Consider the following 134,609-nt stretch of genomic DNA (forward strand, 5'->3'; position numbering starts at 1 on the left):
TGCCCGCAAACATATTATAAATATTATACGTGATGGGATTCATACTTATATATAGCAACCCCCGGGTGACGACGATCGGAGAAACGGTCGGTGACTATGCATGGGGTGGAAATGGGTAGGTTAGGTGTGTGTGGGTGTTTTATTTAAGTTTATGTTTGCGGTGGTGAAGTACTGCAGGCGAATAATAGATTAGAGGTCGCGGTAAGTTGTTCATATTTTCTTTCGAGCTGCACAGCGGAGAGACGTTCCGAAAAATTACGTTCACATTGCTCGGAAACTGTGCCGTTGATAATTTAAATCACCGGAAATTATTGGAAATTCGTTGCTGATTACTGTTACATACATTTCATAGCCACTAGCCATGATTAATAATTATACCGTATCGATTGTTTTCAATAATGATGTATAACACATTTAACGCTGAAAATAAACATTTTGCACACGACCCCCTCCCCCCACAGCTGATATTCACCAAACCGGCCAAGAGCGAATCGCGAATATTTTATGACATTATTAACAGGGGAGATTAGGTTAGGTTAGGTTAGGGAGGTTGGATTTACCAACAGTAATGACATTAGTACGTATCTATTTATTTATAGGGCATCAACCACAAAATGGGGCAACCAGAATTTTTTTAATATTTATTTTTTTAATGCTCTCGGGATGCCGCATTGCCGCGGATACCGATGGCACTATGCTATTTTTATTAATTTGGATATTTGTCCAACTGTTATTTTTCCATTTTAATAATCTTATAATCTTATCTACTTTGATTATAATAATGAAATTTTGCATTATTGTTCGCAAAATGTTATTGGAATAATGCAGTGGTTGTCAACCGTTTTGGGTCCACGGCTCCCTTTGATTTTGAAATAAAATATACGGCTCCCATATGAACATTTAAAATAAACAAATTTACATTACTTATAATAATTTTAATCTAACTTTATTTAATGATAAACATGTAATAAGGTATTAATAATAGGAAACATTTTTTTACATACAATTAAAAAATTAATACATTAATAATAATTTTAATTTTTAATGGGACGGCTGTGCTTGTTTTTGTTGCATTAAATCATCAAATCGTGGGGTAAATTTTGATAGTGCGATTCTCATTTCCTTTTCGGTATTTAGTTTTCCTCTGTATTTACTTTTGATAACTGCTAAGGCCGAAAAACCCGTTTCACATAAGTATGAAGAAGCAAATGGAATTAAAGTCCTGATAGCCTTATTGGCTACGATCGGATATTGCTTCTTCATAGCTATCCAAAATTCTGGTAAAGATAATGATACAAATTTGGATTTTGATACTGAATCTGAGTACAAGTCTATCAGTTGTTCTTGTTCAGTAATTGTTAATTCTGACGGTAGATCAGTAGTAAAAGGATCTTTAATCCAATTTCGTTGTTGATCGTCCTCGGGAAAATAATTTTGGAAGTGAACAATAAGTGTTCCATGAATACTAATTTGATAGATTCTATCAAGTTTAAATTATTTTCATGAAGGAACATATACAATGTGGGAAAACAGTCATTTAAAGCACCTTCATCCATTTTATTCTTCCACAAGACTAATTTTCTTTTAAAAGAAGTAATTTTTTCAGTTAATTCTCGAGCTATTACTCGATATCGCAAACACGGTTATCGACGGTTATCTCACACATGCAACATGTAATATGTATTGGTGCGCCGAAATTTTATTTTTAGTTTCTATTGCGAACGCGGCTCCCTTGATAATAACCGGCGACGCCCCTGGGAGCCGCGACGCACAGGTTGAAAACCCCTGGAATAATGTGATCGATTACTGTTGTTTTTCGCCAGCTAAAAATGTTCTTAGAGTAATTAAAAAAAAAACCATATATTTTGTTTATCCATAAGCTTGTCCATCGGCCATTGCGGCGAGCAGTATTAAATCACAACTCTTGAGCCAATAGCTAAAAACAACATAATATTTTACACAAGTTTGAAATCGAACTTGAAATTATATACTGCAGCTATTATAATAACATGTAAATTATAGAAGTTTATAAATTTACCGAGGACACATCCATGTTTTAATTAATGGTCTGTGATACAAATACCTATTATTTATTTATTCATGATTAGTATTTATTTTTATTTTTTTAATGTTTTATTCTGTTCTCAAACCTATTCATTTTTTTTTTTTAATTTTGCACTTATTACAATTTTGGGGATAGTACCTATATTACGCATCCTGCTGCAGTTACGAATCGGATGTTATATAGTTGTTATTCGGACCTGTGGCTGGAGGGTGTAAGACATATTTAAAAATATGTAATAGTAGGTACAATAAATTAGACGCGTGTAGGACCGTCGACCTGCGGCGGCGGATGTCTCAATATTATATAATATATACCGCGCATTACACGCGTGTACGAGGCACGAGCCCTCACATTTGTCCGGAAGTCCATGTCGATCTTCGGAAAAAGTGTTTTTACACACTTTTTAAACTAAACTCGTATTTATTTATTTGTGGACGATTATTTTAGCAAAACATTCTTATCACAGATCTATTCGTCAATCATCCGTTTATGCGTGTTTTTTATTTCGTGATCCGATTATCCGAATGCGGAACACATTATTTTTTACACATATCTAACAGTTATTATTTCAATACAATGTATAAATTACGGAAATCGAAATAACAATATACATAATACTATACCGTTCTCATCAGCAATCCAACGATGGTTATAACTGCAGCGGATATCTGCAAATTAGAATACGAAAGTTTTCTTGGTATACGTAAAAAATAAATTGTTTCCGTTTCAAAATCCAGCGTAGATATAGTCACGTGTTGATCTACGTGTTATAATGAGTTTCATATTTCAATATCTATTGTGATAATTTGTAACACACAACACTAATTAATAACCTAAACAAACATTATTGACACGCTCCGCGGGGTCCTCCGGTGGCCCGCTCGCCGACGACCAAAGGATAATAATATATTATGTTTGCAGTTTTTTTTTCTCACTAAACGATTCCATATTACGATAATTAATTTTATCATAAGTACCCGCTGAGGTTTACTTATTCAAATTCTCCGCAACAAACTGCAGATTTTCCATAATAATTACCGTCCGAACTTATCAGTCCACGTCGTCGTGTAATGTAGGTTAGGGTACCTAGTGAGAGTTTAATTAATATAATATACCTACCATACTGCAACATAATAATTATACGAAATAAGAATATATATTGCTTTTCTGAAACGGCAATCTGTCTAACACGTAGCGCGATAGGTAACGTCGAATCGCATTTTTATGCCTTGGTCACATTATTCGAACGATTTGAGTCCGTCAATTAAAAATATGAGTGATTCGTGAGAAAAATGTCGAAAATGTCATGAGCCACAAGACGCTATACACATCACGCTATGGTTCAGGTTGTTTTCTTATTAATTACTAAATAATACACATATTATATGACATTTTAATAGTGCTGAAATATGATTGTTCTGATAACGGCGCAGTTGCATTTTTGTACCAAAGAAAACAATGGAAAACATGTACTTATACTATTTTAATCACGAATAAACGATTTTACACATTTTTTTGTTTTTTTAACGTGAGAAAACCCCACTTGGACCATTCAAATATTAAAAAATAATAATATGTACGTATTTTAGATTACTGCTGGATCTAAATAATATAAATATTATAATATTGTATTATTATGCGGTCAACATCGTCACGTTTTGTAGTAAAAATGAGTGCCAACTGCAGCGTCGGGACGAGAACGATGGGAGACGAATTCTACCGAAAAATCACTGACAGGTCTATATATTATTTTTATTTTATTGATTATAACATAAAGACTTTAATAGCTATGTGCCCCATTAGCAGTTATATTTACATTTACATTCATTATTAAGGTATTTTTTTGCAGTGCTTAAATTTGTTTGTTTTAATGTTGTTTATATACTTAGTTACGTATATTAAATAGTTCTGAACCTCTATTATTTTAAATGTTGGTATCGATATCGATTGTTTTTAAAACAGTTGTAGATTGAATAAATTCTGTGTTAGAGTGGCTCCATTCATATAGTTGAAATCAGAGACGTAATTAAAGGGGGTGAGGAGGATATATCCCCCAAAACTTTTATTTTACTGCTAACATTTTATATTTGATGAGATATGTTACTGTATGAGGCTTACGGATTTTTCTAAAACCATACAATCCCCCCCCCTAAAAAAACAACCAAATTCCTAATTACGCCACTGGTTGGAAGGTGTTTGAGGATGTATAGACGCAAATAGTGGGCAATCTTAGAGTATAATTTGTGTTTTACTGTGACGAGGTCGTCACATTTCCTGCAGTAAGGTTGTTCTTCGTATATCTTATGATATTATACTTTATTACACTGCAATACTGCATAACAATATATGACTGAGATTGGTGTTCAATTCCGGCTCTTGTGTTTATAATGTCTGAGCGAGCGAGAGACATAATTTTTGTTATGCCGTTTGTTAATTTTATTTTTTTAAACTTATTAGTGAGATTTGCGTTTGGTAGGTATTGCATCCCAACATATGTTTATGTCACATCTTGGTAATGAGTATATTTGTATTTTATTATGTTTTGGTACTATAAAACAGTTATGGTTAGGATTCTAATTTCTAAACATAATATTATTAGTATTAAATTACAATAATAAATTAGTAATATATATATCATTAGTGATGTAAGTAGGAAATTTCCAAGGCTCAGAGTTATTAAGTTAAAGTTAAGTTAAAAAGTTAATTCATTTTAACTTTTTAACATAACTAGTGACTTTTGGATTTTTATTAACTTAACCATTATTAACTTACTAAATTTCTTTTTTAATTAACGTGAATTAACAAATTGATTTTTCATTTTAAGAAGTAAGTTGAGTTTTTAGTAGTAGTAGTAGTAAGTAATTTTTAATTTTATTACATTTCACTATTTCAGTCTATTTCGTTTTAAAGTCAAAAAATATTTACCATGAATTTTTTAAAGATAAAATTGTTATATTTTCCCAACTTAAATTGTATGGGAATACTGTATACTGCAGTACCTAATAACACTATAGTCTATAATTTTGTTTTGAGTTGGAAAAAATTGTAAAAACAAATCAACTTTTTTTTTACTGAATAAAAAGTGTATATTAATTTTTAACTTAACTGAGTTATTATCTACAGTTGAATTAACTTCAACTTTTTGTTATTAGGGCATATTAATTTAACTCAGTGAGTTAAAAAAAAATATTATCTTGTCCAGTCTTGGAAATTCCCTAGAATGAAATTGTATTATTCGTTTTTATGTACATTAGTTTTGTTGTGATAAAAAAGCAATGTTGCGAATGCTATACTATAACTACCTACCGCAAAAATATTAAACATTATCTTTACCTTTGCACTTATTAATTATGTGTTTAAAAAACAAATTATTTAAATTGATAAAATTTGCACAGCATATTCTTAATGAAATATACTTAAGAATTCAACGAACATTTTTTAATTTTTACACGCCATGAGCAAAAAAGTATGCCTATTAGAAAATTTCCAGAAATTTCTTGGATATTAAATGTCCGAAATATATGTGTACCATACACGCGTATTGTTAGGTTGGCCCATACAGGTAACCCACTTACCATTGTGTGTAATACATTATGTTACCTCCATTATAGAAGGTCTATGCATGCCTTCAGAAACGGATAGACCGGGAACACGCTACCGAATTTCGCTGACCTTTCGTGTTCGAATTAATATTAATGAGCTCTGCCGTGGGTTTGCAGGGCCATGCGTATATACCTACGTTCCTATTTAATGCATAGGGCGAAACACCAAGCACGCTCGACCCCCCTTTTATCCTCTTTAGACTTTAATAATGCATTTATTCTGATTTTTGGAATTTTTAAGTAGGCAAACACCTAACGACCACATTTTCAGGCTGCATCCGAGTTCCGTCCCGAGAACCTTTTTTTATGCCAGTTCCGTCCCTGTTAAAAAAAAGGTATATACCAATTCCGTCCCAGTTAAAAAAAAGTATATACTAATTCCGTCCTTAATAATTTTCATAATTTAGTCGTATATATATATATATATTAGCGTTTTTAAGAACATATTAGCATTATATTTTAAGCATTAAAGAACTCAAATAACCGCTCTTTAATTATTATAAATTTAGTTATCTTACCAATTTTTATATATGCTTCGCATTGTTTTCGAATGCACTTCCATCGTTCAATATCGTTATTCAACTCTTTATGAAAACAAAATTTTAATTCATTTTTAATAATTAACATTTTACCTTTTTCATTGTACATAATATATTGTAGACTATCCATTTTTAATATATATTAACGAAGCACGGACACGCACAAATAACGACTGAAAAGTTTATTTGGTTCAATAACTGAAATCATATTATCTTTATTTCTAATAAATTAAATAATATAATAATAATTAAATAATATGATATTATTAAATTCGATTATTTTGTGCGATAACTGATATCATATAATCTTTATATCTAAATAATGTGATATTGTTAAATTCGATTTGCCACGGGACGGAATTGGTATATCCGTCAAAAAAACCCTGGACGGAACTAGTATATCTAAAAATTCAATTTTTATAATTGGGACGGAACTCGGATGCAGCCCATTTTCAAACACAACTTTGATTATTTAAACCATATAGGTTAAATTGTGTGAAGACAAATTTAAAAAAAAACCTTTTTACCGTAAATCGTGTCTTAAAAAATTTGACACGCGTCTATAACGAAAGCCGAACAGTTTCGCTGTCACACTATATCACTAGGGCAATATTATAGGGCTTAGTTATGATTTTACATAAAACAGATTTAATGTTTAGTATGTAGTATTTATTGCTTACCCAAATAAACTCGGACAACTTTTACAGATTATAAATATCATAACGAATATTTATGTAAACTACTGCAATTTATTATGGTACGCGCGCGACTGTGAAACGGGTCTTAGACCTTAGTACCTACTTGAAGTTTGAAGCCCATATAGTTTACGCCTTGTTCGAATACGAATTTCGGTTTTTATAAATCTACGTTTTAAAAACAATAGTTTACTCCTCGAAAGTTTAATTCAGTAAAAAACCAACAAAAAAACCCGTAGTTCACGTTTGCAAAAAGAAAAGTCTGACATTATTATTAAAAAGTTTAAAAATCTTAGTATGCTAGAACATTTCGGGAGGTAAATCAAAAAAGTTTGGAGAACGGAAATCGGATAAATCTAATGTCAAATGAAATAAAAGGGGGGGGTGAACATTCTTATATGACGAATCACACTGTATGCTCTTCAGGCGATGTCAATATGACGCGTCGTACATGTTATTACTAGAATGATGTGTGCGTGTTAAACACCATATCCGCCGCCGAGAATATAATAATAATAATAATAATAATGATATTCTAATAAAATATGAATATTATGCCGAGCGCGCGGACGTATAACGCGCACGCGTGAGCATTAAATTACTATACAATAATATCGAGTTATAATATTATTATTTAAACGCACGGATTAAAATATTAATAGTATAATCGCGAGTAAGATTGTTCTGTCGTTTAAAAAAAAAAAAATTACCGAACTCGCCGAGGGCGGCGGCATAGGAAGTAGAATATAAATAATATTATTAAAAAATACACACACAAGCTCAAGCACAAAACAAATAACGAAATAAACCATATGGGCGGCTGTGGCGGTTTTCAGCTTATGCTAATTTCACCGTCCGAGTCGTAAAAACGCAAGCCAGGTAGGTATTATAATAATAATAACGAGCAGAGCCGTTTATACTCGTACATTTATTTTATAATACGTATAGGTATAGTATAGTGACTATTCCGTTACGCAGTTTACCCGTTGCCATGACTACGATTACGACTGTCTACTTACTTAACACACGTACAACACAAACACACACACAATCTTGTAGTATGAATGTGTGTTTTTATACTATACTGCGCCACGCTACCCGTTTTGTTTTGCAGCAGTCGCCGAGCGAGCGATAATAAAATAATTATATTATTTACAATGGCAGATATTCTGATGGTGTCAGCGAGCGCGACCTGTTCGGAAATCCTTGTTGAAGCTCAGCTCGGTCGTCGTGCCACAGCTCAAAAATATTAAAATCGACTAATACTTCGATGATATCAATGTATACGTCGAATATTTTTGTCAACAGCTCGCAAAAACACCGAGAACCATGTGATGATTATGATAGCGAAAAAAAAAACTACAATAGTTGGTAAAATCGATTGTGTTCCTCATAATAATATAATTAGTCTATAGCATTTGTATATTTATTCTGGTTGATCGTATAATGTGCTGAGCGAGGACAACATTTGTTTCATGATGTAATCATTTTAAAAATGAAACTATTTTAGTGAATATTTTTGCATATTTCGACATTTTTCTATTTCAAGCGCTTATTTTACAATTTTAATTACATATTATTTGGGAGATGAACAGCACATTTCGATGTTTTTTTTAGAAATTTTTGAAAACTATAGTATAATATTTTAATAATAGTATATATTTTTAAATATATTGTATTAATTACATTTTTAAAAAATAAATTTACTTCTGCTAATTTTTTTATGACATTTCCGACATTTCAAAGAATAACTACCTAATTAATAAAATTTTACGATCCGTTGATCGACAGTACGCAATACTTAAGTACACGCACGTTAATAATATTGTCACTAGGGCCCGGAACTTGATGCATTTGCATCTTTTTTTCTAATGCTTACATACGAGGCTTGTCTTTACAGAAATTTGATTCGTGGAATATAGAATTTAATTGTACAGTTTTTATTTTGCATTTTTTACATTTTTAGGGAATTTATTGCTTTACGGTCATTTTTTAGTATTTTTGGTGCATTTTATACATTTTTGTACTTTTTTACAGTTATTTGCATTTTTCTTGTTGAATGTTACACTTTATCGTAACACATATTCAGGTTCCATTAGCTTGTCGATTATCAACGTTCATTATTTTCATCGTTTGTTGTCGCAATCTACGATTATTTAATAAACTATTGACAGATACTATTTCAGGCCCGGTGCACACGAGTGTTATTTTACATACGAGACGTACGATAACGCAACTGTGTGATTGACGTTTTACGGCATTGTGGCATCACTTTTTTCAAACATGCGCCAATCACATCTGTGGAAGTTAAAAGAAGTTTTTCGACCTACAAAACTTTACTATCGGACAATCGCCGATCTTTTTTATTTGAAAATATTAAACACACTTTAATCGTCCAGTGTAACACATTTAGGTATTGTTTAAAAGTATTAACATAAATTAAATTTAAATTGTTTAATTAATAAAAGCATATTTAATTTAATGTATAAAAATAAAATTAATAATAATTATAAATTTATAAGAACCATTATGTAATATTATAATTTTGTAAAACGAAATTTTTTTAATTATTTATACAATAATTTTTATTTTTTAAATTATAAAGAAATTTTTGTTATTTTTGTGGTAATTTTTTGATGTTTATAAGTCATATTAACATTTTTAGGTCATCATGTTCCGGGCCCTAATTGTCACCATAGCAGGACTTGATCGATTCGAGCGGCTCAAGGAGGTCCCGTGCACACAGTTTTATCATTTGGAGTGGAAGTACGAGTTTCAACAAAAAAAGCGAAATAAAAATAACGACATCAATAATGGTGAATGCACAAAATAATATTACTAGCTGTTGAGTGTTATAATAATATTATTGTACATTGGTGTTTCACAAATTGTGATTTGTTATAAAAATAATAGTAGTATAAAAATGTTTTAATAACGTACCCATATCACAGATTAAATGATACTTCATTGATTTTATTTAATCTGCGCCCATATGATATAATATTATTTATAGAGGATAGGAAATTTTACTATAGTGATTAGTGACGTACTCGCGGAATATCCGTGACGGAAATCCGCTGTGGATTCCTCGAAATCACCACATATATAATATTATTCAATTATATATTAGGATCTTGTTTTATTTCATAGCGCAAAAAGTTCGCCATGGTCGAAACAATTCCGTAACGTACACATATAATATTATCGTACAATAAACAGGGCTCGGATTTTTATTTATAGCATTCGCTAATTGTCATAGGACACAGATAAAAGTAGCAGAGTGAGCTATAAATTTGTTTTATGCATCATGGACTCCATGTATGAAATCGTATAACACTATTTTTTGCATATTTGAAGTAAATTAGGTTTTCAGTGCTATTTTTCAAGTTTTGATGCTGTTTTTTGCTAATTTGCATAAAATAACATTTCGTTTTGTGTTTTCATCAAACTTGTGGCATAAAAAATAAAAATAAGTCTGTCATTTATTTTAATTATATTTTGTTTCAATCTATGGGAAAAATGTTAATACCCACATTTTTATTCACGCGAAGCGAACGATAGCGGGGCGAACGCGATTTTAAATCGCCGCGAACATTCGCTCAAAATTAAACAAGACCGATTTTTCGCGATCGTTAGCAACTTATTTCCAAGCGATTATTTCCGTGTGATCGCAATTTGAGCAAAATAATAATATGTTCGCTGCGATTTAAAATAGCGTTCGTCCCGCGGACATTCACTTTGCGTGAAACCACCTTTAAAATCTATTTTAAAGTTGTCCAGCGAATAGTCTATCGAATAGTAAACAATAATTATATTCACAATTATTATTTATTAGTTTATTACGATGTTATTATGCGTAAGTGATTATTTTCAATTCGTTTGACAGCTCGTGCCGCCGATTCTCGTATTCCAAACGATTGGTCGTCGGGAATCCACCGTCGTCGAGTATAAAAATAATCGACATCGGTATAATAACAATAATAATAATAATAATAGTAAATTATTATCGTTAAAATATTATGCGAATACGACTCGATGCACAACGATTGACGAATATTCGGAGTAGATGTTATAATTAATAATATTAAAAGTGCGTACATACCCAAGAGTCTACATTAATTATATTGTGATTTCTGAATTGTGGCACAGCGGGTGGAAAATCCTCGTAATCTAAACATTTATAAACTGCACGTATTTATAAAGTCAATAGAGTTGAGTGTTATTTTGAAATACCACACGCAAATAATATTTCTCGGCATTTCATCATCCATGTTTACCAACCATCTCTTATAATATGGTTTTGTCCTTGCCAAAGTTTGAATAATATACGATTATGATATTATTAGGTACCGATAAAACAAATTAATTTATAAAATAACTCGTGGTAGGGAAATATTGCACATTTTACTTCATCGAATGTGATTTGTTTATGAATTCTAATCGAAGTAGGTACTCTTTAATATTGATGTACACATTTTTCAAATCATACAATAATCCTTCTCTTAAAAAAACACTAATTATTGTGCAATAATGCGAGCAATACAATTTTTCAAAACTGTTTTTACATTATACGAAACAAATTTACAACTGACCATACTAAAAATGTGTAAAATCAAAAACTTAATATCGTAAACGAGACTTGACTACATTAATTAAAATATGTAATTGGTTTTCGTGTAATGTACATGAAATAATAATTGTGTTTGGAAATTTTGACCATAGGATCTCCAGAGACGTATTTAGGCACAGGCCCTATAGGCCCGGGCCTAGAGCGGCAACATTGGAGGGCGGCAAATTTCAACGATTTTTTTTTATAAAATTATAAAAAGTATTTTTCATTTGATTAAATCAAACTCAACTAATTTTTGTTTGCTCAAAATTAATCATCTATCTACATGTACCAACAACTATATTATATCATTCGCAACACAGTACGAGCACATAGATATCAAAACACGCGCATTCAATGCGTGTTTGATTTCTTATAATAAAGACAGAATTTTATCGTATGTAGTAATTAATTTGAAAATTAAATTGTAGGAAGATGAAGGGGGGAGGAAGGCGGTGGATTGGAAAGTGCCTAAAAAACCTTAAATACGCCACTGAAGACCTCATTCACATCGATTAAAAGTTGGCCGTTGAATTGACTGAACATTTTTTTACATGAAAACATCTCGGTCTGTGTTAAATTAAAGCCGAATGATGACTGTTGGTTGACGGCGTAATTGATTATTAAATAAATGTAATTATTTGTAAACATTTTAAATGTTGGAATACTCAAAAATCATAACCGAATGATTTTCAATGTTGGATGATTTTATTGAGCGGTTAAGATGACAACTCACCAGTAACTATAAAATGATAATAATGGTCACCCCGTATAAAATAATATTGTACAGAAATTAAATTAAAATGCCATAACATTAAAGTCCTTATCGGGCTTTATATAAGAGTTTATCGACGACGTGGACGTACGCCAACGGCCGACAGCCATTAAGTTTCGCGTAAAACCAATCTCAATAAAATAGAATTATTGCGACGGCGATTACTGTTATTCTGCAGATGCAGCATTGCGCGTTAACAAAAGGAAACAGAACTGGTGAGTTAAGCTTTTGAAAGTTTATGGAAGTATTTTAGTTGTCGGAAATCCCGTAGAAACCATTGAGAAAATACATCTGTATACCGACCGTGCAGCGTGTTGTTGTGAAACAACCTAAATAAAAAAATAAAAATAAAACCCGACCCGATTGAATTTTGCTTTCCTTCACTAGCCGTTTACGACTTGGCAAAACATTAATATTGCAACGACCCGTCTCTGAGGAAAACAAATGTTATATTTTTGGGGTGTATGCGGCTTCTTTATACGTATTTTTATGATTCAATACTAAAGTGGTACCAATTTGCAATCAAAAATATTATTTACTTCGATCCGCAACGGATCAGATTCGACTCTATTATCGATCAATGATTAATAATTGTGGACTCTGAATCGGTCGTTAATAATGGGTAATTGGCATTGCTTGAATTGGGAATAAATTGGAAGGGGAATATGTTAAGTGTCAATAAAAATGTGCATACCTTAGTCTTGTGGACGAGGATATAACTAGAAGGGGTTCGCATAAACATTTTCTAAAATTTTTTCTAACATTTTCTTATGATAAAAGAGACTCCATTCCCCCCCCCCACGACACCCACCATAAATGGACTAAAACAGTATTTCCCAATCTTTTTGCAATGACGATCCATACATTTAATGTTTATTTGGTACGTGATCCTCCCCCCCCTAAAAAAAAATCAAGTATGCCATAAATAAAAAGATTTTTATTATAATCAATTTTATGATTGAGTTTTTTATAAAATACAATATACTGAACAATAATAACATGATAAATAAATAAAATAAATTCGCCAATCGCGACCCATCAAAAAAGTTTCGCGACTCATGGTTTGGGAAACGCTGGACTAAAAAACTAAAAGACTGTAAACATTGCGTTATGATTTAATTAAATGCATAATATTATTGATTATTATATGTACAATGTACCTATGCCCATTATTATGCGCGGACCAAATGTTTAGAAACTAAATAAGATAACGGTCCAACATGCGACCTAATAATTAATTAATGTTACTCAACCTACCGATAAGATTGTGCTGATCTACAGGTTACTTTATCGCGATTATTGCCATTATTGGCATTTTATTGTATTTTATTTTAGTTCGACATATCATTATACTCACAATCATTAATACTTGTCTTCGCTGTCCTCAGTCAGTAGTTCCGACTACATACGTGTGCGCTAGTTATGTAAGTGCTTTGACTCAACATGACATCCAGTCCCGGATTGAAGCGGCGAGCTGTCGACTATCGAGAAAATGTGGGTGGGCCGCTTAAAAAAAAGTCAGATCGTAAGTGTTTGGGCGATTATTTTATAATACCTAAAAATTTAAATACATTTATTTACCTCGGTGGCCGGTGCATTGCGTAAAATCTAGGTACATTTAAGTTCATTTGAAAATAGGCTTTTTTGGGCCGCGGGTTCGATTAAAAAACTGAAACTCGGTGCACCCGATATACCTTGTCTATCCGTCGCTGTTGACATCTACTTTTTGACCAACACGAAAAAGACGTTTCATAACAATACGGACTGAAACAATACAGTTATTTACAACACTCTGCAGAAGTGGAATAAAAAAAAAAGGTTAGTTAAAATTATTTATATTTTATATTTATGACGTAAGTCGCGTATTGGACTGTTACCCGAAGTAATATTATGTATAAGTAGGTAATATTAAAATTATTATTTGAACGACATACTTATATGGATGGGACAATTTTGACATTATTCAAGCTTAAAAAATTAAACAATCAACGATTAAACTAAATAAAACAGTTTGATTGATATTGTTTTAGGATTCATATTAAAAAAATAAAATGCTTCCAACTATTGTTAGAAGAAAATATTAGAAGTAGAAAAAACGTTTCAACGCTGATTGAAGTCTACAATATTAACTGATAAAACAATATGATTATCGGATTAAGGCGATGTGGCACATAAAACCCTGGGGCGCGAAATTCTAAGTACACTCTGTTTTACAGTAAATCACACGAAACGGGAAATGTTTTCGTATCCGAATAAAATTAAACTGGTGCCGAGAAGTTGTTAGATGTAGAAGAATAATAAGAAAAGTGTATGATTTTCGTTAAAATTAAACTCGTGTGTTCGCAGGTAGTTTTCGTTGCGGTAAACTTCTTGTAACTTTATCAAAATATTTTAGCAGCTATTACAGTATAGGTATCATGATATTATTACAATAAATAGGGAGGGCTTAAGGGGTATTAGTACCCTTAAATAATATTTGGGGTGTTTAGGTATATCAAAAACTTATTACAGAAAAAAAAAACTGAAATGAGAAAATACTAAGTACCTTAAGAACTCTTAGTTTGTTTTTCTCCGCACATTAATTTATCGGGCTACAACTCTTGGTTAGTTACGAAAAATCTAAAATGACATAATCTACACTATCGGTAATAAGATAATATCGCTAGCAAATATTTGATAGTTAGTATTGCAGTCTGTACCTATACACGTTAGTGTTGTACTGTTGTGTCGTTGTGCACAAACGAGTAATCCGTTTTCAGGTAAACAACAGATCTCGTTGTGCACAAGCCGTTCTTCTATTTGCGAGTAAAAAATTTTGAATTTGCGCAAACGAGTTGTAGCGGGCTATCGACCAATCGGTTTTTAGCCATAAAATAAAATATTAGCTTACCCTTTTTTACGAGACATTGGTCATAGGCGGTAACAAAGTGGTAACAATAATTTTGAAAAAAAAAATTATACCTAGGAGCACGTAAACGTTTAAAAACGTAAAGATATAATAACAATGATAATAATTATTATAATGATAACAAATTAATAACAATACTGCTGCAGTATAGGCACAGACTTCTATAATAACTAGATAAGTAACTCCGTGGCATTAGTTGAAGCCGGGTTCCGCCATTTTCTCGGTTGGCAAATAGTATGCAATATTAGGTATATAATATGTATTTATGGTAAATATTAATTGATGTTGTATTGTATTTTATTATTTCTAGACTTGTTGTTTGTAACACAAAAAAATGATTTTATATAGATCATTTTGTCATTATTGTTATATATCACCTTTAAAAAAATTTATAATTTCATTTATTCCTTTTACATTCTGTATATGCCCACCCATGTTTTGCCAACCGAAAAGATGGCGGTCATCCCCGTGCGAGCTTCACTGATAACAATGTAAATATTATAAGAGTTACTTATCTAGTAAGTATAGAAGTCTGTGAGTACGTCGTAAATGCGCCATAGAGTAATATTATTATTATTACTCTATGAAATGCGCACGAGTACATATCTACGGAATATAATTATATTATCATTATTTAAAATTTAATGCTGTAGAGGGACGGCGAATGCTTTACACACTCCGAAGATCTGTATCTGTATTATTGTTTACCAGCGCATATCCGCATACGTAGCAAATGTATTTATTTAATTTAAAAAAACGAATAAATAGGAAATTAATGTGGTTTTGACAATTTTTTTTTTTTTTTTAATTATAATTGCGGCGAGAGTATCCACACGAATCAGTTAATTTTCACGTTATCTATTTATCTGTATAATTTCAGCGAGAGTCAAATATAATATAACGATTGGAAAAACTAACTATAGATACCACGTAAAAATCCCGTTTGACCTAAAAAAAAAAAAACATTTTTCTTTTGAACTCTTTAACTTTGGTGTATAAGTTTATTATAAAGTATTATATTAAAATAAATACGATTTCGGATGTTCATATTATTATGCGAAATTCACACTCCAAAATTGAGTGATTGACTATACCGGATTTACTGCAGTCATGTGTGATGGTGTATCATAATAATATATGAAAATGTTTCAGATTTTCAGAAACTAAATTTGAATTATATATATACACATATATATATATATTTTAATAGCGGAAGTTTTTATCGAACAAAATAAATTTTCGTAATAAGTTTTATTAACCTAGTTTAGACTTAAATTCTACCTCTTAACTGGTCTTTTACACTTTTAAATCAGATATTTTTGGGGCGCATTATTGTAGGAATGTGCAAACAATATTATTTCTGTCGATATCTTGATCAGTATTATCGAATAATATTGATAAATCAGAAATTCCACTATAGATATGTGGTGTCAGACAGACTATGGAGTCTTCTGATTACGGATTTCTGATAGAACAACATAACTCAACTTGTTTTAGTTATTTATTCACAATGATAATAATTGTTGATCGTATGGTATTGTTGTACATTATTTTACATTTATATACTTTATAATACGGGCTGTCAAAATGTATGTACAATATTTTAACTTCAAAATCAATAATTACATTTTCATTACTTTGATTATTTTAGTTTGTTAAAATGTTTTAATTTTTTTAACAAAACGTATACCTATTACGTCAACTTCCAATAATTGTTTTTGGTGTTGAGATTATGCCTACTACCTGATTAATATTATGTTGTTTCAATATGACTAAAATAGATATTAACAATATTTTATTTTGTACTCAAGTAGGCATAGAGAATATCTATATAAATACAAATTATAATATAACATTATTGACATTGGAAAATTATGTATTTTTTCCCATTTTAGATTATACAAGCAATAATATGTGCCTTTGACCTTCTCGACATTGCACAAAATGTTGTTTAATTTAATTCTAATACAACTTGGCTGTACCGCCCGTACGTGTTTGAAATAGTTGTACTACCAATAGTTCGTTCAAATCGATTACATTTAGATGGATCATCAGTATTATCAAAAAATCATCTGCTAGACGAATAAATTACAGTCATACCGTGTGGCTTCCGTTTCGAAAAAAAGGTATACTCAGGATCACTCGGTAAGTGGTTAAAAAAAAATCCACGTGGTTGAAAATTAGGTAGATCCTAAACTCCTATGGTATGGTTAATAAATGTCAAAAATCACAATTTAAATAATATTAGAACTAGGATTCGCCCGTATATACTTGGTTGTAAATGTGCGGGACAGATAATATTGTGCAATAGACATTACCTATAGTTGTTGAATTGTTTACACTAACGCGAACCCTCGCAAAACGTCCGCTTTTTGCCGATATATTTCGAATTTCCTTTCATATTATAATAGCGCGTGTTTTAGAAAGTTGTGCTCCGCGTATCAGTACCTCGAGCAGCTTATCCGGTTGTGCGTGCGTGCGTGCGTGTGTGTGTGTGTGTGTGTGTGTGTGTGTGCGTGTGTGTAAAACTGTGAAATAATATAATAACAATAATATATTAAAATATTGTACATTATATAGCGGTGACGGTACTCGGTATGGACTTTTACAAGTCTCGCAACGTTTTCAGCTGGGCAAATTAAAATGAAACGTACGCCGACGATGATAACGATCTTTGAGCATTATAATATTTTTATTATTATTACATACCCCGCGCACGAGAGAGGCAAAAAAAAACAACAACAACTACAAAACACAATAATAATAAATACCAAAAACGCTCGCCCGTCGCAATTTTTCGTTTGTCGATAACAATGGGCTGTAGGCTCCTGCAGCGGCGCCGGGACTTATCGACCCACCCCAATTTCATGTGGGAAAATAATATTATGCCCAACCGTGTTTACCGATAAATACGAAACGTCGTCGTCACCGCTGAAAAGTACTGTCCCAGTATATATGTATTATTATTATATTTGTCGGGTGCAATGTCGATACGGTCATTTAATAAGTTAAAAAAGTCCAATTTTACCCAAAACCGTTCCACAGGTCCATGTCGGATGGTCTTTTAAAATTTTGAATATTGCAATTTACAAGTCAAATATGAACCATCGTCGTGGACGTGTTTTTTAGTATATTTGCCGTGAGATGGGATTATCACACGTCATAACATCATTATTATCGTCACAAGTCCTAAACGGCCCAAGCCCATCGGAATGGTGGAAAAAGTATTATTCCACCGTGATCGAAATAATATTAATTTCAAGACGAATATTAATAATCGGTGTATATTTTTGTCGAAAATAATAAAATTGCCTTAGTCCCAACTCCTCCCGAAGTCCTGAACGTGTAACGTTTGAAATATTTTTTGTTGTTGCAAATTATTTATTCAAAACAATATTATGCCTGGAAAGATGTAATATATATAGTATATTATCGGGAAAAAATAAAAATAATTTTTCTTCATGTCACCGTCCCAAACACTGATATTAAATTGATTTTTTTTTTATCAATGATAAGGCTTCGACATCTTAGGTTTAGGCTACAAGGAAAATTTTATTTTTATGGAAGGCTTGATGTTTCTTAATTAATTTGAGAGAGGAACGTTGGTCCATTTTGTTTTCCATGTATTAAGAATTTTGAGGTTAATGGTGTCGAGCGACTCTCGAGTATGTGGTTAGGTTTAGTTTTAAGGCATTGTGAGGAAGTGTAGCTTCATTCATTTCTGCTATTTCGTTGCCAGAAATGCCGAAAATTAAATTACATCTATTGTATTTTTGGTCGACAGTTGACGACGCTAGACAGCAGTTATTCGTTCTTGTCGTATGTTCGTCACTTGCCGTTGCATTTGCACTGTCCTTTCCGATTCTCTTTTGAGTCTCGAGCTGTTACTGAATTTAACTTTTGTCTCTTCCAGGTTGAACCAGACAGAAAATGATTATCGACGCGGAAAAGCAATACGGCAAGACCGTTTGGGCCAAATTATCCAAAATGTCCACGATGTCCATCATTCTTTCTGATTAAAATGAATTTAGCATATTTTGAAGAATAACCTGGAAAAACATGCGTTTGGTGGTTGAGAGATGATAGCATTAAGTCAGTTCAACAACGATTTAACATTTGAATTCAAATCTAAGCTAAAACATGGTATGGTCAATTTAAACTGCCACGCAAGAAGAGTGTTAAACAAGCAATTCGCATGTCATTCTCACAGTCCAACTTTGTGGCTCCCAAACATGGAGAGATTAATTGGGCATTAGTGAATTTGACTATTATTATGATCGGAAAACGTAGACGAAAAGAAGAGTTTATCATTTCAGATGAATTCCTACGGAAAATCAACCAATGGCGAATAACAATATTAGGAAGAAAACCGAAAAATAAAATATTAAAGATCCACGCGGAAAAAATGGACGCGGACGAGAGACTTCTCCGCCGGCCAAGCACGGATGTGCGTAACGAACTAACGAACTGGTTGACGGTTGACGGCTATAGACGACGGCCGGGGGCGCACCACTGCCCACTGGCGTGATCGATGATTGTGGGGAGAGGGGACACGCGGACCCGGGGACGAACTTCGCGAATGTTCGGCGCCCGTCGCGACGTACGCTGGAGCGACGGCGATGGTGCACAAACAAGATTAGTCAAGCACGTAGCTTTAAATTATTTATAAACTCGTATGGCGTGCTCGCAATTATAGTAGTATAGTAATATTGTTATATTTGAAATTGACGATGACGAAAAAAGTTATTATTAGTATTATTATGTTGGGTGTATTGTCTCATTCAATTACGCCGCCGTATCTATTTATTACAACTTGTTATGATATTTATTACGCTTACAGATAATAAGATAATAATGAGTGTTGCGCACAGTATTAATTTTATATTTGATAATAAATTCATTGGTTTTCCTGTAGGTAATAAGTTACTAGTCCACTATAATAACTAATGATTTAAAATATAATTTACATGATAATATGGAATACGCTGGAATAACATCACCTTAGATCATGATGCGCAATTCCACGTGGGCATTAATTATTATTGTAATAATATACAATATACCTATCTACGTACATCGCGTATACTAGAGACGGAAAATTTCGTATATTTACTGTATAGTGATAATTTCATGCGAATCGAAGCACTTATTAAAATCACGAAATATAGGTACCTACACCATTTGAAAAATACTTATAAACCGTTTCAACAAAATTTAATTTTTAATTTATAATTGTAACTATGCTGACTGCTATCAATTATTGTGCGAGAACAAAATATATTTTAGTCCTCCGCACAGATAAGTCCGCTGAAAATTAGAGAATGTTGGAGTTAGGCCGTTGCTCATGAGTCATGAGTGTTACGATCATAGTTTTTCTCTTGTGTGCTCTATAAAACGTACACAAGATATTCGACCGCATAAAGGTAATTTCTCACATTCGAAGGATTTAAAAACGAAAGTGTCATTTTAAATTGTTTGTTTTTTCAAATTATTCTAATGACATTTTCTTCGTGTTTTGTATGAAAACCAAACGTATATTCAAGTGACCACCGATCGCGACCGCCGTCGATTGATTGTTAGCACGTGAAGATTAATTATTATTTATTAATATATGATTCGTTATTTTCATGAACCAAGTACAAACTAAAAAAATTAAGTAATGCAAACGATTTATTATTATATTATTAATTATATTCCCAAAATCAATTTCAATCCAAAACCATATCTTACGCAAAGGCAAAAGCTACCAACAACCAAAATGTAAACTCAGAACAAATCCACAATACTTTTTCAAATTTCATATCAACTCTAAATTCATTAAATTACTTTCCTTTCTCTCCCCAGTCCTAAACGCACTTTAGTCACTATAGCCATTATCTGTTCACATTTTCACAATCATTATTTTTCAACACTAACGTATTACGTAATACAAAAATTAAAATCATATCCACCATCGCTACCTACCTACTACCTAGTACCTACACCCTCATTAATTTTATCTTATAATTTTCCAACTGTACGCGTTACCAATGTCATTATATCATAATTATTCATAATAATTATCAAAATGTTATTTTATTTTACTTATTTATAAAAACTAGGTATTATAAACATTATTGAAATGGTACACATTTTTGTAATATAACTCAGTGTGCTGTACCGACAAAATAATTGTCAATAAATAAAAAAAATGCATTGTTTTTCAATTTTGTAGTTTTTACATTTTCTAAATACCGTTTTGGGATAATTTTCAACCAAAGTTTATACGACACTCCAACCGTTTTAAACGGTGTTCATCAAGTCTTGCAGTCGGAGTTAGCATCGGCCCGTGTTTTAGTTTTGAGACTGCGATGGAATGTGAAAGCACCGTAAATATGCGGCGAATAAAAACAGTCGGCAAGAGAATGGAAACGATATAAAATAATATAAATTATCTAGTAAATAATAAAGTACGTTGACGGAGAGGTTTCTGTTTTTATAAAAATATTCCGACACGCTCTAGATAGCAGTATTATATTCCTGTTCGAACACGCGGCAAATAACAATAATTGATCACTGTTTCCATCACAATAGTTTAATAACGCGATAAAATAATAATTATCGGGAGAAATACAATATTATTATGTTAATTTTATTATTATTACAGAACCGATATTGATGCAATAACACACACTGGTTGACAGTTAGTAGATGACAAAACAAAGTGCTAGAATAACACATTTTAGAAGAATAAAAAATAAAAAATAAGAATAATAACATATGTACTATTGATGTGTTTGGGTGCAAACATGTCTTTATAAAAATACGTTTTTATTTTTTAGGTATAACGTAAAAAAATGATGTTTGTTGAAAAACCTATTATTTTCTAATACGAAGTAGTAATAATAAAAATATATAATGAATAAAATATTAAATATTTTTAAGCATCGATATGAACATTATTATATTATTTTTGGGGAGCATGTTGCAGTAGTTTATCAGCTGCGACAAAAAGTCTCGCGCACGCCTAAATGCGTTTAACAATAATAATAAATAATATCGTCGACTGTAATAATATTATTAGAACAATATACATTTTAATATTACCCATAATATACATACACTACACGTAATATGCATATCGTTATATACGTTGGGAAATTTACGACGAAATTGCGCGTAGGTACCTCCTACAAATATTATCAAGAACGTCTATTTAGCGTGTACCGCGAGTGGTTTATTCCTTGTCGTCGTCGGGTACGGATGTATATTGACGGCAGAATACAAATCAGCTTATCCGGTTAGGGCAGACACGTGTAATATTGATTTTTATTAAAACCGCCGTACACAAAATATGTAGTATGATAAATTATAATAGTAGTGAACCAGTGGACGGATAAAAATTACAAAAAAGTGACCGTTTACATGATACCGAACGAACGCGACAGTGACGGATAAAACCGGAGATGCAGATCAACGTTTTAGATATTTTAACGAACGAATTATGCATTATGATAAACTTTAAGAACATTTGTGACGACCACAGCAACGACACGCACATTGCATTTACCTGAATAATAATGTAACACGAAAGTGTGTTCGTTCAATAAAGCGCACTAAAAAACAAGACAGCTGCCTCGACGAGACGGAAAACGTAATATTATTATTATTATTATGTAAAACGTATAGGTTTAATTAAAATGTTAACGGGTAGGTAACGAGCACGGATACTTCAGTATACATGTGTGTACGTAAGTATGAAATATACGACTGTGTTTGCATAATTCACACCTTTTAAGAATAATTCGTTAGCTGTATATTAAATTGTATACTCTCTATATTTAAGTCTCAACGCTCGGAAATTACAATTTTCAAATTAACAACAGCTGCAGATAATATATTATTTGCTATACTATGAGTATACCTACATATTATAACAGGGGTTGCGAACCAACGGCACGCGTGTCAAAAGTGGCATCGTTTGTCAAATTTTAATGAGACGCGAATAATTCAAATATTTTAAAATGTATGTTATTCTTAAAATGTTGTTTATACAAAATTCAAAGAAACAAATTGTATACATTTAAAAAAATATAATATTCCTAATTCCTATGTAAAATTGATTATGTCACTATATTATATTTTATTATGTTTTATAAAGTGTTCACAAGCTTTGGGTACGTGAAAAATTATCAAACTAGTAATTTCAAAAATTTGGAACTAGACCCAAAAAGGTTCGCCAACCCTGTATTATAAGCATGGTAAGAGGATAATCATTAACCAGGTAATTGAGTTTATTTTTAATAGCTGTGTAACTTGTAAAAAAAGTATCGAAATCGGATTACTCTACGAAGCGTAAGATTTTTTCCTGAAAGGCTTGTAAAATAAAGCCACCTACAACATGGTCCCCACCAAGTCTTCATAAATCGCATTCATACTTTGTATGCAATTAATTTAATATTCAAGCGAGTAGTTTGCGCTTGCAACTCTCAGTCGTTACTGTAGTAGAGCGTCCTGAAGCCGTTTTACGATAAAAATCGTTTCGACACGATCGTGTCACCATTATAATAAGTAGGTAGTAGGCACCTACTATAATGTTACGTTTCCGTCATAATAATATGTGAAAACATAAATTTAAATATAATACCTACCTATGTATAATATTGACTTTATCCTTAGTGCATTTTTGTTTCTGTTCCCATGCAATTAGCTGAATTACGTGTGTGACATCGTGTTCCGCAACGAAATGTAGCAAAATGAATGTACAAATTATATGCTTCATACGCAATACAATTACATACCGCCGCCGCAAACACATTCGGCTATCAAACATCACATCACGAATAGTTTTTGTTTTCGATGTTAACTATAATAATATACATAATTAGACAATAAACAGTTTATACTAGTGAAGTGTAAATGAATATGAAAAAAACATTATCGGCATTCGGTAATTTACTCATTTATAATAGACCTGCAGGTTTGAACTATTTGGTGTCTCGCAGTCTCCTCTTCGTTTATACAACCAGAAAATAATTTAAATATTCTATTTGACTAAAATACATTTTAGCATAAACGTTTTTAAATATTATATAACCTAACCACTAACCACCTTGTTTGATTATTATTCATATTTATCTATAAAAGTCACCATGTTTATTTGAACACGCCCATTTGCCCAATACCTATATCATTTTAGAATCTGAGCATTTATTTTACGAGCGTTTGAAGTTCAAATTCGTTGCCACATAAGATCATTAGACGATTTTTCGATTTTGCTGTCAGTACGTAAATTTCTAAACCGAATAACCGTTTAGATAACCACTTGAATTCCAATTCTGTATTAATTTTTTTAGCTCTATAAAATATTATACGCAAAATTATTTGATGAGCATTTGAAATCCAAATGTTGACAAAATCATTTCGATTTTTGAGTACAACACGGAATTTCCAATTACCATAGAACGGTGAGAGCATAAATCCTTACTCCTACCATACCTGCAAACATATCGAAAATATATGCTGTCATAGTTCCCAAGCCCATAAATATATATATACGAGGCTTCATATTCTTCAAACTTTCCGTAATTTTCAATCATTGCCTCCCTTCAAGTCGTTCTACGCACTGCACTTGGCACTTCATTCTTCCACCCTAGGGTCCAGCACGGATATTATGCATGCTCCTAACTTTTTTACCAAAACATTAAAATAAATTGAAATATGAAATAATTATATTTCTTATCCCTGGAAATTAATTACAAAACCAGAATTTAGATATTATCTCCATTATTTCGTAAGATATCGCAATGGGTAAATCCCCGCGGGACGCCCTGTGTTTAAAAATATTAAGTAAGTATAGTCTTTGCTTAAAGTTTTAACGTAGACGGATCATTATTATTATAAAATACTTATCTATAGTCGCGGCAACGAAAAATGAGCGTTGGTACCGCGACCCGTTGTTTTTACCCACTCTTACGGCCAATGACTCTCAACATAGTGCAGCTGTCGTGCCGCTACGCGTTGTACCTACTGTATTGTATTTGAAAAAATTGATAACCAATAAAAAAAAATCTTATAATTTAAAAAATAAAATAATACCTATATAATTTATTTGATCTTTTTTAAAAAAAAGCGGGCTTTTTGTTTCAAAGATTGATAACCACTACTAATAAACTGCCGCTTGGCGCATGACGGTCAGCGCTCATTTTTCGTTGCCGCGACTATAGGTCAAAATATATACACATTATACCACATCAGAGTACAAGACAGTATAAGCAATACATATTATGAATTTCCTATATAATACAGCACTTCAGGAGATACTTATTGTATATATGCGTAAAAAAACGCACGATATACATGACATCGTATATATATAATAATAAATATATGCGATCGTGCGCGGTGTAAGTGCATACACTCGGGTGCGTCGGCGGTTGTGGGTGTCTACACCGTAGTCGCCGCCGTCGTCGTCAGGGCAGCGAAACACCTGACCCAGGACGGTTTGTACCCCGAGGATGATGTGTATAGCGTTCACCCCGTGCCGCGATGGCGCAGTATACATATACCGCGGTAATAACAATAATTATTGTATTAAAAAAATTCTTATACCATATATACATAGAATGAGCGGTCGCGCGCGCAAGACTCGTAGCGTGTTTAGCCGGCGGTGGCGACTATATTATACATCACATATATAATGTTTTATAATAATATTTATAAACATATTATATTATTATGATATACACAAGCACGCTGCTCGCACACACTTGCACACAAGCGCATATAATATAATATGTGTGTACACGTTATGTTATTATTATTATACGGTTATGATTAACAATCGATCGCTGATAACGTCAAGTGATAACGCGCCCGTACCGCGCGGTGACCGGCGCGGAGCTCAGCGTTCAAGTCTCCTCGCGCCGCGCACTAATTATTGGGTTCCCGCCGCCGCCGCCCCGCGTGGTAATAAAATATATACAGCGCAACCGCTATACAACAATAATAAAAATATTATATATTATTCTCGGCCGTTCGGGCGGACCGACCGAGATCGATACCTCTCGCGTACCTACATTATATATTATAGCCGTATAAGTATTATAATATACATATTATATATAGGTACATGTTATGTATTAGTATATATATACTACTATTGGTGTGTGTGTGTATATATATATATATATATACCAATAATAACCGCGACGATATGATCGGACGACGAGATCTATGGCGTATGTACGTATCTATATGTATATATATGTATATATTATAGAGACGTGTTATAATAATATATACGGACGAAACTTTTTCTTATTCGATCTTATTATAATATATTATATTATTATATACCACTGCTGCACGTCGGAAAATAGGCGGAATATATTTAAACACGTATTTATATATATATAATATTTTGTATATTGTACGCGCGGTCTTAATCTTTTTTCCGTTCCAAGTCGAAGGTAGCGACGGTGTGGCGGGGGAGGAGGATAAATAATAATAATAAAAAAAAGGACTCTACGCGGACTGTCGTGCTGGTTAGACCGGCGGCGGCGCGCAGACTGCGTGTGCGACGGGGCCGCGGGGCAACGAGCTGCTGATTTATTGCCGTAAAACCGATCATTATATATAGCTGGTATACGCGCGCGAGCGAGATCGCTGCTCTAACGGAAGACAAGACCGTAATAATATAATGTGTTGTGGTATATAGTGTCTATAGTACTCGTGAACCTCCACACAGTCCACCTGACCACCACCGCCACCACAGACGGCTAATTCGTCTGTATGGATGGTTTTTTTTTTTTTTTGTGGTAGATTTCTTTCCTATTTTTTAGGTATCACATAATATATTATTAAGTATCAATATTATACTATACGAGTTTAATCGAACCCAAGAACGCGCAGTCGTCATAGTGCATAATATATATTACACTACAGCGCTATACGTAAAAGAGGTTTTGAAGTTTGTATTTTACGCGGAAAAATGTCCGTATATTATGCGCGTTGCAATGTCCGCTAGCACCGATTTAAGGGGCGTATACCATCGTGCGTTTATCTCTATACATATAAACGCGTAATTATACCGTATTCTATATAGCATGACCATCATTATTACAAATGGTGGGACGGCACGACCGGTGACTAGTACACCTGCATATAGTTATTTAAGTTTTTAGCAAATACACTTGTTTTCAGGGCTGGATTGGGTATTAAAGTCAACCGAGCTTCACATTCAACCGGCCCGAAGACTGGATACTCGAATACTCCCCCTCCAAAAAAAAAAAAAATTAAAAACAAAGTTACTGGCTTTGTTGTTAGTGTAATAACGCAAAAATAAAAGAAAAGAAGTTAATATAATATAAATAAAATTCTAAAACAAACAATAATATAACTAAAATATTTAAGGTTAATACAACTATTATATAACTAAGGCTCTTGCCAATAGTTATATATTACTAGTAGAAGATATGAGGATATTAGAAATAAAAATGGTGTTTGGTTGATTTATTGAGTTACACTAAAGGATCTGTGTTGTTCTCTACTCTTATAAGAGCTGGAGAATAGCTACCAGATATAAATATTAAAATTGCGCTATTACCTTCCTCCTGATCGTCGGAGGGTTCTCGAGGTCGTGATTCGAGAACGATCAAGTACACCGCAGTAATAAAATATTAATTATTAAATTATAAAAATCTAATAAATACAATATAATAATATATAAAATAATATAAATATATGAATATTGATGCGCATGCACCTTACCTTATTCGCAGCTGTCTTTGATATCCAGTTGACGTAATAAAATAAATAAAGGTTTTTTATTAAACACTCTGATTAAAGAAAAACAACACTGTTAAATTTCGATTTTAAAAAGAAACGGTCCAGCTGTCGCTCGCAATGTCTGGTGTTGAAAAGTTTTTAGGTGCTCCTGCACTCTTGAAATTGTTTTAGTTTTGGATGGTGCTCATGCACTGATGGAAAGAGACGACGTGGTTCAGCCAGCCAGGGTTGTAAGTAATACCTATAGTGAAGAAATTCGAAAATTTTCGGTAACTTTGCAATATTATTCGCCCAAGGCTTACATGTATGTTAGAGAAAAGTTAAATACAACTTGTAGGTGGCTCCACCAAAGGCCTCTGCGTTTCCAAAGACTTAGCATTGTCTTTGGCAACAGAGATCCTCATTGGACCATCCCCTGCTCTGGTGGCACACGAAATAGCTCACACGTGTTGTGCCAGATAGCCACAACTACGTATAAGTTCCCATGTAATTAAATAATACAAATCGTTCCTTTCATCAGTGGACAATGGTGTTTTTTTGTTGGATTTTAACTGTTATCTACGTACGACAACTTGACTGTTATTTATTTTATTGAATATTTAAACAACATACAATCATGATGTGTGAGCAATGAGCATATCATTACATTAGATTATGTAGAACAGCGGTTCTCAATTTTTTTTTCATGAAGCCTTTGAGATGCTAAAAAAACACAAAAATACCCACTCCAATACATTTTTAAATTGAAATAAGAGGTTAGTAGTCCAACATTTTGGACGTCAAGTTTGTAGTAAATGTGATTGATAAAATTGGCAAACAAAAATTAAACAACAATGTTTTGGCAAAACTTTAATTTATTTTGATATAAACATAGTTATTAATACATTTTTTTACATTATTTATCTACTGATGAACATAGAATTATAGAAGTATATTAATATATTTTTACTGACATTCAACCAATCAAATTGTTTTCTAATAAATCACTTTTTTCGGTAATTAATTGTATGACTTCTTCGTTTCTTACGTCAGCAAGAATATCTTTTTCTATATTCATCAATAAAAATGTTTCTAATTTTTCCTGAGATAAACTATTACGCAATCTGTTTAAAATATATTTAAATTTAGAAAAATATGTTTCACAACAAACTTGGGTGCATGAGCATGATAAAGTTAAAACAAACTTGTATGCCAGAAACAAATTAGAGTATGATGCCATCATGTAAATTATATTTTCTTAATAATAAAAAGCAGCAAATAATACCTACAGTTCTTACAAACAAACTTTGTTGTACAATTTTGTTGTTAGGTTAATCTGTTGTAATACTGTTGTTATACTTAAAACATAATTCCTGTTTAGTAGTATATGTCGAGGTGTATGGTATTCCTTATTAATAACGGAAACTATGATAAATGTTATCGATAAAACATAAAATTCAAAGCTATTAAACGACTAAACTGCTTAGGTTCACAGTGTAAACTACAATTAATACAATATTATATTTATATACTACTATAGTTGTCTCAACTCGGCAACTGATAAATGACATCGCTATCTCAAATATTACAGTATTAAAACTATAATACCATCAGCCCATCATTTCAAAAATGAAGTAGCGGCCTTTCGAGTTTTGCTCGATCGCACGCCGGCCCAATCCGGCCCTGCTTGTTTTATATTATGCTATTCACGCGTAGGTACTTATAGGTACGTGTATATAACATATCGTCACAACGCGCGATATAGGATGAGTATCGGACTTGCAACACCTATGCTATTTTTCTTGTCTTGGTATACATATATATTTATTATATAATACTACTATATAAAATCGTCGGTAAAATACTTATTAGGCGTTATCCTCGATAAGAAACTTAACTGGTGGCCTCATCTATCGGCTAAACTCCAGCAAGCATACCAACCACTATAGGGGTTCTCTTTCCAATATTCAATTGAAATTATGCTATATAAATTAAACTATTAGTAAAAAATGCTCACTCATTATAATATATAAGCAAGTACTTAGACCTTTAACGTTATACGCAAGTCCTATAGGGGGCAGTTGTGCTAAAAGCTACTTCAATAAAATTCAAATTCATCAAAACAAAATATTCCGCATAATAACAGATGCTCCCTGGTTATTTGTACGCAACAAAGCCCTGCATAATGACTTAGAAATACCTATTATTGATTAGCACAAAAACCATACAGCAAACAGATTCTTTTATTCACTTATACGTACTCAAATGATGCTGCTCACTAAAATTTAAATTAAAGCCTCCAAAACTTCGCCGTCTCAAGAGAGGAAGACCCCACGACCGCAGAAAATGACATCTTCCACTAATTACTGCCATATCGAATACATCATGCCAGAAAATTACAGTTTAAACCTATTATTTAATATTTATTATTATATCGCAATTATGATAAGAAAGAAAAATTGTATATAATATATAATAATATTATTATCAGTAGGCTTAGATAGCTATTCTAGCTTTAAATAAATGCTTAAATAAATATATATATATATATATACAGGGTGATTCTTTTATCATTGAACACTCATTATTTAAAAAAGTATTTACTTTTTTCAAAATATTTTTTTACATAGTTTCAAGTTGTTAAAAAACCAACGTTTTTATTAAAAAATTATATTTTTAAATATATTTTATCCTTATCATTTTTTAAGTTTTTTACTTTTTTGAATGACAACATAGAGTTTTAATATCATATTCCAAAGCAGAATATTTTTCTAATTATTATGATACGTAAAAATCGAATTTTGGACGAGTAGTTTATGAGTTATAAGTATTTAAAGTTTAGACAAGCGGAGTAGTGGGCAAACATTTTGCGGGGTAACCCCGTACCACTCCACTCCGCCAAACTAAACTTTAAATACTTATAACTCATAAACTACTCGTCCAAAATTCGATTTTTACGTATCATAATAATTAGAAAAATATTCTGCTTTGGAATATGATATTAAAACTCTATGTTGTCATTCAAAAAAGTAAAAAACTTAAAAAATTATAAGGATAAAAAATATTAAAAAACATAATTTTTTAATAAAAACGTTCGTTTTTTAACAACTTGAAACTATGTAAAAAAATATTTTGAAAAAAGTAAATACTTTTTTAAATAATGAGTGTTCTTCGATAAAAAAATCACCTTGTATAGTAAGTATATAGGTATGTATAATGTACATATATAGATGTATAAAATATAAATATATAGTGTATACCTTTAATCAAGCGCGACGGCCCATTTCACATGGACGCGTATGTGTTCTGATACAGAGATATAAGCTAAGTGAAAATACACAATTGAAGGACCGAACTTTTCACTTCAGATGTACAAATCGTAAATGTAACGTGACAGCAATCATTGGTGAGAAACTTGATTTAATAATTTCACAAAAAAAATGATCACAATCATACGGCCACTTCTGAAAATATTTTAAATCGACAAAAAATAATGTCTACACTTAAACGAAAGGCCATTGATGATGTATTTACTAAACCCAGTAAAATAATCAGAAAAGTACTTAAAGATCAAACTACTGTTAATATAAGTCATTCGGGTGTGCGTTTATTTAGAAAATCTATGTATGAAGCTAGGCGAAAACTAATATTATAACTATTCCTAAATCCTAAATCAATAGGCGAGGCTAAGCATCAACTGTTTTCAAATCAAAACGATATCATTGCTAATAATAACGAACAATTTTGTTTTATGAAAAATAATGAAAGCATACCAATATTCACTTGTAATACAAATTTAGTTATGTTATGTGAAGTACGTGAAATTGTTGTACTTATTTTATTTTAATTATTTTACAAAATAAATATTAACCAAAACTTTATAAAACTTGTTACCTATATTATTTTGATATATATGAATATATATTTGTCTATATATATATATTATGCATGTGTGTACATATTTTATATACTTCTTAAACAAAGGTATATATATTTTACATTTTAGTGCCCAAACGTGGTATCTTTTTAGGGATATAGAGTGTCCAAACGTTGTGTGGATTTTGAATACTAAACAGGTAAAAATGCCCAAACGTGCTGCACCGTAGATTTAGATACTACAACTAATTAGATTATTTGTTAGATATATAGGCTATAATAAGCAGCTGTACTTATGTTTTCGAATACTATTACTTCGGGAAATATGATCATATAAATATGAAATTAACTTTTTATAAAAAATATAAGCCTATGTGTTCAGCGATGTTCGTTCGATTAAATCGTATAATTGTTTACCGTGGGTCATCGCTATAAATATTAACTCAACTGCGGACGACGACTTAATACAACACCGTTGTACACAAATTATAAACATTACGAATTACGATTGAATAATATGCATTTTCTCGAAACCAAAATAAAATATCACATACGTATGTGTTATCATGTGCACGGGCGTACGACGGCGTGTATTATTATACGGGAATATGTTTGAAACGACTCTGAATTTACGGCCAATAAACCAAACAACTCAATGCGCCGCCGCCAACGACGGTGTGACTAAAAAGTAAAAAGTCACAGATATAAAACATGGCGTATATAAATAAAATAGAATGTCGAAAATCGAGTCGAAACAATAATAATATACGGTGCTATACAATGTACAATATACTTATATTATAGAGGTACGCACATGAAATACGCGTCGAGACGTGTTAATTTTATTAAATTCCCAGTAACCAGCTATATATTATATACATATATACCTCCTCACCTCGCGGGATTATATTATACGCGTATAACAATAATATATTATACAATGGAATGTCGGTTTTTGTAATATATTAGGTGTAGTGTACTATACGAGCACGACACGAATAATATTGTCAATTGTTTTACGGTTTTATATATATATATATATATATATATATATATATATATATATATATATATATGTTATAATGCGTGTGTCTGTTGTGTGCGTGTGTGCATATAAGGTATACCTGGTATATGGCTATATAATAATACGATACTGACGAAACTAAAAGGAGAAAAAAAGAAGTAGGTGTGCTCGGCACCTATACAGCTCGCGAGAAGCACCAGGATAGCTGCTGACCGAGCAATATCGTATATTATTATTTATTATAAATAAAACAATAATAATAATCGTACCTAATAATATATCGTATTAGAACAACGTTTGGACATATTATACGTTTGGAACCAAAGGATTATTTCACGTGATTTTTCGTTAGCCCACATGGCGAACAATGGGGTAGTCGATCACGGTTCGATGACCCCCCACCCTTATAATATTATAACTATTATACGCGCCAGCCTGTCTGAGATCGAATAAAATATTTTCGTGTTGTTTTCGCAATCGATTAGGTTGTAAATATCGTACACGGTTGACCCGTAGACATGTCACACAGAGCGGTCTGTTAAATTATAGTGGGAAATGCAGTATTTACCTCTAGTGCGTTTTATATATATTATTTATTATTCAATAGAACAACGCCTATAGTGACCATACACACACACACACACTACGGTGCCGTTTCGACGGACTGCGTGGCAATGGTTATTTTTATTCCCACATATTATTATACTCGCGCATACACAGACACACAGACATAATATTATATGTATGTGTGGTCATTATATATATATAGGTAGGGCATAGGACATGTGCACCAAGTCGCACAGACACAGACACAAAGGCACACGCACTCACATTATTACATTATTATATGGCGAACCTCAGCTGTAGTTGTAGGCGCACATACTTGCGTTATGGATTTGACTGCGTACATGCATAAACGACGCGACGGCCGTTCGACATTCGAGATGTCACAATACACACATACGCACAATATTATTATGGGTAGGTAAAGTATGATACTATATAGGTACCTACACGGTTACATGAGCTCGGAGAAAGAGAGAGAGAGAGAGAGAGCAAGAGGCGGAAAATATGATAAAGTTTACTTAATGTTCGCGACGTAGTAGGTTATATGTCGTATTTTATAGCATACTTGTATATACGGGTATGGTCGAATTGCACTTATTTTAGTTGAATTGCACTTGTGTTTAAAAAAGGTAATGGTCTAACTGCACTCGGATAAAAAACAGGTAGTGGTCGAACTGTACTTGGGCTCAAAAGTATTTCAATAAAATTATCATGCATTTGAAGGGGTTAAACATTTAGTTAACACTCATTTTCCCATAATTATTATATTATACTTTATATTATATTACATTTTAAGCTCAAATATGAGGCTTTCCACGCGAAGTTCAATAAATCATTTTCATCACCACATCCAAATATACTTATTTGTTTTCATTGATGTTTTAACACAATTAAAAATCGACTCCTACATTTTAATGTAGAATACTGACAAAAGACCATCAACAACACGGTACCAGAAAAAAAAAATATATTGAATTATTGACTTATATACTCAAAAGCGTATTACCAGGCTAGAATTTTTGAATACAGTTAGTCATTACTACAAAAAATGATCGAAATGACAAAAAAAAATATATATAATAATGACAATAATTAAATTTGACGAGTAAAAAAAAAATGTTTGATAATAATAATAATAATATGTACCTATAGTATAATATAATAATTATAATGTAAATATATATAATTAACATAATGTGATGTTTAAAACAATCATTTTTAACCACCAACGATTAAAATCATTGCCAGTCCTAACTCCTAAGCCTGTAAGTGGGAAGAAAAATGAGTGTTAGCCCTAACCGCTTCAAATGCATGATAATTTTATTGAAATACTTTTTGAGCCAAAGTGCAATTCGACCACTATCTGGTTTTTACCCGAGTGCAGTTCGACCATTACCTTTTTTAAACCCAATTGCAATTCGACCATTTGTTTGTAGGTAATAAGAAGTGCAATTCGACTGTCCCGGTGTATACGTTTGTTCATAGAATGGAAATGTCAGTTTGGTTGATGACAGTAAAATACTCTTGCTAGCTGTTGATAAGATTAAATTGGTCGGTCAGTTCTGAGCAACATAATAATATTAGGTATGTATGTAAATATCACAAAACTTCTGATATCAATATAACGTGATATATTGGATATTTTATACTTGAAATCGATGTACGGCATACAACGCCAAGTCGCGACTCGCGATAGCTGCATGGTTTGCGCTAATAACGTACGAAAATTAATACAGGTGTGTGTGTATGTGTGTTTGAGAGTACGAAAACGACAACGATCGAAAATAGTTACTTAATCTTTTATAAAAAGCAAAGAAGTTGTCAACTGCGAAAACTGCTATATAATAATAATATGCACCTCAGTGTTCAGGGTCATGGAATGCGAAAGGTCAGAACTTGAAATTCTCTAGATTCCAGATAAACGCAACTTCTCGATGTACTTACTTTTATGGACCTCATCTAATGTGATCTTCATAAAGGGTGTTTATTACTCATATTGTAATGCAATTGATTTATTTATTCTTTTCTGCGTGTACGCAAAAATCTACAAATACTTAAGCTCTAACGTAAAAATAAAACGTATACATAATCGCGCGTGAAGTTTTGATCCCTCTATTATACACTTGGTATAACAACAACAGCAACAATAACAAATAAGCCTGTGAGTTTTAATTAATTTCATTATAGGACTTGATCATCAATAATCACATAAATTGTATACTCGAATTTACTCGACCGATGACTTTAAACATATGGATACATATTATAAGGCGAATAATATTTGATAATCATATTTTTTACAACTATTTATGTGAGAGAATTTTTAGAGTAGGTATAAGAAAAAAAACACATACAGTATTTATCTACATCCATTGAAATGCGTAAAGTATATAGTGAAAATGTAATTAACACGATTTACGCGTATTTTTACGGTTTGGTCAGAAAACGATATACATAATATTATATTAAATATGCAAACATTATTATGACGAGAAACGGGGATTTTTACGGCATCGACAAATAAAAATAAATTAAAATATCTACTCATCGTGGACCTATACTACAACGAGTGTATTATATGGACGGTAAACTACACCTATAACAAAATATATGACGATATGTATATACCTATTATACGACGGCTGGTCGAACGACGTGTGTTTCTAATTAAAATAATCGCCTTCCCAGACGCGCGTATGGAATTCGTATGTTATGTGTATAAAATAAACGAAATTCCAGCGATCTCTTCTTACGCGTACACACGATAAACACAATATTATTATAGATTCTCTTCGAACCAACCGATCTGGGCGCAACGACTGTTGTCTATATTTTATTATCACAGTAAAGGTACGATAATAAAATTAAAATAATGCATAAATATAATAATTGTTTCACAGTAGTGGTTAGCTATAGTTGGAAATCATAAATAGGATAATATTCGGAAATCACATGTAAATTTATACTCGAGCGCGCGTACCATAATCAAACACAAGTAATAACATTACGGACCCTAAACTATCGGGGACGCATCGTTTATCGATCTGACGCAACGACACTATAATAATATTATATAAACTCGCGATGACCGCCATACATTCGTGTACCTATCTAGGTATAATAGGTATATACAATGTAATTTTATATTTTTTATATTTTATGCATAATATGATATGCAAACATCGGTGGTGGTAGGTGGACACAGACATACGCGCATCGATAGCGGTTATAAAGAAATTTAGTGTTTTTGGTCGATCGTCGGGATTGTCACTTTCTACTTATGTACATACAAATATTACGTGTGCGAAACACGAAGGGATATTGTTAATACCCAATGCTTTATAGACTATAAATTATAGTCATATAGGTCTACTGGCCTACGGGCCAAGCCTACAGATAACAAATTCATTTAAATAATTAAAATTAAAAAAATATTTTGTAATCAAATTTTTTTTCATATTTATGATTTTTCTAAATAAAAAAATTGTCTTCTTTCGCTTACGAGTATTACAGTAAGTACTACTATACTTTATTGTTTATTATACACATATACGAGGTAATAAATGTAGGTATATTACATTATTGCAAATTCAGTTAACTTAGATTTGTTTTTTTGTAATATAAATAGTATTAAATCATCATTTAATGTTTGATTATTTAAAATGTATTTTTTGTTTTGTTTCAACGTTTTTAATTATTCACTGTTAATTCAGTCTAAATGTAATTATATTTAATATATTGTAAACTATACTTATACTATATCTAGGTTTAAATAATATGTAATCACTAAACTAAATATTCATCATATATTCATATGTTTATTATGTTTTGTTATACTGTACACTATATATTAATATTGTAAATGGATTTATTCCGTAAATAAATAAATAAATAAATAAATAAATAAATAAATAAAATAAATTATTATAAACCCACAGATTTTCGTTATACAATTTTCATTTCTGTCCCTAAAATCAAACGAAACCGTTGTCCACTGTATAATATTTAGTTTCGGAATAACGCTCTTAGCAATCTCTGATAATACCTATACTATGTAGCAACTATAGTAACATCATCATAGACGTAATTATGGTTAAAAACCTGGGGGAGGCTAGAAATATCAATTAACAAGTATTAACAATATTTCCATCATACCTATACTTGCCTACGACGATATTAAGTTTAAAAATATTTGAGAATTAAGCCCCTCTAAACCACACGTCACTAATTTATGCTTGTGAATTCCGACACGCGCTTAATTTATTTTATGGACTAACCTCATCGCGTCTCGGTGGAAGATCAAGTGTTTCGCAGGTCAAATATTCGGATATACACGGTGTATCTTATTATCTATATAAAACCATATAAATTGATCGCTCGTCTAAACGGTTTCTAACACTTTTTTTTATCCGCTTGGTGGTGTAGTCACATCACAATAACAACCAACAGCAGTACCTATATTATGCATAGGTAACTATATTTAATGGACGAACGGCGTATACATACTTGTATGTATTTATTTTCTCGCTGGACGATGGTGTTAAAGTTTTCGAAAAGCGTAGCAAGCTTCTTGAGCCAAACTTAACAAGCGCTAAAGAAAAATAATCCATATTATCATCTTAATTATTAACAATTTATGTTTTAAACAACGTATTTATTGCAAGTGTGTAAACATAACAAAAGTAAAATATTTAACTAATGCAAGTATAATAAGTAATTAGTATTAAGTATTAACATTTAGTTTTTCAAGACATACATAAACCTAAACACAATATACTGCATGTTTTTGTACATTGTTGAAAACACGCAATCACCATAATTTATTAGAAAAAATATACAACTATTCAACATATACTATAATAAAGTACCTGATTTGTTATGTCACATATGGTAATAAAAAGAAATAACGTCGGTCACCGATTTCCCATACTGATCTCGGTGCGAAAATAAGCCCCTGAGCCAACGTGCGCCTTGAAATAATTAATTATTGCCCGATAATCTTCGAGTCATGGTGCATTATTCGTTATAGGGTCCTATATCAATTCGTGAGACCATGTGCCTGGAAGGCTGAAGTAACACTACAATTAAATAAACCATTTACAATTAGTGATCGAAATCACAAATGTTTAATAATTTTGTGCATTACCTATAATTTTACAAATAAATATATAACATTTTTGTAGAGCCGTGCGTTAAGGTTTGGTGCCAATGGCCATATTAAAAATATTCTCCCTCTTAAAGTTTAAAATATTATTAAAAAAATGTTTGGCACCCCTTTAAAAGATGCGCCCAGAGCGTATGCCCCCTAGGCCCGCCCCACGGCACGGCTCTGCATTTTTGATACAGTAATAATTATTGATCAATAGATCTAGTTTAGAATCTTTACTATATAATAGTAGGTACAATAATACAATATTTACGGAAATAATTTAAATGCAATGTAATATTGTGTACTAATAAGTTAGATAAATATCGTGTTAGGTGGTTAGGTCTATACTCCATATTCTATATTATATATTTTTTTTTTTTTTTTTTTTTTTTTTAATCAGAAAAAATATACTTAACAAGATACATATTAAATAAAACATTAATTGATTTATCTTTCTCCTGTAAGCTTACGCTTGTGTTGGAGAAAGAGAGTTATAAAGTGGTAGAATTAATTACATAATATCATTTAAAAATAAATTTAACATTAAAAAATAAGAAATAATTATCAGAAACAAGTACACATAAAGGTAAAATATTACAACTAGGTAAAAATAAACATAAGAAGACATTTAACAATTGCATTTATCATATTATTTTTTTTTTTATATAGCATAATAATTTGTAACACTAGTACAAGTATTAAAGTTTTTCCATGTTAGTAAATAACCAATCAGAAACCAATTTTTTCGCATACTTAGGTGTTACACAAATTGTATTTTTTAATTCATTATTCATGGAGTTGAAGATAGTAGGACCTTGATAGTCCAGAAATCTTTGACCATATGAGGTATTTATATATGCTACAGGAGCTGCATTATATGCTCTGTTTATTCTCTTATCTCTTCTACTCTTTTAAAATTAAACCAAGTGTTTATATTTTTAATTACCCATAATATTGCTAATTTCTGGTAAATTAATTTAAAAGGCAAAACGTTTATATATTGTGTATATCTAAATACTAATTATTAGTACAATAGTAAGTATATATATGGTACCTAAGCACATTCATGATAAAAAAAAACGATATATTTGATAGGTAGGTATGGTAAAAAATAATAAGTCATTATCATTTATGTTAGAAAAAACAATTTTTAATACTAAAAACATCCGTCTATTGGTCTATTAAATTGTAATTTATAAAATAGTTTTAAATTCTAAGTGGATCGCGTAAAACACTATGCACATTACATTGATGCTATAACCTTCATGCGCTATAGATACGAGTCTTTGATCCAATATACTTTCAAATGACATTTAATTAATCAGACTTAAATGTTATTGTTATTGGGCATTATTCGACTTTAAATTTATAAATATGTTCACAATTTAAGACAAGGAAAATTATTTAAATTATTGGTGAAAAAATAATTCAATAAAATTGATTCATTTCAGATAAATTCGTATTATTTTCGAATTAAATTTTTAGAGCTAAAATTACCATTTAATGTTCATGCAATTTCAGTAGGTGATACAATCTGAAATTAAAATATAATAATTTATATTTATTGTATTTCAGTTACCTATTGGTTTAATATTATATTATTAATTACAGGCACCTTAAGTATAAGACTTACAAATAAAATACACAATAATTAACTATCTATAAACGGTCAAATGGACATAATATCACCTATCTATCTATGAAATTAAATATTGCACGTGTATTTAAATGCATGTCATATGTTTGTAGCTATAAGGTAGGTACCGTGTATAACTGCAGCAGACAGCAATTTTAAACATTTGATAATAATTCCTAAGGAAAAAAAAACAGGTGCAATTGCAATACACGTACAAAAGGTAACTAACTGCAGGTTACAGGTGCAGCAATTGCAATATACTGCATACATGCACATAAAGGTACAAGAATATAAGATATTATACAGTCGTGCTTATAAATATATACATATGTGTATGATAATATGTAACTGCGGCGACCGTATTTTAACATATTATATTATGGTGATGTTATTGTGATTGCGCATAAGTTTCCAATCAGAAAACGTTATCTCGAACGACTCGAATACACGCGTTTATAGCATTGTGTGTCAGCAGAATGTATTATAATAAAATATAATGACTCAAATCGTTTTAACTTTCGCGGGAAATATAACACGACACGTCCTGCTTCGCACAAATAAGGGTTCTATTATAGCCTATATAGTTGCCAGAGGTGGTAGATACATATTATAGTATTGCATTAATAAATTATTGAAATATACCAATATCCTCGACTGTAGTACAAGCTTGGGGCCTTGCCGCCTTGGACGTTGAGTGCATTGACGTATTGTGCTGTTGGCATTACGCATTAGATACCTATATAATATTATATTATAAATTATAGGTAGGTACATTGTAAAATAATATAATAAATAATAATAACATGTATGTTTATAGCGTTAGAATAACTATAGATATCGATGGAAATACTTGAAGTTTCAAAGTTGCTGGTGTAACAAAATTTAAAGGCAACTGCGTAGGGTGTCTTTTAACCATGAACATAAATTTACATAAGATTTTATGCGGCCTAGAGACTTGGAAATTACTAAATCAATCGGGACCAAATTTTGCACACATATTTCTAAAGACTCGGGAAGTGCTTTTTGCTTCGTTTCTCAACCCCTAATGTAGTGTTTAAACCACGTCCGAAAATATCTCGGTCGCATTAGTTCACAAAATAAAATACAACGACTACGATTTGCCTATGTACTAAGATACACTAAAACCAACTATACCTAAATCAGTAGCACCCGATCGCTGCGTTTATCATTTATTTATTCGGGTTATAGGTACGTCTAGTGATATTATAAATTTATAAATGCATAATTAATATATTTATGTCATTTTGATAAAGAACACGGTAAGCACATATGTTTACGTTTAGTTTTAATTTTATAAAGTCTAATAAGTATTACTGATAGTCAAGCCTGGGCAAGTTAATGATAATTTTTAACCGAGTTAAGTTAAGTTAATGGAAAACATTTTAAAATGTTTAAAGTTAATAGTTAATCTAATTCTTTTTTTAACTCAGTTAAGTTAAAAGTTATATGAACATTTTCAATTAACTTATTAACTTAAGTTAAGTTATTTTTTTTTTATATAATATCTATATAAATAATAAAAATCCTAAATATTATTGACCACAGGAAATAGCCAATAGCTTTTCTATGTATAGGTATTGAATTAATATAATTATGTAGTAAGTATGAAAAAAATACAAAATTGAAAATGCCGAAACAAATACAATCTTTTGATTTATTAACACACTAATACAGACAACTGACAAGTATTCTACATTTTTTTTTAAATTATTAAATAAAAATAACATGTTATTTAAGAATGTACTCTGAATACTTTTTTAGGAAACTAAAAGTCTAAAACTGTTTGAGAATATAGCCAACTATATACTTCATTATATTTATTATTTAATTATTTATAAATTAACTTAACTCGAATTTGATTAAAAGTAACTCGTTATTTATTAAGCTTATATCAATTAAAATAAGTTAAGTTAAAAATTAAGTTTATGAAAATTAAATTTTAAAAAGTTAAGTTAAAAGTTAAAATTAACTTAACTTTTATCTTAACTTTTAACTTTTTAACGCGTTTATGCCCAGGCTTGCTGATAGTTAATTTCGATAAATTACTTTTATTTTTCAAGAGTATAACATATTAATTCGATAGATATTAGCGGTAATTATTGGTATATAATATAATTATCATAAATTACCCAGTTACATTAGTTTAGTGATATAAGTTACATTCATGAAATATAGGTAATTATTATTATGACTTCCTTCTTCGTTATTAATTTGTTACCCGGAAATTATGTGCAAAATGACGATAGAAATAAACTACTCATCAGTCATCACATCATAATATTATTAATCTGTTCGAGTAAGTATAATATTATACATAGTAATGCCATCATTAGGTTAGGTTCTAGAACCTGTAGTTTTATAATGTAAGAATTATGACTAATGACAAATCACAAATCACAAATGTCATAGACGAGATATGTGGATAATGGTGCCAAGTGTGACAGTTTTAATGGTGGCAATAAATCAGTAGGTCTGCATAAAAGATCTGAGATACACAATATCAAAAATATCTACCAAGCTACATGATGTTGTATTGAGTAGATATTCGAGAATTGAGAGGTGGGTGGTACTGAAAATATTTGAATGAACTATTTTTCTAGTAACAACGACACGTCATGACTACTTAATATACACCTAAAGATCTCAACCTTTCTTACATTAATGTCGTTTCCTCAACAAAAAAAAGCCTTAATTTTATTCTTCAAATTGGTTTAACAATATTTAACTAAACCTACGTCTTTATAACATTGAATATCATATTAGGGTACATGTTATATTGCTGTTAATAGTTGAGACATAATTACGTAAAATTCTCATTAAATAAAAGAATATTACAAGACGAATTTGCAGTTAAATCTCACTACCATACCTATGACAGTGTGTTATACACAGCAGTTTTACCGAGTTAAATGCACAAATGGAGGGAAATGTACTTAAACTCGACTCTCGCACGTCAGCGGCCACGTACACAAGAGTCTCGACAATACTGAATGCGTCGCGGACGCATGGGCACGTGTTCGTGTCGCGATCGGCGTGTCGCCGCAGCATTCGCGACTAACCGAAACGCGGTTACAGGTGTGCGCGACACCTAGGCATATACGTAATATATTATGCATAATATAAATATACACACGGACACGGTTCGACTGCATAAAAAAATAGCGTTTGCATATACAGTATTCACACACATATTCGTGTACAGATAAGTATATACGTTTATTATATATTATGTATATAGTACTATATACCTGTATCGCTCTGCAGCCGCGTACGAGACGCGTTGAAGCGGTCTACGGCCGTTCGTCTGCGGTCGTGGACGTTATTCAGCGAGTGCTTACGAGAACGAGATTATAATATTATATACGAATGAGAATAAAAAGAAGACGACCAGGACGACGGAGAAGCTGTGCGCTCTCCACGCGTATAATACATATATACAATACATATAATATAGAATATAATATAAACACTGTAAAAACATCAGGTAGTCCATTGTTTTTTTTCTCCCCTTCTCCAACCACGATCGTCTACTGCTCTCCTGCTTCACCCCCCGTACCCCGGTGACTAATGCCGTCGCTATAATATTATATCGTTTCCACAGAACGCATAAAAACGAATGTGTACATAATATTATTAAAAAAATAAAATAAAAAATCGTTGCGGTCGTATTATTATTATTATTGTACGCGTATACTCTAACTAACACACCATCGGCAGTCGACTAGTCCCCGGCCGCGTGTCTCTGCCCCGTTTTCGTATCCGCGCGTGTGTATATATTACATTATGCGCGTGTGTGCTGTGTATGTCTTCCATACTCACCCGGTTTCGAGTTTAAAATATTTTTAATTAGGACGGCATACGCAGCGTGCTAACTGGCAATGGGATCTCTCGCCAGCCTCCCCTGCTCGGCCATCGCATCTTTGTCGTTTTCTCACTGCAACGCGTCTTCTGTCACTCGACGTCTCTCTCTCTCTCTCTCTCGTTGTAGTCTCTCATCCACGATCGCGCACGACGTGTACCATCGCGTACCACTGCCACTACTACACCCGTTCACCACCGCCGCCACCGCCGCCGTCTCTCCTTATTAAATTTATTATTATTTCGTTTTGTCCGTCGATTAAAATGCTTGACTGCGACACGTCGTGTTTCAGGCCGGTCGAACAAGATAACCGTTCGGTTAAACAACGACAGAACACATAACGATCGTCGTCGTCTTTTTCCACGTATATTTATTCAACCCTCTGTGACCAGAGGCGCATCGTCGATGCTGTTAATTTATTAATACCTTTTTTTCTTCACTTTTTTTTGTTATAATTTTTCTTTTTCGTTATTATTTTCTTTTTCTTTTTCTTTTTTTTTATTAAAAAGAACTCGTCCGTACGGCTGCGCGTGGTGATTAATCGAGTTTCGTTAAGTATATAGTATATACTGTTTTCCTATATTATTATAATGTAGTTGACAATCGGAGAAGAGCGTGTCTCGGACCCAAGAGATTCACGCAAATCTTCCGTGTTTTTAATTAATTCGTAAATAAAAATAAATAAATAAATATCCGACTAAAAACCGACAGGCGTTATTGAAATATGCAGATACGATTGTGCGTGTACACGTATATACCGGTAGTATAAACTATATACACACACACACACACACACATATATATATAATGAATATGTACCAAATATATATATGTATATAATCAGTGGCGTAGCCAGGGGGGGGTTTTGGGTGTTTAAACCCCCCCCCATTGACTTTCAACATCTAATAAATTATTATATATTTCATTAATTCTAGTACCTACTATCTATGAAAATATATGACATAAAACGTTTCTGAATATTCAGAAAACTCGTCCAGAAACGACAGAAACCTGATTGATATTTGATAATAATAATAATATTATATTTTTAATATTATCTGCACGAGTTTTCAAAAACACTGTAGTTATGACCACGATTAAAGATATTATTTATGGTTATTATCTTTTTCCACATTAAAAAGATTGAAAACATATTTACGAAACACCACATGTGAAAATAGGTTGAATGGTTTAGCAATGATGAATATACATAATGATATAATAATAGACCCTGATGATGTCCTAAATAAATTAGCGACTAAAACAAGAAGAATACGGTTGATGTAAATATTGTAATGTGATTAAAATTTTGTTTGACATTAATAAATAAATGCTTTAATTGAAATTTGAAGTACAATACAATTTGAAATAATTTGTTTTATATATACCTAAACCGTAACCCCCCCCCCCCCATTGAAAAATCCTGGCTACGCCACTGTATATAATAAAACGGGCGCTAGTTTCACCAAACGAATATAATATATTAAACACAAACATATGCATAGATGCGAGTAGTGAGTACACAAGTATACTACAGTATACGCACCACTTATGTATAACTCCTTGGCATACGTATTACGTACCTACTATATTACCAGAAGTACAATCTGACAAGTTCATTCTATGCTGGTAAGTATCTTGACACGGCTCATTCGTTTATTATTCGTACAACAAACTCCTGATAATGTACAACTCGAACATTATAATATCAATCACTGTTGAAAAACCATTTAAATTACATTAATTTTATTTCGTTGCATAATATTATACTCTCAGGGTAGACTAACTCTGCGAATAATTTATTATAATATATGATATATTGTTATAATCGCGGCGGGTAATACCTAATGTAGATTCATAGATTAGATGACGGTATTTAAGTGTCAATTCGGGGGAATTCCTATGGTTTTATTATAAACAATATTATTATTATTTTAGAACGTCAAATCTGAATGGACGTTATTTTTTATACGACAAAAAGAGTTATCCCGCAACCGTGTTAGTTATTATAATGCAATAACGTCAACAGTTTATTTTAATAAGAAAAGTGTACTTGCCCATTATAAATCCATTACTACAGTCTACAATATGCATAGGCCACTGCACAATTTGTTGCGCAAAGATTCTTAACATTATTTTAACATATTATGATAACATCTGTGATCTATAAGATAAGAAGACTTCCGTTTTCAATAAGCTAATTGCAGTGTACGCATATATACCTTTATATAAATGTTATATATATCGTAGATCATGATGTTATTGTTTTTGAACAACACCTGCAAATTAAAATATAAGATTTAAGTGTTTGTGAAACACATAACAATAATACATTTGTATACATGATCTAGTAAATTAATTATTTGAAATAATTTTACAAGTTACCATGCAAGGCGTAAATAAAATAAAATAAAATATCATTTATTTATTAATAATTTACTATTTCGATGTTAATCTGTAACGTAAGTATTTTATTTGAGAATTATGGGTATCCCTTTTATATTTAAATCAATAATTAACGTTTTAAGAGTAGTTTTTACGTATAAATCAAATGTATTTCTATCAATATCAGATTTGCCAGCAGAAAATTGAAAAGAATAACATTTTAAGTCTTGCCGATTTCTCCCCAACCCTTCAATGGACAGGACGACCGTGTATCATAAACATATTACTTATTGGACTTATACTTTATAGTGTATAATACAGATTTTAAATATTCTCATATTTTAAAATAAATTTAATATTTTACGAAAGGTTTTCAATAACTATTCAGTTGAGTGTTGTGTGTTATTTTTGAATTAAACAAATTTTCCATGACTGTAAAAAGTTGAAAATATCATGCAAATTGATTTTTTTATGCATCTTGTACGTTTATCCACCTGAGAGTAAGATTATAAAATCGTATGAAACTAGGAAGTTATAAAATTATTTTTATTTAAGGTTGTATAAAAATAATATTGAATATATTAAAAATATAGTGAAATAAATATATTTAAATATTTATATAAAAATAATAAAATTAAGTATCTCATATTTTATTATAGGTACACAATTAGTTGATAATTTTATACGTAACGAAATCGATGGCATAAATTACAATTTATATAATCGTTATTCATTGTCAGACTACAGATGGAAATTAAATGTTTGAACGGTTGCCCACAGAAGTCCTCAGTATACAAGAATAATTGATGTATATACCAGAAACAAACCGAATCACCTGTCAATACCCGAAAAATGTGTTTTCGAGGGCGGCCAATGCCAAATTAATGTGCGGGGTATCGTCAGATATACGCAGAGATATTTCCATCGCTGCACCGTTCAATTGCTTCCAAACACCTGTAGCTACGGTATTCGCCTTATTATAGTGTAAGTACCATTTTGGCGATTATTATCATTATTATTATTATTATTATCATCACTGCAGACAATCGACACGCGCCTATTGATCCTTCTTTTTTTTTTATAGTATTTTAATTGTTCAACGTCTGTCTGTGGAGAAACTAACGTTTCGGGTGGATACAAAAACGACAGGAGAACCTATTCTGGTTCTCATTAGTGCCGATCATTCAATTTCAATTTAACAATCTTTTTTAATCCTTTCTATTTTGGATCGATGAATTGATGTATTGTCGTCTAGTGGTAGACAGACATTTTAATTACGGGTGGACTACAAGGAATTGACAGACGAATCCGGACCGCAGACGAATCGTTGTAGGATTAAAGTCAAAACTAATCTAACTGTAACCATATCCCTCAAGAAGACGACTAAAATCTTTCGTTCTCGAAACGAAACAATACAAGTATATAAACTAAGCTTTTCGTCTTTTGAGCATTAATCAAGCATAGACAACATAATCAAAAATCAAATTTGAGTTTAAGCTTCACATATCTTTTTTTATATTAAATTGTTAAAACGTGGGAATAAAATCGTAAAAATAATACTTATTTCGCATAGACAATGACAAATTAGAGTTAGAGAGTTCATGCAGGACGATATCGAATAGCGTACATAGGGTCGCTTATATAAGGTTATAATTAGCACAGATGACTATTATAGCTATCAAAAAACACTAAATATATTATCCGTATACACCTAAAACCCTAAAATACGAGTATATGCTCTAAAAACATGCACTTACGGCTTTTTTAGTTGATAAATATTATTCAAATTAAAAAGAATTAAAATAAGAAAGTATAATTGCCTAATTTAAACATAATATTTCATATTCTAATATTTCCAAACAAATAAAAACATATTTTTAACTAAATGACTGAAATCTGGTTTAGTTTTTATTTATTAGAAAGTTATCAATTACATTGATTGATTGATGAAATTTATTGATTTGTTAGTTAATTTGATATTTATTCTATTTTTGTGTACGTTCAACTTACTAGTATACACACTGTCTTTAAACTATATAATAGTTTATTTTAGTGTTGATAACTATGGCAATTAAAAAAAGCTCAAAAAGCAAAAATAAAGCAAATTTGTATCTTGCGTCTGGTCTTTTTTTTTACTACTGCGCTAAAATAAAATGCTAGAAGTCATCTGATAATACATAGTATTATAATGTTATATATTATTATTATTTTACTTCGACGCGAAATCGCGATGAAAACCGGTGCTGCTGCTGCACGCGGATCATTAAAACTATATTTTACAATGCGTATCGAACCACGGGTAAAAACCTGACGTCTGTTCGTGGGCGTAGGACGAACAACATCATTACGAGTTAAATTAGTATCAACACATTGTAAATAGAATGGGAGTCCGACTGTGCAGTTCGTCGCCTGAGAGGCTGTTGGCGAATGTGTGGGCGCGCGAGGCGTGTATACGTCGCGATGCCGTGGATTATTTTATGACGGCCACTGTTACACAAATAGTAATAATATATTGTAATAATATAAATATGGGGGAAGTGCAACCTGACCAGTGGGACACGGCAAAAACTTAACGTCCAAAGAAAAATGTAAAATATTATATTATTATTTTGTTGTCGTTATTATATCCTTTACGTTTGCCGTACGGAAAAAAAACCGCGTTACCCATTCGCTCTAGCTCTACATTATTCTCGGATAACACGGCCTAGAAAAATTGGTCGGAAAATAATATATAATAATATTTTATGTCGCATTCCGACCTATTTTATGATCATACTATACTGTCTATCTACACTTATCAGTTTATCACATAAATTATGTATATTTATGGGACCAGGGCTTGACGCATTTTTATGCTCATTATTACTATATATATCAAGAAGCCTGCTGTTAATGTGAAATCCGGTTCACCACAATTTCTTTTCGGAATATTGGTTCATTTCGAATCCAAACATAATTTTTGTTTCACTTATTTAGCAATTTCAATGATATTATTAGTGTTATTATTAATAATAACGCAATAATAATTAATAATACGGTATCTCATTGTGGTGTTATGCTCAAACACTTTTCGCAGGTGAGGAGATTTTTTACGATATGTGTTATACGCCCGCTTTGGCTTCCGACAAGTAAAATATTGTACTATATAAATATATTATTAATACAGGCACACTGAACGACCACATAATATAGGAAAGGTGAGTGTCGCTTCTTATAAAGGTACCTGTACGATCAAACAGCAAACACATACTACAAACCTTCTGGCTTCTACCTACCTATCTAGTATCTAGTATCTACCTACTTCGTATATTATTACATTTTATATGTTTGCAGATACAACGTACCTTCAGTTGCGCAGAAGTCTCAACTTCTTTGGCTATTGCAGAACCGTGTGGGAGTGGACATCGGCTACTCGATCCTTATGGCCACAACGACACTCCAGCGGGAATGAGCGAGCTGTGTGTCGTATACGGTACTTCGTGGTTCTATAAATGGTATTTCCGCTGCAACAAACAATATCCATCCATTTGTATTAAATTATTTTTATTATTTGACGAATAAAAAATAATTGCTGCAATTGTTATTTATGCATATCGTATAAGTATAATATAACCACACCGTCTACACCGTAGATAATGCAACATTAATATATACAACAATTAACATACCTATTAATTATTATATACTTACCTATACATGCTACAGTATTATCGGTAATGCTATGCTGATGTTAATAGAATTATGGATTGGCTAATAAAAAATTATGCCTAAAGAGTACACAAAATTAATTATTCTTTCGTTTATAATTATGTGTAGGTATACAATAATCATTCATCAGCATACAAATAATGTTTAGAGTGTAATATTTTTAATCTTCCATAACAGTATATTTTAAGAGGATTGGTTGTGGATAGTTTTAAAGGAGTTAAAATTAGGCAATTTTTAAATTGCATGCATATGGGTCTTGTATACGTGTACGTATATAGTAAGTGATCATAAATGTATGTGACGGTGTATTAAAGAAAAGGTTGAGCTCCCCGGTATATACATGTCACCGACCGTTTCGGCGTTGGCGCGTGATGAACGATAAACAAATCATGCTCATTTGTATTTACTTTTTGTCTATCCTACCGATCGATTAAATAATACAATAATATTTTAAAAAACTGATCTTAATTCGTCATAATGTCTACTTGAGATCATTCAGTTCACATTTTAATATTTCTGATTTAAATTCCGAATAATCGACATTTGGAATTCCAAAATTTACTTTATTCCAAATATAACATTAAATTATAATCCTACAACAGCAATTATACCAAATCAACATAAATTAAAAAATGTTCTTAACAATATAATATGGTACGTTTATATAGGCAAATAAAGTTATAGTGAATATTCATCTTCATATTTTATGACACTAATTGTGATCATAAAACTGAAAACTGGATGGTTTACAAAAAAAAACATTTATATCTTTTTATGTCTTATTACTCTTATTGATATACCTATTATATCTATCAAAAACACTAAACAAACATTAAAATTTATTGGTACTTTAGCAAGCTTAATTACCCACGAAGATTTGTAACATTGTAAATGTATAATGTAACCATAATCTGTATATATATATATATATATTTATATGTGTGTGTGTATGATATGCTTATGTACCTAACCAAATTATTTGATTTAGTCTACGTTTACCTATATAGTATTTTATTGCTCATATAATAGAGGGTGGCTGTAGGTAATTTAATAGTAAACAAGTTTAATTATTATATATATATTTTTTTTTATAGTTTTATGAATCTATAGAGATTTAAAATCAGTTGGATACATAAAAGTTCTAATTTGTTTCGATTAAAAAAACGATAGTTCCATATCTACTGTTATGTAATATGGCCAGCTAAAGGACTGCTTGTATCAACTGTAATAATTAGTGCAATTCTAATACCTATAATAAATAATAAGTATAATATTTACTTATGTACTTTAAGAACCGTAAATCGGTCGCTGATTATAAACCTAGGATAACGTGAATATTATTAAAGGCTAGAACTAATATTGAAGAAGAAAATTAATAAAAATAACAAATTAATAATTATAATAATTCAACGCTTACGTTAAATAAAGTCTAAAAACATCTACTAATGATAATTAATAAATATACCTACACGGCACAGATTAAACTTCTTAATTATTATGTATGAAGTCATAGTGATTATACCCATCTGATTACTGAGTATTATGGCCTTCAATTGTGGTAAAAGGCCAACAATTTCAACATCAGCAAATTCAAACTTTCCAATATATCGCGCTGATGATATACGTATCTAAGATCTAACCGATAAATTTACACACCAATCTAAAATTGAAAACCGTCAACGAAGGGGCTAAACTATTTTACAGACGCTTCTATGTGACCGCCTATAATCTCTCATCCTATTACACTTTAAAAACTCTCGCGGTTCCCCTCCTATAACTATTGGTAATCTGCCAAGATATTTCAAACGTAACGTAATCTAACCTATCTGCGAGCGTCATACGTGCTGCAGGGTGACTTTCTCGTCAAAGACAGTCATAAACTTATCGACTATTTATAAGAGTATATTGTTTTCATCCCACACATGCTTATTATGGTGTCCTAATAGTAAGAATTGTATGGATTTCTTCTAAAATAAAATAACGGTAATAATTCTTCGTATGGTATAATTATAGAATAGACAAGTGTCAAGATGGGGCGGTGATGTACCTACTATAATATTAGACCAAAACTTGATTCTCGAACCACTGCGAAACAAACAATATATGAAATGTTGTGTAATATGATGGTGTGATCGACAATAATATTATCTTTCAGTTTTTACCTTGTTTTATGTATAGATACTTACATAATATCATACTGTATAAATACAGCAAGAAGCTTGTGTCGTATTACACGTATTTTATATTATCACAGGGTTTCACCACGACATAACGCCCAACTGTTTTTGATACAACTTTACTAAATTCCGGCACGCAACAAATAAATCTGCACCATGCTTTAAGTCTCGTAGTTTCGTTTCTGTCTATAACCACATGGTGCTGCTATATGAGATAATCAGTTAAGTAAAAATAAAATAATATTAGGTATGTTAAATTCGAATTTATCATTTTGTATACAATGTGCTGCTGGTAGTCAGGTCAAATTTGTCGTCAAAAACTTTTCGTATTCCCCTGTTTGGTATACACATACATTATTCGTCACCGATACATCGTTGGACAACGTTTGATATCATATACATACGTCGGGCACGTAACAATTAAAATCTCAAGTCATGTATGTGTTTGCGTGCATGTACATATTATAACACTTAGATACTTGGGTGCTAAATCAGGGGCGTCCTTGTGGGGGGGGGCGAAAGGGGCGATCGCCCCCCCCCGTAAGGTGACTGACTTGCATAGTAATTATTAGTAAATTTTATAATTTATATTAAATTATTTGACATTTATATAATATGAAATTTCAGTAATTTCACAATATCATCTTGTTATCAAAACACGTATTCGCGATCATATAGTATCATACTAGTATCTATAAACCTTGCAACTACTCCACATGGCCATGATAACTGATAAGTGGAGTCAACTGATAAGTGTTATAGATTTAAATATGATAATACGTTATGTCGTTATGATAATATGATAAATTAAATAGTAGTCTACAACTGACTTGTGCCTTGTGTTTATTAATTATTTTTGCTAAAAATAAAAGAATTTTAGATTTTGTTTTATAAACTACTTATATTTAACTATTAATCAATAAAATAAATTTGTATACTATGATGACTATGACAATTTGTTTTTAATATTGTAACATTTCAGTGACACAAATATTTTATAGATAGGAGACTATTATAGTTCTAAATTACAAAAGTTGAAAAAAAAATGGTTCATCACTCAGTATCTGAATCCCATATTCTCATGTAAATTAATATTTATTTTTTTATTATTTCGCCCCCCCCCCATAGCCAAGGTCTGGAGACGCCCCTGTGCTAAATTCCGCGACGCTTGATCCGAACCGGTACCGGACCGCGTGTGAAAAATACACACACTCATCCTATAATAGAGACAGAGCGACCGGTCAGTCTTGGTAATAATGATAATAATAATAATAATAAGCAGTTACCCCGCGGCCGATTAATGATAATAAACCACCTCGTAAAAAACTAGTCGATACGGGCGTGGTTCGTTTGCGCGATCAAGTTATTTGATTGGCCAGTTTATTGATAGTTTAAGGCTATATATACACGCGCGTACAATATGTTATTATTATAATACTTATACATATATTTTATTCACACACGTGTCCTTAAAGGTATCTATATAATGGGGATTCACGGCGGTGTCTATAAACGGGTCACCCCCACCTACCCACTTTCCAATCACCATCACATTGTGGTCCGCCGCAGCATCTGTGTAACATAAGCAACCCCTACTCGGACCTGATGACGAACTTTTATCACCGACGACCGATCGGCACGCAAAATGTATACATATATGATAAAATGATAATATAAGTATATACCTAACCTGTTCATACACGGTGCATGCAGAGGAAAATTGAGCTGAGCTGTGACGTAAACGGTATACCTGTAATCTGGATAATATTATTCGTGTAGTATAAAATATGTATAATATACCTGCACTCTGCGTCTCTGCAGCAGAACAAATTGCAGGGTTTGCTAAACTCGACCGCAGTCGCCGCTGGCTGGCGCATAGTCACCTGGCGCGTTATCGTCATATACTGCAGCTGGTAGACGACAGCGGTGTGTTTTACCGAAGAGGGCACACAGTGCCATAAGTTTTGAGACTAAGGTTACTGAAATTACAAAAAAAAAATTTAAATATGTTTTAAGCAATTTCTTATTCAAAATAGTCACCATTGCATTCTATACACTTTCTTGCACAATCGGCCAATTTTTCCATGGCCCGTGAAAAGTCAGCTTCAGGAATGTTCTAGAACTTTAGGGTCATCGCTTTTTGAATCATTTCAATGGTGGCAAAACGGTGCTCCTTGAGCTCCATCTTTAATTTTTGGGAACAGGAAATAGTCTGGAGAACTCAAATCTGGTAAATATGGGGGGGGGGGGGGAGCGAGTGGGTGAGTACTGGAACTAAATTTTGTCAAAAAATTGAGTGACAATCGACGCGATGTGTGCTGCAAGAAAAAAGATCGATCTTTCTACAAAGTGGGTCTAAAGCGTACAATTCTTTCACAGAAGCGATCCAAAACGTTTTTAGGTGATGTCGTAAAAACTTCCTAGAATTTTATAATTATCTAGATACTAGTATTAATTTTAGAATGATTGTCTCAAAACTTATGGGACGCACTGTTTATAATATACGTATACCATGTTGCAAGATGGTCGCAGACTCGCAGTATATTATTGTTAATATTTTATATATTATCATATATTTTATATTAATATATTATATTTATTGTTTGCGTACATTTTTCGAAATTTATTGTACATAAGGGTGCAATTGTGCAACACCCGTCTACCAGCTTATACATCAACTGCAGAAAGGATTAGGACTTATATAATATATACCAAACAATATTGATTTATTATTTATATTTAAAACATTTTCACATATTGTGTATGTGTATCATAAAATATTTTTTTATTTTATGACATATTACTTGAGATTTGTATAATGATTAATTATGACTACAATTATTTAACTGAATTAAGGTGTTTAATTTATTTTAAATCGTTTTCCCTTACTATGTATTAAATATAAGACATGAATTATGACGGTAATTATGAAGCGCAAACTATGTACGCAATTTTGAGCAGGTAAAAAGCGGAAAACGCGCAAACGATAATCGGCACCGCGCTAATGTACAGTAACGATGTACGACATTTTAACAAGTCATGTAAACATGCAGATGATGTACAAACGATAACCGGCGACCACGATCACTATAATTTAAAATATTGTATTCGTCTGCGGTGTATCAAATATTAATTAAAATAATTAATTATACGATTATTACAATTTGATTTTCGATAGATCTCACACCGCAACCTGTCTTTCTCATTGACTTTATAATAATTTCGTTAAAATGTTGATCGCCACCATCGCCATCGTCCCGTTCTCCAATCTGAAACTGTCTTGGATTCAATCTATTTTCTACTTTCCTGGGTTTCCTTTCGATTGGTGTTCTTACGCGTAGAGTGACTAAACCAATGCTGTGCATGAAAGTTTAGACCTTAAATCGTATTGTATAATATCTCAATGAAACTTTTATTCGCCGACTTGCCGTCAAACACTGAAACACATACTAATATATTAATATATTAATATATATTATTTCAACAAAGTTATAAAATTTCACGGGTTGTAAATTATTTCATTATTATTAGGATACGAGATTTATAGAAAAAAGTTTCAATCTGCTTTGTGGATATTTTAAAAATAGATACACAACAAAATAATAATTCAATCGAATCAAAGTTTCAAGAAAAACCCACATTCTCGGTAATTACGTTGGATTTTATCAATTCATAAACATGAAATAAATATACGTTTTAGTTTAATTTTAATAACATGTTCACTACAATATAATATTATGTTTAGGTAATTAAAATTAATATAATGAAATATTATTATTTTCAAATTTCAAATTTTGAAATCAAAACTTTAGCGAATAGTAATGCATACTATTCACAATTATTTGAATAAATTTAATAACACCAAATAATGGATATGTTCGCATTAATGTGGAATTTAAAAATTGTAACATAATATACTTATTATTTAAAGTGACATGTTGTAACATTATATATTATATTATAAATTTATATAAATAAATATAAAAATAATTAAAACTACACAGTACACATTATAAATAATAAAAAAACTGCTTATAAAATACCTACATTTTATCTCAGGTTCTTTTCTATTTTTATACAATATTATTTTGTGTGATATTAGATATTACTATACAGTTAAACAATAAAATTAATATCTTTTAAAACAAAAATACGTATTATGAACTTAAATTTAATATAAATCACACATATCAATGTAGTGTTGTATTGCTTATGATATGGGTAAAGCAATAAATATTCTGATCTTTATTTTTTAAATTGTAATGATATTATTTTAATGATTACCTTATGACGTATGGCTGATAAATAATTTAATTGACTATTAACATATTATAATAAACGTATAGGCACACGATTATAATGTGCTTAGGAATGATACTAATGCCCGATTGCACAAACGACCAATAACTAGCTATCGGACCAATAACTGGGTTATCGAATCGATAACAATTTGACAGGTTGCACAAAGGATCAATAAGTTTTATCAATCCAATAAATATTGTGTTATCGGTTCGATAAGTTGTAGACCCGATTTCGGCTCGATAAATATTCAAAAGAGTTCTATAACTTTATTGATCTGATAATATCGAATTATTTTGTGATAAGGTAATATTATTTATATTTTTGATACCAGTTCAACTTAATTTTAAAGTATAAAACAGATAACAATTAACACTGATAACATTAAAAATATATGATGGAATGATAATTTTTTGTAACTATGGTATCTAAACTATGGTTAGAGCACTAACCATCAAAATGTTAAAGAATTTTCTGTGCAACAGTCCAACACTTTAAGGAACCAATAAAGTTATTTATCCGACTGTTTGTTGAACCGTTATCACAGTTTATTGAACTGTTTTTATTGATCGTTTGTGCAACCGGGCATTAGTCATAGGTAATACGTCAATATTATAAAGAGTATGTAATATTGTACACATATTTCTACTTATATATATAAAGAAATTGCAAAATGTATTAATACAAATTTAATTACTTGAGCTATTATTGGATATTGTCCGTCATAATATAATAAACAGAGGATTTGTTAAGAAAAGTTTTTGTTTAAAAAATGACGATATTCATGGAACTCATAAACGAACTGTTTGTTTTAACAAACGCTAAGATGATACTTAAGATAAATTTGTTATATTAATATGTGTATAGATAAGATATGTGAAGAATAATTTTCATCTAGATAATATATCTTGATAATGTTCAACACTATCATTAAGCTTCTGTTGGCAAAGATGTGTATCGTGTAAATCATTAGAAACTATTAAATTGGCACAAGAGTAACTTTGTTTACTGCAGTAACTATGAAACTATTAATTTAAATTAGAATGTAAATTTAAATTTAAACTGATTCGTCGTCGTAAATAATTAGTGAATAATTCGTAATCGTGGAACAGAAACAAGTTTCTAATACTATTAAATATTACAAATTCAGTGATAATCAACCATGCAGGAGCTGGAAAGGTGTAGAGATGTGTAGGAGATGTATAGAGGCTGTGCGTGTGGAATCATTAAGAATTTAATTTTGTGTTTTAGCGATTCCCGATATTCTGGATTGTTTTCTTTTTTACATTTAAGTAGGTATACCAACAACTAAAGAGTAGCAAATAGCATTAAACTAATATAAATTACTATGCGTTCAAGTTTGAATCTATGGAATTCGTTAACTGAGTTATTTTAGACAAAATTCCTCGCTAAACTTTCCGCGCTTCTAACACATCTCGTGTGCAACCACAGCAACAAAAACAAAATTAAAGTCATTAAGTCCCTTTAAATAGAATTTAAAAAATGGTATTTCCGTAAAACAATTTAGTTTTTGATTCATTAAGCAAGTTGAACATTTTTATTATTTATTTATTTATACATAGGATATTTAGACATTTATTTATTTATTTTTTTTATTTATAATAATTAAACGGACAAAGTCCTTAAACAAATGGTTTGACATTAATTATAAATTTGTTATGTAATTATTAAATAACATTTTTTTTTCATATTTAATATAATTATGTCGACCTCTTTTTATCTCATTTTTCGTGTTTATTCGTAAAATTGTATATTTTACTTTTCTAATTATTAAACCCTTTGCAGCGAGTTATCACTTATTGTAAATTTCATACGGTAAAGTTATTAAATAAATAATTATAATAATAATTAACATATAATATTATAGTCATATAACTGCAGAAGACGTATATACGTGCAGCAGATAGTTTATGTAGTCGTTAAAATAGGTATATAGCATGTAGATAGAGATAGTAATCGTAAATTATAAAATAAATATATGAATACTCCAAATCTGAAGCAGAAGTTTTGCTTCTCGTCCCTATGCTAATTAAAATCTAAACATAATATACACTGCGATTTGTTTTAATATAACAAAATATGAAAATATGATGACTGTCGCCTTTTATTTTACTTACGTCCAGGAATGTCGAACGATATGCAAATAATTGAATAATAAATTACTTACGCGGCCAACCGGTCGTTAGAAATAAAAAGTTCAAGTTTATCAAATGACACTAAACATTTTGAAAATCTGATTTTTGCTACGATGATAGTCTATATTGTCTATATTATGACTTTATTATGAAATTAGTATAAATGTACGTTTATAATAATGACAATAAATAATAAAAAACGGTTTTAATAAATAAGGAATCAGAGTTTTTTTTTTTTTACAGAGTAATAAAGATCACACACTGAAATGTTTGCGGCTACCGGGCTACCGCAAAACGAAGCTGAAAATGTATCGCCACTGCCAAGACAAAAGAATGCCGCTGCAGTGCGGCGGGCGCGACCTTTACTCTATTTTGCAACGATGCCCATAAAATTGGGTGTCAAAAACTTAACAAAAACTAAAGGCGAGTTCCCACTACACATAGTTCGCTGTGGTTAGGTAAGGTTGCCACATGATCAATCACGTTACCGTGTTATTGGATATAGCTGAACATTTTAACGTGTTCACGGTACTCGGGTATGTAGTGGAAACCTGCCTAAAGTTATGAATTTCAACGGAACCTGGGTCTTGGTCATCAGTATTTTTTTCGTCCGCTTTAAAACGTACAGTGTTGCCACTTCAGTAGGTATGTGCTACAAGCTTGAAAACATCATTATTCGTTTTTGTTTAATCCCAACAAAATGAATACGTAACAAATCCATTGTGAACAAAGTTTCGTCGTTCGTTAATTCGTTTTTCGGAGAGGCTGGCACCTGGCGGCTGCCACTTCGCGTCTCGTTGATATCAAGTTGTTATGGACGTGCTTAAATGTATTTCATATCAATAATTTAGGCTGAAAATGTTAAAATATTTAAATATTAACGATGATGAACACATTTTGCCGCTTCAATTTATTAAGGTACTGATATGCATTTGTTATTAAATTATTTAAATATAGTTATTTATTTGTTTAGAGCTAATATAATTTTTATATATGAGTATATGAATAATTGATCTTTTTTTTTTAAATGTAGAACTTATTTAGAATAACCCGTGATTAAATTCATAACGAATTGACATACCTACCTAGTACCTACCAAATAATGTAGCAGAGTATTTTTGATACAATGTTGAATGTAATATGTTAATGTTGAAAAAATATTCATGTCGCTCTAGTAATAAAATCGTGTATCCATTTAGGTTAGGTATTAACAAGGTTTTTATAATTTAAAACATTTTTAAGATTTGCTTTCGTTGGCGGCAATTAATAAAATGTCTACATCTAAATAAATATTATTACATATAGGTAAATAAATATAGAAATATACAATTATGCAATTATGAAATTAAAAACATTTTTATTATACATATTATAACATATCAGAAATATATATTATGTAAATGAACATGAACAAAGACTTACTTTTGCCCAAATAAATATTAGAAAATATGTTTGTAATATATATTATATATAGGACATATAGGTATTGTTTTATACTCAGTGGTTGTATTGGGGGGGGGGGAGGGACTGAGTACCTCAACTAATTTTTAGGATACTCAAGCGTACCTCTACTTCTTTTTTAAAGCTGAACACATGGGACAGGTCGTTATTTAAGTTAAAATATTAAAAAATGTAGGTACTTCTGATAATTACAAATTTTAAATTTAAATTTTAAATTATAATTGTATTGATATTTGATATCTAAGGTGTGATAGTTGATAAGTAGCAATTGGATGTATACTATAGATAGTAATTTTTAGTAAATAGTATTTTAAGTTATACCTAATAAATGTTATAGGTATGTAATGATTCATTGATACATGTTTCTTCATTTTTTATTATGCTTCTTAAGAGGCCATAAAGGATGATGTGGGGTGACCTACACCCTCATGATTATGTAAGTTTGATTAAAATACTAGGGGGCGCTACTTTTTTTAAAGTAGCTAGAGTACTTCTACTAGGTACTTCATTTTCATTTCCAAGTCAACCACTGCTTACCTATACTTAATGGATAACTTCAATCATGCATTTTTTCAAATCATCTAATTAATATAAAATATTATGGCTATGCTTTAAAGCATCTGTACATTTTTATTAAATTACTTACCTAATACATATTATTTCAGTATATGTGTATTGTGTATGAATCAGGATTGTAAGACATTAGCAAATTTATTACAAAAAAGGCCATTTGTTAAATAAAATAATACTAAGACTAGTAAGACTGCAATCATATAAGTATTAAATGTTAATAATAATGTTATATAGATAATATACCTAATTTAAATATGTTATTGTTTAAATGAATTTCTTAATCTTTATGATTTTTCAGAGAACCTGTTAAACATTCACTGGGAATATCTGATTTACCAAAACTTCATTGGTCATGATTCTTATTACATAGGTATGTACCTAATCCAATTAATTTAAATTTTTCTCCATTGATAAATTAGAAATTTAACATAGAATAATATTCGATACATGTTATATTAATGTTCAGAGTTTAAACAAAATACAATTGAAAATCTTTATATCTTATTACTGCACTTACTTAAGTAAATAATTTTTTGAGGACATTTTTGGCTATTTTTAGAGCATATTTGTATGGTTTAAGTGTATTTAAATTCGGGCCCTAGTGATTATGTATAGTTAATTATTTAAAACTAAAATTAAATATTGATTCAATGCATAAGCATTAATATTTTAATATTTTATATAACTGCATATTACTCTGCCTTATTCATTAAAAATTAATGTATTTACAAAATATATACTTATACAATACGAGTATAACATTTAACATATAACTTCTTCTTCTTCTTAACAGCTTAGCGGACCATGTAGGTCCATCGCTGCCACCATTATTTCACTCCATCGGGCCTTATCATTCGCATCTTCCATTTTTATGTTATCATTGATCATTTTTAGATCTTTTACTATTACATCCTTCCATCTTGTTCGGGGTTGTCAAAACCCTTATTAAATTGGTATTTGCATCTAATTTTGTTGATAAAAATGTGTAAAGTGTTAAATTTTTATATGTTAGAATTTAGAATGTATACGAGGTGTATAATAAGTAGTTCATACTGTGAGCAAAAATTTAAACAAAAAATAACAATGTTAATTATTGTTGTAGATTAAAAATATTATTTGTGGGCATTTTAAGGTTTTAAAATAAATTACTTTACATACCTAGCAAAAAATATATGCTTAGTAATATAGACTGATGAATAATGACCTATTCCGATAAGAATCGTTTTTCGTATATCAAGCAATAGTTCATCATTGAATTCAAATTGAACACATACTTACCCATAAAATAGCTGACTTATTACTCCTAAATGACAATATACACTCGACACTAATAAATTAAATATCAAAGCTAGGTTAATTATTTTTTTTTAACCTCTTCTTGTACATTCTATGCCCCAAAGTACCAAATGTATGTCTCTAGACTCACATTTCTATCCGAAAGATATTAATATTGAAAATTTAAGGTTTCTATGATACTATAAAAAGTGTCTATGCACAAAAACAAAAATAGAAATAATTGTAAAATTAAAACATATTTTTTCGTTCCACTTAGAATATAAAACCTTAAGCTGGTAATTATTATTGAAGTGAAATGTTGATGGGGTGGGGAAAATTTCATTTATAAGTAATATAAATATTATATTGTTTGGTCGTTAGAAATATAAAATGAAGTCATTATGTGGGGCGTATTTAATGTGTTTAGTTGCATAGTAACAAGTATATAGATAAAGATGTCATATTATATGTATAGTCAATATTATAATGCGTAAAATCTATCAAGATTATAATAATATCTGATCATCGGGCACTGGATAGGAATAATATTATAAATATACATCGTTTAAAATTATGTTATTCTATAATAAAATATCCATAAAAATAAATGCACTACCGAGCGTGTTCTAGTTTGTTCGATAAAATAAACTGTTGTACTGCGTTACTGCGTTAGTGACACAATTTAATTTGTTGAGCATAGGGAAATTACAACATCTGAAGTGTAGTAATTAAATCGAAAATTACACGGTCTGGTAAAAATATATTACTGTACAAGTAATAGAAGTTAATACGTATTATACACGGCTGTGTACCACAGTATTTTTTCAGATGCACTATTTGGTGACGGTAGTGGTGGAGGTGTATGTATAGGAAACACGCACTTGTGCTTACAAAATGACTTACCTGGCTCTTATAGAGTTTTATCGCGGTTGGGTGCAAACCGCCGCGCCAGTCTGAAATACAGTAATAATATTACAGTCCATAAAATGATAGTCTTCGAAACTTTTCGCGATCATGTTATTATAATAGTATGCGTAATATTATTATTATTTACCTACGTATATTCGGTTTGAAATTCGAATACCGAGTGTTAAATAATATATATTATTAATATAGGTACATTTTATGAATTTTTTTTTATCTCTGTGAGTTTTTACTGTTCCACATTATAATTACTTGAGACAAAAATATTGAGTTTTAAAACTATACTTTAAATTTTTTAAATCACTAAATTCTTATATCTATTGGACATTTAGTTGTTTTAATTTTGTTATGCGATTGGTTCATTTTCGTATGATGATTAAAATACAAATAGTTTGTACTGTTTCTTATATATACCTTTTTTTTCCGTATTATCAAGAACCAGGGAGGGGACTGCTGTTAGCATTGCTTCCCCCTTCTTATATATAGGTACCTATAATACCTATTTAATATAATACTGAATATTAATCAATTAATTTACTATTTTATTTTAATTAAGATCGTATTCTGTATTTTGAAAACAAGGTTTAAGTGTTTGCCTGATTTCGGTAGAGAAAAGTATTAAGGCCTGGAACGACTATGTGGATATTATAATAGTATCTATTATACCATATTATATTATATCTATTATCTATTATTGTACTATTCCGTTGTATCTATTTTATGCATTATAAATAATTATCTTTAGCCTTTTAGGTATACAATATACATTAGGTATAGTGTTATGCATTAAAACAATCGTACATCACGTCATTATCACAAATAATGTATTATTTTGAATATGTTAGGTATATAATTACCTATATTATGGTTTTTTTTAGGTAAGCTTTTTGGCGCATTGGCAACATTATAATAATATAACTATAATGTACACACACGTTGCATATGGAGAGGCACCCGGTGGAACTTCGACCATGGTAGCGTTGACGAATCTTATGGGGCGTTTTGACAAACATCGTCTCATTATGTAATATATTATTATTATTAGTATGGTATATTAGTGCGCGCGTCCGCGTTTGTATGTGTGGTTCTATTTATGCGTGTGGACCACAAATAGACGGCTGTCGCCGGTAATCTCTTCATCTATAAAACGGTCGGGCAACATAAATAAATTACCACCGGAATAAATCTAATTAACCGGCACACACAACCTGTACGAACGTAATATGTCCCGAGACCGGTCGCGTCCTATATAATACGAATCTTTCTCGTATATTATGCTATATATACATATGTATATATATATATTATATGTACATGTGTATACGAGTAATATGTATAGCTGGTAGATACTATTATTATTATTATTATTATTATTATTATTATTATAATTTACTTCCACAGTTCCACCGGTCTATATTAATTATTAATCGACGGTGGCGGTGGCAGCAGCTTTTATGCGTCGGGGTGCTGCAGTATCCGTTTATTATCATCGTTATTACTCGCTCGTCGAACTATTACGTACACTGGCACACGTAATACGCGCAAATAGAATGTTTTAGGGATGGTGGGGGGGGGGATAATCGAGCAATCCATAAAAAAATATTTCAAATATAAATGAAGATAATATTATGTATTTTACAAGTTACGGGTAGTTGAGGCTATATAATAGAGATCCCATTGAGCATAGTCGGAAATTTGATACTAATTTATGGGTGGGGGGAGAGAAGCCAACAATTTATAAAATACTTGAACACAATAAAAATTACTTCTCACTTCGACCAAAAACATATATTTTATAATTTCAATATTCTTAAATAAAATGAACTCCTTGTTGAGTGGCTTATTTTTGGCCAAATTGCGAAAATTTATAATTTTTTTATACTTATAAATTCATCATATGTTTACCTAATAACAATAAAAAAAATATCGTCCAGTTTTATACTTTTGAGTATCGTTTGAAATTAGAATTGTCGGTCTTCATCGCTTGGAATAATTTGTTAGACCCTCATAAAGTTAGCAGCACAACTATGACAGACACTAATGAAACACATCCAACAAATTTGTTGGTGACTTGTTGGACATTGTTGGATCACTCCCGGAATTTGTTGGACATTATTTTCGCCGGAAGAGCTTTTCGAACTTTTTTGCTGCCAACTTTACCCCAACAGCACAACTTTAAGTTACAGAAATTTCACCCTAATGAAAAATGACCAGCTTGGTTTATTGGACACTGTTGGATCACTCCCGGAATTTGTTGGACATTATTTTTGCCCTTTTTAAGTGTTTTGTAGACATTTTCAATTTTTATTTTAGTTTTTTATTCTATAATTTTTAATAAAATTTTATGCGTTGGGTAAAAAAGCTTGAAAATTTTTTACGAGGATTCTCAAAAATGTATATAATAGCTGCCAAAAAAATTTACCGTTTAAAGCTTAAATTTTTTAAAAATGTTCATATTAAATTGAATAGTTACAAATTATTGAGTTGTTAAAAATGTTATTAATGTATAAAACTTATAACATTTATAGGTAAGGAACGATAATTTAAAATAATTTTCCATGTAAGTAGTTTAATTTGTTATTAATAAATCTAAGAAACATAATTTAAATTATCCTAGACATCACTAAGTACACTACTTCAGACATACTGGAGACCGCTCAGAATCGGTTTTAGTAGATTTTTCACGTTTCTCATCAATTTCATTTTCATGATACAATGATATTAATATATCAATGAATTAATATAATATAATACCATTCACTAAAGTAAACCAACTGTTCAGTAGAGTGACATACACTTTTTTTAAATTTTATATTTTATAGGTTTTAGTCTTTTAGAATTAAAGACAATGTTTCACAACAGTTATCCTTATAAGAATTATATAATTATTTTTTAGAAAAGTTTTGCATAGCAATATTATATTTTTGTTATGGTATGAATTTAAAATTATTAAATTATTAAAATATAAAAATAATTTATAAATAATTTTTGTATTTTTATTATTTTTAATTTATTTAGGAAATTCGTTAAAATTTTGTAAAAGTTATTGTTTACATATTTAGATTGATAGTCCGCCGTCGCTCTAAGTTAACAAACAGTAAACAATTGTTTTCCTTTGTACATATAATTTAAATCGTATTATGATTCATAATTGAGTTAAAATATAACACGTTTATTATAAAGAATTAGTCAATGATGATGTTTGCACACTCAGCGTCAGGCTAGTCCACCCGGCTACCGGCCATTGATTTTATTTCAATATTTAGGCAGTTATTTTGTTTAAATGTTTGTGTGGAACTTATGTGGAATTTATAAAAAAAAATACATAGGATTACTTTACAGTTAAGACTTAATTGGTACTTATTAACTGTATTTACATTTACATTTGTACAGATAATCTAGGTTCAAATAATTTTAGATGCGGTGATGTTTTCCGCACAACTCAGGCTCTACCGGCGAAAATAATGTCCAACGAATTCCGGGAGTAATCCAACAGTGTCCAACTAACCAATCTGGACATTTTTCATTAGGGTGAAATTTCTGTAACTTAAAGTTGTGCTGTTGGCAGCACAAAAGTTCGAAAAACTCTACCGGCGAAAATAATGTCCAACAAATTCCGGGAGTGATCCAACAGTGTCCAACAAACCAAGCTGGACATTTTTCATTAGGGTGAAATTTCTGTAACTTAAAGTTGTGCTGTTGGGGTAAAGTTGGCAGCACAAAAGTTCGAAAAGCTCTTCCGGCGAAAATAATGTCCAACAAATTCCGAGAGTGATCCAACAATGTCCAACAAGTCACCAACAAATTTGTTGGATGTGTTTCATTAGTGTCTGTCATAGTTGTGCTGTTAACTTTATGAGGGTAGTGCCTTAGATGGTTATTTTATTAATATTTTTTTTAAGAGATTGTGGTTTACGCAAGCAGTTTATGGAAAATTAGGATTTTTTTTCTCCGTATGAAATATTCACTACTTGTACAAAGAAAATATTGTTTTTCTACTCTTTTTGTAGATATTTTGGACAATACTTACAAAGAAAAATATTAAACTTCATTTTTTTTTTTGTTCATTCATTTTTATTGGGACCTAGAAAGGTTAGGTTAGGTTAAAAAGTCGATCAACTGAAATTATTTTACAAAATTGAAATCTGATTATTTTAAGTATGTGTAATCTTATCAGACTTTTAAGTTTTAGGTCTAAAACGTGAAATAAATATACGCTGCTTCCAACCGCCTTGCTATACTCGCATGTGTTGTGTCCGTCTTACAAAAATACAATCGTACAACATAGCAAACAATATTTTACGCGGGATAGGATCAATCAGGCTGTAGTCATAACTAAGAAACAACATTTTTACACTATAAAAAGTAGAACATTTACTGTGCAATGTCGTTTTAATTTTTTTGATGTCAGAAATATAATAAAAGTTATTCATGTTTGAAATAATGATTTTTAAGCAATATTTTATTTTTTCGTATTTGTGATATCAAAAAATAAAAACAATGTTGCATAATATAAATAGTTTAATACACGGACATTTTTAAGAAGTCGAGTATGTACGGAGGGTTAGTATAAATCATAACATGATAATAAAATATTTTTATTCTCCACACCACCACCGCCGCCACAATCGCAAACGCAATTATTTGTCTCTCCGAACATTCGGTACGCCGACCACCATAATTCGGCCGAGTTCGACTCGACTGATAACAATAATAATTAGTAATTACTATATTTATGAACCTCTATAAGTACTGCATGTATTGATAATGTGTAGCATTCGTATTTCGTTGTGCCGCGTCGTCTCGTTTTGCCACCGGCGAGCTACACCAAAACAATAACGATAACATCGGAGTAAAAATTATTTATTACTTTCTATTATAATTTATTGAAAGTGTCACAATGCACAGACTACAACTGCTGCATTTTAATAACACTGTGCCATCATATTATTATGTTTTTGTGCTGGCATAACAATGATAATATATCTTCTCGTACAATATACATCTCGGTCGATTGCCTGCAAACGTTCCGAATTTATGAAAACGGTACAAGTAACAACACCAATAGCTTAAATAACAATACACCCAACTATATAATTTAACCCAAATAAGTAGACGATATTATAACCTTGGTCGGTGATAGCATCGAATTATTGTGTGGGCCGAAATAATCTAATTTATATATGTTTATAAATTATTCAAATACCTTTTCTACATAATTATTATGTGATCAATGGCAGATTCAGCGTTTTATTCTATTATTGGTATTTTATTTTAAATACTACTTACTATGACGTGCATATAGTGACATAGTATAGTGACTTAGGACTTGGGTACTGCAATTTACATGTTACATTACTGCTCTGTCTAATATAATTGTTTTATGTAAATAGTAAAATATTAATATACTTAGTATTAATTACTATTGTAAATATTAATATTAATAACATTTCTATAAGGCTTCAGTTAGTAAATTTAAAATTTTTGACTATAGCTTTAGCACGATAGTCTAATAATACAGATGAACATTGAAATCAGGGGCGTAATTTCAATATTTGATAGGGCATAATAATGACTAGCCCTAACTTTAACACTTTTAAGTATATATAAAGCGATCGCTAGTATATATCTATTCTTTAAAAATTAAATATTATTTTAAAATGCATATATTTAAAATGTATATTATATTTTACTATAATATATACATTATATATATATATATATATATTTACTAACAAAATTTACCCTCGGGGACATAGGCCATTGGGATACAAGCATTTTACATAGATATTAATAATGTAATAATACTGAAATAATTACAGTATTTTTAGAGTAATATAATTATTTTGTAAATAGAAATAAAGTATTCTAGAAATGGAAAAAAAAATGAACAACATATAGATGTATAGGCATTTAGTTAATATACTTAAATAATTATAATTATAATACTAGTGAACTAGTTACTAGTGTATAAATATAATGTAGCTAGAGATATTATTTTCAATATTATACATTTATATAATTATTTTGTGTATCTATTAGTTCATAAATCTATACCTAAAAATGCTTATCATCATGATTTGTCACTTGTAATTAAATTTCAAGATAAAATACAGACACAAATAATAAACATTGTTTTAAATCACTATTACACATTTTATCGTTTATCTTAAACATTGAATTAAATTGTAATTATTATGTGATCAAACATTTTTTTTTTTTTTATTAGTTACATGTTCCTACTACATATACGATAACTTCGAGTTTAGTATATTAACTCGTTTAGTTTGCCATATAAAACACATTACAAAAATAGTATTTTGAATACCTCAATTTATTGTATTGTTGAACATAATAAATAAAAAGTAAAAAATAAAAATAAAAAATCGAAAATAATAACAGTGTGTATCTAAATAGATAAATAGACGATTAAATTATTTTTATTTTTTAAATCGTGGGATGATGATTGATCTGTGCCGTAAACTAGAGTTAATATGCTAAAAGCCTTCAAAACTTATAATAATGAGTATGGTATTAGGAAAAAACAACACGATTTACATGATAAGTGTACCTAATGATAGTGTTTATAAGCATGTGAACAATGTTTTGTGTGAATAATAATTATATTGTATAATAAATTAAAAAAATATATTTTAATAAGTTTACCGTAATTTTCATTCTCATTTTTCTACTTACCTAAGTATAACATTATCTTGAATTGAATACCTATCTGTAGCTTGTATAGTTTGGAATATTACACTATAAATAATTATTAGTTAAGTATAAAATTAAATAGTATATATATATATACATATATATATTTTAAAATGCAAACAAAATATAAATAAAAGTCGTTCTTTTGTATACAAATCTTAACAACTATTTTTGTTTTCAAACTTTTGTATTTTTTAATGTGGGTACCTATACATTATATTTCTTTTATGAGACAATATCATTGTAAGATTTAACATGTGCCTACATAATATTATCCTACCCTCCTTATTATATACTTTTTAAACAGGTAGTTAGGATTATGAAAAATAAAAGTAAAATTAATTTGCCCATTACAATGTCAAGGTGGTGTGTATATTTGTCAGTACCAGACTTCACGCGATAATCAATTCAGTTTTTACTGGTTTTGTAAAGATCGAAAACACGAATAATCTACATGACACAGGTAAATTTATGGCACTTGAAAAGTCTACGATATTTTGTTTATTTTAATTTTATTTTTCTTGTGTCCCATTAGGTTATTTTATTATAACTACCAATTATCCACAACGAGTGGACCTAATAGCGTTAGCACGAAAGAGTTATTCGGGTGTATAATACCTTTATATACGTGACAGCGGAGTGGAAGAATTTTTTCAGTCCGTTTGTATTAAGAATTCGATAAACGAGAGTATCTGGTCATAAATATTCATATAATACGGACAAATATATTATTGACGAGCTAGTATAATATAAGAACATTTAAGACGATGACAAGTGACAAAAATGACAATGAATGATTCGATTGCGATCATAAAAGGTATATCCATGTAATAATGTAAACGTCATATCACTATTTAAAAATGAGATTTAAGTCGACCGCCCATTTATCCCACCTCTTTTTAAGACGCACGCGTTTATAACCTGTCCAAACACACTTGAGAGAGTAATTTTTTGTTCTACAATAAAAATAATATATAACCTTTCAATTTTCACCAAACACACGTTTACGCCCAGTTTTTGATGTGTGTGCAAACGATATTATCGTGTTTTTTATATTGTGTACTAAAATGCTGTGTAGGTATACATTCTACACACGAGAACCAACAGACAGCATGGCACATATTATAATAGAGGTAGGTCGTAGGTATAATGGAATGGAGGGTTTACAATAATAATGAATGAGTTTTATAACTAAAACGTTTCAGCCTGGCATGTAAAAAAGCCTTATAGCTACAATTTTCCTCTGCAGCAGACTCAATTTTATTTTTTCATATTTTTTACCTTAAATATTCTATATCCATATTCAAATAAATAAATAACATATTTAAATAGGTATTGTTAGGTATATTTTACAAAAATTTAAAAAGACGTATAAAATTAAAGTGTATCATAATATTATGTTGTGACTCAGCGCTTTAACTATATATAGTCAAAACATATACCATATCTATCCGTTTTTACAAGAAATATGCAAAACATATTAGTTACAAAGCCCAATCAAAATTAAACATATATTTTGGTGGATCCCAAGTCACCCCGATAATTCATTAACACTTGAATTTTACAATGTTACCTACTCCATGTCCATAATGGCTACTTTAGTCTTGTATGTTAATTTGTATTTATAAAAAAGCGGGTAAGTCGTGTATGTCGCTCTGCTGTACAGTAGGTTACAAGTGGGTTACTGTAATGGATGGAATTAAATTTGAATCCAATGATATTATATCATTGTATACAAAAAACGATTCTGAGCGAAGACGGTTTATCTGTCTAGGATATATTATAGATTATTAAAAATTTTCAAATCTTAGATTTAAAAAGAAAATTTTTTATGAATTTCTAGTTTGAAATAATTTGCGAATTTTCGTGATTTTTACATAATATGTTGTCAAAATTCAAACTTTGAATGCTTGTAAAAAAAAAATTGTGGCTACGCATTTCTTTTATTTTTCAATTTTTATTGTAAAAATATATTATGAGCCTTGTATTAAATTTTCAAATCTTAGATATAAAAAGAAAATTTTTTATGAATTTCTAGCTTAAAATAATTTCTGTATTTTCGTGATTTTTACATAATATGTTGTCAAAACTCAAACTTTGAATGCTTAAAAAAAAATTGTGACTATGTATTCCTTTAATTTTGCAACTGCTATTGTAAAAATATGTTAGGAGCCTTGTATTAAATTTTCAAATCTTAGAATTAAAAAGGAAAACTTTTATGAATTTCTATCTAAGATAATTTGAACATTGCCGTAATTTTTACGTATTTGGTCAAAATTTGAACTTTAAATGCTTATAAAAAAAAATTGTGACTATATATTTCTTTTATTTTTCAATTTTTATTGTAAAAATATATTATGAGCCTTGTATTAAATTTTCAAATCTTAGATATAAAAGGAAAATTTTTTATGAATTTCTAGCATAAAATAATTTACGAATTTTCGTGATTTTTACATAATATGTTGTAAAAATTCAAACTTTGAATGCTTATAAAAAAAAATTGTGACTATGTATTTCTTTTATTTTTCAACTTCTATTGTAAAAATATGTTAGGAGCCTTGTATTAAATTTTCAAATCTTAAAATTAAAAAGAAAAACTTTTATGAATTTCTATCTAAGATAATTTGAACATTGCCGTAATTTTTACGTATTTAGTCAAAATTTGAACTTTAAATGCTTATAAAAAAAAAAATCGTACCTACGAATTTTTAATATTTTTTAACTGCTATTGTTAAAATGTGTTAGAAGCCTTGTATTAAATTTTCAAGCTTTTCTACCGAACAAATACATTTTTATCGATATTTATAGAAAAAAAAACTAAAAAAGTTGAAAAATTAAAATGTCAGTAAACAGCTCAAAACAAATCTAAATATTTTGAAAATGTTGAAAATTTTATCAAATATATAAAACGCCTATATAAACATTCAGTCAAAATTTCAAGTATCTGCGGTAATTTGTTTTAGAGTTACACCAAAATAAGGAAATCGCTAAAAGTGAAAATCCAATGTTGTAAAAATTTAAATTTCAAATGCTCATAAAAATGTAATTTGAATTTCCGGTGGAATTTTTATTTGTGATAAAGATTGAAAAACTTGTAAGGAATCTTGTATTAAATTTTTAAATCTTAGATTTAAAAGTAAAATTTTTTATGAATTTCTAGCTTAAAATAATTTGTGAATTTTCGTGATTTTTACATAATATGTTGTAAAAATTCAAACTTTGAATGCTTATAAAAAATAATTGTGACTATGAATTTATTTTATTTTTCAACTGATATTGTAACAATATGTTAAGAGCCTTGTATTAAATTTTCAAGCTTTTCTGCCTAATAAATAAATTTTTATCGATATTAATTTAAAAAAAACTAATAATGATCGAAAATTTCAAATACCTATGAATTCAACTTAAGTCGAAATTTTTTGAAAATTGCATGGTGGATAGAATATACTTATATAAACATTAGGTGAAAATTTCATGTATCTATGGTCATTTGTTTTAAAGTTACATCAAAAACCAATATCGATTTTGTCGAAAAATGAGTGTGCGTAAAATTTCCCGTTTTTCCCTTAATTTTTCTCAATTATTTAGAAAAGTATTAAGAATTTTTTTACTTTTGACCCCCCAAAGTACCAACTAGATTCACTTTCTGATCGAACGAGGTACTGAAGTCAAAAATCGAAGCATTTTTACTGCCCCAAAACGTGATGGCAGACACAAAAAAAAAAAAAAAAAAACACATCACATCACTCCGCTCAGAATCTAAAATAATACACAAAATGTTGACATGGTAAATTCGTGTATTATAGTATAGCAGTATAGGTACTTCATAAAACATTTGGTTGTTAATTCGTATACCTACTCATTCTCTTGAAAATTCACAAGATTAAATACAACGGTGAATAAAAGAAAAAGAAAAAAACAAACAAACTCTGACGACTGCTGCAGTCTATATTGAATAAAATATTTAGTTTGTATAGTTTTTACCTGATGTAGCAATAATATAAGTATATACATATAAATGGTACATGTGACTAGTCAAATAAAGAAATAAATTAAACCTGGTCCCTAAATACTGAATGAGATTTTACTAAGACATCGAGGGAAGCCCCCGTGATATTACTAAAAACAAAAAGGAAATAAATAAAAAAAAAAATCATATATTATATATACTTCGTGGTGTAAGGGTCGCCAGGTATGATATGCAAGACGCGTAGAATGCGCGCACCAGAACACGGAAAAAAAATAATGGCAGGGATAAACAATAAATAAGGCGAAGCGCATGTAATGTCCCATTGTTCCCTGCGGTTTCGTCCTATAAATTATCATTCTTCAGGACAAACGTCGTTGCATCGTTTGATTATAATTTATCTCGACTCCTCGACGTCGACGTCGTACGGACCCAAGGCAATAACGTATAGAAATTTATCGGCTTATTAAAAACTAATTTTTGATTCTCGCACTGGGTTTATTATTGTTATTTTTTTTTCAAAAGGGGACATTTTTCATTTGAATACTCAGTCTTATGTGTAGGTATATACCCGTGTACTTAAGATCAGGTACCCGTGATTGTTGGGAATAAAACGGCGTAATTTATTAGCCATGTTTTTTCCTTCAAAATCTCGCGCATGAGAAAATTAAAAATATTACTCAACGTATAAATAGGTACTGAAGAATGTTTTGTTTTAAAAAGAATTTATGTTTTAATTTCAGAATATATAATTCCCCGATAAATATTTCATTGTAAATTTTATCAAAAAATTATAGTATTGCAAGTACTGTAAGTACTGCAAGGTAACATAATACTAATTGTTTTTATGATCTAAGCCCTAAGGTTTACAAACATAATATGAATTTTCTGTGGTTTTTAACTCTGTCATCAGTAATAATAATGTATTAATGTCTATGAAGTAAAATGAATAAAAATAGTTTTAAAGAAATGTATATTTTTGTGTTTGTTTGAATCTAAAGCTCTGAGTTTGTGTTTTTAAAAATGTAAGTATATTGTAAGTACAAAAAATTGAACTTCGAAAAATATAGTAATTAAAATTTTTTTGTCGTTATACAACATTCATCCAACAAATAATTTTCGCGTTTAACCGGTTAACCGGTTCTATTTGATACGTTCATCAAATAATTGGTTTGTTGATTTTTTTTTCTCTGATATAAATTACTAACTTAATTGTCTAAAAGGTAATAACAATCTTATCGTAGCATAATATTGTTGTTAGTAATTAAGACTTTAACGTTTACAAGTCGTGTAAAACTAGTTTTTTTCGTTCATCTTTTTAATACCTAGATTGTTTTGAGTTTTAAAAATAACATCTCTTGTTAACGCTTTGTTCTTTATGTATTAATATTTATTTAATACATAATATATACCTGATATTACCTGTCTGAAAATATTATTATTATTATGTTAACTGATAGTTTAAATTAAAATAATAAACATCCGTGTTCCGTCTTATAATGCATGTATAATGTAGGTATTAAGTTCTCTTTTTGAGATTTTAAAATCTTGATGTTGCCTATTCGAGCACTTTTTAGAACTAAATGGAAATAGTAAATTCCTACTAATAGAAACTTTTGTTATTATTGATATTAATATAACGTATATTCAATATTCGTAGGTATGTAACACGTAACTTTTTATGTTTGTGCAGTTTTTCGTAATATTTGGATGAATTAAATTATAATTAATAAATAACAAAAGGTACGTTTATATATCATAAATCATAACGGACGACATTAATATAATAATATGATACAGAAACTTTTGGCAATTACATTTGCTCACGTGCGTAATACGTACGTAATTACTAATTATAATATACCATCCTGCAGCAGTTTAAGAGATGATTTTTCTTCATTCTACTTGTAATTAAATTTAACTATCTGTTGTGCGCATGTGTATAAGCTTGCTGGTTTTAATTACAGTAGATTTTTTTTTATTCACGTAAGAAACGACTATCACGCATTTAAAATTACTCGGTTTTTATGCGTCATGTATTTGTATATCGTCCGTCCCCTCAAGTCGTTTAAGGTCCGGATTTGGATAATTAATATCCAGTGGGTGGCTACGAATAGTTTACCAAATTTATATTTATATACATAGTGCACACTCGGGTATATAATATGTGTAATGTTTGCATAGTATACTGTAATAATATGTATATCGGCATGTTCCACCAGAACACAATTTTAACGCGAGACATTTTAATTGTGATTCGGGTATGGGTGAAGAGACGGGAAAACCCGTATATGCAGCACCGTGCGCGATGTGCCTGTTTGTAATTTATATAGATAATTAGGGGGGTATATCGTATATGTCCTACACAGGGTGGATCACCGAATTTTATCGTTTTCCGGTGTTTTCACAAGCTTGAGTAATCGACTTAATTTTAATTTTAACTAGTTCTTTTAAACATTACCTGGCATCATTTAGTTAATGTGTCAAATTATATACTAAATATCATGTATAATATTGTTATTGTACTGTCCATCATACTAATGATAGTGTTACATTAAGACCTGCGACTACTGCGTAGTCACTAGGAACTGATCAGGGTCTTTAAAGTGCACTTATTGTAAATTGCAGAAGAAAAAAAAGCACTATGTAATTCGAAATGTTATAATTTATTGCACGTGTAAATAAATAATTAATTCAATTTAAGATAAATAAAATCTTATAATATATTTTAAATTTTAATGTATTCTTTATATTTTAACGTATATCTAACTAAAATTGTATAGAATAACTAGATATTCTAGATAACTATAGTTAGAGTATACTTGTCATCTATGATTTCATACTTTAACTAATATTCGTAGGTAATTCCTGAACTACCTAGTTATTATACAAAATAACGGAAGTCAACACTTTAACTATAACATATACTTATACACTAATCTATCATTTTTTCAATCCAGCATTGGGCGATTGTAAACTCTCCCGATGGTAAACTCTTCTGATGGTAAACTCTCCCGGCTCTACTCCAGTACTACCTGACGGAAACGTGTAAACTCTCCCGGGTTTATTCCTGTACTACCTAACGGAAATATGTAAACTCTCCCAGGTCTAGTAAAAATCATAAAATAAGTTTAATATACATTAAAGTTGCGTTTAAAAATAGTCGATCATGTATAATAACAATATAAATTAATGTCTTTAGATGATGCTATGAGCTATAATATTATAGTCAAAATTGAAAATACAATAAAAAATAAAATTTCAAAAAATCTAATATGCATTTAAGTTTCTTTTAAAAATAATCAATTATAATAATAATAATATAAGTTACAAATACAAAATAAACGTAAAAATGTTAAAATTATTGTTTTTGATAATAAGAACATACAGATTTTAAAAAAGTTAGGGAATCTATTTTTTTTTCCTAAACAAATGTTTTAATATTTAAAACGACTCGGGAGAGTTAACATACTTCCTACAGGTAACTATAAAGTTAACCCGGGAGAGTTTACACATTTACTTCAGGTAAACATAATATTAACCCGGGAGAGCTTACTATTTTTAAAAATCGGGAGAGTTTACCACCGCCCCCAGCATTAGTATTTTAAATAAACTTATTACTGTATTAAAGATTTTAATATAAGCGTAGTATATAAATTATTTTGGTAAATTATAGGTAGATCTCATTTAGTGGTAACGGATATTGGTGGAAAAGGGAAAGATACACTTTGGTGGAAAAGGGAAAGGTCTATTTTTGGTGGAAACGTGCTACGCCTCTACGGCTGCATACGAATCGGTTTCCGATAAAGCTTTTCAAAATGAAACACAATATATTAAACTACGAAGTACGTACTAATAACAAAACCATAAGATTAAAAGTAAATAAATAAATATAAAAACGGAAATGTTCATATTTAAAATAAATAAAATAAATATACTAGAATTTATAACTAATAGGTATTATCTGTTGTACATATTTTTTAACTCATAAAATATTTTTAAAAAAAACAAAGAAACATAACTTTATTGTTCTAATTATTATTTATTTTGTAGATTTTAATTAAAACTAAAACTGAAAAAAATTTAAAAACATTATGATAACTTACCTATTTTAAAACATTAAAATTTTTTTTATTTATAGGTATCTACATAATATGAAGACAGTTCTAATTATTCTGTATAAAATGGGACGGAAAGTAGAAAATTCAAGACAAAAATATAATGGCTATCGAAAATTGTGGCTCGAACGGTATACAACGTCTCGTGTGTTATCGTCATCCTACGATTAATGCACATGTTATTGTCAACATAACCAAATTAGCGTCTATCAAAACAAATATTGGTGTTGTATATATAACAATTTGATATTATAGTGAATGGCAAACTATCATCAAATTTTAAGGTAAGAATATCATTATTATTGTATGTACATTGGTGATTTACGATGTGTTAATTTTCAATCGATTTATGAACATTTTTAAATTTTAATGCTTTACATACCTCATACACATAGTTTGCTTTAAAGTTGAAACATCGTATAAATCTGATATACAAATACATATAATATAATGGTTTCACATTTAAGTTTGCTGATAATATATATATATATATCTCAATTTATTCTTATATATTACGTTTAAAAATCGTGCGTAAATTTAAAATTTAGTATGTGGCACATATTTTGAAAGACGGAAAAAACACATGCGAGTGTGACGGCCGTATATTATGTATAATGTAATATGTAATCATAATAATAATTAATAATACCAACGCGGAAATGAGAATACGTGGTGGATCACTCTGTATATCACTCAGTGGTATATTATGTATACCATATTATATATATTATTATTATAACACGACCGTAATAATAATATAAAATAATTTTAGTAATAACGCTGCGGGCAGGTGGAATGCATGTGGCGCGCGATCGTGGATGAAACTTGAGGGTGGGTATCAGTGGCGGTGGTCGTGGTATATATTACTGCACCTATATATATACATATTTCATATATATATCATATCATATAGGTATGTAGTCGTACATTTGTACTGCTGTTGTAGACGTAGTACGAGGACAGACATATTTTACACGACGTTATTACGGTGACGTGCAGGGGGTGAACCAGGCGCCACTAGTGTCACGCTGTGAGCGTCGCTAATGACAATTTGTCTCCTCGTGGAACCAGCTTGGATCGACGAGCAGACGACGACGGCGGCGGCAACGGTCAATAAAAACCGTTTTCTTACTCGTTCCCTCCCCATTCTGCCGCCACTGCAAGTACGATATAACAATATTATTATTATTATTATATTATATCTGTTTCATTCGAAAACATTTTTATTTTATAATTTTATATCGTCTGAAAATTTCACAATAATAGTAATATAAAATTATTTTCCTGGGAGAGTTGCGTTTTGCTCGGCTCGTAGGGGGGTCGTCTGTATTATTATACATATATAAAATAAATACATATACACAATACACATATTATATATATTGTACATATAATGTATACTTTTCGTGGTATCGCTTCTGCAGCGCTTTCAGGCCCCGGGGCCCTTCAGTGACAGGGAAATCAACAATTATTGACAAGGCCTACCGTGCGGGAAAAAAAATGTTGAGGAAAAAAAAGTAATTGCCCGCTCGATTGATTTATGAGACGGTAAGCCGATTTATGTTATTACATTTGATATACGTTTAATACTACATATCACAATATATATATTATATATATTTCGGTAGGTACGCGATAGTGCGATTAGGGTAGGCCACTGCTGTTTCCGGGATTTTAAATTCCAAATTAATAGACCTTTTTTTTTCGTTACCCAGGGGGTGTGGTAAGAAATCCTTTTTTCGTGAATGAACCACTATTATTTGATCACCAGTATTTTATTGTATGTGTAATGATTACAGAAATTTTCAAATATTTATTATTACCTGCTGTTTTTCGTTGAGTATTATAAATTAAAATGTTTGTATAATATGGTAGAATAAAGGAATAAACATTGAATATAATTTGTATAACCATTTTCAAAAGATGAATGGTATAATAGTAGTTCTACTTAGTATGGTATTATAATTTATAGTACATAATTACATGTATCTATTCATGTTAGTTAGATACCTACTTAATTATAATATTGTATTTTACATTGAATTCCTAGTGTTTTATCAATTATTGTCAAACATGTATAGTATATTAATTAATAGTACTAAAATTTATATGTTATGAGAATAAAATTATTTTCATTTCTTTACAAAAATAGAGACAGAAATGAAAAAAAACTATATATTAAGGAGTATGGAAATTATAGAACTTCAAATATTGGTACCTAAATTATTTTCTTCATATTATTATATTACCATGTTATTCGTATTTTACTCGTGTACTAACGTATGATTACTGTCAAACTTTAACCCTTTTTAAAACAATCCATTTTGTTTTGATGACTAACCACCTATTGATTTCTATATTAAAACAACGAGTTTGTACATGTCACGTATGTCTCTCAAAGTAAATATTTTAACGACTGGTAGTGACTAGTGTTGAGTGTTTTACCTCATAAATACTAAATACACAATGCACTAAAATCAACGTTAGTTCTAATTATATATATATATATATATAAGAAAGAATACTTCTGTAACTATGGAGTTGTTAGCTTGTAAATAAAAATTAGTAGTTTTAACTAATAAAGGACCATTGAATGTCACTTCATGTGCAATATTATACGTTGACGGTTATAAATATTGAAATATGAATATTTGAGTGAATTAAAATATTTTTTCTTATAATTAAGCTGTCTACATTTATAGTTTGATTTGAAGTATTCCTTGAAAAATATAAAAGTAGAATTTATTTTAATTTCGTTGAGATTCAAGTAATTGAGGCTTGACTTTATCAAAAATTAATTGGTACTGAAGTCTTAGTTTATTGGTAAATGTACTTTGATTACCTATAAAAAAAATGTAAGAATACTTAAGTACATTAATTTCTAGTAGATGTAATAGGTATTGTATATAATATAAATTAAATAAAACTGCACAATTTATTCATTTCTTAGTATGAACACTATAATATTAATTTATATATTATACATTTTTTAAAACACAGCAAATACTCATGTATATAAATTACTTGTATGTTATTTGACATTTTTATTAAGTTTTGACTGACAGCAGGCACTTAAAAAGCCAGATTCAAAAGAATTAATTATTTTGAATAATTCAAATATAATAGTATAAGTAAGTATACGACTACCTATTGTCGACTAATGGAAAGGTTTAATATTTTGTGAATAATTTATCATAATTGCATTTTTTTTATATACCTACAGTGAAATAATATAAATTATTTAAAGTAACACTAATGGATTACTGCGTGCTACGCCAGTAGCATATTAAGGTCTGTGATTTAAAAAAAATGATTTGCCTATCTAATTATACTTTGTTTTATTTTCATGTTATATATAATGTGTAATTGTAAAAATGTTTTAATCTGCTTATTCATACAATTTATACTACCAGGTAGTTATAATAATTAACTTAAGTGTGAAATTTGGATAGTTGATTGTAAAAAAGAGTTATCTATAATATGTACTATTGTACTAAATAGTTTTTTGTTGTAAAATAAAAATAAATAATATAAAATATGTAGCAGCTAGGCTGTAGTAGGTAGAAAAGTATTATTTTTGATGTTTTTATAATCCTTGAGCTGTACAAATAAAATAATTATATGTAGTTATATGTAAATTAGAATAACCTATGATAGGCCTTAATCTCGTATATCTACATGTTTATCTATTAAAAAAAAAGGAACTAAAAACGTAATAATGAGTGTATACATTGGTGTGGGTACGTGCGTATTGAATAGTACATGGTGCTAAGACGCTTAGTCTTATAAGACCCATAATAATTCATTTTACCGGTTAAAATTATTATTATTATTTTTTTTTTTTTTATTGATCTGAAATATACATCGACAACTAGGCCATTAGTACACGAATTTTTTTGATTACATTTTTAGTATTTTAATATTTACATGATTACATTAAATAAAATTGTACAATTTTGTTTTTTTTAAGAATAAAATTAAGCTGGTTAAAATTATTGTTCCCATTTATTGCTGCAATGTTGTAAAAATGTTATGGCTTTATTTGAGCTATTTTCATCAGTGTTAATATGAATATATTTAAGTAAAATAAAAGTTAATTTCGTGTTAAATTTGGGAATACTCATCAATATTACAACTATATCGGGTTGTTATGGTAATTGTATACAATGTTTTTAGTGGTGTAAGCTTAATGTTATGTATCTACTCTGGTTTTCAGTCCAACTAACAGGTATCGGATATGATACCGATTGATGTGTATCCATAAATTATATTTACATATTTTGTGATATAGGTACCTATGTATAAATAATTCGATGGCTTGGCATTTGTATATCAATAATATTCTTGTACCTATGGAGTATACCCAATAAAAGACTTGTGTACATCATAATTTTTGGTTGTTTAATTTTGTTGTTTTTGTATTCTGATTTTTGATAACTTAACACTTGTTGCAGACATCATGATACTATCATAACGCATATTATTTTAAAATCAAATTAATTGAAACCGAGATTTTATTCTAGCATTATTTTTTAAGACACGTTCGCCCCTATTACGAATACCTATAAAGTCATAATAATTTATTTATGTGTTTAGATATATAATAATATAATTATATTGTATAGAATGTACTATAGCTATAATAACTTATTAAAGTGAACTAGATAAAATAGTCTTCGCAAATGTATTTGAAGCTGAATTATACTTTTTTATATAGGTACCTATATTATATTGAAAAACTAATTTAACACCATTGTTAATTTATATTTGCACCTATATCGCTTCTAAATAGTAAATTAAAACTGTATTTTCTCGTTTTTTTCCGGCTGAATATCTGAATATCTACTAAATACTGATCACAGCCAATGTATGTAAAATTCAGTAATTACGATACCCGGCGTGATTATCGATTTGACTCCCACTGCAGTGAGCACATCACAAAAATTGAATTGAATTTCTTTGAACTACTAAATTGACAAGTTAAACATATTGCAGATAGACATTAAGTTTATTATAACTCCATACATTAGCTTAGTTAAATCTTAAACACAAGAATAACAAGCATTCTGTTTGAAAGTATATATTATAAAAAAAAAACCCATACACCATAATGCTTATATTTTATCAGTTGTTTGATCTATAAAATATGTACACACGATGAAAGGTAAAAAAAAAATAAAGGATAAAATTGGGGGTGAATTCTTGTAACAGTATAATATATATATAATGTTCATCATGGGTGCGTCAGACGTAAATTGTCCGAACATGACTGTCAGAATCAAAACATAAAGGTATAGAGTGAAATATTAATTCATTAAAATATAAAATGTCAGTATAATATTTGAGTTCAGTGCTCGGTTACAATATTAATAATACCATTTTATAATATAATAAAGATTTATGATAGATCGTATTTTGCTAATATTATGTTAGACCTCCACGGACGCCTTCAATAAATAGTGGTAAACAGGAAATTTGCTAAAGATATACCTAGCTATAAACCTATTGTATACTAAGAATTCAAACAGGTGTAAAATTATATTACTCACAAGCAATAGATATAAATCAATTGTACGCTTATTATTATTGGTAACTAATAACTATCATATTATTGTATAATACATACCTATATAATATATGATAAATAATTTAAGTTACCAATACCTAATTTAATTTTAATTTTGTAATATGTCTTCTAATTTTTATAGTGATGGATTTACTAGGTGCATTTAATGTACATATAATATACACTATATGTATGTACTAAGTACTAACAATTTTAAATGATGACTGCTGAGTTCTATTACTATTTTACTTTTATAGTTTTATGCATAATTAGGTAATTTTAGTAAAAAAAAGATTAAAAGCTTATTCTTTAGATAAGCAGAAAGCTTAAGTATATTAGTGTAATATTGTTTTTATAATTTTCGAAATAAATGAGGTATGGTGCACTGCTGCAGGAAAACAATATATGTTATGGGACTCTCATAATCACAAAGTTTTGTCTAGGTAGGTACTTAATTTAGTATAAGGATCTATCTAATAAGTAATAATATTATATTAATATTTCTCACAGCATAAGATTATACACATGAATATATTATCTAAAAATTACGATCATATTCGTAAAAACATCTGTGATTACATCGCAGTCAAGATTTCGGAGTTTCGCCTCAAGATACTGAATGATAAATACATAATAGCCAATAGGTATATGACTTAATTATATTTAAGCAAAAAGTCACAGCGTAAAGTAATAATATGGTGTAGAAGATGACGTGAGTTTAAAACGATTGCAGGGCACATTAATTTTTATTCATGAATTAACGATAATTCCCGTAAAAATAAATTATTCAGGTTTCGGTTGCGTGTTTACATTGTCAATTGTACCTTTGTCGCGATAATTTGTTTCGTTTTATTTGACTGTAGGTGTAAGGCACAGCTAGCTTATAGACTTAAACAACTTATGAGTAAGTACAGTTAACGACAATAGTTATTGATCCAGTAGATTTATCATTGCGAGAGATGTCCCGCGGGGCCGAGGGGGGTGGTGCCGCGTTGAAAATTTGAATACAATGGTTTGAAAATTACCGAGTAGAAGCCACCGATTATAACGTCGTTACCGCCTAGTGCCTTGTTATTTATAATAATATGAAACTTAAAAAAGGGCAATTCTGGTTGTATGTATATGGTATGTATAAAAAACAAAAAAATAAATAAATAAAAACGAAAATATAAGGAAGGTAAAAAACTGTAACACACCACCACACAATATGGTTTGACGTATTTAAAACGTGTATTATAAAGTGCCGTAGTACATATATAATATTATTATACATATAAATATTATACGCGTACTTATTATGAATATACGATGCGTGTAGGTATATATCATACATATACACATTGGAGATCGCCCGCGGGGCCGATCCGGTCAGTTTGGCGAGAAAACTATTTAGAAAATGTTCAATACACAATATATTATAACATATACAATATGATCAAGATACACCACGCCGTGGTACTGCGGGTGATAATAATAATAATGATGCATTAATTTTTAATATATTTTTTTTTTATTCCAACGAGAACAAAATACATATAAATAATAACATTATACGCATAATATTGTACACTGTGTGTTCGCGTATCGTGTTATTATAATAGACCGGTAATTATTATGTTGGCGGGTTCTATTATATATGCTAAGTGACGGACGCAGACACGCAGTATCTATATGCCTATATAGATTATAGGTACACAAAGACAAACACATACAGGAGGGGGGCATGACGATAGCGATCGCACGACGACGAATACTACGAGATTTCGACCGCGTGCGACCATGTGAGGTGCGAGAGTTTCCCTCGGAGAGACGGGCTGCAATCAAGGGATACCTCGCCAATGTTTTTTTTTTTTATTGATCTTAAGCAAATAATACAACTCGGCAGCATAGACCATTAGTTCACAACTCTTAATTACTATTTAAATTATATACATTAAGTTCTTTTATACAACTATATTTTGTCAATTGAATTAGTTAATTTTAGAAATATCAGCGTTTTTTTGTTCTGATCTGGGTGTGGACCGAGAGTTTCGTCAAGGGTTTCGGTCAAGTTGAGGTCCATTCACTCCTGATCGTGTTTGTTTATAAGTAAAGTAGGTGAATAAAAGAGGAACCGAAAATAAGAAAAAAATAAATAGGTAAAACAAACGATGTCTATGGCGAGGTCGGACGACATATCCATATAATTTACCCAAATGTTAAACACGTACGTATTTGCGATATAGACGTAGGTCCGTATACACTATACACATATAATTATATGATTTAGTATGTTCATGTGGGTGTCTCCTTCTTCCCGACCGCGTGTTTACTATGTTTCCGCCGGAGTGCGAACGGTAGATGGGAAATCATTATCGAATGCCCTTATTCTCACCGCCACACCATATATCGAAGAAAAATAATTTTTTCTTAAATTTTATAGGTTCAGGGCGTTCAGGCTTTAATAAAATATAGAGTTAATTTTTGGCTTAATATTTTGTACATTCTTCTAACTACTTATCGATAAGTTCAATCCGTGAAATACTGGAATGTACATAAATATTTTATAATAAAATGATACCTTATTAAATGTTAATATTATAGGAATATAGGTATTGTGGTTGGCTCGTTTTAAAATCTATTGGACGTTAGTAACCTAACCTAGCAAGTATATGATAAATGTTTCATAAAATAAAAAGTATAAGTTAGGTATATACATATAACTATTAATACTCATTTGTATTTGTAATAAATTGAATAGGTTTGGTGGCTTAAACATATCAAGCTACAGTATTAAATTGAATGACAATTTAAAGTACTTCCCTGTTCATATATTCCATCAAAACTTTGACACATCACACATAATATAAATCAACAATATAACAAAATAATATATTTTAGTTAGGTGATCCATCTTATATTTGTCATGAAAATAAGACTTTCGTGCATTTGCATATTTTTTCATTGGTTGGTCTTATTGTATGCTAATTAAGTAAAAAATACAATATATACACCATTACTAATACGTAAGTAATATATTACTTATATAAATATGTATAATATAAGGAGTAATGACGAAAACAAAAAGTTAGTTTTCTATCATTTTTATCATTGTCATTTGAATGAGTGCTTCTTTTCAACGTTTTGTTGATCTTGCTTGCAAATTTGTTAAATTATAAGTTTATTTTTTAACTACTTACTGAATCGACTTCCAATATCGACAAAGGTTTATAAATTATAATAAGCTTATATAATTTTAGTTTTTTGTACCTGTTATCTTACTCTTTTGAAAAGTTATTTGTTTTGTTATAACTTTTGCGAGCATAGCGAATGGCTTTGTAATACAAACTTATTATTTTAACTGAATTTGTTCACTTAAATGAACATTTGGTAGATGAATATAACTCATAAATTAAAAATAATAATTACATTTTTTTGCCTACCTTAAGTAAAAACTTTCCTAACGCTTCTGGTAAAGAGGGGGGTTGTTTTGACCCCTCTCAAAATATTTTCAAATAATAAAATGTTTCAACAACTTCATTAATTTGAAAATTTGTCAACTCGAATGCCTCCCTACAGATTTTTTGTAATGTTTTTTTTGTCGACTATTAAAAAAAGAATATGTTCACTATTTTTAATATTAAAAAATCTTATCATCAACCTTATTTGGCAGAACACAGTCCAATACTGACTTGATTTTTAATAAATACAAAAAGTATTTTATAATAGATATATATAATCAATGAATAAAAAAAATATATCTATTCCAGTAAATATTATCTGCTCGTGATGTGTGATGTGTCTATAAATTAAAAATCATGGATTTGATTTGGGAAATTTAAATTCAGGACCGCGTCAACTAATATTCTTTAATATGTTCTTAACTACAATTTCTGTATGATATACCATTTAAAATTATATATATTTGGGTACCAGTTACATGTTGAAATATATTATGTTGTTTGTTAAATTTAAAATACATACATTGATTTATAATTTTACTGTAACATACTTTAAATATTTGTATATATATATATATTGTATATGTTTACGTTAAGGTAAAACCTTTAATTTGTATAATATACTATGTATAAGGTATGATACTTGGGACGGAAATGCAAATAATCCAAATTTAATTTAAAAACATTTATCTCGGGGCTTAGCCTCCCTGAACATATTTTCCTGTTTGCACCACAGCGTATACTGCGCGTCTGATCCTGTAGCCAAAATACGTAGCATAAACCCGATTCTTCGAAGCCCAAAGGTAATTTTTTTCTAGACTGTTGGACGCAAAATGGCTCACCGGTTATTATTATTATTATTATTAGTAGTAGTAGTAGACGTAGTAGTAGTAGAAGTAATACAGTAGTACCCGAGGCTATTCGCGCGCACAACATATGGGCTTTACTATTATGTATCTATATGTTATTAAAATTGTAAACGTATATGTTATGTATTATGTACTATAATATATATACTATAACGTACGGGTGTCTATAGACTCTCCTACTCGTCCTTCTCCGCGTCATACTATTATTGTTATTAGTTATGAAAAATGCGGCCTCGATCTCAGTAAAATATTATAATAGTAATATAACTGTGTAGGTACGTATTTCACTATATGAAAAACATGTACGTTACCGTTTCTAAAGCAGAGCGATCCACCGACAAGCAATCAATATAAAAATACATACCTATAGAGTATAGGTATAGAAATGCAAATATATCAGCGGTTCTTCATCGTTCCGCAAAAATGCATCGCGAGCGTTCAATTATTTCACTCGATTCGTTATCACTTATTAAAGACCTGCAGTAGGAATGTGATATTTTCCAACCCCATAATTTCAGAATCGGAATCTTTTTTTTGCAGTTATTGCAGTATTCCTCCCATGGGTTATCAAAATATTGGATGTTAAAATGACTTAACATGGAATTGTTAAGTTATTAATGTATATTATTTTAAAGTTACATAACAAAAACTTAATTTAATCGTTCATATACTTAGAATAAATTTTTTTCTTCATTTCAAATATAGAATATATGGTTAACAAAGAATATACGTAATAGGTGTTCTAACAATACGTAGTGTAAGTTTCAAAATTCAATACAACAATGCAATGTTGTTATTTATAATATACAAATCACAGTTAATTTAACATTTAGTTACTTAACAATTGATTGAAAATGAATTTAACTCCAATATTTCTATGTGTGCAGCCGATTCGGATTTTAAATTGTCAAACTTTCCAAATTCCTCAAATGAATTATACGTTTGATATAAATGCACGTATTTTGAAACTCTTTTACCTCCGATTTCCGAGCGCATCATCCAGTAACCACCGTCAGTTCAGTAACATCAATATCATCATCCAGTAACATCAATATTGTATAAGTATTTCATTATTTATTTTGTCCAAAACATCGACGAGCCTACTATCCGTGTTTGTTATTTTAACGATAACTGTTCACAACCATATGACGACTCGGCCGAGTGGCAACTGAGTACTAATATATATATATAACCATTTTAGGTACATATATTAAATTATTATAATAATATTATTTTCACTTTGATCTTGTTAGTTATTCGTTTTAAACTCGTACCCACATCTAACGTAAACAAATCGTTTTGTTTATTTCATTAAGTAGGTATCAATTATTATTCACCGAACTCTTCATTAGATATAAAACTATTTATAACATACATTTTATACAAGTATAAAAATATAACAGAGCTATTAGGGTGGTACCTAACCGTTAAGTGTTTTATACGACATATTAAAAACACATTTAAATCAAATCAAAAGCTTTTTCGATTCTCTAATGCGGTTTTCTTTTTTTACAGTCTTTTGATTTTTAAATAAAACATCAATTTTTTATGAGTCATGCACTGGCTATAATTTCGAGTTTTTGTTGATACATTTTACCTTACAGTTTATAATTATAAAAATAAAGAATACATTTACATAAAATATATTTTGTGTTTTGGATATTATATGTGGACATTCTATAAATTAAAATACCATATATTCGATATTCGATATAGTATTCAACAACGTTTTACAAAATATATAATCAAAACATTTAAAATAGTTTTACGTTTTTGAGGAAACTGAAATCTGTATTCTTTTAATAAAGTTTTCTAAATTGTTTGATTACGTGCAAAATGCATGGCTGACGTCTGCCCAACGTCGTAGGTACATTCCTGTGCCTTATATTTTGTAAGCCATACTCTATTTTCGACTGTACATTTACATTATACGTTAAAGAAGATTTACTTTAAAATGTCAAGTGTTGAATGTTTTCTATATAATGATACTGTCAACAGTCAGGAGTCGAGGAGAAAACATCCACTTGGAATGAAATAAAATACACAATTAAATGCATTTATTCTTGTTTAACAGTTGGATAAAGTCCAATACAGGAGTATTATGAGGCATAAATAAATGATTCTTAAGTACCTGACACATTCATTCGTTTACACATTACTGTATGGTGTAAGTATATGTACATAAACTATAATACTAATACCTGATTACATAATTTACCATAATGTGTCATTGATTTTTTTAATTTAAAATTAAACAACGAATGATGGCGTAGCGTTACACTGTTATTTATTATAACATCTAATGTAAGCAGTGCTGTTTATATTATAGGAACATAAAGTATACAAATGCAATTGATGATGCTTACCAACATTTTAATGAGTTAAAAAATCAACCGATTAATGTATTGATTCGGAGTTCAGAATCATTAAAATCCAGACAAAAGTTAAATTTAACATTAGGTAAGTAATAATATATTACATTACAAAACATGGTTACCTATAAAATACTATAAATATTCTAATATACAGATAGTAAAATAAACGATTGTTACAATATTCTAAACTACAATTAAAAAAAAAAAAATTAGAGAAGAGGGTATAGGTATTCCTAAATGGTACATGCTATTCAAATACTTGGAGCCAAAATGTATTGTAATTAAATGTTATAATAATATTATGTATACCTATCTAAAAAATAAATGTATAATAGTTTTTATTTTTAGATAGTGAGGGGAGCGAGGAATGTATTGATTTCACCATGATGTGTGCGTGTTTTTTTTGTGTCTGTCATCACGTTTTTGGGGCAGTAAAAGTGCTTCGATTTTCGACTTCAGTACCTCGTTCGATGTTCGATCAGAAAGTGAATCTAGTTGGTACTTTGGGGAGTCAAAAGTAACAAGTTTTACGTATTTTGTCAAAATTCAAACTTTGAATGCTTATAAAAAAAAATTGTGACTATGAATTTATTTTATTTTTCAACTGCTATTGTAACAATATGTTAAGAGCCTTGTATTAAATTTTCAAGCTTTTCTGCCTAACAAATAAATTTTTATCGATATTAATTTAAAAAAAACTAATAATGATCGAAAATTTCAAATGCCTATGAATAGTTCAACTTAAGTCGAAAATTTTTGAAAATTGCATGGTGGATAGAATATACTTATATGAACATTCGGTGAAAATTTCATGTATCTATGGTAATTTGTTTTAAAATTACATCAATAACCAAAATCGATTTCGTCGAAAAATGAGTGTGTGTAAAATTTCCCGTTTTTCCCTTAATTTTTAGTTAGTTTTTCTCGATTATTTAGAAAAGTATTAAGAATTTTTTACTTTTGACCCCCTAAAGTACCAACTAGATTCACTTCCTGATCGAACGAGGTACTGAAGTCAAAAATCGAAGCACTTTTACTGCCCCAAAACGTGATGACGGACACAAAAAAAAAACACACATCATGGTAAAATCAATACATTCATCGCTCCGCTCAGAATCTAATACATAGGCACGAATTTTTTTTATAAGCATTTAAAGTTAAAATTTTGACTAAAAACGTAAAAATTACTGCAATGTTCAAATATCTTAGATATAAATTCATAAAAGTTTTTCTTTTTAAATCTAAGATTTGATAATTTTTAATAATCTATAATATATCCTAGACAAATGAACCGTCTTCGCTCAGAATCGTTTTTTGTATACAATGACATGATATCATTGGATTGAAATTTAATTCGATCCATTACAGTAACCCATTTTTAACTTACTGAATAGCAGAGTGATATCCACAACTTACCCGCTTTTTTAAACTTAAAAAAATCTGACTGTCAATATGTCATATTATTAGGTATGGTCGAACTTTGTCCAACTATTTTCAATATAACTTTCTATTCATTTGCCAGTGTAGAAGCATAACATAATAGATATTATTTATCTTCACCATATGGTCAATAATGAAATGGAGATTTACAAAATCTAATATAATACCCAGGAAATTTCACATCATTACCTACATAGATTTCTATCATTTTTTTTTTAAATTAAGAAGAATATTTACCTAGGGTTTTGGTTAGTATAGATATTAAACATAATTGAATATTTAATTTTTGAGTAGGTAATTTAAAGTTTTAATTTCTGTACTCGTGTACAGGCATTATTCTTAATAATTTCAATTATTGTATCAAGATTATACCAAGTCAAAGTTCATACCACCTACAAAAAGAATAATATATTTATTTTACACACACACACACACACACACACACAATATGTTTAGGGATAATTGGCCATTTTTAAGATGTTTTTGCTCCCACCTTTATTCGCTAACGGATTACAAGATAACATTACTGCAGCTGTGACCATGTTTACCACACAATTAATATACTATCTTACTTCAGATAACATTTGATCATCGGTATCAATAATGTGATATCTATTCCTACCTACACATTATAAACTTATTATACTATATTATATTATTTTCTTTTTATTTTATTATCTACTATATCTACAATGCAGATTTTACACGATGTTAAAGTGGCATTATTTTTTCACGTAGGTGGCTATTAAAATTCTAATAAATCCTTTTACAGATTTTGATCACCACTATCGTCGGGAAAATCGCCAATATTTTTTTCAACTCCATTACTTATTAGTTATTACATAATATTTGTAATTTGTATACACGAGTATTCAATTATATAGGTACACAGTCGAGTAGTAGCAGACTAATTATATAGTAGTTTATAAATACTAAGGCTGATATATGTTGTAAACTATTGATTCTTTGCTATTGGACATTTTGAAAATGAACCAAGTTTTTTTATAAATTTAATAAATGTAACAATCAAAATAATAAGCAGTAAATGTTCCTCACTTGTACGGAGTATAGTATAGGCAAATTATTTCATATTTCTTTTGATATAAATAATTTTTTGAATATTATGTTATTATCATGTTTTTACAAGTACCTATGTGTAAAATTATGCACTTACATAAACGAATGAAGTATGAACATGGCTTGAGCACTTGTACACTAGGTACCTATTTGTTTATCTAACTTTTAAAGTATAAACCACAATAATCGACTACACTGAAAACATTTTGTGCCAAATCTGTTTTTCGCCCATCAGATAATGATTGTATTTTAAAAGTTAGCCAAATAACCTTATCAAAGGTGTTATATATATATATATTATATATACAGTAGAACTTCCATATAACGGTCACCGAAGGGACTGTAAATAATAATGGCCGCTATTTAGCGGCGCATCCGAGTTGGGTCCCGAGTACTAGGGGCTAATCGCAGGTACTATACTAGTTGGGTACTGAATTAATTTAGGTATTCCACTATTTCCTGAATATTTTTGGTAAGTACTACACTATACTAACATTTTTATTCCCATTTAAACAGACTGTCTATGATCTATTTAGACCACAGGTATGGTTAAAAATGTTTTTTACAGTTTTTTTTTTTTAAATATTAAAAATGTTAAAAACCAAGTATAAAAATACATATTATTTAATTTAAATATAGCCATATATTAGGTATAATAGGTATATGAAGAATTGTATAATTTTTAATATTTTTTCACTTACCTGTCCTACAGAGGTGACCGTTAACAGAAGTTCAAGACCTTCCAGGTGACCGCTTTATAGAGGTCATACAAATTTTAAAAATAAAACATCAACATTAACATACCGCATATGAATATGGGTATTAAAAATTGTATTTATAATATTTACGAAATAATGTAGGTAGATAGGTACCTACAGTTTAAAATTTAAAAAAAATCTCATAAGCTTTTATAAATATTAAAATTAAAAAATTGAGTTATATTTGTTTGTTTTAGATTCATTTGATTATTTGAGCAATTTTTTTCAAAATAAATTCTGCGGTTTTTATAGTTTTATGACAATTTATAGTTTTCATTTGATCATTATACTGCGGGATCCGTAATTTTAAAATAGTTTCTCTATTTTTTATTAAGTCAGTGGCTTGAGTTCTTCCTATTCCAAATTTATCTGCAACAGTACGTGCACTCCCATTTTATTTTTGATAAAAATCTAACAATTTGATTTTTTCTGCTCAAGTTAGATGTTTTCGTTTGGACGCCATTGAAATTATAGGTACGTACTTCGAAACGTTTTAAACATACACTGAACACAAATAATAAAATACACAGTCACAGACAAGTGTTATCGCCTTAACGACATCATAAATTAAGCTCGTTAAGATAAACTCAAATATAATTTTCCATTTGATATACTTTCAAATGTTGACCGTTAATTTGAGTGCCCGCTACTTAGAAGAATTAATTCATTTTTCACATAACACTCGACGGGATCAAACAAATTGACCGTTAAATACAGGTGACCGTTAACGGAAGTTTTTCTGTATTACGATGCTTTTATATATAAAGTTTCATTCTACCTGGCTATCCAGTTAAAAACGATTTAACATATTAATTGTGAAAACTCCATTGTAGGTTGGATAAAATTAACATAATTGAGAAAAATATAATAAGGATTATTAGGAAATAAAGTTGTGTTTACTCGTTTTAATATATAGGGCACAGGGTTTTTTCATCAAGCATGCTCACTCCTATTAATGATGAATTTATAAAAATTCTAATTTTTGAAATTTTTTAATATACACATTACTTAAATTTTATTGTACTACTTAAAGAGAGTTCTGTGGTGGCGATATAAGCTTCTATTTTTCAGATAAGAACCCCTCCGTTTTTAGCTGTACCTACATTTAATTTACTGTATTTATTGTAATTAATTTACGCTTAACAACTTCATGATGTTAAAAAATTTTTATTATATCAATAAGTTCGATGACCTTGTACCTATGTCAGAAACACTTTAAAATTAAAAAAAAAAAATATGTACATTATTTAGGAAATTTTTTTCTTGATAATGTTGATGTACCTGCCTAATTTATAATTCAAAGTATCTCTAAAATTTAATGTTTTTACCAAGGATAACAATTATTAAAAACTATTTTACAAATAATATATGAAATATATGGCTTTTTGAATCTAGAATTTATTATACTTGTACCATTTTTACAAATTATAAATATTGATGAAAAATTAATATTAATTACTTTTTTAAATCACTATAATCCCGCCTGCTGTATATCTTTCATATCTATTATCATAAGATAATAGCTTTAGTACACAAGGCCAAATAATTCAATAACTATACTCTTTTAAATTTTGATCTTGATGCGTTAATAAATAGGTATTCAGAAAAATTATCCAATAAATAATTTATTATGGAAAGGGGTAGGGGGGGGGGGTAAAGGAGTTTTTGTTTAAAAAACAGAAGTTTGTAGGTCTACAAGACATTCCATAATCTTGATTCTTAAACATTTTTAAATATGGTATTTAACTACTTAAGAACATTTAAAAACTTCTAAAAATAGATTCTGAATAACTGCATTATTGAAGGGGAAAAGGAGAGTGAACATATTGTTACAGTTTATAGTGTTTATACCCTATATAAGTAATGTCTGTAATTGTTGAAACTAATTGTATCCACAAAGTTTAAATAAAAAAAAAAACTTATATGTCTGTAAGAATAATTGTGTAATATTGGAACATTAACTTTCCATTTAAACAAAATTGTTACAGTAAAATAAAATTGAACCTCGTTATATGACAAATTTGAATAACATTTAATACATTTGAAATCATGAATATATCATTCCTTCAAACTAAAAAGATTTTAATTCATGGTTTTTTTTTTGTGAACCTTAATTCTAATAGGTAATAATTTGACCTTTGTTTTTAAATTGTTACTGCTAATAACACTTGATGTTGAATATAAATTCTTACAAAAATATTACGCACTGCTTTTTAATTTTTATTGTTTTCCTTCAATTCCGATAACAAATAACAATACTCTAAATAATACATAATTATATAAAAATGAATATAATAAACGTATAAAATGCAGAGCAGAACGCCGATGGATCTTAGCAGTTTGGATAGTTTGGTGTATTGATAAATTTGTTTTGACTCATTTTTTGTATATTAAATGTTTAAAAATAATTTTTAAATCACATTTTTTTTGTACATTTTGGGGTTCTTAGTGAATAATTATTTTTATTGAAAATGTATTTTTATTTTTTAACGGTTTTTTAGTTCCTTAGAATGTTTGCCTTGGTACTCATTTATTCTAATGCATAAAAACAATCATTCTATATTTTCTCATCTTAAAACGTACTGTTAGCGGCGTTAGCTGTCACCAAAGATCCATGTCTATGTCCTAAAAGGCCATAATCTGCTACTGCTAGACATATTTGTTACTGTACGTGACGTAGTGGAACACAGAAATGCAAGCGAAATTAATTTTTATATGACTTGAGCCTTTTCACACGATAACAGGTATGATTTTAAACATTTTTCTGGTGTTGGTATAAAAAATATTAAGTATTTCAAACGAGTAATTTCTTTCTTTTATTAAAACAAGTTATACCTATTTACTGCATGTATTTTTTTTAAATATATAATATATTTGTCTTTACTACTCCTAGACCCCCCCCCCCCCCCCCTCGTAAATTTGTCACTGATGTCGCCTATACCTAAGGTCCATTTGGTTATAACTTATAAGACTTACACTTATATTTTGTTCTTGTTCAATTTTAAATAAGTACAGAGTCTTATAAGCGGCGTCCATACTGTATAATAATATCATGTGTACACATATATGTGCCGTTTCAGCGACATGTGCATAATAATATTATAGCTCACACACGCACACACAGTGACATTTACCGTACTATATATTATATATAGGTACGTAAATACGGTACAGGCAATATGGCGACCGCGTGTCTGCAGCGTGTACCGTAGCCCGTAGGTATGAGCATAAACATAGCGTTTTGGTGGTGCCATAAATTCTCGCGCGCGCAGCTCGGGAGGAAAATCGCGGGAGATTGAATTATGACCGATCGATGCGTGTGCCGCATGAGATACTTTTTTGCGCGCGCCTTGTCCGGCGATGTTCTTCGCGGCGCGGCGGCTGCGTGACCGCGTGCATGCTCAACCGACCGCATTGTCGCTCGCCCCGTGTCATCGGTCATTACTCGGCGCGGTGATTGCTTCATTTGTTTACGCGCTTTTTTCATTTGTTCTTCGTGACACCATAACAATTAATATGATCGAAGGGGACGGACTTGTAGACAATTTTATCGAAAATCGGTCGTCGTCGGCACAAGCCGTGAGTGCGTCGTATTGACACATATATAATAATAATAGATAATATATTATCACGGTATTGCGCATTATAAGTCATCAACCACAAAACACTTGCAAAGTCCGATTAAGTTATGTCTTTTATCGAACTTTTTTTCGTTCGATGCTTTGGACAGCTATCATAACGCGCTGACTCGATACGTTTTAGAATTTATCATTGAATCAGCTGCGGTGTAAAATTAGTAGGTATAAACGTATATTATTATATATTTATATTATCATCACGCACCAATATGATCAATCCTTAAGACAGATATTCGGATTTTAAATGTTTTGGCGTGAACGGGGCCGACGTTTTTGTCGTTTAATAATTATAACACATTTTTATAATGCGATCGAATCCACATCTTCTATACGTTTTTACAAAATACAAGTGTGGCAATAAGTATATATGTTACCGGAAATGTTGACATTTAGGAAATGATGACAATTCCTAATAACGGAAGGAAATGATATCATTGCCTAGTTCATGTTATCATTTCCTAACGATATCAGGCAAAGATGCCATATATATTTTTCTTAGATATTTTAATTTAATCTGTCACAATTATTAATTACCCTGCTATTACACTTATAAATTAATAATCAATGATCAATAATTAATAAAAAATTAGATATTTTTTTTTTAATCACTTTATTAAATTCAATTCGCATTTTATTCAAATCCATTTTAACGAAATAATACGTACTGCACTAAGAAGATAGGCACACACTACTAAGTGGACCGTGTTGTATGGACAGGTAGAGACACTTTTAATAAAACACGTAAATGGTACGTTAAGTGGACCACAATAAAAAATTCTGTCAAAAATTTTTTTTACTTTTTTCATTTTTTCTTATAGCCGGACTCAAAGGGTTAAACATATTATCAACCATTTTAACGATATCAGTTATTACCCACCTGATATTTTTAATAGAACACGGACAATATTGACAGTAATGGTAGTAAAATGGTTTTTAGCATCTCACCGTTCCGAGTTAGTTAATAGTTATCATTATAATAGTTTTACATTATTGTAAAGCCACATGACCTGCAACATCATAGTCACCAATGACTTTGTGTAAGAAACTGATACGTGATAACTAGGGCTCGAATCTTTATGCACTTAAAACTACTCTAATATAAATAAATAAAATTATAAAATATGTATTTTTAGCCAACAAAAACACAAAAATATGTAAAATAAAAATAGTATTATTTGATTCAGTAAAACATGAATTAAATTTGTACCTAGGTTAGCATTAAATTGAATAAATAGAAAAAAATATGCAATTTCATAAACATCCGAGCCCTAGTGATAACATTGCCTAAAAAAGTGTGGAAATTATGACAATTCCTAGGCGATGATATCATTTCCTTACGCTATTAGGAATTCTCATCATTTCCTAGGAACTGTCATCATTTCCTAAATTGTCAACATTTCCGGTAACATATACATTATATAACGTTGGAAATTTGCATTCAACGGCATCAATTTTGTGTCTAAAGTTATACCTTTCGACATAATAATTATGTATGGTGACTATTAAACGTCTCAATCTTTTATATCTGCAGTTTTACACGGAGAAGAATATTTCTAGGGTACCTCATATTATTGAGGTTTTATCGATATAGGTATATAATAATATTATTTTGGAATGAGTTATAGTTTCAAAATGCTCATATAACTCGCCTCTAAGACGCAACACCGTCTTATTTTTGATTTTTTGTATTGTCAAACGACAAACGTCGTACAGGTTTAGGCATATCACTCGGACCGCCGTTTTTTTTTTTTTTAATCTTATTACACATATAATATATATGTTGCGTTGCGCCTTCACACATAATGTATATAGAGGCATTTATCTTATTTTTTTGTCTCACTAAATACATGCATATATATTGTATTATACGTATATAACACACTGCAGATAGTCTACAACAACAAAATATATATAATATGGATTGCGCGCGCTGAATTGTTTGAATAGTTGGGAGTCAGGATGCTGCGAGGTATATATCGTTTAAAAAAATAAAAATAAATATTTCGCATTTAAGTGCCGAGTCGCGTACGTATAACCGTCCTGTATAATATCTATATACTATGTATAATAATATGATATGCGTATAAACACTCCGGTACCTTTGCCTATATTATTATAATTGCAACGTTGAGGTACGCGTACCGCAACCGACCGACCGCGCGCGCGATGACGACGACGACGAGCGACGACGGCCGCGAACAAGCAGGGAATGCCGCCGTCGTTTTTCTAATCCAGTCCGTAGATTGGCCCGGCCGTTTATTTAAATCGGTATTGGTGGGCGGGGCACCAACGGTCCGCGTGCCGCGTGCGTATGAGTGTGTGTGTGTGTGCATATTATATATATATATATATGAAAGTATATAATATAAATATTTATGCATATGTATAAGAGTGTGCTCGTGTAAACACGCAACGTTTTGTGTTCCATAGGATCATAGCTACACTTATATGCTTATGTAGGTATACAGAGTGATTCACCATGCATCGTTCTTTCCTATATGACAATATTAATTTATAAAAATCCGAAAATTTGGAATTCACCAACGTGTTACCGCATTATTTGTTTTTACTTTCTGACCTAATAACATGCGAATTTTCGTTCAGCAGTACCAAAGCTGTATAGGTATATACTCGTATATTGCTGCACCTATATAATATATATCTATAGCTTTAAATATAAATTAGAGTGAGAATATCATTCGTATTCTAAATTTTTAACGTTGGAGTTTTAATATTTTGATTTTTAATCTAATTATATATAGATTATATATATATTTATTTATCTAATTATATAAGTCATAAAAAATTCAACATAAGAACACAATCGATGATCTTAACCTAAGGTTTGATAATTTTATGGAATTATTTTATTATATCATATAATCTAATGATCTTCTGAGATTACAATAGTCTATAATAATAGGTTTAATGATATGAGGACCATGCGATGATTTGAAAATTATAAGTATATAGTTGTTATTAATAATTTGATATGCATTTTATGTTTGTAAAAATTGTCCGAGTAGGTATCTATATGTATAATAGGTTAGATATCTATTATAGATTGAATTTAAGGTACCTACACCTGTTTGATATTTGATTCAAAACCATTGTTAAGATTGGTAAAAATGTTCAAAACAAAACCATATGCCACTAAGGACTTTCAGTAACAAAAGCGGTTTTCTTAAAAAAAAAAAAAAAAATAGAAGTTTGTAAGTATATCGCTATAGCTGTAGACTTTTTAAATTGTATATAAAAGTCCACAATCACACACTTGAAAATTATATGATCTTTAAGTATAGTTAAAAATTAGAACAAATGTGTTATTAAAGGAGTGAACAATTGAGTATATGCTTGAGGAATCACCCTGTTTACAAGTACGTGTAATTTTGTGTCGTGTGAGTGCGCGCGTATGTTGACCAGGCGGCTAAAATCGTCATCGTGGTATACATACGCCTGCAATACTGGTAGGTATATTCACTATATTGAGGTACCTACCGAATTATAATAAATATATAAGGTTGTATAGATTATACATTGAGGCTATTGTAGTCAACGATAAGTCAATTATTATAAAACTATTTTCAATTTAAAATATAAAAACATCGAACTTTGTTTTTATTGATCTAAAAAAAAATCAGTATCTGTGGGACCATTAGTAATAGTATCAGTAATTACGTTTATTTATACAAATATATTACTTATATAAATAATACTACCTACAAGGTAATCGGCAGGGTGATATTATTTATGGGACTAATATTAGAATACTACTAAACTTTTATATATTATTTGTAAGCGACCGCAGGATGACAATTTACTCGGGAATATATTATGTTTTGATTTTATTTCTTATTTCAAAAATATCGAATATTTAAAGTCTTACAACTTGAGAAATGTATTACATTTTCTAGATCAGTTTAATGGTTTGAAATAGAATTATATAATTGGTAAGTAAACTTTCTATTTAAAGGGGTTTGGTACAGAAAATGTTAACGAAATATTTAATAAAATGGATATAATAATTTATGTATATGTGCATACGTGCCTAACGTATTTGTCAAAACGGTTTGAAAAACACCTCAGCAAAAACGTTCAAATTAATATTATTCAATAGATGAATAATATAACAATCATACTAGCCCACAGTTTTATATGACTAACATAATATATTATAATTTAATATTCAACAGCAGTGTTGCCTATATCCCACAGGATTTGTCAAGCGGTGGCTTAAATACTCAATACCTATGTAATATGTAAATACTTAAAAAAAAATTTAAATCATAATAATTATTACGTATATTACAGATACAAATCCACAAGTGGTGCATTGTTGAGGTTCTGTTCTATACATATTGTATACGTTTAGAATAACCTATTTTACTGTATAGGTATTTAAAATATTATAATCTGTTAACGACATTTTATCATATTTTAAGGTGAGAATATTATCAACGGCCTCGCTTAGTCTAACCTATAGGCTATTTTTTATATTTTATTTTTAAAGTAGGTATATTTATGAACATTGTAAAATTGTACATTTATATTATATTATTTAATTTGTTAGACTAAATTTAAATAGTATGTAAAAATGTTCAACGTTCAAATTTAAATAGGGTTATCAGTGGTGCCACGATAAAAAAATCTGAACCCTTACCCTTCCTTTGGTTATTCTGATGCAATCTGAGATAGTTAGGATAATGGATTACATCATTTTTTAAAGAAGCAACAAAAACAGTACCAAATAATGAGTAATATATCTATTACAGTTATAAACGTATCTACTTAATAAGATGATATAACTTAATAAGGATAAATTAATAATAGTAACATATTTACTTCCAAACTAATTTTTTTTACAATACAGATATATAATTTAAAATAAAAGAATTAGGTCACTTTCAAGCTAATGGCTATGTGGAAGTGAGAGTTCATATATAATAGACTATACTATAGTCACTATAGTATTAACTTAACATAATAATAGTAACTTGTAAATAAAGTTTACATTAATAGAGTTACTATAAACATTAACAATTTTATGAATTAAAAATAAGCAATAATACTTAATATTAATGATTTTGTACATTTCAATAAAATATATAAAGAACTTATAAGGGGACGGTTGACAGAGAACATGGAACATAAAAAAGCATTTTTATAATAATTAAATATAACAATATAAGGTTTAATGAAGTTGGCTAAAATTTGTTTTAATTACATAATATTATAAATAATATAGCAGAGACATTTTGTTTATTACTTGAACTATATAAGCATTAAGCACATTACATTTTTTATAATTGCAAAATGGCTTATGGCTTTATAGTTTATACATTATATTAACAGCTTGTTGCTCAAAACATCCGGTGCAAAATATTATTGTGCTCATAAAATTATATTGTCGTATGTGGTATAATATGTATAGACTTTATAGGTAAATTGAACCGAAACTGATTTATAGTCTTATATATGAGCGATATGTACAATTATTATCCAAAATACTGTATTATAATATACAATTTTAGATAAAAATATATAATATAATATACTTAAATATTACGTTATGGTTAAATAATAAATTACAAATATATTTTATTACACACGTATAGTGAGTATATAGTATATTATTATAATATCTATATGCCGCCATTTAAATAAAAAATTTTTAATTTTTTCATTATAATTCAAAGTAGGTATATATTTTATATCTTATATACCTATATTATTATTATTATTATTATTATATTTATAATATATACATTATAGATACTGTTTTTAGTTTTAGCTATAATAAAAAAATTAACATTTTTAAAACGTTTTAACACTAGTACGTATTACAGGTACATACATGTATTATAATTTATATATATATATATATATATATATATATATATATATATATATTTATTACACATATATATAAGTTTTAAGGTGCTATTATAAGCACTAAGTGTCTATAAGTATATGGTCATAAACTATATATCTATCTATAATTTATGTTTAACTAAATGGTATGAAAGGTCTTCCCGTTTCAGAAGGGGACGCGGTCCGGTGGCAGTCCAAATTAAAAATAGATGGGCATACGTAAACTGCGCCCAAATGACCTTTTTTTTGTAAACTGCGCCCGAATTTTTATCTATGTTGAAAAGGTATAGTGTAAACTGCGCCCGACTTATTAACTTATTAAAGTTTCTATGTACTTTTTCAAGTATATCACAGACATTTTATTTTCGTCAAGAAATACCAACACGTTATTGAATATCTACATTGCAGTAATGCGATAATTGATGGTTATCACTACTTCCGGCATAGTTCTGTTAGTACGTATCGTATTCATTTTAATCAGTAAAGTCACGATGGCCAAACATAGAAAAATTAAAAGAAATTAAAATAGAAATATATATTAAACTAAATAGTATAAATGAACCGTTTAAATTCCAAAACTATAAAACAAAAAAAAAAAAAAACGTGAAAAGTTAGAAAATTTATTTAATAAATATATTGATGAATATGTATCCGCCATATGCTATTGTTTATAATATTTATAATTATTTTAATTTTTTTAATTATATTTTTTTAATTCCTAATATCTTATAACAATATGACGTTATTATTTATAATATTTGTATTTATTTTGCTTTTTAAAATTATATTTTATTTTTAATTATTCATATTATATATGGCTGTAACGAATTAATTATTTTACCTGTAATTTTACCGGGGCGAAGTTTACATGTCAGTATGTCACCTTTTTACTCTTGATAAAAACTCGGGCGCAGTTTACATGTGTGATTTTGTGTTTACCTGTATTTTGGGCGCAGTTTACAATCGCCGAAATAGATGTGTGATACTTAATAACTAAATTTCTTAACTTATTAGCCAATATTGATGATTTAATTTTTTTTTTAATTAGGCCTTCGACAACACGGGTCATTCTTACACACAATTTAAAACCATCACATATTATATATAATAAAGTGAGCTTATTCTAGAAATTAACTTAACATTTTGGTTTAAATAAGGTTGGTGGCTGTGATGAATTGGATGATATTGGCCATGGATTGGGGGTGGTTGTCAAGAATTTCTGCAAGTGATTCGGGTAGGTTGTAGTTATATAGTTCTGGTGATTTGGAATATTCTGCACTCGGTGAGGATGATGTGTTTAATGGTTAGGTTGACTGGGACACTGGAGAAGATAATTTAAATTGTTTAGGTGGTTTATATATTAATATACATATGACTAATTTTAATGTTAGGTAAAAGAAACGAAATGGCTGGATCGCATTATACTCATTATAGTTATACTGAACCTATACAATAGTATACAAACTACATAGTAATCAATTATAAAAAATATAAATCATCTGTAATACCTACATCATTATGTAATGATGTATTGTGTTTACGTCACATATTATTCTGTCTATAGTTGTTGAATATTAGCAAATATGTCGTGTTGTTTTCTGTAGATTTTTTTTTTGAATAAATTACATGATGTGAAACCGATAGTTCAGTTGTTACCTTGTTACATTTGGTTATACGACAGCAGTCTGCAGTGTTCTTTTTTTGGTGAATAAATAAAGAATAGTGATGAGACTTAATGGAAAAAAAAAGAAAAGAAATTATTTACAGAAAATTTAAAAAGATTCAAACAATATAATAATAGTATCATACATTATTGTAGTAGTAATACTGACTGTGCAACACATGGAACACCGGTGATGATATTTTATATATTATATTATAATGTTATAATACCTAATGCCAGCGATGAACAACAAATCTAAGTTTTATATTTAAATTCGTAAATTCGTTAAAAGATTTACAGGATTTTCGCAAGTATATACAAAAATGTCCGGTACATCTCGACTTCCGACTGACTTAAAAATGGTTGTTGTTGAGTGTATGGCACCGAAAAATATTTGGCTTACAGTGTTTGTTATACCTAGTAAAGGAAATAAAGATAAAATTAAAATCGTTGATTTTGATGACGCGTGCTTGAAACAAAACTTATTTGCACAGTAATTATTGTTCCATCTATAGAATCTTATCAGCACCTGCGGCAGACCCAATATAAATTGTTGTAAAAATATTATATTATGTCATGTACCTAATAATAAAACATGTTTTTTAAAATATACTAATATACATAGGCCTATAATATTAGAGTATAATAATATCAATTATCAAGCGTGCTGCAGAAGTGCCAGTTCCGAGCATTTTGTAAATAAATATCGAAGGTATAATCTCAATTGACGTGTATATTTGGCTTATTATTTTTTTTCTTTTCCCAAAAGTTTAAAATACGCGTGCATGCGCCATATTTTGCTCTTATTGACATGATCATTAGGTATGCATCGATCTACGGGCCAGCAGCAATATACAATATAAGAAACGGCTACCGTGCAAAGAAAAACAGATTGCGATCGATAATTTCACCCATTGAATGTAATGATTAAATAAAAAGAGGTAAAAAATAAGATTCGACGACTTCGGTACTTGTGACATACATGACATGTGAGCTGTCCGCATGAATTGGTCCACGTTACGCATGCATAGCTTATATACAGAAACGAAGGCACATCACGACTGTGACTGTCACGAAAGCCGATATATCTAATGAATGACTTCGTCTTTGCGCTGCAGGTTGTCAAGTTCCGTTTGTTTTGATTGTATTCACTCGGATCGTGAAGTTTTTTTTAATTTTCACTCAATATATTATGATGACGGTGAAAAAGAGCACAATTTTACTCTGCATGTCTGTCCATTTATCATGGCGGAAGCCCCTGCAAATATGCTATAGTTTGCTGCAGTGTGCAGGTAGTACATAAATATCATTATATCAATGCCGTTATATGCATAATAAATTATCGTGGTCAATTAAAAACATATTATGTATAAGAATTATAGCCGGATAGGTATAAAATTCTAAAGAGTACCTAATACACGGCTACGTTAAGTAGTGTAAATTAATTGTAACGAGCATTTTAGATTAAAGATAATATGTGAGATAGAGATTTTCTGCAGCTGGTAACTTAAAACATACCTACATTACCGTACTATATGTTTAACAATATTTGTAGAACAGTTTCAGTGTTTTATTTTACAAATATTTTTAAAATTAATTTTTTCAAACTGCAATTAAAATCTTATAATAAATGGTATTGGCGCAAATAGATAATTTATTATTATTTTATCAAACTATTCAATATAAACATTAATGCAGCATAATATTATCTATTGTTTTAAAAACATGTAATACAAATGCAGTTGTTGAGCAATGTTATAACGACTAAAAAAATGTTTCTAATGTTCCAGATTTATATCTTGAAGATTATACATACCAAACAACGGCAAACAGTGTACGATATAATATATTTATGCTAAGTATATCTATGGTAGGTCCAATCCATTTTATATTTCGTACAAGTTTTCAAAACTTTTAATTCTGCAGAGACAATAATATGCTTTTTGTATTAAAAAATATGAAATAAAAAATAAAAAGAAAGAAAAAACGTCAAAGTATATAATCAGAACACCGAAGACGATATATTTTTTTTCTCGAATAGATATCGTCTTTGCTGCAGTGCATTTGATGCGCCAATGGAGACTGCTGTGAATAGCTCGTGTGTGTTAAGCTTATAACCTGTCCGCATAGTTCCGTTTTTGGCAACCCCGCCAACCCGTCTCGACAAGAACGCGCGTATAAAATATTGTCAGGACTCATAAAAACATATTATACGAAATGATTATATAAATACTATTTTATTGTCAGCTTGTTTTTTTTCTATTGTGATGCGAGACGTGATTCCCGACATCGGGGTCCATCAATCAACGTGTCTAATAAACGACAAACTGGTGGCGCAAAAAATTAGATCAGTATACATATTATATTATATGAAAAAAATAAAAATAAAAATCACGCACATTTAACCGAACGCCGCCTCGATATTTATGATACGAGCTGGACATTTACTATGTTATATACATATATTATTATAAAGAAACATATTTCATACAGAAAAAAATGTATATATTATATTCGATTTTATCGTCAAACATTTTTCTAATTAGACACTTAAAAGTTATAATCTTTGAAAAAAAATATGGTTACCGGTGGTCGACGATTTTTTTTCTTCCGTGGATATACAGGATTCCCATTGTAGGCCGTTCAGATTAACTATATAACTTCACGAAGACTCAATACGTATGATTTAGAATGAATGCCACGACACAAAAACAGCGAATTTTTACACTTGAATTCTCGAAATTATATTTTCACATTAGCTGCAGATGAGAGAAACACGTTGTAACCGTTTAATATTAATTATAATTTAATACCGATCAAAACAAAGGCAACACTGCATGCAACTATCATTATATTACTATAGGCGGTTTACCTAATGTTATTCAGTTATGTAACGTAAAAAGTATTTATTATAAATTCATTACCTACTCCGATATGTTATAGGTGGTTCCTATTTTGTTTCTAAATTCCATTGACGCACACGCCTACGACATATAATAGATTGAAATTCGAAAAATCAAATTGTCGTCGCCTATTTCATAACAATAGATTCTACGGGGGAGAGAATACGATTACAATAATAATAATTTCAAATCACTAGATCATATCTATTTCAATACTTACATATTAAAATAATATGTTGCCCAAATTATTTACATTTTGATTACGGATGTATGCCCACTGCAACAGTAAGCTGCTTCGGTTGTTCAGTTATAAAGTGAAAACAAAGTATTTTAAATCATAATTCAATGACACCTGTAATCTTGATCAAAGTTCATAGACATCGTAAATAATAATTTAATGATACACATATCTGATATGGAGATCAAAATTAGGACAGCGTAAACCTTTTCTTCTTCGAATTGTCATACTACATCAGGTTTCTATTAAATTTAATAATTCATGATTCCAATTTATCCTGCAGTGTCCATATTCGACCAACATCGATGCACACCACTTCTGTTTGTATTCCTCTAAACACTTCTGTGTTCTAGTATTTATTCATTTACCTATTGGGTAACCACTCACAAACTCGGTGGTTGGATATGAGGGACGTAGTATAGCCTGAGAACTAGAGATGGAGAATTTACGTACAAAAAAATTTCATCGGTAAATTTACCAATTAAGTGGTGAAAATGGTAAAATTGCTTAGTCATAGAATCATCGTTATTAATTTTTTATTATTAAATGTGTTGTTATTTCTATTGTTGAAGATAGCTGATAAATGACAAATTGATAACGATCGATGTTTGACCGTATAATACAGTGTCGAGAAAAGAGGAACTACGATTAGTAGGTACAATAATTATTTTATCGGTACTTAATATAATCAGTTGATAAGAAAGATCTATTTACCAATCGGGAAACAAGTTTTTGATTCCAATTGATTATATAGGGGTCAAACAATATTTTTTTTGTTAAAAAATAAAATTGGCAAAATGTACGGTAATTTTTTTACCAGTAAAAATTTACCTGGTAAATTTTCCTCACTCACTTTCCGAGGCGAACAATGAACATCCTCAGAAGCTTGCATTCATTATAATATATAACCATATTATATGCAAATACCTGCGGAAACTTAATCTTGGATAAAATTTTTGAATTCAGAAAACCAATGAAATGTCTGTGAGATGTGAAAAATATTTGTCAAGTGACCTTAATTTTTTTACGCGTAGTATTATATTATGTAACTATCAGTTTGCTAAATGCTAATACACTGCAGATATAATACAAACTTCTGTAAGTACCATATTACACGAACATAAAAGAACAAAAATTATTATATAAATAGTTATTATACAGATATTTTTCACTTTTGTTTTAGTGGTAAAATGGATTGATCCCACACCACGAGTGACATTTCGTTGAATTTAATAACAAAATGTACAATAACAAACAAGTACCAATTATTAGAATATTATTGTAACGGAGCGTAGACATCAATACTATTATTAAAATGAACAAAGGTGAAACCCTCGAGAATGTGTAGATCATAAATAAACAATAATTTATATGTTAAGCATAATCGATTCCCATCATGTGTCCACGAAAACGGAGTATAAAGAAAAAGTGAAGTTGTTGCTCATGTGCAACAAAATACAAAGGTTAAACAATATTGTCATTCATAGGACTCGCATTCAAAAATATGTATTGACTAATATAAGTATACGAGTTATAAGTGTATCCGATTTTTGTGGACACAAGGTATACACGGTGTATAGGTCTATAAATTATTATATTTGACTAATGCTATAACTTTTTTCTATTCGATATTTTTAAGTTTTTTTTTTTATATTATAATATATTCCGCAGAGCTCTGCGTTATAATTTTTATATTTAATATTTCATTTTTTACAACTAAAATTAAATAATTTAAATTTTCTATTAAATTTTTTTCTTATAATCCAAGATGGCTATTTTATAAATAAGTATCTCTTTAAAAACAGTTTTGGCGTTTAAAACTTTTAATTTGGTTACGTTATGGATTTTTTTTTTAAATTTTCAGTTTGTTAAAATTCAGATGTATTTATTGCTAATCAGTGTTTGGTTATCATTAAAAGGTAGGTAATCAATAATAATTAGTAATTATATATATATTTTATCATTATTTAACATGATCACGTGATGTATACCATCACCATCAGTCAAATAGACCTGTTACACCCGTCACCCTGTATATAGAGCCCGGATATTGATGACATATTGTTATGTTGTGCCTATCTACTAATATTTGCATTTTTTCGTCGAACGGATCTATTTTTCAGATTTAAATCAAATCTTTAACCATTTGTCATCTCGGTGATTATTTTATAAAAACGGTATCCATTACCTATTTTAATTTTTTTCGATTTACAATATTGTGCAACATCAACTATTTGACGTATACGAAAGACAATAATATATATTTATTCTTAATCGAAAATTAGACTAATTTGTAATTTGTTGTTTATGGTTTAGACATTAATGAATGAAAGACAATATAAACCGCGGGTGGTTTATTTAACATAAAACACTTATTATTTCAAAAACTATTTACGTCTCTAAAAATATTTTTTTTTACACAACTTTAAGTCGTTAAAAACGTGCAACATTTTTCTCAAAATAATAATATTTTTACTTAATTTATAGGCAACATGCGTTTTTAATTTCTTATTCTAAAACGGAATATTTTCTTCCATGTTCTTAGAGAATTAAAAGTAGAATTTTGTACGAATAGTTCATGAGTTATATAACTTTGTAAGCATGCCCTATAATTTTTCCGGATAATTTGTAAAATTACAGACTGCACACTTAAGTTTACTGCTTTGAATGGAAATTTTATCTCTGCTACTGTCTTAGAAAAATCAATGTATTATCTATATATATCTATCTATCTATATCTATATATATATATATGTGTGAGTATACTATATAATTTAACAATGCAATTAAATAAAACAAAATAAAAATCAGGAAATACTCATATTTCTTAGTTAGCTGGCATATTATTTAATTTTTGTTTTGTTGACCGTAGTACACACATGGTCAAATCTTAGAGCACACATTTACATTCGTGGTGCACATCGTGTGTCGTGGTGCACATAAAAATAGAGCCTGTAGTTGTAAGTAGTTTTAATGAGCAGAGTGGAATAGTATACAGTGATGTCCTACAGCTAAATGTCGGCCCACTATTCTTTAACTTTAATATATAAGTTATACTTGTCCGAAATTGGATTTGTACAAATGGGTATACTCCGCTATTATGATGTTCTGGTTCGGAATATGAAATGAAAAATGTAAGTTGTTATCCAAGACGGTAAAAAACTCAAAAAAAAAAAAGAAAATATATAACTGTTTTACACCACAAATTTTGTATTGTAACGATTTAAAAAATTATGATATTAAATAAATTCGAAAACGTTATTGTTTTCTGAAATAATGAATGCCTTGCATTAAATGAATCACTTAATAATATATAATATTGTATGCTGTATAGGTACACTCCAGAGAAGCTTATTTCAAAAACACGAAAATCGACCGGAAAAACAACATCGGTAAAAAAAATTTCACATTTGCGCGATACTGAACCTGTATCCAACGCTTTACCTTTTGAATTCGACGTAATATGGACCGCACAAAAGCCCACAGACAGGTAACGTTCATAATGTTATATTACAATACAGAAGATCCTTTTCGCGTCGCGTACACAACATAATAATAATAATATTAATATATTAATATTCGCCGTCGTAGTCGTTAATTAAATGTGGGCATTGTGTGCTGTTCGTGCGACGTTGTCGTTCAAACTTCACATTATAATACATATATATATATATTATTATGCATACCACCCGCTGCAGTGATTTCGATTGTTCTGCGCGGCACAGCAGAAAACTTTCATTATCAGCGACGATCACGCATGACAGACCCTTTTGTCCGCTGTCAAGCTTTTAACCGGTCGGCGGCAGCTCTTTGACCAGCAGCCCGCATGATAATAATATGTTCCAGCTCCACCTCCACCGACGACGACGACGTTTTCCTGCTGCACAGATTATTTTCCTACTTGCTATACAACGAGTGTATAATGATGATAATAATAATAATATGTCACTATCGTTGTTGTACTTTGGTAGGTTTATATTTATTTATATTATAATATATTCCGCAGAGTATATTATATAATAATATTAACAATAATAATAAACTCACCGCCATTGCCTATTATTATAATTATGTCGTTGTTGTTGTGTTTTGTATATAGTTGTACTGATATATGCGTTGTTTTGGTACCCGCCAACCGCAGCATCGCGAATTTTGGCCTGCAAAAGACCCGACCTTATATGATATAAATTATTATATTATTAATATCGCATGAACAATATATTATAAAATTTAATATAATACACACAATTATGACTATTATTATTATTATTACTATTCAGTTAGTATAAATTATGTAATTGCATGTCGATTTTCATCGTACCGCCACGCATCACGCCGTTTACAACTGACCGTTTCCGGTCACCGAGTTACGTCAGTGCTGTATATTGGGTAGGTATGTGTTTTCTCGTCAATCGGACGCATTATGTCAAATAGACAATAGTTTATAATAATAATTGTATTATTTATTCTTAGGTAAGCAGTAGATACTGCGATACATAATAGAGGTATCTGCCTATTTTTTAACAATAATAAAATATACGACTAATTACACACACTGCAGAAGACTTTGGCGCGCAAAACGTATAATTGTATAATTATTATGATCTATTATCTCTTCAAATATTTATTTAAGTAGGTATATATATTATATATATAAGTAGGCTTAGGGACTTATAGCTCTAAAAAATACACAAATATGCTTCTAAAATCATTAAAATATGCATTTATATTCATTAAAAAAAATATATATGCCCACTAAATCTTGGTTAATTTCACTTTTAAGTTTTAACTTTTAAAAGTTATTAGTTAAAATTTATATCTAATCATTAATTAACAATAACTAAAAATTATTAATCAAAGGTACAACTTTTATTATTGAATATGCATAAACTAAATTTGAAAAAATAAATATGTACCTTAACATTTTGAAAAATTAAACCAAGAATTAAAAATAAAATAAAATAATTAAAACATAAATAGATAAAAACCAAATAAAATAAATAAAAAACATAAATATTACAATATTTTAAAATGGCATAATTTTGCTACTTAAATAAAACAATTGTTTTATATAAAAAAAAAATATGTTCTGTGTAAAAATTACATCATTAATTCTGCATCTTGAGTTACTTGAAAATTACATTGTACAATTAAATACTTTCTTATGTATGTTTTCGAATGTAAATATCAGACGATTACTAGACAATAAATTTTTGTAAATTGAGAAACTCCGTTCGACGTCTACAGAAGTAATTGGAGCATAATTAAAGATGCCAAATCATCATTTGTCATATCTTCAGGTACTTATATTATAATATAAGTGTGTATAGGGGATGACATCCCCGGGATGCGGAAAATCGAGAAAAGTGGAGGTGCAGGACAAAAGTGGTCGATTCCGAATAGTTTGGAGGAAGGCGAAGAAGAAGTGATAGGTATGTAGAGATAGGTATTAGGTACAATATATGTATATCGTATAATATACCACTATACCAGTGGAATATTCAGGCTTGTACGTTCAAGCTTGGGGAGAAGGAGAGTACTTTTATCGTGACATCAAACAAATAGTTAGGTTAGGTTATAGATGATTGGCAAGTTTATTTTTAACTTTTTAAGTACCTATTCAGTATTCATGTAATATTACAATGTTATTATTTTGGATGCATTTGCAAATAATAAAACAATTGTATTATTGTACTTTTTTACTTATAAGAAAGTAAAACATTTTTTGTTTATGTGGGGGCCTTCAACTTATAGGAGGTTCAATAATGTATATGCGGATCCGTAGTTTGGAAACCCCGGCTTATTCAACTTATTCGGGCAATCGAAATCGTGAAATACATTCCCAAGTCTGTAGTATTCATATCCTAAATATGCATTCAGTCAGATTATAAATATTTTATGAATCGCATCTACATAAATATTTATATCATAATATAATACCGTCGTATTCATCATCGTTGGTACACATGCAAATGTTTTACACAAAAAATATTATGAAATAGATACATACTACTTCTTCAATCACTATACCGTCTACCATATTATTACCTATATTATATTAAATTATAATATTGTAAATTTGTAAATACATATCAATAAGGGTCGTATAAGCTATAAGGTATATTTTTATACAAAGAGATTCATCAAGCATGTATGAATTTGTTCCTCGGACAAAATATTAATTCAAATTTTTATTTTTGGAATGTTTTACGAGTAATATGTATTATATTCATTCTAACTTAAGGGCCACATTTTTAAATACTTAATAATGCGTAATTTTTATATTATTTAAAGAGTATACCTTTCCTGCATAACTTCTTTTTTTCTAATATACGTACAAATCACATTTTTATTTTATTTTAAAGAATGCGATTTTAACGGATAAAATGCGGGGGAGGTTAGCGTACTTGATGAATCATCCTGTATTGTGATACACGTATTTGCGAATCTATATAATACATACAAGTTATTATATTGTATAACCTAACTATAACTTTATCGGGAAACATCGCATGTATTACAAACATAAGGACACACTATACATATACGTCATACGAATATACGATCATAAATCAATTGGACTAACTTAAGAGACAAGATTTAAGGGAAATAATTTTACAGGTACATTATTCATAAACCGTTACGGTTACCCGGCGCATTGCAGATGGAACTTTATAAAATTCGAAGTCTATATCGCTGACAATGTAATATTAGTTTATACGGTTTTAATAATATTATATAATATCATGATAAATATTAAGAAATAAAGCCGTACCGATTTAAAACATTTTTAATTTGACAGACATTTTATTACATGTGTCCATCTAGTCGAGATTATGTTCAGATAGATTAATAAATATAATATATTTATATACACAAAAATACATTGATTTAGACACATATTGAATAAATTATATGGCTACCACTGAAACAAAATCGAAAGTTAAAAAAAATGTGGGTAAGTAGTTGTCGCTTGGCTGTATAGTAGGTTACAATTGGGTTGCTGTAATGTATGGTATTACATTTTAATTCAATGATATAATATCATTGTTTACGAAAAACGATTCTGAGTGGAGACGGTTTGTCCATTTATGATATCTTATGAAATATTAATTAGATTGTTATTATTTAAAAAAAAATATATATAAAAAAAAAAATGTAGGCACATCTAAAATAAATTCTAAATTATTCAAGTTAATTCATTGTGTGACAAACTCACTCGGTTATTAATAGTATATAAAATATAGTATTAAGTATACAGTATTTATAATACAAGTCATTAACGATATTAACTAATACAATTAGAATATAAAGTATAATCTAGAAATTTGAAGTACCTACCCACGAATAATATTTTTAAATTACAACAATATTCTTAAAATTGTTATTTCATATTCTTTAATATGTAATTTAATCTAAATTTGAACTTAAAATAACTTATTGAAAAAATGCTTTTGTATAGTTTATAGATTTAATTTTTTTGCATAATCAACCACATACGTAGAACCTTGTTTTAATTTTTCAAACATTTTGATTAAAAGAATAATATTTTATTAATATTTATAAAATAAAAAAACTTAATAAAACGGTCAATTTCAAATGTCTATGTATAAATATCTTTAAAAGATTGGCTATTATGAAAATTTGATCAACCATAAAAACAGCCGAAACCACCATTCAGTGAAAATATCATGTATATATGATAATTGGTTGTAGAGTCACACCAATATCCAAAAATTATTTTTTTTTTATAACCGTTTTCCCTTAATTTTTTTTTACTGGCGCTCATGAAATTTGAGAATTTTAAATTTCGAAGCATTATTTAGAGAACTTATCGAAGGTATACAGGTGATTATTTTAAGTGGGTACACTAATTATCTCGAAAAGTATTTACTTTTTTCAAAATATTTTTTTAGATGGTTTCAAGTTGTTAAAAACCCATTGTTTTTATTCAAAAATTATATTTTTAAATATTTTTTATCCTTATCATTTTTAAGTTTTTTACTTTTTTGAATGACAACATAGAGTTTTAATTTCATATTCCAAAGCAGAATATTTTTCTAAGTATTTTGATTCATAAAAATCGAATTTAGGGCTAGTGATTTTTGAGTTATAAGTATTTAAAGTTTCGACAAGCGGAGTAGTGGGCAAACATTTTGCGGGGTAACCCCGTACCACTCCACTCTGCAAATCTAAATTTTAAATAGTTGGGTTATAACTCAAAAATTACTAGCCCTAAATTCGATTTTTATGAATCAAAATACTTAGAAAAATATTCTGCTTTGGAATATGAAATTAAAACTCTATGTTTTCATTCAAAAAAGTAAAAAACTTAAAAAATATAATTTTTTAATAAAAACGTAAAAAAATATTTTGAAAAAGTCAATACTTTTTGAAATAATTAGCGTACCCACTTAAAAGAATCACCTAGTATACATAAAAAAAAATACCAATAATAAAATGATGATAATACAAAACCACACATTACTATGAAATCAACACATTTATAACTCCACTAGGAGTCTGAAATACTTTAAAAAATTAAAAAGAGCAAATTTTTGGAGTACTTACCACGATATAGAAAAGTAATTCGAGTGATTACAAAATATATGAAAAAAATTGGGTTTGAAAATTTGTAAATAATCTAGAAATACCATATTATAAGACTTTAAGAGAAATGAGCATTCAAATATAACTAAATATTATTAAAAAGATATTAATTATAATAGATATTTATTATAATATTCGAAAAGATTTGTATGTCATTCCACGACTTTGACGCCACCGAATAATCGGATTCGGGTGCGGACCGAAGGCATAGCTGCACACCAAGCGGGCGCCCATCGGACGTGCGCTGGGCGGAACTCGAAAGTCACTGGATCTATGCCATCTGCAAACTAGGTCCGTCGTACAGCCGACCGCTTCGTCAGAACATAATTCCGAAGAATTTTTTCGAATATACAATCTTTTATAGAATTTTAAAAATGAATGCACAAAGTGGTAAAGTAGGAATAATTGAGAAATAAAAATATCTAAAAAAATTTCAACCGGATAATTGTCTGAGAAACAAAATATTATGGGGAAGTTATTCGAGTAATTGCAAAATATACGAAGAAGGTAAAATTGAAAATATGGGAAAAATCAAAAAACACCATCGATATGCGTGACATATTATGAATGTTTGAATCATATTATCTAAGTCCTAAAACTAAAACGCTGTAATACTGTTGAAGATAAACAGAAAATAAATAGTTATAGTGGGCAGACACTTTCTATATAAGTATAGCTGCGGTGAAAAAAGTTTAAAAGGAAAATCAACAGAAAGTGTCCAACAATATAATCAAACACAGAAATACAAAATTAATTATTAACACCGGGAGATTATGTTAAAAGATCTACAGAACTAAATCCACGAGAGTATGGATAATACTTGTACTATAATAAATTTTTTACTCACATGGTCGTTCCGGTGTGCTGTAGAGCTTCGAATGAAGACTGTCATTGGTTGTGTACGCAAATTTCGTTGCCATTGGTAGTATCGAACAGAGGTTGTTCCTTGTAGAGTCAAGAGTGTTTCGGTGAACCATTTGAACTCTGAGTGGAATGAAACTGTTTGGCTGTGTCTTGTGTTCGCATGATCCCAGTTGTTAGTAGATGTTGTTCATTTCAACTGCTATTATATCAACTTATAGAGAACCTTGTATTACATATTTGAGTGTTTTTACTTCAAGGATAAAATTGTATTGATAAAAGTATATAACTTAATAAAATGGAACATTTCAAATATCTATAAAATATCTTAAAAAGGTCTGAATTATTTTGAAAATTTAATCAAACATAGAAAAAGCCAATATAATCATTCAATGAATAACAAAATATGTGGAAGTTATTCGAGTAAATTGCGAAATATACGAAAAAGGTAAAATTGAAAATATGGGAAAAATCAAAAAACTCCATCAATATATGTGATATATTGTGAATGTTTGAATCCTATTATCCAAGTCCTAAAACTAAGTTGAAAATTTGCGAATAATCTAGAAATATCATATTATAAGATTTCAACACAAATGGGCAATCACATATACCTATATTCGAAAAGATTTGTAAAAAAAAAAGTGAGATTAAAAATATGTTGATAACTAAAAAGTAACATATGAACGTTTCAATCCTGTTAAACAGTTTTAAAACTAAAAAAATCCTTGTTGATTCAATGTGAAAAAGAAATTCCATATTTTTTGGCATTGCATCAATTGACTAGTAAAATGAACAATTCGGCATCCGAGTTTAGTTTAGAAATAACTACTATACCTATCTATAGTTGAATAATAATTCTACTGTGTTTAATAATAAGAATTATAAGAAAAAAATTAAATTAATTAAAAATTAATAATGAACATGGACTGGTATAAAGAATCCAAGAAAAAAATCGAACCCAGAAATATCAAATTAATTATTAACATCGGGATATGTAAAAAGACCTACAGAACTAATGCCACGCGAGAATGGATAATATTATTAGTATAATAAATTTTTTACTTACCAAGTAGGATTTTGAGTAAAGTCTGGATGGTTGTCTGGAAAGTCACTGTTTTGCTGTGTACGCAAATTCACTTTCCGTCAGTAGTATCAAGTAGATGTTGGTCCTTGTAGAATCAAGAATGGTGCACTTAACCATTTGAGCTCTGAGTGGACTGAAACTGTTTGGTTGTGTTCGCATGATCCCGGTTGTTGGTAGATGTTGTTCAAGGTTCAGCTAGGAGTGTTCTGATGTATTTTGTGTTCCGCGCTTGTATTTAATGACGTAGAATCGCATATTGCGTTGAGTCGTTGCGCAGGTGCCGCCCATAGTCGTCTTTGATTAGGCATTTGTGGTGTAGTTACCGCCCACAGTTATCTGTGATTGGATGTTTCGCGCTGTTTACCCGGACGTCAATTATCGATTGCTACGCCCCGCCTTTGGGTTGTTATCGTTGTGATTGCTGGTCGGCGAACCGGTGTGTCATCATTCTTTTTGAGTTATCTTTTGATTGATTGGTTTCGGCCACGATCAAAAATATTTTGGTTAAACAACAAAGCGTGATTACTAAACGTCTGAAGTGTCTTCAACTTTTGACTGAAAATATTTGTATTACGGCACATTCTGTTGAAATTTGTGGCGGTAAAATATTCTAACGCGTTCGATGATTGATATTTTATATCTTCAAGCAAACCTGACTTAACCTACTATAAAATACAAAATGTAGTTTTAGGTGATGAAATATAGTGATATTCATGAAATAATATAATGAGCGTTGATTATTTAATTCTTATCAACAGTTTATCGAGGGCACTGTGTGAACCACATTTTATGTTCTTATCATAGTTCGTTGCGCGATCAGTACCTATATATCTTTAATCGTGATTGCGTAATATACCTAGTATCAGTAGTTTCGTTTATATGTACTGCTCTAGAAGTCTGCACCATCAAAACCTTCAAGTTCATTACATGCATAAAACTCATTAGGACATTATATTAAATATTTTATATAATATATAATTATATTTGTTAATGATAACGTATGCAATACGTTGTTTTATTAAATAAGTAGTTATTTTATAAAGTTTCTAATTATGTTTGTTATTATATAAATTACATGGTTTTACTAGTTAGTATATAGAATACCAGTTTTTGCTAATGTAAACAAGGTAATATAGTCATCGTTAAGTCGATAACCCGGGCTGAAGAAGATAACTTTCAATATTTTTTGTCGTTGTCCAAATAAAAATAATAATAATAATAAATAAATTATTTAGCAAATAGTTATCTTTTTTTATTAATCATTGTATTTATCTACGAATAAAAATAGCTTTGTTTGGAATACTAAATGTGATGTATTTAAACAACAGGTAATGGTAAAAGTCAAGGGTTTTCAAATATGTATATGCTTACAAAAATGCACCAAAGAACTTAATTTAAAAAAAAAAGATACTTTGTAACTCAAAATGCCAACCAAAAAATTCATGTACTAACAAATCAAATAGAACAGATTTGATCGTGCAAGTTTGTTTGTAGGTAGGTATATCGTATGTATATATTATATATATGCAATAGATATGTAATTCTTTGACGTTAGGTACTGTGAGGGAGGGAGGTATTTCAGATACACGGTATACACTTTTATCCACATCCCAATAATTTTTTGTATAACCGTATAATTACTATTAGTATTATTCACTCTAGGTAGGTGCTATAAGATAATGTTATTTCATCTCAGATGTGAAATTTTGATCTAATGTTCAATAATGAATGTTTTATATTATTACCTTATAAGTTATACGTTATGATTAAATACCTATTTATATTGTAGTTTATAAGATATTGGTTTGATAAAAGACTATATAAACCAAAGTATTATACATAATATAGATTATTGATGTATATACGTATGTAATACGTATTTAATTACGTATGTAATATGGGATGTGCTTATGCCTGCGCGGGTGTTCGTGAATGAGTGGTGACATCTTTTTTGAAATCTTAAATGTTATAATAATGTATAAATATATTATAAATAATTTTTCGATATTCTGGCGATATTTTTATTTTTTGTAAAGTGTCCGACAATATCTTATTTTATCATTTATTATTTATTTTATAATCAGTGATTATAATATAATAGATTGTTATTAAATTATGTATTAAAATATTTTAATTAATATATAATATCCGTATTCTATACAGTTCTAATACACAAACTAATAGAATAAGGTAATAAAGACGCAGAAGTAATAAACAAAACTACGTTTAAAAAAAATATGATAAATATTTAGCTAAAATCTCAATGTAAATTATAATATAGATACACAGAATTTGTATACCTTTAAATGTATAAACAATGTTCTTATTTTTAACTATAAACGCTTTTGATAAAATTATTGATTGCATAATTCCTGGTTTATAAGTAGGCACATATGTTTTTCACAAGTGTTCGTGACTTTTCAATCGAATTTTGAACAATATGTACCTACTTACTATTTTCGTTTTACTAAACTGAATACTGAATTTGTCGGTCGATTATTAAATAATTTAAATCTTCAGATAACCAGCCAATCCGTAATATTTGGTTAAATAACTAAATTATTGCAGCGAAGCCCAAAAGCGCAAAAGGTCAATTTTTTCGATAAACCAAAAGCGCAAAACGAATTTGCGCTTTTGTACCTTAGTAGTGGTATAAAAGCACAAAAATAAATTGTATTGCCTGATATACCTAATATTGTACCCTTTACACTAAAGGTTTAATTTTAAAATTATTATAGTAATATTATTTTAGTTTGATTTAGTATTTAGTACTATCGAATTTTATCGTAACAAATTACAATAAAAAATATTTCAAGATTGGATTACTTAAAAACTGTGGGTTTCAAATTTCAAATTTAATATTAAGGAACTTATTTATTTATTGATTTTTATTGATTTTAAACACAACATCTATTAGTTGTTGCTATTAAATTAAATACAATTTTTATAATTATTTATATTTTTTTATATTTAAATACACATTTTATAATCACGAATAGCATAGTATATTAATAACTGTATGATTTTAATTATATGTTTTTAACTATATGATTTTAATAAAATATACTTTTTTTTCATAAAATTAATTTGCGCTTATGGATATTTATTTTTGCGCTTTTGGGTTGCATTTGGGTCATATTTTGCGCTTATGGGCTACAATCCAATAATAGTATGTGCGCCAGTAGGTATCTATATACTCAGTGTCTCAGTATATAGGTACTTATTATATCCACCCAACAAAGTCGACATAATCAATACCTGTACATAAATTCTCACATTATAATTACTTGTCGTTTAAGTTCGAACATTGTAAACGGGCACTTTTACTATTATAGATGTAACATTGTTTATTATTATCATTATATACGTATATTCATTGAGTGTTAGTTAATTGAGCGTGGGACGATCCGGCTTGAAGAATAAAAATATGCCAGGTCAATAATTTTACTATAGGATTCACAGTTTCACACAATAGACCGCCCATAGCAACGTTTTGACGGCTAGTCAATGAACCGATAATTAGAAATTAGTGATGACAAGGATACCTGCCGAGGCTCCCAATCCCAAGTGACTAAGCAAACGCCCCGCAGCTTTTTTTCTATTGTCGTTCATAATATTTAATATTTAGCTTTAAATCGCTCATCATGATATCATTACGTGTTTATTTATTTATGTTTTTTGCTTTTTGATTAGGTCGTTAATAATAGAAAATCTATACTAGAAACACTCTTACAACATTGTTATTTTCGACTGCGTTGTTAAGTCCTATTATAAGAACACGATATGTCGGTTGTTGACGAAGGTATAATATACGATATCGAATAATTACCTGTGCACAATACATGGCACGCGTTTCTTCTGTAACAAAACTTATAAAAGATTTGTTATTCATAAAATATATATATATATTTATATATTCATTACATTTAACAGCATTTAAAGTTTTCATAATTTTATAAAAAAAATATTTCGAATCCATAATGCATTACGCCGTTCATCATAACAATACCATAATAATATAATTATTGTATTGTACAATGTACACTTGATTGATTATATTTTAAGACTTTGTACAGTTTTGAATGACAAAACTATTATTGATTTCGGGGCAACTTAGTTGCGCCTCGTTAAAAAGGTATACATGAATTTCGTAGTACCATACTATTGGTGAGGTAGTAGAATTTTTATTTTGTTTTCAGGGGTTCTTCCAGGTAATTAATTATAAGAGAGCCTGGGCTTTGATATGATGATACGATAATAAATAAATATAAACCAAATTTGTGTCTGAAATTTTGATTAACAACATAATTATTATTTATTTATTTATTTATTATATTGTGGACTATATTGATTTTGGTTTTGATTAGATATAAATGATTTAACATTTATTTACTTTCTTATTACATTTGATAAACAATTTTTTGATTGACTACATAATAAATAAATAGCAATTATAAAATATATAATCGCTATTTATTTATTTATTTATTATATATTATGGATTACCTATATTGATTTTGATTAGTTCTAAGTAATATAACGTTTATTTTATTTGTTATCACATTTCATAAACAATTTTTTAATTGACTTGTGATTATATTTATTTTTGTTAGTTGTTTAAGAACCTGTGATTAAAATACACGAATTGCGTCCTGTATTTTCTAGGACGCAATTTGTGTTAACCTTTTTACGGGACGTAACTTATAAGTTAACCCTATTAATTTTTATGGGTAATGATAAAATTATAGGTTAGGAAACGTACTTGCATAAAGCTACTATAGCTAAATATATACAGGTAATGTACTAATAACTTTAAATGATAATAGGCCGTATAGTAACAAATTACTGGTATATTATTTAGAGCCGAAAATTGAATATGTAGCACATGTACATGTTGGTAATTGCAGGTTGAAATATCCAAACCAAAATAGTGAAAATATCCAACAATCAAATTATTAATATCCACGGACAATTTTCCACATATTATCCGTTTATTTAAAATTTAGTATTAGATTACACTTTACTTTCCTATATAATTAGCTCAAATATCAAATTATTTAATTAGCTCGTAAAATTAATGAAATAAATTACACGTTTGTAGCAATAATAATATCACAAAATATACTGCACAAAGGTTAGTCAATATCTACCTACAAAAATAAAACTACATGATGGCAGTAGGTCAATTTTTTTTTAATAATTGCCACAAACGTAATTTACATAATTAATTTATATATTATTATAAAAATATATAGTGTATCTAGGTATATTTTTATAATTAAATGATTATGTGACAATATTTACTAGAAAGTTAAGCGTAATATACTAATATTCGTAAAAACGGATTAATTTGGATATTTTTTCATTGAATATTTCGACTTAGATTCGTATGTATTATGGAAATGGATGTTATTAATAAATAGTAAGTGACCGCAATGAGATGAATAATCAATCTGATTTGATCACTGGAATATAAGGTTAGGCAAAACTAATCAAAGTACATAAACTAAAAAACTAAATTTAACGACTTTACCACAATATAAGTACTTGTTTGATATGCGCGCGCACACACATACATAGCATTGAGAAGTACAGCAAACAACCGTATTTTCTAGCTGTCACTGATCAAGAACATATTCGGAATACCGTAAACATAATCCAACACAGATGCACGTAAACGACATCGGACAGTTTTGTATGTAAATAAATGTGTACAGCCGGCAGGTACAGGTCATTTATTATTATCACCGCGTGTCTACAGGACGACTTTTTTTTTTTTAATGCCATTTCGTGAAACTAATGATGTTCATCGAGTTTTTAAACAATGACAAAGTATTCGTGCATCAAATAATCGAAAGACGCTGGACCTGATGGTATAATATAATATATACATACCTACGAACGGGGGTGATTTCTTTGGACTTGTCACATATAAACACACATTTCTCTGAACGTTATAGGTATATACCGATCGGCGGCAGTGATATGTCCACCATCACTGGAAGGCATTTCGAATATGTTTTCATTAATAATACACCTAGGAAAAAATTACATTAATATATTCCTAACATAATATTATTGCTATAATAATATTGTATATTATTGTGTACTATATACGTACCTATGGGCTATGGAGTAGGGTTCGGGAACCTGAGGCGCATGTGACTCTTTGAAAAATGAATCAATACATCAAGACTCGTAAAATATGAATTTTATTCAAAAAATGACAAAATACTACAACTACGACTACTAAAAAAAGTTAAAATAAAAGAAAAGGTTGTTTGGTTCCTTTGACCGAACCGGCTTTCGTTGGACATCATGGTTTGGTAACTATAAAAAAAAAAATTGCTCTTCTTCCAAAAAGGTTCTTGACCCCTGTGATAGAGCCTAGGGGACCCACACCTATAATATACCACGGGTACCCGAATTTATATAATATAACTGTAGAGCGAGGATTTGTATGCATTTGCATATTTATTCTGGTTGATCGTATGATATGCTAAGTGAGCATAAAATTTGTTTCATGGCATAACGATTTCAAAAATGAAACTTTGTTAGTGCATATTTTTGCTTTAATTCGTCATTTTTATATTTTAAGGGCTTATTTTACAATTTTAATTGCATATTTCATCTTTTGGTGCATATTTCGATGATTTTTTTTTTGAAATCTTATAAATTTATACTATTTTCAATTATTATATAAGAAAAAAAATATATATTTTTATAGTTTCGAATGTTTCGATGTTTCGATTAATATCAAAATATAGGTTATAAGTACATTTATTTTAGGAGACATTTTTAATATAAATTGATTCCTTTTTTTATATATAGATTAAAGCTACCTGAAAATAGTGAACGTAGAAAAAATAAAGAAAAGTGTTTTTAGTATTGTTCCATAATTTTTTTTTATAATATTTTGTATTAATTAAATGTTCCAAAAATGAATTTTTGTATGCCTGTTTTTTTTTTATTTTCAAAGCATATTTTAACATTTTAATGCATATATTTATACATATATATTTAAGATTTTTTAGCGCAAATTCGATTGATTTTTAATGCATATAAATCCACGCTCTAAATATAAGCATAATAGTCATAAAAGCATAAATTAATTTCAACAAAAACAATTATTTGTTATCTCTGTTCATTCGTTGTGCGATTGATATAATATTAATACAATATGTGAAAAAAAAATGTAGGTACTTGACATCTCAAATGTAAGTACATTAATTATTTATTTTATGTGATTAAACAGCGTTATAATACTTTCACTTTGTACGAGTTTCAATGAGTAAATAAAATAATTTGTTGAATATTCAATTAATTATAACGATATGTAGTTGAGATGTAATCGAATATTTCTATGCAACTAAAATAAAATAGAACTACAGAATTCATATTTAATTAATATAACATAATCTTTGTAGAAAAATAAAAAAAATTAATGATATAACTGTCATTGTGAAGATATTTTCAGAGAAAAATTTTGGAAATCTTAAAATTAATTCATATCAGTTTTGCCTTACTAAAAGTTATAAAAAAAAAAATATTTATAATACTGTAGCCAGTAAATTGAAAATTCCTTAAAATAAATATTTAAATAATGTGATAAATGATAATATATAATATAAGTTATCATCATGTTATAATTATACGGCGTTAGATTGATATATTACTAATATTATGAGAAAACACATAAAGATTCGTATCAACCCCGAAAAAATTCATTATGGTCGCATGAACCTGGAAAAATCTTAGAAAAATATATATAAATATAATATTACTTTATATAATATAATACGCGCATGTTATATGCTGTGGTGTAGCTAGACGTGTAAGTTTGTCGGTATGTGTTTCTTTGAGGTTGATATATGACACAAATAGGTAATTTTTATAGTCACAAACGAGCATGACTAGAGTTCACAATTATTAAAGAAAATGGAGAAAAAACAACATAGCTCTACACCGATCATAATATTAAACGTTTAACATTTTACTTAAAACCAACAAGTTTTTTTTAATGTTGCACCGAAAAAACATGATGCGCACCGCCTTGACCAATAAAAATAGATATTTTCGTCTGATAAGCAAACAAACAGTTTCTCAGACCTTTGTTCCTCAGCTTATTCCGACGTCATTAGCAAAATGTTTAGTCATTATTTTATTATTTTATTAGGATGAAAATCACAGTTTAACATAGAACGACGATTACGAGCATTAAAATGCCAAATCCTATTTACACCGTATACACGTGAACACTAAAATTACATTTTTATTTTCTTGAGTAAGTAAATATATTATATTTAAATTTATAAGCTCGATACTAATTTGCATAGAAATCGGTTATCATTATCTCACATTAATATGTGTAAATTAGGCAAGCAGGTAGATAGGTATACATAATACATAATAGTATAAACCTTCCTAATTTTTAAAACACGTCATGTATTCAGATGGGAGCATACTACTTGCGTCCGAAAATATTATCAGTAGGTTAGTTGCGTCCCGCAAAAAAAGATTCAAAAAGGGTCATAGCCCATTTGCGTCCCATAACACCTTTTTTTATAACCTAATTGCGCCCCTAAAATATCGATATCATGGGTATCAATAAGTTAATAAAAAACGCATTTTTTATTATTATTATTTTTTATTAATTTTAATTTTACAATTCATATTTTTTACATTTTGGCATAATAAAAAAATTATATTATATAATATATATATATATATACACACTTGCCTATAGTTTATGGTGTATTCTGCAATAAGACTTACTAATAAATGTTAAATTTACACGAGAACAATATTTATACATTTATAAGCACCTATTATATGCATATCGAAATTTCGACAAGATATTGTAAGCTATTATTTAAAAAAAATTAAATATTTACCTATTTTTAATGAATTCGTATTTATATGTTTTAGCACAGCAATGGCGATATTCAATAACCAATTATTACCTTACAACCCATAGTTGGTGTTTTCTAAAATTTTTACTGGAAGTCTATTTTTTTGTTTCGTATAACATTAATAGTATTAAATAATTATTACTATAAATATAAATGTAATAAGCTAACTCTATGCCTATACTCATAGGCGAAAGGTTTTAAAAAATTTAATGGGTGCCTTGCCCAGTCTTGGTATCATGTAGGATAAATGTACAATTCGGGGGATGGCCCCTGGTCAATAACAATATCCCCGCAAAATTAAAAAAAAATCATGGAATTGCCTTGGGGACTAGTTACAATTTAACCTTCTAAAATTTTAATTTTGGCTCTCCAAATTGCGCCTATTGGTGTCATGATTTTACTACTTAACTAAAAACGTTTACATTTTCTTGTGGATTTTATCAGTATACATAAATATTAAACAATACAATATAATAATATTAACCACATTGTACACTGAAGAATGCAATTTCGTCATTGATTATAAAATATTATATAAATTAATAATCATAGAACAAAATAAATGTATACCAAAATGATTGCTTCTTTATAAATAATAATAAGTAAAACAATTTCTTTTCGTTTACAACATTTTGAAATTTAAATTTTTATCACATTTAGAATTTTATTGCAATAGTCGTTTTCTAAAACTGTTAAACTTGGATATTTGGATTTAAATACACGTTAAAAATAACCAATATTCTAACGGCCACCTTAGCCGCCGGGAACCCATGTGCATGGCACCTATGCCTATATTTCTACAAAATTTAACACCTTGACCAAATTAAAAATTTTTTTTGTATACAATTTTTGTTTCTATAAATATAATAAACTCACGTTAATTGCCACGAGATTTTCGTAATATTTAAATATTTAATATAATAGTCATAGCCAGTTAGTTATACCAATGCACATAAAATTTTGAAAATTGTATACACTTAAAAAAAATGAAAACAGAAACGTTATAATATTATATGTAATACATCATAATATAATATTCTAATCACCGCTTTATATCATCATATTATTCTGCTTTAGCACGCCTTTCTACTGATTACTATCGACCGTTGTGGTATTTCGAAATTTGCATTTCCAAATGACTCGAGAGGGTTGCGATTCTGTACGCGCTACTGTTTCTGCGATCGTTAATATAGCATGCAGAACAATGCGTGTGGTCGTCGGGGTTCAATTATTGTCACCTCGAAAATACACGGCGTGTATGTGTAGAGTGTTCGCTGATAAAATCGAGGTTTAATAATAAATAAATAAATAGCATAAGAATAAGAGATATTATGTATTAAATAATGACAATTGTAAAAGACAAAGGGAAAGAGCAGCAATATCACGATCCACGCAATGGCGCACAAAAATAAATATCTATCCAAGACTATAGTCGCCAACAACACGGTGGTAATTAATTAATTAACAAATAGTGTCTGAAAACTTTGAATACGTATGCTATACCATAATATTATAGGCATTATGTTAATATTCCTCGTATAGTGGTTTAACGTTTTGTTTTTGTTTTTTTATTAATTATAAATGCCCGAGCGTGTACCTGTGTAATATTGTGTGGAAAAGAATCTAATAGGTATAGGTATAGGTATATACGTACGTGTATCCGGGGACCTACATGGGAGGTTCGTACAACGCGTTTACAATGTTAACAAATGCAGATAGTAATCGATTGGGAATCGTGAGAAAAAAAAAATAGTCAGATCAAGTGCCAGTTGAATGTTATTGATGTCCAGGCGTTTATTATATCGCATAATATATGTACATTTAGGCGATTGACGAATAGAGGATATTATATAAAATGTTTATTGTCATCAACATCTCTCAATACCGAATGAACTCGAGTATTGAACGGGTACAGGTATATCGATGAACACAAAATATTGTAATTATAAAATAATTATTACAATGTATTACCTGAGCAGCGATACTGCATAATACATATAAATTAAAATTATTTATTTAATATTTTCATTTAATTACATTATACGATGTAATGCATGTACAGTATCGATATATTATTGTGTAAGTACCTACATGTATTTTTTTCTATCGATATAAATAAACAAGTGATATTTTATAAAACGTCATAATACTTATAAAACATTTAAAATTAAAATAAATGTTGGGTTTTCATAATTGCCCAATTAGAGTTATTAATTTACTCCACCGATTACTTTTTTAGTTACACATATACACGTATTATAGGTGTCAAGGTATTTAAAATGTTCAGATTTTCAAACGACGATAAAAAATATGGTTTATCCATCGATAATACTTAATGGATAGGACATGCCTATGTTAATCGAGTATGGGGTGCCGTGCCAGAACAGCCCCGGAGGTACTATATTTCTGGTTAAAACCATTATAGTGGTATCAAAATAAAAAATTATGATGAAAAAAATATTTATTTAATTTGACCAATACTACAATAATATTACAATATGAACACCAAAATAATTGATCTGTCGTCACTCGTCAGTGCCTACTAATATCTAACTATTATAACATTTATATTGTTTACAAAAATCAAAATAAAATATACGAAATTAATAATAATAATTGTAATGCGGTTTAATTTGAGTCGACCGCATTATGCATTGCATAATGCATATCACGTTTTTACCATAGACATTATATTATGGTGTTTAATCGTTATAGGTGCTCTAAGATCCCAGTGATGGCCAAGTCTTAAAGGTACATAAACTATATACTATAGTCAGTAATATACGAAAGAAATGGAAAATATGAAAAATATTGAAGGTATGAATAAGAATGATGATAATCTAACCTAACCTAACCTAACCTATTATTGGATAGGTAATACATAAAAATGTATAAATGTATTTATTATTTCACAGTCATTCTCATTATAATTCTCATCGGATTATGTATGCTCGATACAACTAGATCAAAAGTGCTTGAATAGTGACTAACTAATATAATAAACAGTAATTCGAATATAAATATTTTTATTCATACGTGTATTATTGTGTGCATCTAGGTAGTAGCCAGTAGGTATACTCGTATACTCCATAGACTACAATGTTATTTAGCTATGAACATTTGAATTATAACTTATAAATAAATGTTACTTAGACAACAGTTACCACTTACCATCACCAAATCAGTAATCAAATTGTTCCAATTGATTTATATGTTATGTTCATATTATGGATATCTATTGAATTATGATATTATAACGTTTAATGGTTTCTTTGTTCTTGTAACAGCACCTCTCCTTTCCATAAAAATGATTTTAAAACCTAGAATAAACAAATCGTAATATTCTACTTGTTCAGTTCGTTTTGGCCTTTGGTTGACGTCACAGATTACTATATTTAAAAATCAGTTTAGTCACTCACAGGAATATGACATGAAAATAGTCAACTTCATATATTTATCAATGTCCAATAATTAGTAAGTAACAAAATATATCATGATGAAATAACCAATAAATTGAATATTAATTGTTCATGATAAACAGCTTCTATAAGTTTGATATAAAATCAAATACTTTAACATTTAACAAGAGTGTAAAAATGTTTTAAAGTGTTTAAATCATATTTGATATATTAACGTTTAATATTTATGTTGGTATTAGATTGTAATTACGATAATTTTTGGATTTTGTGAGATCGTAACAAAAAAGTTTCAACTCCTGTGGCTATGAAAGTCCGAAAAAGCGAAAGAAAAATTCACTCTGTACCTAAAGTCTAATTTTAATTCTTAAAACATTTTAATTCCTGATTTTCTTCTTTAAGTTTTGAAGGAGTTGGATTTTGGGTTTGTTGTATTGTTGAATTAGTATATCAGATACAAAATAATTGTCTTCTTTTCTTTTTGAACTATTATTGCAATATAACTAATAAAAAAAAATTTCTTACAAAACACAGATAAGATGCATATAAATTTAAATAGTTTTTAAAATTAAAATTTAATTTCTGGAAGTATATTTTTAGAATCTGAACGCCCAGTTGAATGTGTTAATGTAATAATATTACAATGATATTGTGTTTGTTATTTTTTGTGAAGAAAACGCTTATGACCATTTACTAGCTCGATCTAGTGGATATAAGTAAAATAATAAAAAAATCTTGAACACGATTACTGTATATTATAGAAGTCGACACTAGATGTCACTGTCAGTCGCAAACAATATAACGACATCCGATTATTAAATATAGTACCCAGAAGAATATTGTATAACAAAAACCAGTTTTAGACGAAACCGAATTTGTTTGTTTGATTGAATTAAAATAAGAATATCATGTAAGTATTTGAAATTTTCATGTTAACATTTATATAAATTTTGAATAGTTATAAAAATATTATGATTCTTTTACAGATTAAATTCAATATTAACATCAGCAATTGTATGATTCCTACTATTATTTTTCGAAATTAAATAGTAAACATATTTTTTTCAACCTATCAAATTTAAATTATTGACGGTATTATATCAAGAAATAAAATATTGCATACTAATTTATACTCAAATGTTCATAACATGTTTTATCTTTAATATTTAAAAAAAATGAATGTTTCCCTTCTTGGGGACAGATGTCTAAGGGCTAGTAAGGACTAAGTATTAAGGGTTTATTATCACTTCTTTTAATGCTAGTTGATTTTTGAACACGTTGATTTATGATGAATAGCAATAATTTACTATAATTTTAATGTATTTTGTTTATTTCTAATTTTTTAATAATTTGTTGTCTAGAACACTTATGTCATATCTATGGTTATAAAAAACACCTCAAGTGTTAAATTAAAATTGATGTTTATATCGATAAATAACAAAAAAAAAAAGCGGTTAAGTGGGTATCGCTCTGCTGTACATTGGTGGTAGGGTGGACCTTTGACTAGGGTAGGTTAAATTTGAATGCAATGATAGGTATCATTATTGTATACGAAAAACGATTCTGAACGGAGACGGTTTATCTGTCTAGACTCTAGGATATATTATAGATAATTAAAAATTTTCAAATCTTAGATTTAAAAAGAAAATTTTTCATAAATTTCTAGCTTAAAATAATTTGCGAATTTTTGTGATTTTTACGTATGTTGTCAAAATTAAAATTTAAATGCTTGTAAAAAAAAAATGTGACTATGCATTTCTTTTATTTTTCAACTGCTATTGTAAAAATATTTTAGGAACCTTGTATCAAATTTACAAATCTTAGATATAAAAGGAAAATTTTTTATGAATTTTTAGGATAAAATAATTTACGAATTTTCGTGATTTTTAAGTATGCTGTCAAAATTAAAATTTGAATGCTTGTAAAAAAAATGTTGGCTATATATTTTTTTTTTTAATTTTCAACTTCTATTGTAAAAATATATTATAAGCCTTGTATTAAATTCTCAAATCTTAGAATAAAAAAAAAAACTTTTATGAATTTCTATCTAAGATAATTTGAACATTGCCGTATTTTTTATGTATTTAGTCAAAATTCAAACTTTGAATGCTTTTTAAAAAAAATTGTGCCTATGTATTATTAATATTTTTCAACTGCTATTGATACAATGTGTTAGGAGCCTTGTATTTAATTTTCAAATCTTAGATCTAAAAAGAAAAACATTATGAATTTCTATCTAAGATAATTTGAAAATTGCCGTAATTTTTACGTATTAAGTTAATATTTAAACTTCAAATGCTAATAAAAAAAAATCGTGCATATAATTATTCTTCTAGTATTCTTATAATATTTTAATCACTATAAAAACAACTAATGACAAATTTTGTATTAAATTTTCAAGTATTTTTATAGGGCCAAAAAAATTTTTTCGACACTTAAAAAAAAATTTTCAGAAAAATTGAAAATTTCAGTTGTCTATAAATATCTCAAAAAAAGTCAAATTATTTTGAAAATTAAATCATATAAAGGAAATGCCAATCTTAATAACTGGTAAAATTTTCAAGTATCTACGACTTATACTTTTTGAAAAATAACAAATATTTAAAATCGTTTCAGGATAAATCGTTATCGTTACACTATTTCGTAAAAATTTAAAATTCGAACGCACATAAAATTTTTCCTATAATGATGCTTCGAGTTTTCTCTATAGATAATTGAAGGAAAACTTACGAAAAACTTAGTGTTGTATTTTTAGTCCTAAGTTATAGACACAAAAGATTTTATGAATTTTCAACTTCAAAATTACTTGCAAATTTTCGCGTTTTCGACAGATTTCGTAAAAATTTGAACTATAAACGCTTATTGTGACTAACAATTTTTAATTTTTTTTAGCTACAATAAGAACAACTCATAAAGAATCTTGCATTAAATTTTCAAGTTTTTGAAGTCTAACCCAACATTTTATACCAGCACTTTTGCAAAAATTGAAAATTTCAGTGGTTTATAAATAACTCAAAAAAAGTAAAAAATTAAACTGTATATAGATAACACTAACATAAATATTTGGTGAAAATTTCAAGTATTTACAGTGATTAGTTTTTGAATTACAACCATATAAAAAAATTATTGGTTAGGTTCTTTGGTTTGGTTTTGGTAAAAACTCCCGTTTTTCTGTCATTTTTTTTTTGTTTTTCTCGATTTTTTGAAAACAGTTGGAAAATGTTTACTTTTGACTTCTATAATGCACCAAGGATATTCACTTTTACATCGGAAACCACCCCCAAAGTTTGAAATTGAAGCATTATTTCGACTAGTTATGCTGTACACAGACACACAAAAAAAAAAAACACTCACATTGTATAATCAATACATTCATCACTTCGATCAGAATCTAAAAACAGTGTAGATTTAGATGTTTTTCTTTGCTACCTATGAATTATGAATATTGACAATTTAATACAATATTCTGCAATAGTTTTTCTTAATGATTTAAAAACACACAGAAAATATGGAGTTATCGAAATTTTTCCTACATAAGTTTGAATTCCGCAATTATAATTATAATTTCGAAATATATACACCTCCTCAAAGTAATAATACTTAATATTTTAGAATCTGTCATGTGTTGTACAACGACTAACATAATATTGTATTTTATTTTATATTTTAAGGTAAATCATGAAAATAATTTTTTAGGATTTTGGTATCTTATTAGAATCTCTTTAATATTATTATTATCCAGTTAAATGTTTATCCTTAATTTTGTTTTAGTTTCCTGACGCTTTTGAGAACTGCTAGAAACTTGACCCCCTTATGTATAAGAAATAGATAACCGAAGCTTCAAAAGGTGATGACATAAAAAAAAAAACACGTCATATCAATATCATATTTAATATTCCACTTAGAATTTAATAGTAATAATGATACAATTTAAAGGGAAAGAAAAAAGTTGAGAGACAATATAGCAGTGAAATAAAAATAAAATCAAGATTGAATTGTGATGTGATGTACGGGATAAGTATAACAAGTTTGTAATAACGCAAAAATATAATAAAA

The 134,609-nt window shown here is 29.4% G+C and overlaps 2 long non-coding RNA genes across 3 annotated transcripts; both read left to right on the forward strand.

The window, feature by feature from the left end:
* Nucleotides 1-45,575: 45,575 nt before the first annotated feature.
* LOC149054791 (uncharacterized) lies at nucleotides 45,576-49,877 on the forward strand. 2 transcript variants are annotated; one of them, XR_016192090.1, is made up of 4 exons: nucleotides 45,576-45,701; nucleotides 47,198-47,441; nucleotides 47,542-47,875; nucleotides 49,791-49,877. It is a non-coding gene; the product is annotated as an uncharacterized LOC149054791 (long non-coding RNA). The 2 variants fall into 2 exon arrangements; XR_016192089.1 differs by lacking the exon at nucleotides 49,791-49,877 and having other exon boundaries at nucleotides 47,542-48,140.
* An 11,257-nt stretch (nucleotides 49,878-61,134) lies between these two features.
* On the forward strand, nucleotides 61,135-111,488 carry LOC149054792 (uncharacterized). Its single transcript, XR_016192118.1, has 4 exons — nucleotides 61,135-61,201; nucleotides 77,853-78,113; nucleotides 111,002-111,157; nucleotides 111,366-111,488. It is a non-coding gene; the product is annotated as an uncharacterized LOC149054792 (long non-coding RNA).
* Nucleotides 111,489-134,609: the final 23,121 nt, after the last annotated feature.

The sequence above is a fragment of the Diuraphis noxia genome, unplaced genomic scaffold (assembly GCF_037042655.1).
Source record: "Diuraphis noxia isolate RWA-SAM2 unplaced genomic scaffold, SU_Dnox_SAM2 contig0005, whole genome shotgun sequence".
Classification (NCBI taxonomy): Eukaryota; Metazoa; Arthropoda; class Insecta; order Hemiptera; family Aphididae; genus Diuraphis; species Diuraphis noxia.